At 51.3% G+C, this 121,896-nt stretch overlaps 3 protein-coding genes across 4 annotated transcripts; 1 reads left to right on the forward strand and 2 right to left on the reverse strand.

The window, feature by feature from the left end:
* Positions 1-22,142: 22,142 nt before the first annotated feature.
* On the reverse strand, positions 22,143-23,165 carry LOC125438481 (basic proline-rich protein-like; the record flags this gene model as incomplete). Its single annotated transcript, XM_048506922.1, has 1 exon — positions 22,143-23,165. A coding segment is annotated over one exon (1,023 nt), but the record flags the coding sequence as incomplete, so codon positions are not given.
* Positions 23,166-58,553: 35,388 nt separating this feature from the next.
* Positions 58,554-62,078, forward strand: CCN2 (cellular communication network factor 2). 2 transcript variants are annotated; one of them, XM_048490588.1, is made up of 5 exons: positions 58,554-59,085; positions 59,201-59,420; positions 59,735-59,992; positions 60,142-60,353; positions 60,787-62,078. In XM_048490588.1, exons 1-5 carry the CDS (start codon positions 58,582-58,584, stop codon positions 61,081-61,083), a joined length of 1,491 nt encoding a protein of 496 aa, XP_048346545.1. In that variant the 5' UTR covers positions 58,554-58,581; the 3' UTR covers positions 61,084-62,078. The 2 variants fall into 2 exon arrangements, with proteins under 2 accessions (XP_048346545.1, XP_048346552.1); XM_048490595.1 differs by having other exon boundaries at positions 59,204-59,420.
* An 8,761-nt stretch (positions 62,079-70,839) lies between these two features.
* On the reverse strand, positions 70,840-121,687 carry ENPP1 (ectonucleotide pyrophosphatase/phosphodiesterase 1). Its single transcript, XM_048505477.1, has 17 exons — positions 121,305-121,687; positions 109,311-109,383; positions 106,253-106,369; positions 104,614-104,739; positions 101,321-101,381; positions 96,296-96,393; positions 91,543-91,622; positions 88,519-88,638; positions 88,082-88,191; positions 82,795-82,860; positions 80,489-80,561; positions 79,937-80,045; positions 78,784-78,915; positions 78,652-78,683; positions 77,634-77,761; positions 73,309-73,378; positions 70,840-70,941 (listed from the first exon to the last, which is right to left on the reverse strand). Exons 1-17 carry the CDS (start codon positions 121,527-121,529, stop codon positions 70,840-70,842), a joined length of 1,722 nt encoding a protein of 573 aa, XP_048361434.1. The 5' UTR covers positions 121,530-121,687.
* Between the last annotated feature and the right edge of the window lie 209 nt (positions 121,688-121,896).

Genomic DNA, 121,896 nt, shown 5'->3' on the forward strand with positions numbered 1-121,896 from the left:
GGGGGGGGGGGGGTGGGGGGGGGGGGGGGTGGGGGGGGGGGGGGGTGGGGGGGGGGGGGGGTGGGGGGGGGGGGGGGTGGGGGGGGGGGGGGGTGGGGGGGGGGGGGGGTGGGGGGGGGGGGGGGTGGGGGGGGGGGGGGGTGGGGGGGGGGGGGGGTGGGGGGGGGGGGGGGTGGGGGGGGGGGGGGGTGGGGGGGGGGGGGGGTGGGGGGGGGGGGGGGTGGGGGGGGGGGGGGGTGGGGGGGGGGGGGGGTGGGGGGGGGGGGGGGTGGGGGGGGGGGGGGGTGGGGGGGGGGGGGGGTGGGGGGGGGGGGGGGTGGGGGGGGGGGGGGGTGGGGGGGGGGGGGGGTGGGGGGGGGGGGGGGTGGGGGGGGGGGGGGGTGGGGGGGGGGGGGGGTGGGGGGGGGGGGGGGTGGGGGGGGGGGGGGGTGGGGGGGGGGGGGGGTGGGGGGGGGGGGGGGTGGGGGGGGGGGGGGGTGGGGGGGGGGGGGGGTGGGGGGGGGGGGGGGTGGGGGGGGGGGGGGGTGGGGGGGGGGGGGGGTGGGGGGGGGGGGGGGTGGGGGGGGGGGGGGGTGGGGGGGGGGGGGGGTGGGGGGGGGGGGGGGTGGGGGGGGGGGGGGGTGGGGGGGGGGGGGGGTGGGGGGGGGGGGGGGTGGGGGGGGGGGGGGGTGGGGGGGGGGGGGGGTGGGGGGGGGGGGGGGTGGGGGGGGGGGGGGGTGGGGGGGGGGGGGGGTGGGGGGGGGGGGGGGTGGGGGGGGGGGGGGGTGGGGGGGGGGGGGGGTGGGGGGGGGGGGGGGTGGGGGGGGGGGGGGGTGGGGGGGGGGGGGGGTGGGGGGGGGGGGGGGTGGGGGGGGGGGGGGGTGGGGGGGGGGGGGGGTGGGGGGGGGGGGGGGTGGGGGGGGGGGGGGGTGGGGGGGGGGGGGGGTGGGGGGGGGGGGGGGTGGGGGGGGGGGGGGGTGGGGGGGGGGGGGGGTGGGGGGGGGGGGGGGTGGGGGGGGGGGGGGGTGGGGGGGGGGGGGGGTGGGGGGGGGGGGGGGTGGGGGGGGGGGGGGGTGGGGGGGGGGGGGGGTGGGGGGGGGGGGGGGTGGGGGGGGGGGGGGGTGGGGGGGGGGGGGGGTGGGGGGGGGGGGGGGTGGGGGGGGGGGGGGGTGGGGGGGGGGGGGGGTGGGGGGGGGGGGGGGTGGGGGGGGGGGGGGGTGGGGGGGGGGGGGGGTGGGGGGGGGGGGGGGTGGGGGGGGGGGGGGGTGGGGGGGGGGGGGGGTGGGGGGGGGGGGGGGTGGGGGGGGGGGGGGGTGGGGGGGGGGGGGGGTGGGGGGGGGGGGGGGTGGGGGGGGGGGGGGGTGGGGGGGGGGGGGGGTGGGGGGGGGGGGGGGTGGGGGGGGGGGGGGGTGGGGGGGGGGGGGGGTGGGGGGGGGGGGGGGTGGGGGGGGGGGGGGGTGGGGGGGGGGGGGGGTGGGGGGGGGGGGGGGTGGGGGGGGGGGGGGGTGGGGGGGGGGGGGGGTGGGGGGGGGGGGGGGTGGGGGGGGGGGGGGGTGGGGGGGGGGGGGGGTGGGGGGGGGGGGGGGTGGGGGGGGGGGGGGGTGGGGGGGGGGGGGGGTGGGGGGGGGGGGGGGTGGGGGGGGGGGGGGGTGGGGGGGGGGGGGGGTGGGGGGGGGGGGGGGTGGGGGGGGGGGGGGGTGGGGGGGGGGGGGGGTGGGGGGGGGGGGGGGTGGGGGGGGGGGGGGGTGGGGGGGGGGGGGGGTGGGGGGGGGGGGGGGTGGGGGGGGGGGGGGGTGGGGGGGGGGGGGGGTGGGGGGGGGGGGGGGTGGGGGGGGGGGGGGGTGGGGGGGGGGGGGGGTGGGGGGGGGGGGGGGTGGGGGGGGGGGGGGGTGGGGGGGGGGGGGGGTGGGGGGGGGGGGGGGTGGGGGGGGGGGGGGGTGGGGGGGGGGGGGGGTGGGGGGGGGGGGGGGTGGGGGGGGGGGGGGGTGGGGGGGGGGGGGGGTGGGGGGGGGGGGGGGTGGGGGGGGGGGGGGGTGGGGGGGGGGGGGGGTGGGGGGGGGGGGGGGTGGGGGGGGGGGGGGGTGGGGGGGGGGGGGGGTGGGGGGGGGGGGGGGTGGGGGGGGGGGGGGGTGGGGGGGGGGGGGGGTGGGGGGGGGGGGGGGTGGGGGGGGGGGGGGGTGGGGGGGGGGGGGGGTGGGGGGGGGGGGGGGTGGGGGGGGGGGGGGGTGGGGGGGGGGGGGGGTGGGGGGGGGGGGGGGTGGGGGGGGGGGGGGGTGGGGGGGGGGGGGGGTGGGGGGGGGGGGGGGTGGGGGGGGGGGGGGGTGGGGGGGGGGGGGGGTGGGGGGGGGGGGGGGTGGGGGGGGGGGGGGGTGGGGGGGGGGGGGGGTGGGGGGGGGGGGGGGTGGGGGGGGGGGGGGGTGGGGGGGGGGGGGGGTGGGGGGGGGGGGGGGTGGGGGGGGGGGGGGGTGGGGGGGGGGGGGGGTGGGGGGGGGGGGGGGTGGGGGGGGGGGGGGGTGGGGGGGGGGGGGGGTGGGGGGGGGGGGGGGTGGGGGGGGGGGGGGGTGGGGGGGGGGGGGGGTGGGGGGGGGGGGGGGTGGGGGGGGGGGGGGGTGGGGGGGGGGGGGGGTGGGGGGGGGGGGGGGTGGGGGGGGGGGGGGGTGGGGGGGGGGGGGGGTGGGGGGGGGGGGGGGTGGGGGGGGGGGGGGGTGGGGGGGGGGGGGGGTGGGGGGGGGGGGGGGTGGGGGGGGGGGGGGGTGGGGGGGGGGGGGGGTGGGGGGGGGGGGGGGTGGGGGGGGGGGGGGGTGGGGGGGGGGGGGGGTGGGGGGGGGGGGGGGTGGGGGGGGGGGGGGGTGGGGGGGGGGGGGGGTGGGGGGGGGGGGGGGTGGGGGGGGGGGGGGGTGGGGGGGGGGGGGGGTGGGGGGGGGGGGGGGTGGGGGGGGGGGGGGGTGGGGGGGGGGGGGGGTGGGGGGGGGGGGGGGTGGGGGGGGGGGGGGGTGGGGGGGGGGGGGGGTGGGGGGGGGGGGGGGTGGGGGGGGGGGGGGGTGGGGGGGGGGGGGGGTGGGGGGGGGGGGGGGTGGGGGGGGGGGGGGGTGGGGGGGGGGGGGGGTGGGGGGGGGGGGGGGTGGGGGGGGGGGGGGGTGGGGGGGGGGGGGGGTGGGGGGGGGGGGGGGTGGGGGGGGGGGGGGGTGGGGGGGGGGGGGGGTGGGGGGGGGGGGGGGTGGGGGGGGGGGGGGGTGGGGGGGGGGGGGGGTGGGGGGGGGGGGGGGTGGGGGGGGGGGGGGGTGGGGGGGGGGGGGGGTGGGGGGGGGGGGGGGTGGGGGGGGGGGGGGGTGGGGGGGGGGGGGGGTGGGGGGGGGGGGGGGTGGGGGGGGGGGGGGGTGGGGGGGGGGGGGGGTGGGGGGGGGGGGGGGTGGGGGGGGGGGGGGGTGGGGGGGGGGGGGGGTGGGGGGGGGGGGGGGTGGGGGGGGGGGGGGGTGGGGGGGGGGGGGGGTGGGGGGGGGGGGGGGTGGGGGGGGGGGGGGGTGGGGGGGGGGGGGGGTGGGGGGGGGGGGGGGTGGGGGGGGGGGGGGGTGGGGGGGGGGGGGGGTGGGGGGGGGGGGGGGTGGGGGGGGGGGGGGGTGGGGGGGGGGGGGGGTGGGGGGGGGGGGGGGTGGGGGGGGGGGGGGGTGGGGGGGGGGGGGGGTGGGGGGGGGGGGGGGTGGGGGGGGGGGGGGGTGGGGGGGGGGGGGGGTGGGGGGGGGGGGGGGTGGGGGGGGGGGGGGGTGGGGGGGGGGGGGGGTGGGGGGGGGGGGGGGTGGGGGGGGGGGGGGGTGGGGGGGGGGGGGGGTGGGGGGGGGGGGGGGTGGGGGGGGGGGGGGGTGGGGGGGGGGGGGGGTGGGGGGGGGGGGGGGTGGGGGGGGGGGGGGGTGGGGGGGGGGGGGGGTGGGGGGGGGGGGGGGTGGGGGGGGGGGGGGGTGGGGGGGGGGGGGGGTGGGGGGGGGGGGGGGTGGGGGGGGGGGGGGGTGGGGGGGGGGGGGGGTGGGGGGGGGGGGGGGTGGGGGGGGGGGGGGGTGGGGGGGGGGGGGGGTGGGGGGGGGGGGGGGTGGGGGGGGGGGGGGGTGGGGGGGGGGGGGGGTGGGGGGGGGGGGGGGTGGGGGGGGGGGGGGGTGGGGGGGGGGGGGGGTGGGGGGGGGGGGGGGTGGGGGGGGGGGGGGGTGGGGGGGGGGGGGGGTGGGGGGGGGGGGGGGTGGGGGGGGGGGGGGGTGGGGGGGGGGGGGGGTGGGGGGGGGGGGGGGTGGGGGGGGGGGGGGGTGGGGGGGGGGGGGGGTGGGGGGGGGGGGGGGTGGGGGGGGGGGGGGGTGGGGGGGGGGGGGGGTGGGGGGGGGGGGGGGTGGGGGGGGGGGGGGGTGGGGGGGGGGGGGGGTGGGGGGGGGGGGGGGTGGGGGGGGGGGGGGGTGGGGGGGGGGGGGGGTGGGGGGGGGGGGGGGTGGGGGGGGGGGGGGGTGGGGGGGGGGGGGGGTGGGGGGGGGGGGGGGTGGGGGGGGGGGGGGGTGGGGGGGGGGGGGGGTGGGGGGGGGGGGGGGTGGGGGGGGGGGGGGGTGGGGGGGGGGGGGGGTGGGGGGGGGGGGGGGTGGGGGGGGGGGGGGGTGGGGGGGGGGGGGGGTGGGGGGGGGGGGGGGTGGGGGGGGGGGGGGGTGGGGGGGGGGGGGGGTGGGGGGGGGGGGGGGTGGGGGGGGGGGGGGGTGGGGGGGGGGGGGGGTGGGGGGGGGGGGGGGTGGGGGGGGGGGGGGGTGGGGGGGGGGGGGGGTGGGGGGGGGGGGGGGTGGGGGGGGGGGGGGGTGGGGGGGGGGGGGGGTGGGGGGGGGGGGGGGTGGGGGGGGGGGGGGGTGGGGGGGGGGGGGGGTGGGGGGGGGGGGGGGTGGGGGGGGGGGGGGGTGGGGGGGGGGGGGGGTGGGGGGGGGGGGGGGTGGGGGGGGGGGGGGGTGGGGGGGGGGGGGGGTGGGGGGGGGGGGGGGTGGGGGGGGGGGGGGGTGGGGGGGGGGGGGGGTGGGGGGGGGGGGGGGTGGGGGGGGGGGGGGGTGGGGGGGGGGGGGGGTGGGGGGGGGGGGGGGTGGGGGGGGGGGGGGGTGGGGGGGGGGGGGGGTGGGGGGGGGGGGGGGTGGGGGGGGGGGGGGGTGGGGGGGGGGGGGGGTGGGGGGGGGGGGGGGTGGGGGGGGGGGGGGGTGGGGGGGGGGGGGGGTGGGGGGGGGGGGGGGTGGGGGGGGGGGGGGGTGGGGGGGGGGGGGGGTGGGGGGGGGGGGGGGTGGGGGGGGGGGGGGGTGGGGGGGGGGGGGGGTGGGGGGGGGGGGGGGTGGGGGGGGGGGGGGGTGGGGGGGGGGGGGGGTGGGGGGGGGGGGGGGTGGGGGGGGGGGGGGGTGGGGGGGGGGGGGGGTGGGGGGGGGGGGGGGTGGGGGGGGGGGGGGGTGGGGGGGGGGGGGGGTGGGGGGGGGGGGGGGTGGGGGGGGGGGGGGGTGGGGGGGGGGGGGGGTGGGGGGGGGGGGGGGTGGGGGGGGGGGGGGGTGGGGGGGGGGGGGGGTGGGGGGGGGGGGGGGTGGGGGGGGGGGGGGGTGGGGGGGGGGGGGGGTGGGGGGGGGGGGGGGTGGGGGGGGGGGGGGGTGGGGGGGGGGGGGGGTGGGGGGGGGGGGGGGTGGGGGGGGGGGGGGGTGGGGGGGGGGGGGGGTGGGGGGGGGGGGGGGTGGGGGGGGGGGGGGGTGGGGGGGGGGGGGGGTGGGGGGGGGGGGGGGTGGGGGGGGGGGGGGGTGGGGGGGGGGGGGGGTGGGGGGGGGGGGGGGTGGGGGGGGGGGGGGGTGGGGGGGGGGGGGGGTGGGGGGGGGGGGGGGTGGGGGGGGGGGGGGGTGGGGGGGGGGGGGGGTGGGGGGGGGGGGGGGTGGGGGGGGGGGGGGGTGGGGGGGGGGGGGGGTGGGGGGGGGGGGGGGTGGGGGGGGGGGGGGGTGGGGGGGGGGGGGGGTGGGGGGGGGGGGGGGTGGGGGGGGGGGGGGGTGGGGGGGGGGGGGGGTGGGGGGGGGGGGGGGTGGGGGGGGGGGGGGGTGGGGGGGGGGGGGGGTGGGGGGGGGGGGGGGTGGGGGGGGGGGGGGGTGGGGGGGGGGGGGGGTGGGGGGGGGGGGGGGTGGGGGGGGGGGGGGGTGGGGGGGGGGGGGGGTGGGGGGGGGGGGGGGTGGGGGGGGGGGGGGGTGGGGGGGGGGGGGGGTGGGGGGGGGGGGGGGTGGGGGGGGGGGGGGGTGGGGGGGGGGGGGGGTGGGGGGGGGGGGGGGTGGGGGGGGGGGGGGGTGGGGGGGGGGGGGGGTGGGGGGGGGGGGGGGTGGGGGGGGGGGGGGGTGGGGGGGGGGGGGGGTGGGGGGGGGGGGGGGTGGGGGGGGGGGGGGGTGGGGGGGGGGGGGGGTGGGGGGGGGGGGGGGTGGGGGGGGGGGGGGGTGGGGGGGGGGGGGGGTGGGGGGGGGGGGGGGTGGGGGGGGGGGGGGGTGGGGGGGGGGGGGGGTGGGGGGGGGGGGGGGTGGGGGGGGGGGGGGGTGGGGGGGGGGGGGGGTGGGGGGGGGGGGGGGTGGGGGGGGGGGGGGGTGGGGGGGGGGGGGGGTGGGGGGGGGGGGGGGTGGGGGGGGGGGGGGGTGGGGGGGGGGGGGGGTGGGGGGGGGGGGGGGTGGGGGGGGGGGGGGGTGGGGGGGGGGGGGGGTGGGGGGGGGGGGGGGTGGGGGGGGGGGGGGGTGGGGGGGGGGGGGGGTGGGGGGGGGGGGGGGTGGGGGGGGGGGGGGGTGGGGGGGGGGGGGGGTGGGGGGGGGGGGGGGTGGGGGGGGGGGGGGGTGGGGGGGGGGGGGGGTGGGGGGGGGGGGGGGTGGGGGGGGGGGGGGGTGGGGGGGGGGGGGGGTGGGGGGGGGGGGGGGTGGGGGGGGGGGGGGGTGGGGGGGGGGGGGGGTGGGGGGGGGGGGGGGTGGGGGGGGGGGGGGGTGGGGGGGGGGGGGGGTGGGGGGGGGGGGGGGTGGGGGGGGGGGGGGGTGGGGGGGGGGGGGGGTGGGGGGGGGGGGGGGTGGGGGGGGGGGGGGGTGGGGGGGGGGGGGGGTGGGGGGGGGGGGGGGTGGGGGGGGGGGGGGGTGGGGGGGGGGGGGGGTGGGGGGGGGGGGGGGTGGGGGGGGGGGGGGGTGGGGGGGGGGGGGGGTGGGGGGGGGGGGGGGTGGGGGGGGGGGGGGGTGGGGGGGGGGGGGGGTGGGGGGGGGGGGGGGTGGGGGGGGGGGGGGGTGGGGGGGGGGGGGGGTGGGGGGGGGGGGGGGTGGGGGGGGGGGGGGGTGGGGGGGGGGGGGGGTGGGGGGGGGGGGGGGTGGGGGGGGGGGGGGGTGGGGGGGGGGGGGGGTGGGGGGGGGGGGGGGTGGGGGGGGGGGGGGGTGGGGGGGGGGGGGGGTGGGGGGGGGGGGGGGTGGGGGGGGGGGGGGGTGGGGGGGGGGGGGGGTGGGGGGGGGGGGGGGTGGGGGGGGGGGGGGGTGGGGGGGGGGGGGGGTGGGGGGGGGGGGGGGTGGGGGGGGGGGGGGGTGGGGGGGGGGGGGGGTGGGGGGGGGGGGGGGTGGGGGGGGGGGGGGGTGGGGGGGGGGGGGGGTGGGGGGGGGGGGGGGTGGGGGGGGGGGGGGGTGGGGGGGGGGGGGGGTGGGGGGGGGGGGGGGTGGGGGGGGGGGGGGGTGGGGGGGGGGGGGGGTGGGGGGGGGGGGGGGTGGGGGGGGGGGGGGGTGGGGGGGGGGGGGGGTGGGGGGGGGGGGGGGTGGGGGGGGGGGGGGGTGGGGGGGGGGGGGGGTGGGGGGGGGGGGGGGTGGGGGGGGGGGGGGGTGGGGGGGGGGGGGGGTGGGGGGGGGGGGGGGTGGGGGGGGGGGGGGGTGGGGGGGGGGGGGGGTGGGGGGGGGGGGGGGTGGGGGGGGGGGGGGGTGGGGGGGGGGGGGGGTGGGGGGGGGGGGGGGTGGGGGGGGGGGGGGGTGGGGGGGGGGGGGGGTGGGGGGGGGGGGGGGTGGGGGGGGGGGGGGGTGGGGGGGGGGGGGGGTGGGGGGGGGGGGGGGTGGGGGGGGGGGGGGGTGGGGGGGGGGGGGGGTGGGGGGGGGGGGGGGTGGGGGGGGGGGGGGGTGGGGGGGGGGGGGGGTGGGGGGGGGGGGGGGTGGGGGGGGGGGGGGGTGGGGGGGGGGGGGGGTGGGGGGGGGGGGGGGTGGGGGGGGGGGGGGGTGGGGGGGGGGGGGGGTGGGGGGGGGGGGGGGTGGGGGGGGGGGGGGGTGGGGGGGGGGGGGGGTGGGGGGGGGGGGGGGTGGGGGGGGGGGGGGGTGGGGGGGGGGGGGGGTGGGGGGGGGGGGGGGTGGGGGGGGGGGGGGGTGGGGGGGGGGGGGGGTGGGGGGGGGGGGGGGTGGGGGGGGGGGGGGGTGGGGGGGGGGGGGGGTGGGGGGGGGGGGGGGTGGGGGGGGGGGGGGGTGGGGGGGGGGGGGGGTGGGGGGGGGGGGGGGTGGGGGGGGGGGGGGGTGGGGGGGGGGGGGGGTGGGGGGGGGGGGGGGTGGGGGGGGGGGGGGGTGGGGGGGGGGGGGGGTGGGGGGGGGGGGGGGTGGGGGGGGGGGGGGGTGGGGGGGGGGGGGGGTGGGGGGGGGGGGGGGTGGGGGGGGGGGGGGGTGGGGGGGGGGGGGGGTGGGGGGGGGGGGGGGTGGGGGGGGGGGGGGGTGGGGGGGGGGGGGGGTGGGGGGGGGGGGGGGTGGGGGGGGGGGGGGGTGGGGGGGGGGGGGGGTGGGGGGGGGGGGGGGTGGGGGGGGGGGGGGGTGGGGGGGGGGGGGGGTGGGGGGGGGGGGGGGTGGGGGGGGGGGGGGGTGGGGGGGGGGGGGGGTGGGGGGGGGGGGGGGTGGGGGGGGGGGGGGGTGGGGGGGGGGGGGGGTGGGGGGGGGGGGGGGTGGGGGGGGGGGGGGGTGGGGGGGGGGGGGGGTGGGGGGGGGGGGGGGTGGGGGGGGGGGGGGGTGGGGGGGGGGGGGGGTGGGGGGGGGGGGGGGTGGGGGGGGGGGGGGGTGGGGGGGGGGGGGGGTGGGGGGGGGGGGGGGTGGGGGGGGGGGGGGGTGGGGGGGGGGGGGGGTGGGGGGGGGGGGGGGTGGGGGGGGGGGGGGGTGGGGGGGGGGGGGGGTGGGGGGGGGGGGGGGTGGGGGGGGGGGGGGGTGGGGGGGGGGGGGGGTGGGGGGGGGGGGGGGTGGGGGGGGGGGGGGGTGGGGGGGGGGGGGGGTGGGGGGGGGGGGGGGTGGGGGGGGGGGGGGGTGGGGGGGGGGGGGGGTGGGGGGGGGGGGGGGTGGGGGGGGGGGGGGGTGGGGGGGGGGGGGGGTGGGGGGGGGGGGGGGTGGGGGGGGGGGGGGGTGGGGGGGGGGGGGGGTGGGGGGGGGGGGGGGTGGGGGGGGGGGGGGGTGGGGGGGGGGGGGGGTGGGGGGGGGGGGGGGTGGGGGGGGGGGGGGGTGGGGGGGGGGGGGGGTGGGGGGGGGGGGGGGTGGGGGGGGGGGGGGGTGGGGGGGGGGGGGGGTGGGGGGGGGGGGGGGTGGGGGGGGGGGGGGGTGGGGGGGGGGGGGGGTGGGGGGGGGGGGGGGTGGGGGGGGGGGGGGGTGGGGGGGGGGGGGGGTGGGGGGGGGGGGGGGTGGGGGGGGGGGGGGGTGGGGGGGGGGGGGGGTGGGGGGGGGGGGGGGTGGGGGGGGGGGGGGGTGGGGGGGGGGGGGGGTGGGGGGGGGGGGGGGTGGGGGGGGGGGGGGGTGGGGGGGGGGGGGGGTGGGGGGGGGGGGGGGTGGGGGGGGGGGGGGGTGGGGGGGGGGGGGGGTGGGGGGGGGGGGGGGTGGGGGGGGGGGGGGGTGGGGGGGGGGGGGGGTGGGGGGGGGGGGGGGTGGGGGGGGGGGGGGGTGGGGGGGGGGGGGGGTGGGGGGGGGGGGGGGTGGGGGGGGGGGGGGGTGGGGGGGGGGGGGGGTGGGGGGGGGGGGGGGTGGGGGGGGGGGGGGGTGGGGGGGGGGGGGGGTGGGGGGGGGGGGGGGTGGGGGGGGGGGGGGGTGGGGGGGGGGGGGGGTGGGGGGGGGGGGGGGTGGGGGGGGGGGGGGGTGGGGGGGGGGGGGGGTGGGGGGGGGGGGGGGTGGGGGGGGGGGGGGGTGGGGGGGGGGGGGGGTGGGGGGGGGGGGGGGTGGGGGGGGGGGGGGGTGGGGGGGGGGGGGGGTGGGGGGGGGGGGGGGTGGGGGGGGGGGGGGGTGGGGGGGGGGGGGGGTGGGGGGGGGGGGGGGTGGGGGGGGGGGGGGGTGGGGGGGGGGGGGGGTGGGGGGGGGGGGGGGTGGGGGGGGGGGGGGGTGGGGGGGGGGGGGGGTGGGGGGGGGGGGGGGTGGGGGGGGGGGGGGGTGGGGGGGGGGGGGGGTGGGGGGGGGGGGGGGTGGGGGGGGGGGGGGGTGGGGGGGGGGGGGGGTGGGGGGGGGGGGGGGTGGGGGGGGGGGGGGGTGGGGGGGGGGGGGGGTGGGGGGGGGGGGGGGTGGGGGGGGGGGGGGGTGGGGGGGGGGGGGGGTGGGGGGGGGGGGGGGTGGGGGGGGGGGGGGGTGGGGGGGGGGGGGGGTGGGGGGGGGGGGGGGTGGGGGGGGGGGGGGGTGGGGGGGGGGGGGGGTGGGGGGGGGGGGGGGTGGGGGGGGGGGGGGGTGGGGGGGGGGGGGGGTGGGGGGGGGGGGGGGTGGGGGGGGGGGGGGGTGGGGGGGGGGGGGGGTGGGGGGGGGGGGGGGTGGGGGGGGGGGGGGGTGGGGGGGGGGGGGGGTGGGGGGGGGGGGGGGTGGGGGGGGGGGGGGGTGGGGGGGGGGGGGGGTGGGGGGGGGGGGGGGTGGGGGGGGGGGGGGGTGGGGGGGGGGGGGGGTGGGGGGGGGGGGGGGTGGGGGGGGGGGGGGGTGGGGGGGGGGGGGGGTGGGGGGGGGGGGGGGTGGGGGGGGGGGGGGGTGGGGGGGGGGGGGGGTGGGGGGGGGGGGGGGTGGGGGGGGGGGGGGGTGGGGGGGGGGGGGGGTGGGGGGGGGGGGGGGTGGGGGGGGGGGGGGGTGGGGGGGGGGGGGGGTGGGGGGGGGGGGGGGTGGGGGGGGGGGGGGGTGGGGGGGGGGGGGGGTGGGGGGGGGGGGGGGTGGGGGGGGGGGGGGGTGGGGGGGGGGGGGGGTGGGGGGGGGGGGGGGTGGGGGGGGGGGGGGGTGGGGGGGGGGGGGGGTGGGGGGGGGGGGGGGTGGGGGGGGGGGGGGGTGGGGGGGGGGGGGGGTGGGGGGGGGGGGGGGTGGGGGGGGGGGGGGGTGGGGGGGGGGGGGGGTGGGGGGGGGGGGGGGTGGGGGGGGGGGGGGGTGGGGGGGGGGGGGGGTGGGGGGGGGGGGGGGTGGGGGGGGGGGGGGGTGGGGGGGGGGGGGGGTGGGGGGGGGGGGGGGTGGGGGGGGGGGGGGGTGGGGGGGGGGGGGGGTGGGGGGGGGGGGGGGTGGGGGGGGGGGGGGGTGGGGGGGGGGGGGGGTGGGGGGGGGGGGGGGTGGGGGGGGGGGGGGGTGGGGGGGGGGGGGGGTGGGGGGGGGGGGGGGTGGGGGGGGGGGGGGGTGGGGGGGGGGGGGGGTGGGGGGGGGGGGGGGTGGGGGGGGGGGGGGGTGGGGGGGGGGGGGGGTGGGGGGGGGGGGGGGTGGGGGGGGGGGGGGGTGGGGGGGGGGGGGGGTGGGGGGGGGGGGGGGTGGGGGGGGGGGGGGGTGGGGGGGGGGGGGGGTGGGGGGGGGGGGGGGTGGGGGGGGGGGGGGGTGGGGGGGGGGGGGGGTGGGGGGGGGGGGGGGTGGGGGGGGGGGGGGGTGGGGGGGGGGGGGGGTGGGGGGGGGGGGGGGTGGGGGGGGGGGGGGGTGGGGGGGGGGGGGGGTGGGGGGGGGGGGGGGTGGGGGGGGGGGGGGGTGGGGGGGGGGGGGGGTGGGGGGGGGGGGGGGTGGGGGGGGGGGGGGGTGGGGGGGGGGGGGGGTGGGGGGGGGGGGGGGTGGGGGGGGGGGGGGGTGGGGGGGGGGGGGGGTGGGGGGGGGGGGGGGTGGGGGGGGGGGGGGGTGGGGGGGGGGGGGGGTGGGGGGGGGGGGGGGTGGGGGGGGGGGGGGGTGGGGGGGGGGGGGGGTGGGGGGGGGGGGGGGTGGGGGGGGGGGGGGGTGGGGGGGGGGGGGGGTGGGGGGGGGGGGGGGTGGGGGGGGGGGGGGGTGGGGGGGGGGGGGGGTGGGGGGGGGGGGGGGTGGGGGGGGGGGGGGGTGGGGGGGGGGGGGGGTGGGGGGGGGGGGGGGTGGGGGGGGGGGGGGGTGGGGGGGGGGGGGGGTGGGGGGGGGGGGGGGTGGGGGGGGGGGGGGGTGGGGGGGGGGGGGGGTGGGGGGGGGGGGGGGTGGGGGGGGGGGGGGGTGGGGGGGGGGGGGGGTGGGGGGGGGGGGGGGTGGGGGGGGGGGGGGGTGGGGGGGGGGGGGGGTGGGGGGGGGGGGGGGTGGGGGGGGGGGGGGGTGGGGGGGGGGGGGGGTGGGGGGGGGGGGGGGTGGGGGGGGGGGGGGGTGGGGGGGGGGGGGGGTGGGGGGGGGGGGGGGTGGGGGGGGGGGGGGGTGGGGGGGGGGGGGGGTGGGGGGGGGGGGGGGTGGGGGGGGGGGGGGGTGGGGGGGGGGGGGGGTGGGGGGGGGGGGGGGTGGGGGGGGGGGGGGGTGGGGGGGGGGGGGGGTGGGGGGGGGGGGGGGTGGGGGGGGGGGGGGGTGGGGGGGGGGGGGGGTGGGGGGGGGGGGGGGTGGGGGGGGGGGGGGGTGGGGGGGGGGGGGGGTGGGGGGGGGGGGGGGTGGGGGGGGGGGGGGGTGGGGGGGGGGGGGGGTGGGGGGGGGGGGGGGTGGGGGGGGGGGGGGGTGGGGGGGGGGGGGGGTGGGGGGGGGGGGGGGTGGGGGGGGGGGGGGGTGGGGGGGGGGGGGGGTGGGGGGGGGGGGGGGTGGGGGGGGGGGGGGGTGGGGGGGGGGGGGGGTGGGGGGGGGGGGGGGTGGGGGGGGGGGGGGGTGGGGGGGGGGGGGGGTGGGGGGGGGGGGGGGTGGGGGGGGGGGGGGGTGGGGGGGGGGGGGGGTGGGGGGGGGGGGGGGTGGGGGGGGGGGGGGGTGGGGGGGGGGGGGGGTGGGGGGGGGGGGGGGTGGGGGGGGGGGGGGGTGGGGGGGGGGGGGGGTGGGGGGGGGGGGGGGTGGGGGGGGGGGGGGGTGGGGGGGGGGGGGGGTGGGGGGGGGGGGGGGTGGGGGGGGGGGGGGGTGGGGGGGGGGGGGGGTGGGGGGGGGGGGGGGTGGGGGGGGGGGGGGGTGGGGGGGGGGGGGGGTGGGGGGGGGGGGGGGTGGGGGGGGGGGGGGGTGGGGGGGGGGGGGGGTGGGGGGGGGGGGGGGTGGGGGGGGGGGGGGGTGGGGGGGGGGGGGGGTGGGGGGGGGGGGGGGTGGGGGGGGGGGGGGGTGGGGGGGGGGGGGGGTGGGGGGGGGGGGGGGTGGGGGGGGGGGGGGGTGGGGGGGGGGGGGGGTGGGGGGGGGGGGGGGTGGGGGGGGGGGGGGGTGGGGGGGGGGGGGGGTGGGGGGGGGGGGGGGTGGGGGGGGGGGGGGGTGGGGGGGGGGGGGGGTGGGGGGGGGGGGGGGTGGGGGGGGGGGGGGGTGGGGGGGGGGGGGGGTGGGGGGGGGGGGGGGTGGGGGGGGGGGGGGGTGGGGGGGGGGGGGGGTGGGGGGGGGGGGGGGTGGGGGGGGGGGGGGGTGGGGGGGGGGGGGGGTGGGGGGGGGGGGGGGTGGGGGGGGGGGGGGGTGGGGGGGGGGGGGGGTGGGGGGGGGGGGGGGTGGGGGGGGGGGGGGGTGGGGGGGGGGGGGGGTGGGGGGGGGGGGGGGTGGGGGGGGGGGGGGGTGGGGGGGGGGGGGGGTGGGGGGGGGGGGGGGTGGGGGGGGGGGGGGGTGGGGGGGGGGGGGGGTGGGGGGGGGGGGGGGTGGGGGGGGGGGGGGGTGGGGGGGGGGGGGGGTGGGGGGGGGGGGGGGTGGGGGGGGGGGGGGGTGGGGGGGGGGGGGGGTGGGGGGGGGGGGGGGTGGGGGGGGGGGGGGGTGGGGGGGGGGGGGGGTGGGGGGGGGGGGGGGTGGGGGGGGGGGGGGGTGGGGGGGGGGGGGGGTGGGGGGGGGGGGGGGTGGGGGGGGGGGGGGGTGGGGGGGGGGGGGGGTGGGGGGGGGGGGGGGTGGGGGGGGGGGGGGGTGGGGGGGGGGGGGGGTGGGGGGGGGGGGGGGTGGGGGGGGGGGGGGGTGGGGGGGGGGGGGGGTGGGGGGGGGGGGGGGTGGGGGGGGGGGGGGGTGGGGGGGGGGGGGGGTGGGGGGGGGGGGGGGTGGGGGGGGGGGGGGGTGGGGGGGGGGGGGGGTGGGGGGGGGGGGGGGTGGGGGGGGGGGGGGGTGGGGGGGGGGGGGGGTGGGGGGGGGGGGGGGTGGGGGGGGGGGGGGGTGGGGGGGGGGGGGGGTGGGGGGGGGGGGGGGTGGGGGGGGGGGGGGGTGGGGGGGGGGGGGGGTGGGGGGGGGGGGGGGTGGGGGGGGGGGGGGGTGGGGGGGGGGGGGGGTGGGGGGGGGGGGGGGTGGGGGGGGGGGGGGGTGGGGGGGGGGGGGGGTGGGGGGGGGGGGGGGTGGGGGGGGGGGGGGGTGGGGGGGGGGGGGGGTGGGGGGGGGGGGGGGTGGGGGGGGGGGGGGGTGGGGGGGGGGGGGGGTGGGGGGGGGGGGGGGTGGGGGGGGGGGGGGGTGGGGGGGGGGGGGGGTGGGGGGGGGGGGGGGTGGGGGGGGGGGGGGGTGGGGGGGGGGGGGGGTGGGGGGGGGGGGGGGTGGGGGGGGGGGGGGGTGGGGGGGGGGGGGGGTGGGGGGGGGGGGGGGTGGGGGGGGGGGGGGGTGGGGGGGGGGGGGGGTGGGGGGGGGGGGGGGTGGGGGGGGGGGGGGGTGGGGGGGGGGGGGGGTGGGGGGGGGGGGGGGTGGGGGGGGGGGGGGGTGGGGGGGGGGGGGGGTGGGGGGGGGGGGGGGTGGGGGGGGGGGGGGGTGGGGGGGGGGGGGGGTGGGGGGGGGGGGGGGTGGGGGGGGGGGGGGGTGGGGGGGGGGGGGGGTGGGGGGGGGGGGGGGTGGGGGGGGGGGGGGGTGGGGGGGGGGGGGGGTGGGGGGGGGGGGGGGTGGGGGGGGGGGGGGGTGGGGGGGGGGGGGGGTGGGGGGGGGGGGGGGTGGGGGGGGGGGGGGGTGGGGGGGGGGGGGGGTGGGGGGGGGGGGGGGTGGGGGGGGGGGGGGGTGGGGGGGGGGGGGGGTGGGGGGGGGGGGGGGTGGGGGGGGGGGGGGGTGGGGGGGGGGGGGGGTGGGGGGGGGGGGGGGTGGGGGGGGGGGGGGGTGGGGGGGGGGGGGGGTGGGGGGGGGGGGGGGTGGGGGGGGGGGGGGGTGGGGGGGGGGGGGGGTGGGGGGGGGGGGGGGTGGGGGGGGGGGGGGGTGGGGGGGGGGGGGGGTGGGGGGGGGGGGGGGTGGGGGGGGGGGGGGGTGGGGGGGGGGGGGGGTGGGGGGGGGGGGGGGTGGGGGGGGGGGGGGGTGGGGGGGGGGGGGGGTGGGGGGGGGGGGGGGTGGGGGGGGGGGGGGGTGGGGGGGGGGGGGGGTGGGGGGGGGGGGGGGTGGGGGGGGGGGGGGGTGGGGGGGGGGGGGGGTGGGGGGGGGGGGGGGTGGGGGGGGGGGGGGGTGGGGGGGGGGGGGGGTGGGGGGGGGGGGGGGTGGGGGGGGGGGGGGGTGGGGGGGGGGGGGGGTGGGGGGGGGGGGGGGTGGGGGGGGGGGGGGGTGGGGGGGGGGGGGGGTGGGGGGGGGGGGGGGTGGGGGGGGGGGGGGGTGGGGGGGGGGGGGGGTGGGGGGGGGGGGGGGTGGGGGGGGGGGGGGGTGGGGGGGGGGGGGGGTGGGGGGGGGGGGGGGTGGGGGGGGGGGGGGGTGGGGGGGGGGGGGGGTGGGGGGGGGGGGGGGTGGGGGGGGGGGGGGGTGGGGGGGGGGGGGGGTGGGGGGGGGGGGGGGTGGGGGGGGGGGGGGGTGGGGGGGGGGGGGGGTGGGGGGGGGGGGGGGTGGGGGGGGGGGGGGGTGGGGGGGGGGGGGGGTGGGGGGGGGGGGGGGTGGGGGGGGGGGGGGGTGGGGGGGGGGGGGGGTGGGGGGGGGGGGGGGTGGGGGGGGGGGGGGGTGGGGGGGGGGGGGGGTGGGGGGGGGGGGGGGTGGGGGGGGGGGGGGGTGGGGGGGGGGGGGGGTGGGGGGGGGGGGGGGTGGGGGGGGGGGGGGGTGGGGGGGGGGGGGGGTGGGGGGGGGGGGGGGTGGGGGGGGGGGGGGGTGGGGGGGGGGGGGGGTGGGGGGGGGGGGGGGTGGGGGGGGGGGGGGGTGGGGGGGGGGGGGGGTGGGGGGGGGGGGGGGTGGGGGGGGGGGGGGGTGGGGGGGGGGGGGGGTGGGGGGGGGGGGGGGTGGGGGGGGGGGGGGGTGGGGGGGGGGGGGGGTGGGGGGGGGGGGGGGTGGGGGGGGGGGGGGGTGGGGGGGGGGGGGGGTGGGGGGGGGGGGGGGTGGGGGGGGGGGGGGGTGGGGGGGGGGGGGGGTGGGGGGGGGGGGGGGTGGGGGGGGGGGGGGGTGGGGGGGGGGGGGGGTGGGGGGGGGGGGGGGTGGGGGGGGGGGGGGGTGGGGGGGGGGGGGGGTGGGGGGGGGGGGGGGTGGGGGGGGGGGGGGGTGGGGGGGGGGGGGGGTGGGGGGGGGGGGGGGTGGGGGGGGGGGGGGGTGGGGGGGGGGGGGGGTGGGGGGGGGGGGGGGTGGGGGGGGGGGGGGGTGGGGGGGGGGGGGGGTGGGGGGGGGGGGGGGTGGGGGGGGGGGGGGGTGGGGGGGGGGGGGGGTGGGGGGGGGGGGGGGTGGGGGGGGGGGGGGGTGGGGGGGGGGGGGGGTGGGGGGGGGGGGGGGTGGGGGGGGGGGGGGGTGGGGGGGGGGGGGGGTGGGGGGGGGGGGGGGTGGGGGGGGGGGGGGGTGGGGGGGGGGGGGGGTGGGGGGGGGGGGGGGTGGGGGGGGGGGGGGGTGGGGGGGGGGGGGGGTGGGGGGGGGGGGGGGTGGGGGGGGGGGGGGGTGGGGGGGGGGGGGGGTGGGGGGGGGGGGGGGTGGGGGGGGGGGGGGGTGGGGGGGGGGGGGGGTGGGGGGGGGGGGGGGTGGGGGGGGGGGGGGGTGGGGGGGGGGGGGGGTGGGGGGGGGGGGGGGTGGGGGGGGGGGGGGGTGGGGGGGGGGGGGGGTGGGGGGGGGGGGGGGTGGGGGGGGGGGGGGGTGGGGGGGGGGGGGGGTGGGGGGGGGGGGGGGTGGGGGGGGGGGGGGGTGGGGGGGGGGGGGGGTGGGGGGGGGGGGGGGTGGGGGGGGGGGGGGGTGGGGGGGGGGGGGGGTGGGGGGGGGGGGGGGTGGGGGGGGGGGGGGGTGGGGGGGGGGGGGGGTGGGGGGGGGGGGGGGTGGGGGGGGGGGGGGGTGGGGGGGGGGGGGGGTGGGGGGGGGGGGGGGTGGGGGGGGGGGGGGGTGGGGGGGGGGGGGGGTGGGGGGGGGGGGGGGTGGGGGGGGGGGGGGGTGGGGGGGGGGGGGGGTGGGGGGGGGGGGGGGTGGGGGGGGGGGGGGGTGGGGGGGGGGGGGGGTGGGGGGGGGGGGGGGTGGGGGGGGGGGGGGGTGGGGGGGGGGGGGGGTGGGGGGGGGGGGGGGTGGGGGGGGGGGGGGGTGGGGGGGGGGGGGGGTGGGGGGGGGGGGGGGTGGGGGGGGGGGGGGGTGGGGGGGGGGGGGGGTGGGGGGGGGGGGGGGTGGGGGGGGGGGGGGGTGGGGGGGGGGGGGGGTGGGGGGGGGGGGGGGTGGGGGGGGGGGGGGGTGGGGGGGGGGGGGGGTGGGGGGGGGGGGGGGTGGGGGGGGGGGGGGGTGGGGGGGGGGGGGGGTGGGGGGGGGGGGGGGTGGGGGGGGGGGGGGGTGGGGGGGGGGGGGGGTGGGGGGGGGGGGGGGTGGGGGGGGGGGGGGGTGGGGGGGGGGGGGGGTGGGGGGGGGGGGGGGTGGGGGGGGGGGGGGGTGGGGGGGGGGGGGGGTGGGGGGGGGGGGGGGTGGGGGGGGGGGGGGGTGGGGGGGGGGGGGGGTGGGGGGGGGGGGGGGTGGGGGGGGGGGGGGGTGGGGGGGGGGGGGGGTGGGGGGGGGGGGGGGTGGGGGGGGGGGGGGGTGGGGGGGGGGGGGGGTGGGGGGGGGGGGGGGTGGGGGGGGGGGGGGGTGGGGGGGGGGGGGGGTGGGGGGGGGGGGGGGTGGGGGGGGGGGGGGGTGGGGGGGGGGGGGGGTGGGGGGGGGGGGGGGTGGGGGGGGGGGGGGGTGGGGGGGGGGGGGGGTGGGGGGGGGGGGGGGTGGGGGGGGGGGGGGGTGGGGGGGGGGGGGGGTGGGGGGGGGGGGGGGTGGGGGGGGGGGGGGGTGGGGGGGGGGGGGGGTGGGGGGGGGGGGGGGTGGGGGGGGGGGGGGGTGGGGGGGGGGGGGGGTGGGGGGGGGGGGGGGTGGGGGGGGGGGGGGGTGGGGGGGGGGGGGGGTGGGGGGGGGGGGGGGTGGGGGGGGGGGGGGGTGGGGGGGGGGGGGGGTGGGGGGGGGGGGGGGTGGGGGGGGGGGGGGGTGGGGGGGGGGGGGGGTGGGGGGGGGGGGGGGTGGGGGGGGGGGGGGGTGGGGGGGGGGGGGGGTGGGGGGGGGGGGGGGTGGGGGGGGGGGGGGGTGGGGGGGGGGGGGGGTGGGGGGGGGGGGGGGTGGGGGGGGGGGGGGGTGGGGGGGGGGGGGGGTGGGGGGGGGGGGGGGTGGGGGGGGGGGGGGGTGGGGGGGGGGGGGGGTGGGGGGGGGGGGGGGTGGGGGGGGGGGGGGGTGGGGGGGGGGGGGGGTGGGGGGGGGGGGGGGTGGGGGGGGGGGGGGGTGGGGGGGGGGGGGGGTGGGGGGGGGGGGGGGTGGGGGGGGGGGGGGGTGGGGGGGGGGGGGGGTGGGGGGGGGGGGGGGTGGGGGGGGGGGGGGGTGGGGGGGGGGGGGGGTGGGGGGGGGGGGGGGTGGGGGGGGGGGGGGGTGGGGGGGGGGGGGGGTGGGGGGGGGGGGGGGTGGGGGGGGGGGGGGGTGGGGGGGGGGGGGGGTGGGGGGGGGGGGGGGTGGGGGGGGGGGGGGGTGGGGGGGGGGGGGGGTGGGGGGGGGGGGGGGTGGGGGGGGGGGGGGGTGGGGGGGGGGGGGGGTGGGGGGGGGGGGGGGTGGGGGGGGGGGGGGGTGGGGGGGGGGGGGGGTGGGGGGGGGGGGGGGTGGGGGGGGGGGGGGGTGGGGGGGGGGGGGGGTGGGGGGGGGGGGGGGTGGGGGGGGGGGGGGGTGGGGGGGGGGGGGGGTGGGGGGGGGGGGGGGTGGGGGGGGGGGGGGGTGGGGGGGGGGGGGGGTGGGGGGGGGGGGGGGTGGGGGGGGGGGGGGGTGGGGGGGGGGGGGGGTGGGGGGGGGGGGGGGTGGGGGGGGGGGGGGGTGGGGGGGGGGGGGGGTGGGGGGGGGGGGGGGTGGGGGGGGGGGGGGGTGGGGGGGGGGGGGGGTGGGGGGGGGGGGGGGTGGGGGGGGGGGGGGGTGGGGGGGGGGGGGGGTGGGGGGGGGGGGGGGTGGGGGGGGGGGGGGGTGGGGGGGGGGGGGGGTGGGGGGGGGGGGGGGTGGGGGGGGGGGGGGGTGGGGGGGGGGGGGGGTGGGGGGGGGGGGGGGTGGGGGGGGGGGGGGGTGGGGGGGGGGGGGGGTGGGGGGGGGGGGGGGTGGGGGGGGGGGGGGGTGGGGGGGGGGGGGGGTGGGGGGGGGGGGGGGTGGGGGGGGGGGGGGGTGGGGGGGGGGGGGGGTGGGGGGGGGGGGGGGTGGGGGGGGGGGGGGGTGGGGGGGGGGGGGGGTGGGGGGGGGGGGGGGTGGGGGGGGGGGGGGGTGGGGGGGGGGGGGGGTGGGGGGGGGGGGGGGTGGGGGGGGGGGGGGGTGGGGGGGGGGGGGGGTGGGGGGGGGGGGGGGTGGGGGGGGGGGGGGGTGGGGGGGGGGGGGGGTGGGGGGGGGGGGGGGTGGGGGGGGGGGGGGGTGGGGGGGGGGGGGGGTGGGGGGGGGGGGGGGTGGGGGGGGGGGGGGGTGGGGGGGGGGGGGGGTGGGGGGGGGGGGGGGTGGGGGGGGGGGGGGGTGGGGGGGGGGGGGGGTGGGGGGGGGGGGGGGTGGGGGGGGGGGGGGGTGGGGGGGGGGGGGGGTGGGGGGGGGGGGGGGTGGGGGGGGGGGGGGGTGGGGGGGGGGGGGGGTGGGGGGGGGGGGGGGTGGGGGGGGGGGGGGGTGGGGGGGGGGGGGGGTGGGGGGGGGGGGGGGTGGGGGGGGGGGGGGGTGGGGGGGGGGGGGGGTGGGGGGGGGGGGGGGTGGGGGGGGGGGGGGGTGGGGGGGGGGGGGGGTGGGGGGGGGGGGGGGTGGGGGGGGGGGGGGGTGGGGGGGGGGGGGGGTGGGGGGGGGGGGGGGTGGGGGGGGGGGGGGGTGGGGGGGGGGGGGGGTGGGGGGGGGGGGGGGTGGGGGGGGGGGGGGGTGGGGGGGGGGGGGGGTGGGGGGGGGGGGGGGTGGGGGGGGGGGGGGGTGGGGGGGGGGGGGGGTGGGGGGGGGGGGGGGTGGGGGGGGGGGGGGGTGGGGGGGGGGGGGGGTGGGGGGGGGGGGGGGTGGGGGGGGGGGGGGGTGGGGGGGGGGGGGGGTGGGGGGGGGGGGGGGTGGGGGGGGGGGGGGGTGGGGGGGGGGGGGGGTGGGGGGGGGGGGGGGTGGGGGGGGGGGGGGGTGGGGGGGGGGGGGGGTGGGGGGGGGGGGGGGTGGGGGGGGGGGGGGGTGGGGGGGGGGGGGGGTGGGGGGGGGGGGGGGTGGGGGGGGGGGGGGGTGGGGGGGGGGGGGGGTGGGGGGGGGGGGGGGTGGGGGGGGGGGGGGGTGGGGGGGGGGGGGGGTGGGGGGGGGGGGGGGTGGGGGGGGGGGGGGGTGGGGGGGGGGGGGGGTGGGGGGGGGGGGGGGTGGGGGGGGGGGGGGGTGGGGGGGGGGGGGGGTGGGGGGGGGGGGGGGTGGGGGGGGGGGGGGGTGGGGGGGGGGGGGGGTGGGGGGGGGGGGGGGTGGGGGGGGGGGGGGGTGGGGGGGGGGGGGGGTGGGGGGGGGGGGGGGTGGGGGGGGGGGGGGGTGGGGGGGGGGGGGGGTGGGGGGGGGGGGGGGTGGGGGGGGGGGGGGGTGGGGGGGGGGGGGGGTGGGGGGGGGGGGGGGTGGGGGGGGGGGGGGGTGGGGGGGGGGGGGGGTGGGGGGGGGGGGGGGTGGGGGGGGGGGGGGGTGGGGGGGGGGGGGGGTGGGGGGGGGGGGGGGTGGGGGGGGGGGGGGGTGGGGGGGGGGGGGGGTGGGGGGGGGGGGGGGTGGGGGGGGGGGGGGGTGGGGGGGGGGGGGGGTGGGGGGGGGGGGGGGTGGGGGGGGGGGGGGGTGGGGGGGGGGGGGGGTGGGGGGGGGGGGGGGTGGGGGGGGGGGGGGGTGGGGGGGGGGGGGGGTGGGGGGGGGGGGGGGTGGGGGGGGGGGGGGGTGGGGGGGGGGGGGGGTGGGGGGGGGGGGGGGTGGGGGGGGGGGGGGGTGGGGGGGGGGGGGGGTGGGGGGGGGGGGGGGTGGGGGGGGGGGGGGGTGGGGGGGGGGGGGGGTGGGGGGGGGGGGGGGTGGGGGGGGGGGGGGGTGGGGGGGGGGGGGGGTGGGGGGGGGGGGGGGTGGGGGGGGGGGGGGGTGGGGGGGGGGGGGGGTGGGGGGGGGGGGGGGTGGGGGGGGGGGGGGGTGGGGGGGGGGGGGGGTGGGGGGGGGGGGGGGTGGGGGGGGGGGGGGGTGGGGGGGGGGGGGGGTGGGGGGGGGGGGGGGTGGGGGGGGGGGGGGGTGGGGGGGGGGGGGGGTGGGGGGGGGGGGGGGTGGGGGGGGGGGGGGGTGGGGGGGGGGGGGGGTGGGGGGGGGGGGGGGTGGGGGGGGGGGGGGGTGGGGGGGGGGGGGGGTGGGGGGGGGGGGGGGTGGGGGGGGGGGGGGGTGGGGGGGGGGGGGGGTGGGGGGGGGGGGGGGTGGGGGGGGGGGGGGGTGGGGGGGGGGGGGGGTGGGGGGGGGGGGGGGTGGGGGGGGGGGGGGGTGGGGGGGGGGGGGGGTGGGGGGGGGGGGGGGTGGGGGGGGGGGGGGGTGGGGGGGGGGGGGGGTGGGGGGGGGGGGGGGTGGGGGGGGGGGGGGGTGGGGGGGGGGGGGGGTGGGGGGGGGGGGGGGTGGGGGGGGGGGGGGGTGGGGGGGGGGGGGGGTGGGGGGGGGGGGGGGTGGGGGGGGGGGGGGGTGGGGGGGGGGGGGGGTGGGGGGGGGGGGGGGTGGGGGGGGGGGGGGGTGGGGGGGGGGGGGGGTGGGGGGGGGGGGGGGTGGGGGGGGGGGGGGGTGGGGGGGGGGGGGGGTGGGGGGGGGGGGGGGTGGGGGGGGGGGGGGGTGGGGGGGGGGGGGGGTGGGGGGGGGGGGGGGTGGGGGGGGGGGGGGGTGGGGGGGGGGGGGGGTGGGGGGGGGGGGGGGTGGGGGGGGGGGGGGGTGGGGGGGGGGGGGGGTGGGGGGGGGGGGGGGTGGGGGGGGGGGGGGGTGGGGGGGGGGGGGGGTGGGGGGGGGGGGGGGTGGGGGGGGGGGGGGGTGGGGGGGGGGGGGGGTGGGGGGGGGGGGGGGTGGGGGGGGGGGGGGGTGGGGGGGGGGGGGGGTGGGGGGGGGGGGGGGTGGGGGGGGGGGGGGGTGGGGGGGGGGGGGGGTGGGGGGGGGGGGGGGTGGGGGGGGGGGGGGGTGGGGGGGGGGGGGGGTGGGGGGGGGGGGGGGTGGGGGGGGGGGGGGGTGGGGGGGGGGGGGGGTGGGGGGGGGGGGGGGTGGGGGGGGGGGGGGGTGGGGGGGGGGGGGGGTGGGGGGGGGGGGGGGTGGGGGGGGGGGGGGGTGGGGGGGGGGGGGGGTGGGGGGGGGGGGGGGTGGGGGGGGGGGGGGGTGGGGGGGGGGGGGGGTGGGGGGGGGGGGGGGTGGGGGGGGGGGGGGGTGGGGGGGGGGGGGGGTGGGGGGGGGGGGGGGTGGGGGGGGGGGGGGGTGGGGGGGGGGGGGGGTGGGGGGGGGGGGGGGTGGGGGGGGGGGGGGGTGGGGGGGGGGGGGGGTGGGGGGGGGGGGGGAGGGGGGGGGGGGGGGTGGGGGGGGGGGTGCCATCCCCAGGCCGCCATTAAACACCCGTGCAGAAACGGCCTATGGGTATAAAGAAAGAACTCCTTTTCAGCACCAGCTGTAACTAATTACCAGGAAAGACAGAATGGGTCTTTTATAGGTGTGACCCTGTCACTTTGAATGCATGTAAGTGAGTAATAGGCATGAAAGTTACATTTTTAATTTTTATAAATATTTACCAATAATCTGAAAATGTTCTATGAAGTATACATAGGAACACAGAGAACATTAATATTTTGTGATTTTGTTTTCAACAGTTTTGTAAAGGAATGGAATCTGACATGTTCATGTATAATTTATGATAATGTGCAATAAGAAAAGGAATGTGAAAGTTATCAACCCTTTAGAAAATATATAGGAAAAGATGAAATGTTCATAATTCACTGAGAGTTATAAACCCCTTAGAAAATGCATAGGAAAAGATGGAATGTCTACAATTTACTGGGAGTTATTAACTCCTTAGAGAGTGCATAGAATATCTATTTAACATGTTTGATGTACATATTTACCATAATTACTAGGAGTTATCAACCTCTTAGAAAATGCATAAGAAAAGATGAAATGTTTACAATGTACATATCCATTGAACATATACAGACCCACATTGTCGGAATAGAATATAACAGAGAATCATATTACTGAAGAAGAATATCTTTGAAAACGGCACATTAATGCATATTTTGATGCAGAAGAGCCTCCTTGTCCTAATAAGGATTGGACCACCTGTCAATGGATGGTGAGGTGAGGTACAGTAGCCATGTCCATAGGTGACATATTACATGATTACATGCTGGACTTATCATCCAATTTATGGACAATTATTAGATGGTTTCCATAAATAATACACTTATGGTCCACAAGGATTTATATACTGAGGAAAATCACTGTATTGGAATTTATTTGTATGATGATTCATGAGTTAGTATGTGTATAGGAATGTGATACATGTGATGCATCATATATGTGATGCATCATATATGATTGTACACAATTATACAGTCTGCACTAGTATCAAATACAGATTGGCTGGGTGTAATGCATTTTCCATTGTAGTCTACAGTGCCTATCATATCATAATACGTTGATAATAATCAAGTGATAAAAACAGTTTATTCCAGAATATTATTTCAAATGCTGGGCTAGCCTCTCTATTGAATATGTATATTAGAGGGTTTTGTACAGAATTTCTCTTGAATTTTAATTATTGAGATTTGGATTAAATAATCCTGAACATTATTATGTATTGTTTTTATGATGGAAGTGCACTAAATCATGTCTCTTTAACAAAAGGTTTTCATCCACAATTTCTGAAGTTATCAGTTAATGAAGTTTTGCTTTCATGATAGTACCACTGAACTTTGAATCAGAATCTGTTTGCAGCTAGTCATGAAATAAATTTGGAAGTTGTTTAATTCACTGAACATGATGTAATTTGGAACCATACCATCAGGAGGCCTATAAACAGATTTCCATTGTCATTGTGCCAGTAATTTTTTTTGTTAAAAACAGGCCCTATTACAACTCAAAACATCCTTATTTCAACAGAAAGACTGTTAAATGAGTATTCTTAATAGACTGTAGAGAAGATGAAGGAAATGAAGTCCGGATTGGGCTTTTTTACCGTAAATGTTGAAATTCGCAAAGCTCTTTCTCACTGTCTTCTTTCATAGAAACCTCAATCCATTACATAGTTATATTTAAGTTCTGTTGTAGTCAACCTAACTCTGTGATAGATTGTTACAAATTTTTTTGCTGTGGGTACACATACTTAGCATTAAAAACAATCACCTCTACTCATTAACCAGTTTGAACAAGCAAACAAAACCAAATGGAAAACATGAGAAACTTGCCTATTTCTGACAAGCCATTTGAATAGATATTTATTATGACACCTGTATAAAGTGTCTATGGGCCAACAGATACTGAAAATCCATTGCAACAGAAATCCTATGGAGTCATATGAATTCAGATATATGTTTCCATCCCTAATTAGCACAGATGCATGCAATTATTATGTATTATTATCTGTACCCTCAGAAGGTACAGGAACAATTCCTCCTTTCTGTAAAAAGCCTGATCAATTAGAAAGGGTGGAGGCATTCTTCCCATCATGCATTTGACTTCAGAGCTGCCAACCCATTCTTCTGGAAGTCACTATAGTAGCATTAATCCATTGCTTCAGGGCTAAACAGGAACATTTACAGTTGTTTCTCAGGCTGAAAGGAGTACCAGTTTGGGGTGGGGGGTGGGGTTTCTTCTAATCATTATACTGATAAGGCTCTAATCCAGGAGTTCAGGAACAACAATGTGCTTTAAGGTAGAAAATCCGGTAAGCACCCAAAGATGTGTAACAATGAGGGAAGTTTCTGAATCTAGCCTGTCAAGGCTGATCAGACCCAGGAAGATTGAGGGTAGGAAGCTTTTTAGTGTTAGGGCTCCATTGGATGGACCCTAATGCTGTTCCACATGGGGAGAGGGTGATTAGAATTCAGCTGCTCTTGCTATTCAATTTGGTGAGCAGGCAATAAAAATGAGACATGGTAACATTTACAGGCTGAACTCTGAGCAAAGGTTGGATTTCTCATAATCCCAGCAGTCCTTTAGCAGCCAGTTAGATAAAGGTTGCTATCTCCACATTGAGAAGTGCCTTGAGATAAAGGGATGGAACCAGGAGAGGGGGCGGGGGAAGGGGGGAAGGGGGGGCAGAAAGGAGCTCAGCAGGATATAAAGTCATAGAGTCCCACTCTCCTGGCTCCCAGCTCCAAAAGTAGCCATTTACTCCAGAAGATCATAGTCATAGGATCAGCTGTAATTGTGGGAGATCTCCAAGCTCTAACAAAAGAATGGCGACCCTAGATAACCTGGGTAAACTGAATTAACAGTATCATGTTTAAGTTGTGCATATTCCCTATTAACAATAAACCTTTGCTTAACACATCTCATGTGCATTCATTTTGACATTCAGTTGGCAAACGCTGGATCTCTTTCTATACGGCGAAAGCTATACATTATCAAATCAACAGGTACAGAAAAGGTTCAACCACACAAATGTGGGCATCCTTTCTTTCTTGGATTCTGTAACCTCCATTCCTCTGTTTATAGGAATTCATGAGGGTATGGTTGAAAATCCACAGTCACACATCCCAAATGCTATTCCTATTTCAGAAAATAGACTTGGCATAGATTCAAATTAGAACATGTGTTCTACCACCAGACTGTTGCAAGCAATGTAAGAGGATTCAAAACTGGAAATTTCCAAGGTGTTCTTGTTTCATTAAGAATTTGTTTAAAAACAGGGCTGAATCTGCATGGGGGGAAGAAGGGGGCAGGTGACCTGGGTGACTGGCCTTCTCTTCATCAGGCCACAAAGGAGCATGAAGTGTGTTTGGTGTATCTCAGGTCAAAATGATAAGTGCTGCATTTTAACAAATATCCGGGAAAAAGGCTAGGCTGAAAAACTTTCTCCTTGGGTTGTGTTTTTATGTGCACAGACGGGTTGAGAAAATATTCAAACATTGTAGATACATAAAATAATGTATAAATAGAGATTCTGGTGTAAAATCCACACTCAAATGCAAAAAATCCTTAACTTTCAATACAATTTGGAACCAGGGTTAAATCTGTTGGGGTTATACAACATAAAAGAACTCCAACCACACTCTAAACTTATTACCTACTTGACGGCAGCAGCAAGGCTATTAATTGCAGCCAATTGGAAATCAAAAAAGATTCCAACTTTAGATGAATGGCTAGAAAAAAATTATATTCTCATGGATATGGACAATTCTTTTTACAAAAAAGACAGAACCAAACTGGATGAACTTAATACTTAATGTTACAATATTAATTGTGAACTGTTATATATGTGAAACTCTTATGGATATACTTTCCGTAAGCATCTTTGGTAGATAATACGATAGTAAGGAAGAGAAGTTTATTAATTACACGGCAAATATATACCCCACAGTGGGAGACTTAATTTAGAGGTTATAAGAAATATGCCGTTTGACTACAAAGATAATGTATGTACAATTATATTTAGTATTTTTTTTGTATGTACAAATTAAGTGATTTAACATTGTATTGCATTTTAATTTTATTAATAAAAGTGAATTAAAAATAATGTATAAATGAAATTATTCCTTAACAGTTCATAAATTTCAACATAATTTATTATATCGTTTAAAAGTGTTGTTAATTATATACACTGACTATAAATATAAAGAGTGTGTGGGGGGGTTATAATATATAGGGGGCACCCAATTTAAATACCTAGGGTCCCTGGTCTCCATAGACAGCGACACAATGCCAGACATATGGTCACGAATAAATGAAGCATGGTTGAAATGGCGGCAAACTACTGGCATTCTTTGTGACTCTAAAATGCCTGAAAAAATCAAGGCTAAGATCTGCACTACAGTTGTTCACACAGTAGCCCTCTATGGGGCAGAGTGCTGGCCAGCAACAAAGAAACACGAACAAGCCCTGAACACAAAGGAAATGAAAATGCTGAGATGGGCACTTGGCCTGACACTTCTTGACCATGTGCCAAATGATGACATCTGCGAAAGACTAGGAATAAAAGCAATTAGCAAGAAAATGCAGGAAGCCGGACTACGGTGGTATGGCCATGGCATCAGAAGAGAACCAACATCAGTAGCTCAAACAGCACTACATTTGCAAACAGCAGGATGACGACCACATGGACGGCCAAAGAAAAGATGGATGAGCACCATCAATAAGACATGTGTGCTGCCAACCTGAGCCCTGTGGATGCACAAAACAGAGACCTGTGGAAGTGACAGTCACACTGCTAACCCCTCCTCTGGGAAAATAGCCTAGAAAGAAGAATATACGGGGGGCATCATTTTGTACTTTTGCCTCCCTTCAAAAAAAATGTAGATATGCCTTGTTTAAAAGATAAGCTTCTTGCTTTATAAGTGAATTCAAATAACATTTAGTCTCTAAAATTTATGATGAACTCACCCAGAGTATCTGTTACCGAAATGAGAATACAACCAGTATAACAGCATCATAAACATAGAAGACAAACTGGATTATCCTTTTACTCTGACAATGCTCACTTCAATATTGATACAAACTATGTATTTGTAAGTTGGTATCTGATATTTCTACAGCAATATATTGAATCTGATATGTGCATATAATGTCCACAGAAACAAGAAGTGCAAAAATTATTGATTTCATATATTGTCACTGGTACTTACAGGGAAGATATATAAACTAAGCTATCTATTCATCCCAGTGTAATTTATTATACAATATAACTTTTATTAGGCATATCATGTGTGTATACATTGTTTTTCAAATGTAAAATCAGGTACTGAGACATAAAATTATCCAATAAGAAAAGAGAAACAGTTTATAAAATAAGCTGTTAAATCTTTAAATAATTACAATCAAACTAAGTAAAAATCCAAGCAGGTAGAAAGCTGTCCCCCTTCTTTTCCTGCTTCAGCTAAAAAAGCGGCAACTTTGTTAGTCATTTCAAGAGATAGGTCATTCAATAAATAAAGCAAGTGCCATTTATTTCTGTTCCTATCACCTCTTATGTTACTATTTATTAACCTTCTTTGTGTAGTGGCCATCTTATTAATTGAAAACTGATGGGCATAATTTTAGGCATCACTTCCTAATCACTATTAGAAACATTGTTTTTATGATAAAAAAAGCTGAGCTATATAGTCAGTGAGGGACACTGCAACAAAAGATAAGCACACTTTTAAAAAAATCCCATGTTAGTATTCAGGACAAATTAAATCCAACCAGTTTAATCCCTTTTGATTTCAATAGGATTCAAGCACAACTCACTGTAGTTGAATTGGGCTGCTTGGTAGATACTGTGAAATATTACTACACCAATTAGTAGGTTGGCTTCACCAGAGGAATTCCATGAATGGAAGGGAGGAGTTTTTGCCTGTTGTCACCTTCAGCTAAGCCCAATTGCATGCTTGTGCTGTTCCTGGCAGTTCATTCTCCAGGAGCACAATTTAGTTGGGCCTGTGGCAGGGTGTGGCAGGAATGGAAGGTGAAAAAGTTATACTCTACTGACAGAAATCTCTTCTGTTGACAGAAGGTCTCTACTGAATCTGAGCAGTTATTTCTAAGCATAATTTTACAAAAGTTTATGTGTTTAATAATTACTAATTAAAACATTTCATGACAATTCCCCTGGTGGCAATTTAAATCAAAGTCATTTTTCCCACATAAAATCACAAATCCACCCAATCTTATAAGAGACAGGTCATTCAATAAATAATAATAATCTTATAAAAATCTTATAACAATCTTATTTGGGTGAAAAGGAGGGGTGTATAATTTGGGGCCAACATATTTCACAAAAATATCCATATTGGCTTCAGTTGTAAGCTCAGTGGAATATCTTGGTCTTACATGCTCTGTGTAATTGATATCTCACAGAACCCAGTAATGAGTTCCACCAAGTGGGAGCCAGGGCTGTAAAGGCTCTGTCTGTAGTGGAAGCCAGCCATATGCCCTTGGGGACAGAAGAGTGCTGTTGGAAGACTAAAGAGCAGTGGTGGGATTCAGCGCGTTCGCACTGGTTCAGGTGAACCGGTTGCTAAAAGCGGCCCACTGGATGCTCCTCACCATGGCTGCCCAGTGAAAGAAGCCTGGCCTGTTCAATGGCCGGCCAGGTGACATGCGGGCCAAGCTGCAGTCGCCGCCCTCCCTCAGCAGCCAGGTAAGTGGCCAGCAGGAGTGCACAGGGTGTGTGTGTGTGAACCAATAGTTAAATAATTAAAATCCCACCAATGTCAGAGAGTCCACTATGAGCAGTATAGGGAGATGCAGTTCCTAAGATACAATAGTCTGCTTAGGGTCTTGAAGGTTCATATCAATACCTTGAAAATGATCAGGAATTTAATTGGTAACCACTGCAGCCTGCAGAGGGCAGGTATTACGTGCTCCCTCACTGCAGTCCCAGTGAGTACTCTTGCCGCCACATTCTGGACCAATTGCAGTTTCCAGAGCAGTCTCAAGGGCAGGCCAGCATAGAACAAGTCACGGTCATCTAGTCTGGAGGTGACTGTCTCATAGATCACAGTGGAAAAGTCAGAGCAGGACAGATGGGGGCCAACTGCTTAGCCTGATGGAGTTGGGAAAAGGCCAATTTGGCTGTATGAGTGACCTTGACTTCTATGACAAGGAGGATCTCATGATCACACCAAGGCTTTTGGTTGAGGAGGCAGTTGTAAAAGCCTCACCGTCCACAACTGGCAGCTAGAACCCCTGCTCCAGCACATTACCAGCCACAGGACCTCCATCGTCATTGGATTTAGTTTCAGCCTGTTCTGATGCAACCATTCTCTCATAGCCTCCAAACACTGGGCCAAAACATCCAGGGCAGCAGCCGGTTGGCCCTCCGTTGACTGAAGAAGCTGGATGTCATCACCAGCATATTGGTGGCAACCCAACCCAAACCTCCAAACCAGCTGTCACATATAGATATTAATTAACATCAACATTTCCTGTCCTTTTGATAGGGGCTTAAAGTGTGGAAATGAACTGCAAAAGTTTTTAATGGCTTGGAAGTAAATAACATCACATGAAATCTCTTTTAGAGGGACAAGACATATTTTTTTATCCAGAACTGTTCCAGATAATAAATTTATCATCCAGCAATTTCAGTTTGATAGATGTAATGAATTCAGTTCTTGTTCCAAAGATCAGAGAAACATGGCTTGACCTTTAAAAATTAGTGCTGACAAATATCCAAAACTAATCATTTTGAGAATGCTGCTTGCGTATTCGCATCTAATCTAAATACATCACATTAATTCAGTTATTATGTTACTATGTGATCCTCATTTTAAAAACAAAAGCGGTTTTGTAAATAGGCTTTCTGTGTACGTAAGCAAGCAAGTAATCTGGTTTAGGTGTTTTAGCTGTTCACTAAGTTCCAAGTTTGAAGCTCACCAAGTATGTACACGTATCTGCTAATTATGTAATTAGTAAAACAACTGCTGGTTCCAGTAAGTAAATTTGTGTAGAACCAAAACATCAGGAGCAAGTTAAGTTTTAGAAGCAATTTTTTAAAAAAAGATCGTTAAAGTCATGTTCAAGATAACAGAGGTAAAGAACTTTCAAGAATCTTTTCTTTTTCAAGAGCCTGACTATAAATCCTTGCTAGACTCTTTAACGGGCCTATCTATAATGTCCTCCTCAGAAACATCATGAGGACTTCTAGTAAGATGTGCCCTGCAAATTCCAAGGTCAGAATTCAATTCCCTAGTACACAGGGACTTGATTTTGACTTGAGGTATAGTTCATGAGGGGATGGGGCTTCAGAATCCCCCCAACACAGACACTTTAACAACCTCCTACTCCCATAGCAATCAAATGGACCATTACAAACATCTTCCAGGACCAAGCTTTGAGTGCCCCCACCATCTGGATGTGTGACAACCCAAGGAAAAACTGTCTTGGTTATGGCACCAAAATTAAAGAATTCTCTCTCCAGGGAGATTTATCTATCCCACCCCACCCCTCACTCAATCACTGTCTTCCAACAGCAGGTGAAGAGTTTTCCTTTTTGTCTGGCATACCCTCAGTGTCCTTTCCTCCTCATTTGGTTTTATGTGTATGAGTGCACGTGCACGCATGCACGCAATATCTATAAATGATTCCCACATTATCCTGTGCACTGCTTCATAAGCGCTGAATTGTGTCCAGGCTACCGTTTCCATGGTTGTAAAGACTTCCACCCATGGAATGCAATTGGGATTATTGACTGCAGCCTTAAAGTCAAAACACCCTAAATTGATGATTTTGAACAAATATAATTTTGGTAGTGGTTTGATTTTAGAATCTTGTAAAAGAAATATTTTTAAATACCACATAGTGCTGTTTTTCCTACTCCAAATTTGTCTACCATTTTAATCTCAGTATAATTCCTAAAATAAGTGTTTCTATTTTTAGTGAACATAGACTTCCTAGGAGGCCAACTTGAGGAAGAATGTTTTCCTCATCTTTCTATAACATTTCTGCCATTGCTCTAAACAATTCCAACTTGATGTTGAAACCAAATGTAGACAAATTCTTTGGAAAATAAAAGACCTCTAAGGAAAAACAGTGAAAGATTCCCTGGGCAAATCAGCCATTAAAAGTATATGAACAAAAAAATTATTTTATTTCCAACTCACATCCCAGATGTTGTGTCTAAATTCCTAAGAACTGCTTCATACGTTTTGAGCCCTGAGGAATGCTGGCATTAGAAGGCAGAAACATGTCTGCAATACCGTGGAGCAAGGAATGTAGTGTCTGTTGGCAACCATAAGGCATTAGAGATGTTGCAAGCAGAAATAAGAACAAACATCTTCTTTCTGGATTGTACCACCTTAGAATGAGGTGGGATCACTTGTCTAAAAATCCCTTAAGTCTTATTTATTTATTTATTTATAATGAGATTTATAATTTTTCCTATGAAAGAAAGATGGGATATATTGGCTTGGAATCCCCAGAGTGGTTCCACAGATGGAAAACTTTTGGCCTGCAGTGATGACCCAGGTTCAAATACTATTCAGTCATAAAGCTCACTGGGATGGCCTTACTCTCACTCAGGGTTGCTATGAAGATGAGAAGGTGAAAATTCTGAGCTCCTTGGAGAACAGGAAGGATAAAAATGAGCTATATAGAGAACATGGTACGAGTCTGAGAGAAGATGGTGCTACATCATTTCTTGGAAGTCTGCTCAGTCAGGTCTTGCTAATTCACACAATATCTATGAATATCCAACGTAGCTTTTTCCTTTCTATATGTCATATTAGTACTTCGGGGGAGGGCGGCCTATAAATTTAAAGTAATAAACAAACAAACAAACAAATAAATAAAAGCCCTGAAAAATAAAAAAGTGTTGTTTTTTCCTTTTTTAGGAAGGTGTCTTCAAAGCTACAAAGACACAATATGAGATTTGGCAATGTGCACGTATTTTGAGTCTTCATAACGTCAGAGACACGTCCCACACAAAAAAATGACATAAGCACTGAATCAGCAATGAAAACTAACTTTATTCATGTTCTTTTTAGACTACAATTGCAAGCAGATAAGCTGCACACAGAGGAAGCCTCCGTGGGAAACTTCTGCAAATGGTGGGAAGCACAGAGAGTCCCGCAGCAGCCAAAATAGCTGGCAAAAGCTGCAGCAAAAATGAACGTTCCTAACAGGAGAAATAAAACATTTACTGCTGTCTGCACAGCAAGCAGGAAATGTTTTCAAAGTGATTTCAGGAAAAAAGTCACTAGTTTAGCATTTTCAAAATAAAATGCTTGCAACAAATATAAAACATCTTCCAAATGTTTTTTTTGGGGGGGGGGGGGCTGTGCAAAATACCACCCCAAAACACTTGTTTAATGTCCTGAAGAGATATTTATTTGTGTTGTGCAGAATGGGACATTGTTTTTTTTTCACTTTCTATTAAGTATAATAAGAAATCTCTTTTCAAATGTTCAGTTTTAGCATTCCAACCACATGTAACTGGCATGCATACAAAGGGACATAGCTGTCCAAAATGGCACCCAGTGCAAGCACTATGGCTAGCCCTGCCTCCAAGCTCCATGTGAACCTTGGTAGAGGTAGAGCTTGGGATGGGGAGCCAGCAGTATAATGCTGGAGCCATTCAGACCCAGCACTCAATTCAACTTTCCACCCAGCCAGGTTGAGCCCAGCATCAAACTAAGTGCTGGATCTGATTGGCTGTAGCTTTAATTGCTGACTCCACCCCTAAGCTCCATCTGATCAGAGATGGAGCTTGGAGGTGGAGCCGGCAGTATAAAGCTGCAGCTAGTTTGACCGAATTCTCAGTTCAGTGATGGGCTCAGCATGGCTGAGTCAAGCTTTAAACACCTACAGTTTAAACCTGGCCTTGGCCAAGCCAAGCCCAGTCTTGAAGAAGCATACCCTGCCACTGAATTCCATGTAGATTTGGGGTGTAGGGCGAGCCCAGTTGAATGCCAGATGGGTTCAGTGTCCAACTGCTTGCCTGCCTCCAAACTCCACATGATGTTTGGGAGCAGATGCAGTTGCTCCCAGAGGCTGTGGGGCACAGGCTGGAGCCACTTAAGGGGCATGTGCCCAGGGCACATGCTCTGCCTTGCCTCACCCTAGATATGCCTCTGTGCATACTACTCACAATCCATTCAATACACCTGGTAGCCATTTTGTCTCAAAGGGGGCAATGTGCATATTTTCCTTGCACATACACTTTTGGTATGTGTGAACATATTCCATCATAAATCTGAACTTCTGTTCACAAGTACTGAAAAGACATGGAGAATACAAATAATGTTCCTTTCCCCACCAAATGTATTGATAATGCAGTTTCCTACTGTGCATAGTTGGATTACAATTTCTGAACAGGGCTGGGGAGGCTGAAATTGGGAAGCACAAACATTTGTAAAAGATAACTGATGAATGGAAGTAATTAAATTCTAATTACCTCAAGGCAAAATTTTGCATCTACTTTTAGAACTAACCCCATTGCTGGGTTTAAAAACTATTCAATTACTTTAACTTTTTTTATGCTTCCCTGCCTAATTTCCTTTCTGTCTGTGGTAAAAGGGCCATGAACCACATGAGATGACTGATCCCCCCAATATTTTCAGCACAATTTGGTAACTATATTAATATTATATTCACACATTACATCATCCACTGGCATGGCATACAAAGAACGATCAATTTTTTGTAAATGTGAAAGACAGCATATAAATATTCTAATAGTAACAGTGATGGTGACAATAGTTTGATAGTAGTGGGATTAGCAATAAAAATAATATGATTAGCTTTTACTTTTGTGGTGATTTGATCATAGACATTTTCATCTACAGTCAGACTTTGTATGATCTGAGTTCTTTGTGGTGGACATTCAAAAATTAAGCCAGACCACAGAGGTTTATTGTGTAATAAACCACCCATTTCACTCATCTTACTGATGGCTAATATTATAAGAATGTAAGAAGTTATAAGAATGTAAGAGGAGGCACGCTGGAGCAGACAAGGACTCATTAACTCCAGCATTCTTTTCACAATGGCCAACCAGCTGCCACTGGGAAGCCCGCAAAAGGCATGAGTGCAACAGCATCCTTCGCCCATGCTCTTCAGCAAGTGATAGAAAGAGGCATATTGTATCTAGTACTGATATCTAATAGGACTACTAACTGAAATGACTAGTAGCCACTGATAGCCCAGCCTCCATGATTTGTCCACTCCACTTTTAAAGTATTCCAAGATGGCAGCTGTGAAGGTTATCATGTTATATTTTCCATTAAAAAAACTTCGGGCGAGGACACAATTTGGTCATTAATGTTCAGCTTACTAATGAAGAATGGAAAAATCAAAACAAACATTTGAAGATAACTTACATCAAGTCAGTCCCATGTTCTAGCAAGCTATGGCTGTTTTCGCACAGCCAGGGGCAGCGGCATTCCACTGGCTTAAATGAAGGCGGTGGGGCATCGGGACTGCTCATAAGATCCCATGCTGGCAGCTCTGATGCCGCCGCTGCTCGCAGGGGCAGCTCCGCACGGAGCTGCCCAGGGTGTGTGCAAGAGACTTACCTTGCTGTCCTGTTCAGCTCTGAGCGGCTGCACAGACACATCCATGCTGTCCTCTGACCCCCGGGAATCAGAGGGCAGCGTGGGCGTGTCTTTGCAAGTGCCCAGAGCTGAACACGACAGCAAGGGAAGTCCCTTGCACACACCAGAGTGGCCGAAAGCGGCGCCCTCATGCCGGTGCCAGCCCGAAGGCGCCGCTTTGCAAAAACCTTGCTTGTTGAGTGAGGTTTAAAGCAGCGCCTCCTGTGCGAACAGCACCCTAGGGACAGCGTTTTTTCCGTCCCTAGGGCGCTGTTATTTGGCCATGTGAAAATGGCCATAGTATTGCCTGTGCCAATGAATTTAATTTAATTTAACTTCATTCCTCAATTTATAAACCACGCTTTCCTGATGAGCAAGCTGCTCTACGTATTTTCAAGCAGAGAATGTTCTTTGATTATATATTTAACAGAGGCACTAGGACTGAAGCTGGGATGGTTTGTAAACAAAGTGCTCTTCTTCTGAGCCAAGGACCCTCCCTGGGGTAATTCAAAACGTGACAACTTTTGCTCAGGTCAAATGTGATTAGCCAATGTGGATAGGAGCATGCTAGGCCCTTGCCCATCTCCTATAGATATTTTTCTGATTGTGGAAACACATTGGTACATGTTTGTTCAGGTATATATTGTTAATGTGATATACACATCATTTCCTGTTATATTACCGGTAATGACTTTGGACACGAAGAAATGCAGAATACTGGAAACTTATCTGAATTTATTCCTAAGCCTGCAGAGACTTTTTTTGAGCATAGCACTATAACAGAAAAAACAACAAACAATAGCAATTCTGTATTCAAAATGGGATTGTATCTCATATTACTTTTGAAATTGGAGGGGGAAAGGAGGACCATTTCCAAATGGACAGTGTCAGTTCCAGCTTTCAGCCTCAAAAATAGCCTTTTGGATGAGTTATATTCTTCTGAGAGGTGAATAAGCCGTTTCACCAAGACGGGCGGGCGATAAACGGGTTGGTCGGCGCTTCTTCCTCAAATAATTGAAGACGCCGGGACTGGTCCGCGACGGACGGTCCCGGGAAGAGGCGGGCAGCTTCATGCGCCGCTGAGCGCCAGTGCTCGATTTATTCGGCTTAGCCCTGTCGCCTCCGGCGCGTCGCTGAGGCCTGGGGACACGCCCCCTGGCCCTGCGCGCCTGCTCGAGCGGCGCAGGGTAGGGGGGCGTGTCCCCTAGCTCCTCGAGACGCTTCGGAGGCCTGGGGACAAGGTGAGTGCCGGGTGGGGGAGGCGGCATGAAGCCGCTGCCGTTCGCTCGACAGCCGCTTCATGCCGGCGTTTCCCCAAAAAGAGCGCTGGGAAGCGCTCTGGGGAAACGCCGGCTTCAGGCCGGCCGGGCGGCGCGAGGGCGGTGCGGCTGCATTGCAGCTGCGCCCCCCGTGCGAATGGCGGCCTGGAGATGGTGTTTTTACCGTCTCCAGGCCGCCATGATTTGCCCGTGCGGAAACGGCCACAGATTTATAAAGAAATGCTGACAGATGTTGGAACCTTACTGTGTAAGTGGGAGTCCTGATGATAAAAATAATAATAGTTCTGTTTAGTATTGATCCATTAAATGTTCCAAGCAATGAAGATTGTAGTTTTTCATTTAGAATCAAGATGAAAGAGGGGTAGGGAGGGATTACAGGCACATTATGGGTCTCTGAGGAGTACAGCAAAGGTTTATGGGATAGATTCAGCCTAAAGCTCTCTTGATGTCAAGTACTACTTTTAAAAAACTAAACTTTTGTTAAACATCCAGGCAATAATTAAAGGAAAGAAAATGAAACTTTAGCAAACATTTCCAAACAGATTTTCAAACAGCCACAAGATAGCAATGATAATCAACCCCAAAAACCAACTAAAGGCCGTATATCATAGACCAAGGAGGGAAACAATTAAAACTATCTCATTATGTTTAAATGGTGTTTACTAAGGATTTTAAAAATGCCCAGTGAAAGTACCAAGGGCATTCAAGAGCCAGGGGCAACCCCTTGAAAGTTCTTTGAATCCATCTACCTTACCTGAGAAGATGGCAGGTGGCCAAGAAGGAAGGGCTGGTATAGAGATACAAGAGTCCATCCAGGCAGGGATACAGAGTAGCTGGTGGTCCTTTAAATCTTATTCTGTTCAGCAGATGGAATCATACCGCCTCATTTTCATGATTCATTTATATGATTTTTCCATTATATCTATGCTAGAAACTATGGATTGATTTATGTGTTGCAAAATCTACACTGAAAGTATTGTACAGCAAATAACTTAGAATCTAATCAGTTGTGAGGATCTCACACAGTTCTTTTACTGCATACATATGTAATACACATGCAGGGGCAAACCAACAATGGGACAAGGAAGGGCCTTTGCCCTGGATGCTAGTTGCTTGGGGGTACCCCAGCTGTTGCCCCCACTGCCACTGCAAAAAAAGCCTCTAGTTGCTTTAAAATTAAGTTTAATTTACTTTTAGGTGAGCTTGGGCTGTGGTTGGAAGGAGACTGGGGGCAGGGGCAGGCCAGGGAGGGCACTCTTTCCCTGGCCTTGTTCTTGGCCCTAGTCTCGTCCCAGCCACCACTTGCCCCGAAGTAAATTAATCTTAATTGTAAAGCAATCAGAGGCTTTTTTTCAGCAGTAGTAGGGGAAGTGAATGTAGGCCGCGTTTCTCCTGCACGGAACAGAAATTATGTTCACCGAGCAATTTCATTAAGCTACTCTCAAGCAATTTCATGAAGCTACTCTCAAGCATTAGAACATAAGAACTGTGCTACTGAATGTGCCACTGTGTTGTTTTAAACGTTATTCATCTCTTGGTTACTAGGAGAAAATATGCACCAGAGTGTCACCTCAATTAATGATATTTAGCCTTCTCTCAGAACCATGGCTCCTCTATGTCTCCTCAGAAGGAGGTGTGAGGTATCTGTCTAACTATGGATGCTCTCATCCTCTGATGAAGATCTTGAAATACATCAGGAACTGAGAATTCTCAATAAAATAACAGGGCAGATTATTGGCTTTGCACCTGAAAAAGTGGGATCTGGCTCACAAAAGTTTATGCCTCAATAAATAACTAGACTTTAAGGCAGTGATTCCCAACATGGTGCCGAGGAATGCCATAGTATGTGCCAACATGGTTCCTGACACCCATTTCATTTGTGTGTCTTGGACATAGAGTTCAAAGAATCTTGAATGGAATAGAAAATAAACAGAGAGCTTCAGGCTACTTTCTACCTGCTGACTGACAAGCAAAGCACTGAGCTCATTCCAGGGAGGCATGCCACCAGTGGTGGGATTCAAATAATTTAACAACCGGTTCCGGTGGTGGGATTCAAATAATTTAACAACTGGTTGTTTACAATTGGTTCTGCTGAAGTGGTACGAACCTTCTGAATCCCACCACTGCATGCCACCACTGTGAACCCTCAGCTCAGGTGAAATTTTTTTAATGTCTCTGGGGCCTGACCAAGTGGTCATAAAGGATGAAAACTCTCCTTTTCAATGTTCCCCATGGCAGATATTTTCTGATTGCCACCCATGGCAGACATTTTGCAGTGGATCCCCCTTCTCTTTTTCAAAATCCCAAAACTGTAGAACTTGGTGAGATCAGGGGACCCTGCTTTACAATGGTTTTGTATTACTTCTTTTGCTTTCTTTTGTTGCTTTGGGTCTTTGTATACTTTTTCTACCAACTTTTACCATGTCATGATGCTTGATGTACTTTACAGGTGCCTCCAATTGGAATGTGGTGCAACGATCTTAAATGAATGCAATGTGAATGAAAGAGAACATCGTGAAGGTAAACACAGGGTCATTCTTATTATTTCCATGCTTGTGGTTTGAAAGTGGATTGATAGTGCATTATTCTGCATGTGCGGAAGGGGCCAATGTAAAAAGGTTTACACCATTTTCAAACCATTTTCACACCACTGTTTTTGGCCCATGTGGAATCCACCTAGGTCACTGGCCCATGTGGAATCTGCATTTCTATCATTGAAAGTTTATTAACCACATTAGTCATAACTGTGCTTTGGCATACATATGTCTTTATTTAATTAAAAACCTTTCTACACAGTGGGATATCCAAGACATTGAATCAAAAACATTAGAACAACTTTGAAAACACACACATATAACAAAACACATAAATGGGAAGAAGTGTCTGTGAGGGAATGCCTAACAAAACAGAAGTCTTCATCCACTGGCACAAGAAAATGGTAGATGACAAGTGAATCTCCCTATGGTAGGAATTTCATAATTTTGCTGTCATGACTAAGAAGACAATTTCTTGGGTAGCCACCAGTCTGAATGTGAGCAACCTGATTTTATCCTGGCTTATATCCTGCTAATGCTTTTACAAACTTCCCAACAACTGTGACATCAATCCAGAAAAACATGATGAAACTGGCAATTTTTGAGACAAACAAGGGCTTGAGTGATCATAGAATTATAGAGTTGGAAGAGACCACAAGGGCTATCAAGTCCAACCCCCTGCCATGCAGGAACACACAATCAAAGCTCTCCTGACATATGTTCATCCAGCCTCTGTTTAAAAACCTCCAAAGAAGGAGACTCCACCACTCTCCAAGGCAGTGAATTCCACTGTAGAACAGCCCTGATGGCCAGAAAGTTCTTCAAAACATTTAGGTAGAATCTCTTTTCCTGCACCTTGAATCCATTACTCCATGTCCTAGTCTCTGGAGCTGCAGAAAACAAGCTTACTTCCTCTTCGACATGACATCCCTTCAAATATTTAAACATAGCTATCATGTCCCTCCTTTGCTTCTCCAGATTAAACATCCCCAGCTCCCTAAGTCTCTCTTTGTAGGGCATGGATTCCAGACCTTTTACCATTTTGATTGTCCTCCTCTGGGCACGTTCCAGCTTGTCAATATCCTTCTTAAATTGTGGTGCCCAGAACTGAACACAGTACTCTAGGTGAGGTCTGACCAATGCAGAGTAGAGTGGTATAATTGCTTCCCTCAATCTAGACACTATACTCTTATTGATACATCCCAGAATTGCATTGGCTTTCTTGGTTGCCATATAACCTACTGACTTCTTTTCAGTTTGTGGTCTACTAAGACTCCCAGATCCCTTTTACATGTCAGGCCAGGTGTCCCCCATCCTATATCTGTGCATTTCATTTTTTTTTTCTGCCTAAGTGTAGAATCTTACATTTATCTCTATTGAAAATCATTTTGTTGGTTTTGACCCAGCTCTCTAATCTGCCCAGATCATTTTGAATCCTGCCCCTGGCCTGCAGGGCATTAGCTACCCCTCCTAATTTGCTATCATCTGCAGATTTGGTTAACATGCTCTCTATTTCATTATCCAAATCACTGATAAAAATATTGAATAGCTGAGCCCAGGGCAGAAGATCCCAACTGTTGGGGGGGAGGGGATCACCAGATTTTTTTCTTAACTTTTACAAGCCGCGTGCAGCAGCTGGAGGGAGAGATTTGTGGGTTCTCCAGGAATTCTCAAGCGGTTCTGAGATTATTTCTGCCAGTTCTTTTAATGTCCTGGGATGTAGTTCATTTATTGGTGGAGATTTGAATTCATTTTAAGTATTCAAGTATTCCTGTACTAGCTCTTTATTCTGTGTTAAATTTCCTCTACTGTATCTTCTGATCCATTTCCCCCCCAGTTGAGCACTATTTTTCTTTTGGGGGAAAAAGGAGACAAAGAAGGTGTTGAGTAGTTCTGCCTTTCCTCTGTCCCCCGTTAGAATTTCACCATCTTCTCCACTCAGTGACCCTATCATATTCTTTTTCTTCCTTTTGCGATGGACATAACCAAAAAAGCACTTTTTGTTGTTTTTAACATATCTCGTAAGTCTGAGCTTATTGTGAGCTTTAGCTTTTCTGACTTTCTCCCTACATGTCTGGGCTATTTGTTTGAATTCCTCTTTATTAATTTCCCCCCTTTTCCATTTCTTGTACATGTCCTTTTATATCTTAGCTCACTTGACAGTTCTTCAGACATCCATCCTGGTTTATTTAGACAACTCCAATTTTTTCTCCTCGTTGGAATTGTTTGAAATTGTGTCTTCGAGATCTCACTTTTAAGAAACTCCCATCCATCTTGTACTCCCTTCTCTTAAGTATTCTTAACCATGGGATCACACGCAGTAGTTTCTTATATTTACTGAAATCAGCTTTCTTAAAGTCTACAATGTGCGTCCGACTAGACGTGGCATCCCCTTTCCGTTGTATAACTAACTCCAGGAGAATATGGTCACTCCCACCTAAAGACCCTACGACTCCCCCCCCCATTAATCAGGTTATCAATGTTATTTAGGAGCAGATCTAAAATAGCTGACCACCTTGTTGCCCCATCCACTTTCTGGACCATGAAATTGTCTGCAAGGCAAGTGAAGAAATTTTTGGACCTGGTAGTCTTGGCAGAGTTTGACTCCCAGCAAATATCTGGATAATTGAAATCTCCCATTACTACTATTTTTCTTCTTTGTGAAAATTTGATCATCTGCTCCAGGAAGACACCATCTAACTCGTCAGTCTGGCTTGGGGGTTTGTAATAGATCCCCACAATGAGATCACTGTTGTTTTTCTCCTACTTAATTTTACCCAGATGCTCTCAACCTGTTTTTCAGGATTTAAGTCATGGACCTGGTCACAGGTGTAATTGTCCCGAACATATAGTGCTACTCCTTCACTTTTCCTAGTTGATCTATTTCTCTGGAATAGGTTGTACCTCTCAATTATTACATTCCAGTTTTGAGACCCCCCCAGGTTTCAGTGATGACTATTATATCATATTTATTATGCTGTGTTAAGAGTTCCAGTTCATCCTGTTTATTACCCATGCTTTGTGCCAGTGGCGGAGTGCCAAGGGGGTAGGGGAGTGCATTGTGCACCGGGCGCACGCCTGGGGGCGGAAAATTGCCCCCAGGCCCTCCCCCTTTTCCTGTGGCCCCCCACAGCCCCCCATGGTGCCCCACCCCCACGGCACACACACACTCCGCCCCCTTCCCACACTTACCTACATTCTTTTTCTTTTTTAGTACTTTTTGAGGCTGAAAAAAGTGTCCTATTTACAGTTCAGGCTAGAAACTGCCTGAAGAACTACAGTTCCCAGGAGACCTTGGGGCTCACAGAGTCTCCTGGGAAGTATAGTTCATCAGGCAGTTTTTTCCCTGAACTGTGAAGATGTTCTTCCATACAGCCATGAGGTGTACCATGTAACCCATTTCTTGCCAGGAGTCCCTCTTCATGAAGGACATCTTGAGTGATCACCTCCAGGCTGGACCTTGGTTTCACAAACTAATTAAAGGAAGATATGATTTCATGTCATGCTTTAAACTGAGCCTATAATGCAGAACATGGCACTGAAGTTGATAAATCCTTCAACTGGATGCACTTTCATAAATTGTATGAAGTTCAGTATGCCATCACAATTGTATATCTAATTCTAGAAAGCAGATTATCACCCAGAATAAATGGTTGTCATGACCAGGACATCTGTGTTAAACTGCTCTGGAAGTCTTGATTTTTGGAGCACATGTTTTTCTACTATACCCAGTTTTCCTTTTCTACTATAGCCAGTAATACATAAATAGGCACACTCTCTAGTCATCATGGATATTGTGCACAAAATGAACAAATGAAGAGTGCATCTTGTCTGTATACAGAATTTTCAGGATAATGTGTATACACTGAAAGCATGTTGCATATTACCTAATCGACATGCATAAGCCCTGATAAATATGCATAGCTATCCAAGAGATATCAATGAATATCATCACTAGATCTCAAATTAGGGCAAGTGACCCAGTTCGAAGATGGTTCTAATGAGTCTCTTTCATTCTTTTGAGTTCAAAGTTGTACAGTTATTTAAGGAGAAAGGATGTCTCTCTGCAATTTGGTTTTTAATAATGTATGGCTGATTATGTTCTTGATGCATGATGGGGCGAATGTACACTGCAGCAAGATTTCTTATATGGGCCTATTTCCTCAAGTCCTGCTTTCACTTTCAGTTCTCTCCATGGCAACCGAGACCACTTCTAGTATGGTTTTAATTTGCTTCCCTGCCAGAGCAGATACATTTGCCTGCGAGCACAGCTTAAACATTTTCCCTCCACCCACAGTTAACCTTTCCTTTCCCTCATGCTGTTTGCATGCTGTTTGCAACCTTTCCTTCCCCTCATCACCCCCTTTCCATGTTGACAGGTGCTTCAAGTAACAGAAAAGAAGCTCACTTGCACATCACTGACCTCTAATTCTTTTGATATTCAAGATATCAATATAAAGAGAGCTTAGAAATAACAAGTGCAGCAGCACCAGCAGCAGGAAGTGGTGTGTGGAGGGGAGGGGTCGAGATATCTGCTCTGGGGCAGTCCCCTTCTTTAGCAGCTTGTGGAGCAGGGAGTTGCTTTGGCTCTTTTATTGGGGGTGGGGAGGATTACTTTTGGAACTGTAATATCAACATAAGTGCAGCTTAAAGTACTAAACCAGCAGTCCTGACTACCGGGTGTAATGAGATCTGTGTCTAAGAATCACTTGATGGTCAGAATTAAGAGAATCAGGCCTGGAGAGCTCTCTGCAGAAAAATTATGGGGAAAGGAGGGAATTCCTCCTTGCATGTAAAGAGAGAAATCCTATTGTCAGCAGTATCTTAACAAACTGATTTCAGGTGCATGTGAAATGATGTTTACGTGCTGGACGAATTCCTAAAAAATTTCACATGCCAACTACAGATCAATAAGGAAAAACTTCATGACTTAACCTCAGACTTCTTTGGTTATCTCCAAGGTTCCTATTTGCATCACTAACCCAGCAGTTTGCATAGCACACATAACATTAACTGTGAAGACTTAACATTAAATCTGGAACGGAAGAGAAGGATTGGTAAAGTATTAATTCATTGTAATCACTAGACTGATCTTTAGGTTCCCTGCCTTGTTGACTGCTGTAATCTGCAAGTAGAGGAATTCCTAGAGTATAACACTATATTAAGATTCTTTAGCCTTCTCATATGAAAGAAATAATACTGAGAAAGAGAGAGCATTCCCACTCAGTCAATTTAACATTTCTGAAAGTCTAAGCAACTATAAGACAATTGTAAGGAACCTCGAAGGACCCGAAATTAAGCAACTTTGAAAAGTTCTTTATTTCATAAACTTCAGGAGTCACAATACACGGAATGCAGATTCTGACCTTCCCCGGATCAGGCAGCCTCTTTTACGGGCCAAACGGCTCCTCCCCGAACTCCCCAATACAATTCCCACGATAGAAAAGGACAAGCTTCAAACACATATATGATAAGCGCAGACAGCAAGGTTAACTCCAGCAGCCACCCTGGGCAACCAGCCCAGACCGTGGAATGTTCCAAGGCCAAGCTGGCTGAACAGAAGCACACCTCAAACCACAACCTTACACTCCGCCTCCCCTAAGAAAGCTCCCTCCCCACCTGGCTTGTGGGGAAAAGATTTATGAAAAGCAGAAGTCAGTGAGGGGGCATCAATATTTTCAACATAAACCCACTGGTTATGGCCTGAAGGATATCCCACCCATGAAACCAAGTATTGCAAAACTTGCGGGAATACTTGAGAGTCAGGAATAGCACCAATCTCATAGTGCTTGTGGCCGTCAATAATCACTGGTGGGGGTGCCTCTGTTTGGTCATGCCAGACATCGGAATCTGGAGCCCGCTTGAGTAAGCTAGAATGAAAAACAGGGTGAATGTTACTCAAAGAATTTGGCAATTCTAAACGAGCAGTGACATCATTGATCACCTGGGTGATCCGGAAGGGACCTATGAATTTCTTGCCCAGCTTGGAATATTTGTGCACGTCCCTAAGGTTTTTCGTGGATAAATAAACCCATGTCCCAATCTGAAAAGGAAAGTCAGAATTATGCTCGTCATCTTGGGTTGTTTGCGCCTCCTGCGCTTGTCGCGAGCGAAGAAGGCACCACGGTCTTCCAGCCCTCAGCTAAAGACTGGATCCAGTGGCCAGAGTCGAGGGGCTACAGCGCCTGAGACCACAGGAGTTGAGGCAGGGGAGGGTAAGAACGACCTGACACCACTTCAAAGGGGGTTTTGTTGGTGCTACTATGAATTGCATTATTATAGGCGTATTCAGCAAAGGGCAGTAGCTTGGACCAGTTATCTTGATGATAATTGGTGTAGCAACGTAGGTACTGTTCCAGGGTTCTGTTGGTCCGTTCCGTCCTGAGCGTCACGCTACTTGCACGTGAATGCGGGGCAGCGACAGCTGAAGTAGTTCCCAAGAATAACCAGGAATGCCTTTAAAACTTGGATATGGGGCAGGGGCATGCGATTGGGAGATCACCTTCTCAGGCAAGGAGTGCAAACTGTAGATATGTTGAATAAACAATTTCGCTAACTTAGGAGCCGAAGGAATGGTGGGGCATGGAATAAAATGCGCCTGTTTCGAAAAGAGATCCACCACCACCCACAGAACTGTATTTCCATGGCTTTTTTTCAGGGAGATCCGTGATAAAATCCATGGAGATCACTTGCCCAGGGCTTGGGGCTGGAGGGATGGGATGCAATAACCCATGGGGTTTTGCCCGGAATGAACTTGGCTTCAGCACGATCCAGGCAACCCTTAATATCACAGCTTCAATGTCTTTGCGCGTAGTGCGCCACCAAAAGTGCCGCCCGAAGACAGAGTGGAGCGTTTTTAAAAATCCGAAATGTCCCGCTTGCCTGGCATTGTGACCCGCCATCAGGACCTGCTTACGTAGCGTCGGCGGGACGTACCAACAGTCTCCCCTCCTCCAAACTCCTCCCTTCAGTTGCAGGAGGGGGTCGGATTCCTCTGCTGGGACGTCCTGCCACCCCTCCTCTTCTAACTTCTGGAATGCTCGGTGGGGGTGGAGGAGTGGGCGCGGACGTTTGGGATCGGGTGACCGCTAATCCCAATTGTGAGGGCGAGAGGATGGTACGTGGAATAGCACGCAAGGACGTGTCTGCCCCCTTGGGTAGGCGGGACAATGCGTCTGCTAACTTGTTGGTTCTGCCTGGGAAGAAATGGACTGTGAAAGCAAATCTGGAGAAGAAATCAGCCCATCTTAACTGTTTAGCTGACATTTTGAGTGGTGTAGACAGGGCCGCCAGGTTTTTATGATCAGACCAGACTTGGAAGGGGCGGGAAGCTCCTTCCAACCAATGCCGCCAAGTACTAAGAGCCTCCTTGATAGCAGCCGTTTCTTTGTCACCCACAGTCCAGTTGAGTTCCGGACCGGAGAATTTTTTCGATAAGTAAGCACATGGAACAAGTTTATTATCTTTATTTCTCTGCAAGAGGGCTGCTCCTAATGCCTTGTCCGAAGCGTCTACATGCACGACGAAGGGCAAGGAGGGGTCTGGGTGTTTCAATACTGGTTCTGTAGTGAAAGCTGATTTAAGCGATTGGAAAGAATCCTGACACCCTGGGGACCAAGGGAGGGAAGCCCCAGGTCTGGATGCTTCAGGGCCCTTCCCTTTTGTGCGAAGCAAGTCAGTGAGGGGCAGGGCAATTTTGGCGAATTGAGGGATAAAGTCCCGGTAGAAATTGGCGAACCCAAGAAAGGATTGAAGTTCTTTGCGGGTTGTTGGAACGGGCCAATTAACAACAGCAGCTACTTCGGCCGGATCCATTTCCAGGCCCTCTGGTGAGATCCGATAACCCAAGTAATCCATGGAAGTCTGATGAAAGGCACATTTAGACAGTTTCACGAATAGTGAGTTATCCAGGAGACGTAACACAGTTCTGACTTTCCTTTGCAGATTGGGACATGGGTTTATTTATCCACGAAAAACCTTAGGGACGTGCACAAATATTCCAAGCTGGGCAAGAAATTCATAGGTCCCTTCCGGATCACCCAGGTGATCAATGATGTCACTGCTCGTTTAGAATTGCCAAATTCTTTGAGTAACATTCACCCTGTTTTTCATTCTAGCTTACTCAAGCGGGCTCCAGATTCCGATGTCTGGCACGACCAAACGGAGGCACCCCCACCTGTGATTATTGACGGCCACAAGCACTATGAGATTGATGCTATTCTGGACGAGAAACATATCTGTGTGAAATCAAGAAAGGAAGTAAATGGTAAGGTCTTTTTTCCTAAAAACAAAACATCCATCATGGAGACCAGTCTAATGCGTGCTATAACCAATATTTAGTAAGTTATTATATGAAAGATAATGAAAAATGGGGATTTGACATGACTGAGAGGCAGATTGACAAAATAATATTGAAACCTGGACCAAAGCAAATTAGTAAAGTATATAAACACCTAATTCAGATAAAAACTGAACAAGAACAGGTTAAGATTCCTATGATTAAATGGGCAGAAACAATTAAACGTCCAATAATGTTACAAAACTGGACTAAATACTGGGTAAATATTTATAGGTTTACACCTTCAACAGCTGTTAGGGAGAACAATGTAAAGATGTTTTACAGGTGGTATCAGACTCCACAAAAATTGGCCAGATATTATAGTAACTATGTACCAACCTGTTGGAAATGTGGTGAAGGGATTGGCTCCTATACTCATTCTTGGTGGACCTGTAAAAAAATGAAAAATTTTTGGAGAAAAATCCATAAACATATACAAAAAATAATTGGACAAAAATACAAGCTAAATTTGGAGACCTATTTGTTAAGCCCGGTACTTTCAGAACTACAGCTTTCCCCTAATTTATTGAGATTATTCTTTTACTTGACAGCTGCAGCCAGAATGTTGGTAGCTGCCAGATGGAAAACACCAGAGATACCAACCCTAGAGGAATGGGAACATAAAGTACAGGAAATGAAATCAATAGACATAATCGCACAACGCTTAAAGAAAATGGAGTACTTTCAATCAACGAATGAGAGACATATATATATTTGGTCTAACTGGGACAATTATATAATGAACAAATATGATCTTTAAGATTTAAAAACGAAATGAGAAAGTATTTATTGAGTTAGGCTACAAAAAAAAAGAATGGGTGAAAAGTCAATTGATCTCTTCATGGTAACATAAAGATGGAACCTTTGTAAAAAGTAAGAATAAGGGTGAGAATACAGTGAAACGAGTTGCCAATATGTAATTAGAACTATGAAATTAGGGGTAATGGGGGAAGTCTATTAAAACATTTTTTTGTGTTGTGTGTGTGTGGTGTGGGCTGGTTTGGGAAGCGGGACTTTGTGGTTTGTAGAATGGGACTGGAAATTTAGTGGAGTAAGTAGTTGGTGTGGATAGAGGACCTGGTTATGAATGGAGAGGGAAATGGGAGAGTGGCAAGGTCAAAGATGCAGGAATTACTGGGGGTGGACAACCCAATATTACAATTTTTTTTGAGTATGCATATATATGAAATGTTTAGTTGAAATACTGCTTACAAGTAAAGTTGAATGTTTTTCTTTTTCTGTTTGTATGTGGATGTGACTGTGTGTATATGTGTCTTATGTCTTATGTTTCTGTATTACATTAAACCATATATTTAATAAATATATTATAAAAAAAATCTATCACACATACAATCTCAAATTCTAGCTGAAAAAAGTCTACAAACAGTGGTATAGTGGTTAAGAGCATTCTAAAAACCCAGACACAATCTAAAATCTCCCACACCCACCCAACCCAGCTACCAAAAAGGAGATGTGTATGGATGTCCGGGGGCGGGGGGGCTCCCATTCCTGCTTAGAATGGGTAAGGCCTGGAGTTCTTCTAGAATTTCAATGGATCTCCAGAGATTAGATTCCCTAGAAGAGATGACAGCTTCTCAGGCTGGACTTTCTGGTATCACTTCCATGCTGTATTCTACCCCCAAACTCTACCCTGCTAAAGGTCTGCTGAAAGAATCTCCAGAAAATTCCTAAATCAGAGTTGTCAACTATAAATGTATTGAATCGAATCCAGATACTATAATCCAGATACTATAATCTACTTCATAGTTTGGGTAGTGCAAAATAGGAGAATGACGTTGTAAGCCACTTTGTGTCTGCACTGGGAAAGAGTATAAATATCAAATAAATTCTTCAATTCATATTTTTTTCATCAGATAGAGCCTGCTTGTTCTAGGCATCCCTATTCAAGCAGTGCAACAAGTTATAGGACTACTTTCGACATTAGAGTATCATATTAGGGTATCATCTCCATGTAATGGAAAATTGCCATACTAGGTGTGCAAGTTTCAAAACTAATATGGCCAAGCCAGGCACCTCATTACCTAAAAATGGTACCCTAGTGATGATAACATCATAACATCTTCATCTACAACCTTCAGATGTTAGCAGCCAATTTCATCTAAGGACGTTAAAATGGGAGGGGTGATAATAGGGGTGCCATCAGAATTTTGGGCAGACAAACCCTGTGGGATATATATTAACACAAAACACATTGTTGACCTTAGGTTATTATGTGAATCTAACCTCATGTTGTGATGATAAAATGGTGGTGGGAACCATGTATGTCCCACTAAGCTACTTAGGAGGACTCGATATCAATATAATAAACAGCTAAAAAAGCAGAATGGTAGGAATGTTTGGTGTAGTTACTTTGTATACTGTGAAATAATCAGAAATATGACTGCCCTTGCTATCTGAAATTGAAATGGGGAGAGGTATTATGGGCATTACCAACCCTTCTTAAATTGTACCCTGAGCAACCAAACCAAACTAGATAAAAATCCTGGAGTTATTTTCTGTAACTCTCATGGCAATGTATAAAATCTAGTTTTAATATATCTTTATCATATACCTTTATAATATGTATCTATATCTATAAACGTGAAATACCACTGACTGACTCACTGACTGACTCATCAAAAGAATTCAAAAACCACCTCACCTGCAAAGTTGAAATTTGGCACACTGGTTCATTATGTGGTTTAGGTGCTCACTAAGAAAGGATTTTTCAAAATATTCAGTTTTACTTGAGTTATTACACATTTACTGTTTTAACTGCTCATCTCTAGCCATCTGCGCAAACATTCTAAGGGCAAACCAGCCCCTCAGTCCACAGACATGCTGCACGAACATTCTAAGGGTAACAGTTAAACACCACCAGCTTCAACAAACAGGCTGCAAAAAAGCATGCTGAATGTCACCCTGAAGTTAACAGACAGGCTGTGAAAAAGTACTCCTCCACCCACCCTCACGTTAACAACACCACTACAGCCAAGTACAATTAAAACAGGTTGCAAACCACACTATCACCTTGGACTACTAAACATTTGTTGGGTTTTCATATGGACATCAGATTGATTACTGTGCAGACAAGTTTACTGCTCTCGGCTTCCGATCACCCTGTGCTTGGTGTTGTGCTCTGAGGTGGCGGGATGAGTCCCCAGAAATGTGCTGCAGTGATGGTACAGTCCAGCTCCCTGCCCTTCAACCCTACCCTGAACCTCTTCACAGCCTTCTCACTCATCAGCATCCAATGGCAGAACACTTCCTTTCTGCATCCCAAAAATACAACGGCTGCTTCCACATGACGTCTTTTGGAGCCCACCCGGTGAAAGAGAGCAATAACACATTGCATTAGAAAAAGACAACTACAGGAAGCTTCTGCAAAATATGCGAAAACAAACCCATCAGTCCACAGACAGGCTGTGAGGAAATATGCTGTATGTCACCCCAAAGTTCACAAATAGGCTATAAAGAAGTATGTTGAATGTCACCCCAAAAATCATAGAGAACCTGTGATGAAGTATGCGTAGTGAAGCATGGGTGCCCTGCTAGTATTGTATATTGTATTATGTATATTGTGTACACAAGTGTGTATTCTGCTCTATATCCATGTATATTGAATGAGCCAGTGAATGAACTTTTAAAAAAAATAAACACAAGAGAAGCAAGTTCCGGATAAAAAGCAAACCTGCTTTATTTGTCCTTCATTTCCAGCTCCAAGGCCAAATACTGAGCCTTGCTTGGAATTGGCACTTAAAGTAAATACACATTTAATGTATGGTTCAGCAGAATCCCTTAGGAGTACAAGATAATATTTATAAAGCTTTTGGAGAAATATCCTGGCAAGGAGAATTAATATACACCATTAAACCCGAGGCAAGCTAGAAACATCTGCAGGCCAGCCTGCCAGGCCATCAGGATGATGAATACCTCAGGGTGCAGATGTCCATATACGGGTAGACTTCCTCTAAGGCTGACAGCCCAGTGTGAGAATTGCGTACAGCTCTTGGATCAAGTTCACATTCTTTGGGTGTGTTTCTCTGGGAGCCTTTGATTTCTGCTTTGAGGGCCGGAGCAGACCTCCAGTGGCTCTTATAAGAAAATAGCCGCAATTGAAGGTTGAAAATGTGCAAGATTCATTCTTTAAGTACACAAATACTGAGTCTAGCCACTTTCCTGCAGTCTTGCCAGGTTTTTCAGTATGTCTGATACTCAGTCAGGTGACCTCTTTGGGGAGGGGGCAAAACATCAAAAAAAACCCAGGATAAACATAAAAGAAAGAACCCCACATATTCACACCTGCACATTTTACAAGACTTAACCAATTGAAGTAAATGTCAGCACACACATTCCACATATAGCTGCGTAAACATAATCCTGTTGCCAGTACAGTGAATTCCTAATTTTACTAGAAAAAATATACTGTCTGAAAAGGATCTGCTGAATAAACACCTGCATGCAAGTCCAATTTAGTCCATTTTAACAATCCTGTGTATCGCTAGCAACATCTTTCTTGATATTGTGGCACGGCCTCAATGCAAACAAAGATCAATGTTTGGAAAAGCTGCTCTTTTTATGCTCTCATTACCCCATCAGCACGAATAATGTTTGGTGAACAATTTCAAAAAGTGTGTTGAGTAAGAAGAATATAAAGCTAGCATGCTATGTGCTTCATTCTGCTGAGTGAAGAAGACTTTCTTGAACAGAGCAAGGTATCTTCCTGTGTAATAAAGCCTCACATCGAGTGAATGGGAGTTGTAGGATGAGCTCACTGGCTTTTCTGCTGTACACAATCCAGTCCTCAACTGAGTTCAAAATATTTCAAACACCCAAATAAATCATTCTGGGAAATACGTGAATGTTTATGTAAAGAACCTTCACACAGAGAAGCAAAATAATATAAGAAACTGCCTCATCCTTGGAATAAGGCTTTGCTGACACCACAGCTAACAGCACAGTAATCCAAAAGACATGCTTCATGACTTGAAGACAACAGCACATTGCACATTGAAAACGTCAAAAGGAATTTCATTGTCTCTCAAGTGTGCCTCCAATACATGTATTTCAATTAAACCAATCCACACATCCAGCTCAAAGTCAATAGGTGCATGGGTGGTCTGTCAACTAGGCAGCTGAAGGAAATTGCTGAGGACACCAGTTGGAAAGGGGCACCAACCAACCCTCTCACCCTGCGCCACCTGTCCAGTTGCTTCCTGCTCATTTGGACCTGTCTCAGGTGGCACCTTGACCCCTGTTGTAGGCCGGCAGGGATGCTGCTTCTCTCCTTCGTCCCTCCTTGCCTTTGCCTCGCCTGTGGAGGAACAGTGAGGAGGCATGTAGCACCTTTTTGCCACAGGATGGGAGGCAAGGGGGGAGGCACAACCATGCCAGGCACCTCACCACTGGAGAAGGGGGGGGGCAAAGAAGAGTAGAAGTTTTTTACCACAGTGCAGAGGGGAGGAGGGTGAGCACAGTCTTTGTACCTTCCTATGGTCTGGTTGTGGGGGTGGGAGAGGGAGAGAACTCCCTCGCTTGGCTGCCTGGGTATAAGGAAGATGATATCAGCTTCTTGCTAGAGTGTGGTGGAGGATGGAGAGTAGCACCTTCTTACAATGGCACATGGGGGAGGGACAGGACAGGCACAATCTTCCTGCAACCCCATGGTCTAGTGGGGTGAGGAGGGCAGGTGCTGTATAGGTATACCCTAGGACTGGTCCTGGTAGGAGATAAATGATCAAGCAGAATAGAAACATTTGAGGACAAGTGCTATACAATACCCAATGTGATGTGCTGTTAGGGTGTTAAACTCTGATCTGGGGGACCCCAGTAATGAATCCCACTCTGCCATGGAAGCTTGGGATAGTGATACATTCTCAATCTAATCTACCTCACAGTGTAGTCATGAGGATAAAATGTTAGAAGTCTGAAAACTAAGTACCAGTATTAGGTATATGATAACAATAACAAAAGTGAACTAGATAGGTAAATAACAATGTATTCAGAGCAAGATAATACATAAGCAAACAGCTAATATATGCTACACATAGTAGAGTAGCTCCCAATGATATTTATAAGCATCTTAGGACTGTTGTGAACCTGCAGAAAATGCTTTGGGAAGGACTCTACCTAAGGTGCTTATAAGTGATTATTTTGGGACTTTATGGCTTATATTGATGAAGTTCTTTAGATCTTCTTATAAGGATAAGAACCTCAGTGAATTCAAGGCAGACTTTGATGAATTTATGAAAGACAAGTGTGGAGGATTTTATTCAGTTCCACATTGGCTTGACCCGGATAACCCAAGCTAGTCCAATTTTGTCAGATCTCAGAAGCTTAGCAGGATCATGTTGGTTGCTGGCACATGTGTGTGAGTAACTGGCAGCAGAACGGGCAGAGAATGGGTAGATGGAAGGGAGGAATATGGGACAGAAAAAGTGGGGAGGGACAAGTAAAATGAACCCAAGGCAGGCATGGTGCACTCTTGCAGGTTTGGATTTTTGGATAACTGGAGGAAAAAAACTGCAGTTTGCCCAAATCAGGATGAGTCATGCTTTTTGCCCATCAAAAGTGCAGCAGCGTTGGGACCATTGTGCAAGTGAAAAATCATGCCCAGATAATATAGCAAATATTTTGCAAAATTGAAAATCTCTTCCCACAAGAAGGTAGGCTTGCCACGTAGAGAAGCCCTGTGCATAAAAGGCCTATAAGCTGGCTGTAACTTGATGGTACTTTCCACCACTATCTTGGTTCCAGTGAGATCAGTAAAAGTTCTCTCTCATCCCACTTTTATCTCATTCCAACCCCCCATAGTTCCTCTGGGTATCAAGAACAGCCCTGCCAAATACAGGATGCTAGGTACCATGGACATGCATCTAGCTAAATTTCTCTTGGGTGGAAGAGGAAAATATTAATATCTGCACAGGAGTAGCTTTTCATTTCTAAATTCTTCTTAAGCACTTTGAAAAATGCTGTTTAAGTCATATGAAAATGTATTTCTGTTTAACCAATTAACAAATCAGTGTGAATAATTTAAAAGATGGACAACTAAATCAATTAAAATCATCTACCACCTTTAATGCCAAACCCCTGGAAGAGCTCTGCTGGAACATTCTTTTATGAACCCTCTCCCAAAATAAATTTCCCATACTGTCATTTATGATTCTACAATATGCAAAGTAGGATATCTCTGTCAGTAGTCATTTACCATATTAGGGCATTTAAGTATTCTTTGAACCTGGCTATATTTCCACTTTTGTAAGCAGGTTGTACATATTTTGGTGTGTCTATTATTTACACAGCCCTGAGTAAATTTTGCCATTTGCTTGCAGGCATTCAAATAAATATAGGTTTGGAGATACCTCATAAACTTGGAAATGTGTAGTACTTACCATAATGTCCTTTAGAGGGATTTGTACAAATAAAAGGATTTTTTCCAATTAAAAAATGTATTCAAACCCAATGTGGTATTGGAAAGAGGTATTATGCTGTGGGATGGAAGGAGGAGAGCAGGAAAGAACTGGAAATACAAATCACTAACCTTTATAGCTCATGACATGTAATAATGAACAGCTCAGTTTCCATAGGAATAACTTTTAAATATCTCTTCTCTATTAACTGGGGGGGGGGGGGCAGGATCATCAGGAACCTGAAGATCACCCATTTCATTCTCCTGAAGATAATGTGTATGTAAACTGTTCTTAATATTCTTCCATATACAAGTAATGTTAGACTGAGAAGTCCAGTTCTAATAAATAAAAACAGTCATTGTGCTGGGGTGCTGGGTGGTTTCCGGGCTATATGGCCATGTTCTAGCAGCATTCTCTCCTGACGTTTCGCCATTGTGCTGTTTTAGAACCCTTCTGGATCCAATAGAAAGCCAGTATGGCATAGCAGTTAGAGCATTGGACTAGGTTCTGGAAAACCAAGATTGAAATCTCCTATTTGTTATGAAACTTGGTGGATGATCTTGGGCTAATCACTGCCTTTCCACAAAGAGCAGTTGGGAGGATAAAATGAAAGAAAAGAGATATGCCTTCTTGAGCTCCTTGGATGAATTGTAAGATTAAAAGGTAATTAATACATACATACATACATACATACATACATACATACATACATACATACATACATACATACATACATACTGTAAGCCACAGACATCCTGCTTACAAAAATGAAGATGCTTACATAAAAGAGTTAAGTGTCATGCTTAGATCTGCACCAATAGCATGGGACTACTTACAGTTATTTCGAATTATCAATGAGATTAATGGAACTTTGAAAAATGTACCAACCAATTTGTATCCCAGCATTTTAGCTTTCAGTGTGATAGATCAAATAATTGTGTTTGATGTACAAGTAACACACCTTTCTCCCATTAAATTCAGAGCCTGGTGTTGAGATGCAATGTGGCCTAGAACAGGTCTATGGTTGTCAAAGGGAAAGGGAAGCGAAGGCACATTCAGTGGCAGACAGAGGCAAACATGGCCTATGAGCTAAGAAAATGCCACAAAGTCCCCTGCTTTGTCAGAGGGTTGTATTGGAATCTATTGCAGTCAGAGGCTATGTGTGACTCTTCAATATGTTCACAAAGGCAAAGATTCTTCCATTGACTTAAGACACTGTGGAGGACAGCATCACTTGGTGCATAGCCTGTATGGCTAAACCAGTGAGATCTTTTAGGAACAAGACTCAGCAGCCAACCTATTCTTCTGACTGTGGTGCTGACCATTCTTTTTTTCCCCCAGCAACACTGTAGAGTAGGATAAGCTGAGAAATTATGATTGCCCCATACATTTCATAGCTGGGTGGGAGAGAAAAATTCAACCAACTTCCCACAGCAAGCAGATCACTATTCACTGTGCCATACTCTACTAAAATATTTGGGTAAAAATAGTGGTGGCCTTTCTTTTTTAATAGTTTTTTTTATAGTCATGGCAAGGGGCGGGGTCAAGGAGCACAGAAGTGCAAGGGCGGAATGTGTTGCTTACAAACTACTTGATCGTACGCAGTGGGAAAAACAGAGCCACATCTTCCATGTTTCAGCCTCACTTTCCTGTGCCAAATATTTCAGGGCAAACCGACTCACTTGCTCTATTCATAGAAAGTACCTATTAGGAAAAATATCCCTGCATGATTCAGCAATCCACAGCAGCCCATTGCAGACCAGACACTGTATAACATATTACTTTGGAGTGAAGAAAGGTCCCCAGATATTGACGTTACACACACACACAACTAGTCGGAAACTGACTCATCATGAGAAATTGTCTGAAAACAGTCTGCTTCTATATTTGTAGAGCCTTGTTGTCTTCTTGTACAGATAAGAAACTGGGAAGGGGGATTCCCAGGCTTGTTCCTAGCAACCACCCTGGCAACCTCTCCCCTTCCCCCATCCAAATTCTGCCCATCACAACATAAATGGCATGAGATGAATCAAACAGTACATTCTTACCTATTTCTCAGGGAGGATTAAGAGTAGGGACTGTGTCCCTGAGAAAATCAAGAGCTCATCCATGTCCAGATACCTGGCATGGTTCACTATAACTCTTCATTCATTCCTATTAGGATTCAGCACCAAATCCTGTGCACTATGAATGTCACACAATGGCCACAATTTAAAGACAAGTAGGCACATTTCAGTCACTGCAAATGGCTCCTTACATAAAAGCACAGTTCAGCTGCACTTCACTGAGACTGCAGCCCTTCCTAAGGGCAAAGGTGAAGTATCATTGCTGAAATTAAATAATATTGCCAAGATCCAGCCACAAATTCTGAGAATGGGGGTTCCCCATTAATGTCAGTGGAGAGGAAACAGACTGTGTTGCATCCTTCTATGCACTGGCAGCTCACCTTGCCATTGAAAAGAAAGTGGCAGCCCAGGCAGGCAACATTTTTGTCCCAGGAGCACAGTGGGATTCTAACTTATTGAGGTTAGAGTGCTGGACTACAATGTGGAAGGCCAAGATTTAAATCTCCACTCACAGGGTGAAGTTGGGCCTGTCACTCCTACCTTACAAGGTCATTGTGAAAATAGAACAGCACAGGGCAGAATGAGAAAAGCAGGGTATAAATATCTAAATAAATAGTGTTTCAGAGTTTCTTGGTGCCATGTATCATCCGGCTGTGAAAGATGGACATTCTTATCCATTTGCATTTGTAATCGGAAGATGTTGTATCCAAGTGAGGTGTGCTGAAGGATGGAGTAGGTTTTTAGGAGCCCATCCTTTCATTTCAAATTCTCCATCAAAGTGCAAGCAGAAGAGATCTTACAAGCAGTTTATTTTGAAAAATATGGGTTTAAAGCCCCCCCCCCATTCCCCTCTCCAAAATAACCAGTGATCGTTCCAACATGATCTTGAACGTGTTTTTTTTTTAATCACAATACTTTTCAAGAAAGAAATAATCTACTTTCTTCCTTTTGTAGTAAATTGGATTTATGTATTTTGGAGATAAAATGGACACCCACTGAGTTCAAATTTTTGTGGAATTCAGGTTTAGTGCTATGAAGGTGGGGGTAAGGGTGAGTTTGGAAAAGGAGACGTATTTTTAAGTCCTATAAATCAGGTCTGTGGTGGTGGGAAGAATCCGGGCTGGACGATGGAGAAAACTCCCTTTCTCGCTAGTGGAAAGACAGCGCCTTTTTTGTGCGTTGAAGTGCGCCAGCTTTTTCAGACGGGAGGAATGCGGAGTGTCAAGGGGTCAGGATCAATCCGGTGTGAGTTGATGAGGCAGGAAGGTGGAGAAGAATGTCAGGAATGTCGCTGTTTGTGTAGGACTCCATTCAGCCGATTGGCGAGTCCCGGGCGCCTGGAGGGTATAAAAGCAGCCCGGGCTGCCTGCTGGAGCCTCAGACAACAATCGTTCGGCTTGCTGACGGACGGAAAGAGAGAAAACGGAGGCACTTTTCAGACAACCGCCCAGCCGAGCCGTCCCGTAGCACAGCAGCTCCCACGCCAGCTAACCAACCTTCCCCGCACTCGCCAGGACAGGACGAGCGGCTTCAGCCAGATCGCACGCCGCTTTTTACAGCCCCCGAGCATGCTGGCAAAGATGGGACTCGGCAGCTTGGCCTTGGCGCTCCTCGTCGCCCTCGTCGGCCGGGTAAGTGCCTCTGCTGGCGTCCCGGGCAGCTCTGGGCGGGTGGCACCTTTCGTAGGGTCTTTCTTCTCCGCTTCATCCGCTCATGGCCGCCGCCTGTGTCTCTCTCTGTCCCCAGCAGGTGGCCGGCCAAGACTGCAGTGGGCAATGCCAGTGTCCGCCGGCGCCTCCCGAGTGCTCGCCCGGGACAAGCCTGGTGCAGGACGGCTGCGGCTGCTGCCGGGTGTGCGCCAAACAGCTGGGCGAGCTGTGCACCGAGCGGGACCCCTGCGATCACCACAAAGGGCTCTTCTGCGACTTCGGGTCCCCCGTCAACCGCAAGATCGGCGTCTGCACCGGTGAGTACCATTTTAACCCCAGCTCCTTGAGTATTCAGAAGCCTCTGTAAGTGTAGCTAAGAGATGAACCCTTCAGTAAACTGTAGGGCGCTTTGGGCATAGGAGATCCTGGTCTGGAAGACCTTCTGCCTTGCTAAGGGTTGCCTGCCTCACAGCCAGCTGTTAGGGGAGTACAAGACAATGGTAGCAATCGCAAGGCCACGGGACAGCCCTTTCACATCCCAACTTCAGTTAGTTTAGCTCTTTCTTCCGTTCAGGGGGGTTCCTTGAGTTTTCCCCCCAAAGATCTCACAGATGCTCTTTTCTCTTTGCAGCAAGAGACGGTGCCCCATGCGTGTTTGGAGGCATGGTGTACAGGAGCGGGGAGTCCTTCCAGAGCAGCTGCAAGTACCAGTGCACGTGCCTCGATGGGGCAGTGGGCTGCGTTCCTCTCTGCAGCATGGGTGTCCGCCTGCCTAGTCCTGACTGCCCTTACCCTCGAAGAGTAAAGCTTCCAGGCAAATGCTGTGAAGAATGGGTGTGTGATGAACCCAAGGACAAGGAGCAGACTGCAGTTGGACCTGCTCTTGCTGGTGAGTTGGGAGTTTTCATAGTAGCGTTGACTGTTGGTGCTCCTGTGAGCATCAGCCTTCTATGGTTCTGGGTTCCAGGACCACATCCTCCATCTCTTCCTATAACACAATAGCAATCTGTTATCTTTCTTTTTCCCTGTGCTCTTCAGCATATAGACTAGAAGACACTTATGGACCTGACCCGTCATTGATGCGTGCCAATTGTTTGGTCCAGACCACTGAATGGAGTGCCTGCTCAAAGACATGCGGAATGGGCATCTCCACCAGAGTCACCAATGACAATGCCTACTGCAGGTTGGAGAAGCAAAGCAGGCTGTGCATGGTGAGACCATGTGAAGCAGACCTGGAAGAGAGCATCAAGGTAAATACTGGTTCATTTTTCTTCAGCAAACGCCTCTGTGTAGTTGTGTGGCTGCTTTCACTCTACAGCATGTATTTGATTGCAAATATAGGCCAATATGCAAATGTACATAGCAACTCTAAAACAATTCAAAGGCATATTTTTGCTGTTAAAAGCTCTTGTGATTTGTCCTTAAGTTAATATGTTGATGCTTTCAAGAGTGCCTATATAACTTTAAACAGATTCACATGGATGCAAATCCCATTGATGTTGCCAAAGTTATGCAACTCAGTGATTTCAATGGAAATATGGTCTCCTGGCTGAATTGTACCCAATGTTTTTAAGATTAAATAATAGTAAAAATATTCTGTTTTGAGTATATGTATTGAATATGAATGGAAACCTTACAAACCGGACATGTAAATATATGAATCCTATCTGCTTTGCTCAACAGAAAGGCAAAAAGTGTATTCGTACTCCCAAAATTTCGAAGCCTATCAAGTTTGAGCTGTCTGGCTGTACCAGTGTGAAGACATACCGAGCCAAGTTCTGTGGTGTCTGTACTGATGGGCGTTGCTGCACCCCCCACAGAACCGCCACTCTCCCCGTGGAGTTCAAGTGTCCCGATGGTGAGGTTATGAAGAAGAGGATGATGTTCATCAAGACTTGTGCATGCCACTACAACTGCCCTGGGGACAATGATATCTTTGAGTCTGTGTATTACAGGAAGATGTATGGAGACATGGCATAAAGCCAAATAAGGGACTCTTAAACTTGACTGTCAACTTGAACTGAAAATTGCATCTCATTTTGTAAAACCTGATTCAATAGCACAAGTTATTTAAGTATTTTTTTAAAATCAAACTGTTTCATGTGACTTAAGACGAAAGTGTCTACTGACCCCAAACTTTGGTTTGAAGGAAAAAAAATAAGATGGACAGTAAGGAACCACAGAAAAAAAAACTGTGCCTCAGAATAGAGTGTACTATTTATGGGGATGATATTTAGGGATTGCTGAAGGAGATGTGCACTCTCAGATGTAGTGCAATTTAAAAAGACCCTTAGCAACTTTACCAACACTTTGCTTCTGTGCTGGTAATTGGTGGACTGGAACACCTCACCCAGCAAGGTGCTAAGTAATGATGTCCTGTTAGTCAGAACTAACTGCTTTTTGAAGTTCTGATTCAAGTGCTTTCTTTCAAATTGAATTGGTCTTGTGTGTGTTAGACTGGACAGCTTGTACAGTGAACTTCCCTGTTACAAGCCAGATTTTTTTCTAATATTGTAAATATTGTATGTGTATATATATAAATATATTTTGTACAGTTATCTAAGTTAATTTAAAGTTTTATTGCCTTTTGAAATGCTTTGATACATCAGTGTTAGCCTCTACCTTTCATTTTTAATGGCTTGTCTGATCCCATACATTCAACCATTGAAATAGATAATATGTTCAGTTAATGGGTGGGGGGAATAGTGAACTGAATTGATGAATTACTGAAAAAGTACCCTCACATCCTTTGGAAGCATTTCATCTAATTTGGGGGTAAGAAGGGCTTTAATGGCTCCAAGTTAAGAATAGCAGTTCATTGATCAACTACTAATCTTTCCACCTGGGAACCTTTTTTCTTTCTTTGACCGTGGCTGTTTTGGGGACAGTTTATTACACGTTGAGAAATGTGACCAAAAGTTACATGTTTGCACCTTTCTAGAAAAAAAATAAAGTATTTTTATTTTTTATATAAATTGATTTGCATTCTCTTGCTTTTGTTGAGTCTTGCAATTAATACCTTGGGAAGTTTATTTACATGTGTTCTGGAAAACTCCATGCAGTGGGGAGTTAATGTGGTATATTCACCAAAGCACAGTCAGAAGTTCTGAGCAAGTCTAGCATGTTGGCCAAGTAGTAAGACTGAAAATTTAAATATGTCTAGACTTTTTTGAAGCTGGCCACCAACTATCTGAAAATCATGTTACCCTTTCATTTGGTCGTAAACTGCACTAATTAAACTGTACCATATTGTTGCATGTGGAGGCTTTGCATTTGAATTCAGTCAAAATTCAGGATTTATATGGATTCTGCTGATTCCCACCAATATCTCCTGAGGCACTTTTGCAATGGCATACACACAAACACATGACGCTGATTTATGCTGAATTAGACCATCGGTCATCCAGATCAGTATTTGCTATTTTCATTAGCAGGGCCCTCAAGAGTCTTAGGCATGAGCCTTTCACACATCCCTCCGACCTGATCCTTTTATCTGGAGGTGCTATGGATTGAACTTGAGACCTGCATGCAAAAGAGATGTTCTACCACAGAAACACACACTGAGCTTTCTTGCCTATCAGGGCTTCCCCATTCATTTCAGCAGGAGGGGACCTCTGCCTTGTAGGCAAATGAATACCCCATTCTATTCATCTGAATGTCTTTATTTTCAGTGCACAAAGATTTGGATTACTTGGCTTCATCTAGCAATTTAACTACTACATAGACTTCAGCTTTAAACATGCATTCTTAAAAATGACAGCATGGGAGCACTGTGAAGTTTTTCAGCACAGAAAACAGCAATTTAAGCCCCAGTGAAATCAAGAGCATAGTTCAGTACTCAAAGCCCTTAGCATGAAAACAGCCAGCACTCCACACTTAGCCTCTGTTGCCACCATGGTCTTCAGTATCTCCCAGAACTATGATGAAAATATTAACTGCTTTAACCTCAGTTTCCCTCAACACCCATATTTTGCCAAAAAAGAATTCAACATTTCTGAAAGGTTGTGACTCAACCAGGACTTCTACATAAATTATTGTATTCTTCTGCCTTGATAGGCCTGGTGATCTGATCTGCTTTTCCACTGACGCTAGGAGGAGAAGGGACAATCTCACTTGGATTTCCTTCTTCAGTGCTGCTATATGGCTTTTTCCTCATAAGGGTTCTATTATTGTTGATATTGCCCTATTATTGTTGATATTTATTTATTTATTTATTTGTTACATTTATATACCGCCCTCCCTAAAGGCTCAGTTGAGGGTTCTCCTCCTTCTTGAACTTAGAAAAAGCTATCAGGAGCCAACCTTGTATATTCACAATTCCACAACTATATGAGAAAACTGTATAACAAATTCAGAGATAGATTCAAGCCTAGTAACACTTTAGAGACCAAAAAGATTTTGGGGGTATGATGTTTCTAGAGTCAAAGCTTCCTTTGTCAGATATCCTCTGAAACTGATAACAAATTCAGCGAAAGATCACAAAGAAAGGTCAGTAGATGAGTGATGGCATCCTTAGGTAGCCACGGTAGGGCAAGATGGGGCTAATGAGGCAAGAAGTCAAGTGGAAGTAATTAGAAATTGCTAGATTTGCAGTCCTCTGAGGGATTACTCTGCAAAAGTGCCTTTGCATGCTGTTCCCTGCCTGTGTTGGTGCCATTTTCATGGCCTTAGCCCTCTGTCACTGCCATTTCCTTCCCTGAGCCAAGAGATGCCCCAACAGGAAGATATGCAAGGATTGGATAGGAGAAGAGGATGCAGGCTGGCAAAGAAGAAAAGGATGCAGGGCTATAAGAGATGAAATGAGAACCAGGAGTGAAAACAGAGAGTGGGAGGGAGACTCCAAACAAATAGGAGGGGGAAGAAAGGGCAAGGAGGCAACTTCAGGAAGCCAGAAAGGGGAAGAGATCCCATCCTCTGCAAGTTCCACAGTTCTGTAATAAAGCAAATGTGACCAACAGAACTTGGGATTTTTGTAATCAGATCCAGCGCAGCCATATTTAGTAATAATAACAACCAGTTAAGAAAGTCTTCAGGAATTACAAAGCCACCCTACAGAGAGTTACACCCTTCTAAATCCATGGGTTGAAAAGGATGTAACTCTGCTTAGGATTGCATAGGTAGTCACAAATGATTTCTAACTACACAAGGATTTATTTATTTATTTTGGTTTGGAATCCAGTGCTTTCAATTGCAAAGCAACAGGATTCCCTTAAGAAAACTGACTTTTGAAAGACTTGTAGAACTAGCACAGTTTGGTTCCGTAATTTGCATTCCTTCTGATTACAGTTAAGCTCTTCACCAAACACGCAGCATAGTAAGAAGGCACACTAGTTATTATTATAATAAAAGGTATCAGCTCAGTGAAAACAAAAAAATATTCCACCCAACAGGCATGCCTCTAGGTTTTGTTGTGCTTTCAGTCTATGACTCCCCACCTTCATTAGAAAAGGGCCGAGGTGTGGCTTTCACTCACATAGACTCTGCTATGTTTTATGTTCTTTACATATGGAAACAGTTACCGAGAAATTGGTCCAGCTGGGCTAAAAAAGCAACAGAAGGCTGTGTCCAAAAAATAAGGGGAACCTGAGAACAGAAAGAGTTCAGTTAATGTATTTTTTACTTCATTTTTCCATTTCTTTTCCCCTAACCTCTGCATTTCCCACATATGCCCATACATGGAAGTCACCAAAATGCCACATTTTAGCAGGACTTTCAGCCTGACTTAACCAGGAAATACCAGGGATTTCTTAAAACAACCTTTTCCAGGGCTACAATAAGGCCAAAATCCAAAGCACCCTTGCAACAGATTAAGTCCCACATTTAAATAGAACATACTTTTGACCCCACCCCCACCCTCAGACTGCGGTGCACAGCTTTTGATATGCTCAGCATGTTTAGGGCATACTCCTGAGAAAGTAAAATATCACCAAGACAAAAACTAAATTATGTATTTAATGGGTCAGACTGAGTTAGTTGATCCAGCAAGCAGAACATGAGCACCCCGTGTAAATAGCTTCTGCATATTGCCAACTCTGATTTGGGAAATTCTTGAAGATTTGGGGCAGTGTTTGAGGGAGGGGGTGGAGTTTGGGGTGGGGAGAGAGTTCAGCCTCTAAAACCACTATATCTGCCAGTGGAACTGATCACTTAGCTTAGTAGTAACTCCAGGAAAACTTTAGACCCCTGCTGAAGTTGGCATCCCTATCAGATCAGCAGTTAGGTGTCTTCTTCCACACAGCACCAGGAGAGCAATCCGCTCTCCTGCTGTCCCATTCATATGCCTCCAGGCAGGCAGTGAATGGAGCCTGCGGAAGCAATGCATGCTGCTGTCATGCCTTCACAAGGAGATGTGTCTTTTTTTAAAAAAAGAACCCACCTCCCATGCTGCTTAGCTGCACAGAGGACCTTTAAAAACCAGGAAATAATTGCTTTCCGGGGCAGCAGCATCCACATTACAACTAAAGAATCACAGATGGTACGATTCTTGAAAACCCTGGAGGGGGTGAATGTGGAACGGGCTCGCATTAGGAGTGGGATCTGTGCAAAGTTCCCCCACAACACAGGATTTATACCCGTGGTTAGCCCGAGTTTATTGGCCCGTGTGGAAAGGGCTTTAGAGTGGTAAGTACACATAGTATGTATGAAGGTGTATCCTTCATGAGGGTGTTGATCTTCTATTCAGAGGATGAGGGAGGAGCAATACTTACATGAAAATTTTGTATTATATGACTTTTGAAATTTTATATCAGCAACCCAGAGGTCCTTATATACAGCTCCATGAATTTCTTTATCTCCAAACCCATACCTGACTCCTGCAGAGCTGACTGCTAGTACAACCTTGTTGACATCTGCAGTTAATGACCCCTTTTCTATCAATATGATGCCTATTATTGGATCTGTTTGGATCTGTTTCTTTTTTTTAATTGTCTTGGCTCTGTATGGCAGTAAAGGACAAAAATGTACCACAAGGCTACAACTGAATGCTGACAAAATAAAGCCTCCAACTGGAGTGCAATAACAACAGCCTTTGGACTTATATATTTCATTACTAACTTCAATGGAAATGTACATAAGTTTACAAGTATGTAATGTAACAAACCAGCCATCTATACAAGAACAAGCTAGCTGGAAATCTAGACTCAGTGCCAACCTTGCAATGAAAATTCAAGGCTCATTCTGTAAAAATGTTAACAAAAATGCAAATAAATAGAAAAGTCCACAAAGAAATCCCCAGATCAAAATATAATTTTTTATACTTACAAACTGAATGGTACTAAGAAACAAAATAAAGCTTTACTGAAACTATGCATGAATCCTAAGCTATTCTCATTCACACTCACCACATGTTCGTTAGGCAAAAACTAAAAAATTGCATACAAAGACTGCTTGAGGAGTGGGTTACTGTTCCTTCTTTGACCCCTCTCTTTTGCAAGGCTGGTGATGCCAAAGAGCCTCTGGCCCTTCTCTGCTGTCTCTTCATCTCTTGAATCCTTTACTCTTGTCCTCCAAAATCCAGGTGTGCCTATTTTTTGCTTGGACAGTTTCATGGATCTAACAGCCTCAGCATATTCAGGGTCTCTTCCCTTATCTCAAACACCAGCTGGTAGAGTTATCTGAGAGTTGCCAGGTCTGCATCAGCAACCTTCGGGGATCGGGCGGTATAAAAGCCGAATTAATAAATAAATAAATAAATAAATAAATAAATAAATAAATAAACAAATAAATAAATAAATAAACAAATAAACAAACAAACAAACCAGCAGGGGATGGGTTAGGGCTGCCAGATCTAGATTGGGAAACTCCTAAAGATTTGGGGATGCAGCCTGGAGAGGGCAGGACCTCAATAAGAACATAAGAACATAAGAACAAGCCAGCTGGATCAGACCAAAGTCCATCTAGTCCAGCTCTCTGCTACTCGCAGTGGCCCACCAGGTGCCTTGGGGAGCTCACATGTAGGATGTGAACGCAATGGCCTTCTCGCGACATTGCTCCCGATCACCTGGTCTGTTAGGCATTTGCAATCTCAGATCAAGGAGGATCAAGATTGGTAGCCATAAATCGACTTCTCCTCCATAAATCTGTCCAAGCCCCTTTTAAAGCTATCCAGGTTAGTGGCCATCACCACCTCCTGTGGCAGCATATTCCAAACTACCCGATCACGTTGTGGCAGAAGAAGTGTTTCCTTTTATTAGTCCTAATTCTTCCCCCCAGCATTTTCAATGAATGCCCCCTGGTTCTAGTATTGTGAGAAAGAGAGAAAAAGGTCTCTCTGTCAGCATTTTCTACCCCATGCATAATTTTATAGACTTCAATCATATCCCCCCTTAGCCGCATCCTCTCCAAACTAAAAAAAGTCCCAAAGCGCTGCAGCCTCTCACTCGCAGGGAAGGTGCTCCAGTCCCTCAATCATCCTTGTTGCCCTTCTCTGCACTTTTTCTATCTCCCCTCAATATCCTTTTTTTGAGATCACGGCGACCAGAACTGGACACAGTACTCCAAGTCGCGGTCGCACCGCTGCTTTATATAAAGGGAACATGACAATCTTTGCAGTTTTATTATCAAATTCCTTTCCTAATGATCCCCAGCATAGAGTTTGCCTTTTTTCACAGCTGCCATGCATTGAGTTGACATTCCCATGGAACTATCAGCTAAGACGCCTAAATCCCTTTCCTGGTCTGTGACTGATAGCACTGACCCCTGTAGCGTGTATGTGAAGTTTGGATTTTTTTGCTCACTGTATGTGCATCACTTTTGCATTTTGCTACGATTGAACTGCATTTGCCATTTCTGAGCCCACTCACCTAATTTATCAAGGTCTGCTTGGAGCTCTTCGCAATCCTTTGTGGTTCTCACCACCCTACATAATTTGGTATCATCTGCAAACTTGGCCACCACGCTACCCACCCCTACTTCCAGGTCATTTATGAATAAGTTAAAGAGCACTGGTCCCAAAACGGATCCTTGGGGGACACCACTCCCGACATCTCTCCATTGTGAGAACTTCCCATTTACACCCACTCTTTGTTTCCTGTTTCTCAACCAGTTTTTAATCCATAGGAGGACTTCCCCTCTTATTCCTTCATTGCTGAGTTTTCTCAACAGTCTCTGGTGAGGAACATTGTCAAAAGTCTTTTGGAAATCCAAGTAGACAATGTCCACCGGTTCACCCCTGTCCACATGCCTGTTTACACCCTCAAAGAAGTCTAGTAAGTTTGTAAGACAGGATTTGCCTCTGCAAAAGCCATGCTGACTCTTTCTCAGCAGGTCTTGCTTTTCTACATGTTTTATAATTTTATCTTTAATGATAGATTCTACTAATTTACCAGGAACAGATGTCAAACTGACTGGCCTGTAATTTCCCGGGTCCCCCCTAGGTCCTTTCTTAAAGATTGGTGTGACATTGGCCATCTTCCAGTCTTCAGGGATGGAATAGCCTGATTTCAGGAATAACTTGCATATTAAAAGTGAGAAGATCAACAATTTCATGCTTGAGCTCTTTAAGAACTCTTGGAGTGAATGCAATCTGGGCCAGGGGATTTGGTAGCATTTAGTTTATCAATGGCTGTAGAACTTCTTCCTTGTCTACCACTATGCTTCGCTAGTTCCTCAGTTAAACCTCCTAAGAAGCTTGGTTCGGGTGCAGGAATGTTCTTCACCTCCTCTTGGGTGAAGACAGATGAAAAAAATTCATTCAACTTCTCTGCAATCTCCCTGCCATCTTTTAGCACACCCTTTGTTCCTTTTGTCATCCTAACGGGCCTACCGCTTCCCTTGCTGGCTTCCTGCTTTTGATGTGCCAGAAGAACTGTTTGTTGCTGGTCTTGATGCTTGCAGCCATGCGTTCCTCATAATCCTTTTTTTGCCTCCCTTACAGCTAACTTGCTTCTCTTTTGCCACCATTTGTGTTCCCTCTCATATTCTTAATCAGCCAAACTGGACTTCCATTTTTCTAAAAGACATTTTCTTTTTTTCTGATAATTTCCTCAACCTCTCTTATTTAACCATGAGGTGGCTTTTCTTTTGGACTGGGTGCTGCCTTTTCTAACCTGTGGAACACATTTCAAGCTGAGCTTTTATTACTGTGTTTTTTAAATAACCTCCAAGCATCCTGGACAGTTGGTTTGACTCTCTTGATTTTCCCTTTCAGCTTCCTAGCACTATCCCCCTCATCTTTGAGAAATTTCCCCTTCACAAAGAGGCCCGAATGTAACTACATTAAGTAGTTACCACTTATTCATATGCTGAGATACTGAATCTGACAGCATTGTGGTCGCTGTTCCCTATCGGCTCAACAACACTGACTTCCTGCACCAGGTCCTGGGTCCCACATAGAATTAGATCTAGGATCACCTCTCCCCTGGTTGGTTCTACAACCATCTGCTCCCTGGCCACAGTCATTTAGCATATCCAGGAATGCTCTCATCCTTACTATGGCCACAGACATACATTTTTTCCAGTTTATATGGGGATAGTTAAAATCACCCATTACCACTACATTTTTGTTTTTGTTGGCCTCTCTAATTTCTTTTTCCATCTCAGAATCCTCTTGTGCACTTTGGTCAGGGGGATGATAATATATTCCTAATATTAAACTGTCCTTCACACCTGGTATTGATATCCACAGTGATTCTGTAGTGGAACCAGCTCCCCTTGCATTGTCTATTTTATGTGATACTATGCTCTCTTTGATGTAAAGGGCAACTCCACCCCCAATGCGCCCTATCCTATCCTTCCTATAGAGCCTGTAGCCTGGTATAACAGCATCCCACTGGGAGGGTCACTGAAGCCCTTTCTGCACAGCACATGTACAGAGGATTGCGGTCAGGATAAAGTAACCCGTTTTCTTGTTTTTGCATTCGCATGCATTTGTGCAGGCAGCGATTGGAGCCCACGAAAACAATGTGGGTTGCTGTCACGCCTTCACACGGAGGCGCGTCAACCCACCCCCCAAAAAACCATTTTAACTGTCCTTAAACCGTGTTTATTGGCCTGTGCAAAAGGGACCTGAATCAAATAAAATATTTTTCCCACTGCACCAATTGCTTCTCCCATTCTATTTCTAGTTCTGCTTACTAATGAGGCCCTCTCTTCTAGATGCTAACAGCTACACCAGTCAGGTGGCTGTAGCAGGGAGAAAGCAGGGAATGAGATTAACCTTTTTGCTTTTCCCCCAGTCACCCAATCAATTTTTCTCGCTACCCAATCAATGCAGCTATTAGTACATTAGTTCCTCAATGCTGGGAATAGATTTCGCCAGGATCAGAAATGGCTCCAGAAAAGGGGGAGGGTGAGATCCAGTAATCTTTATATCTGCAAATTGCAGGATCAAACACATCAGCTATTCTGAAATGCACTTCTGCACTGCAGTTTTCATGTGAGTATAAACATGAATATTCCCTATAGGCATGCTGGAATCTTCTAAGGATTGTACTTCCACATTGGCCTGCCTCTACCCCCTTGCTCATCCTTCAGGAGCAACCCACCATAACCTTCCTCTCATCTCTTCCTCAGCATCCTTCCAAGGGAAAAGGGAAACTACATGAGGTAAGTGGTATAAAAATTAGGGTGGATGTCCCAGTCTAACACGGACTGGATTGGAAATTATATTACATGAACACAAATATACACAGGGGAATCCTACAACTTTCCAATACAAGAAATAATGACCAGTAAAACTCTAGTTTAATTAGATATTTGTTTCCAATAAAGATTAATTGTCAAGTAGAATAAAAATAGCTACTTCATCATACCACACATTAAATTGTAGACTTCAATATTTTCAAAGGGATCGACTTTGGTTTGAAACTTGAATCCAGGTCCAAAGCCAATAAACAGAGCCTAGAAAAAAGGAGAACTCTGTTTTAATTCTCATATGCTATAAAGTAGATGCAGGAGGGAAAAAATGAACACATATTTACAACATGCATTTACAACTATTTAACGGCATGTATGTAGCCAAAACTGACCTAAAATGAAACTGTTCTTTGGTTTCAAAAAAAGAAGATGTTTCTGGTATATATCAGCAACCTCAAGACATTTTATACAATGGAAATGGGCTTTTAATTCATATCTGTATTTCAGAGGTTTTCTGTAACTAAATCTGTGGTGCTGCTTGTGGCCACACATCCTTTGAAGAGGTTTATCTCCTCTCTCATCCGTTTACCTTTATCAAATGGCATACAGATTCCTGTGTAAAAGCAAGATTTAGTCTAACATGACTGGCATGAGACATTATTAAATCTTCAGTTTAAGGTGCTAGTACTTGTTATGTCAGAACAAATTATACATGTTTTAGAAGGAACAGCATTACAATCATGGTTTAAATCTTACAGTCTTCTCTTATTTCTTTTCATTTTCATTATTTTTCTTTTATTCAGGCTACAGCTGCATCAAGACAAACAACAAGAAAAAGACTGTTGTACTCCAAGAAAACAGTTTTGTTTTCTTCTCTTGTAAATGCTGTTCATCTTTTTTTTAAAAACTGTCATTTTGCATCAATAACTAACTTTCCACTGTAAACAACATCTGACTGTAGAGCTTCTCAGTAACAGCAGAAATATAAAGGACAAATTATTCCAGGAAAAATAATTAACCACTTCCTTTGTGAAGATCATTCTTTCAAACACTATTTTAGCCCATGAATAGAATAAATTCAAGGTCTCATGTATACCTAATCACAAGACAATGGCTCTACTCTTGTCAGACAATGTAATAGGAAGTGCAAGGAACCTAGAGTTTTTACAAGTACTGGTGGCTATAACTAATATGGAATTTGTGCCATTTTGGCCTTCAAAATGTCCACAAACCCTGCCCATCATTTTTGAACAGCAAGTAAGTTCCTGACCCCATTTGGGCAGATACCTGCAATGTATCAACGCAAACATGACCAAGTGTACATTAGTGATAGTACATGGATTTTTTTTAGCCTTCTGCTTTTTTTAGCCATCAAGTCACAGCTTACAGGACTTCAGGATTTCAGCCATCCCAATTAACATCATCTCTATATTGCGAGAATTCAGTTTTAACTTACTCACTCGTAGCCATTTAGCACAGCAGTAAGGCACCCCTGCAGCATCATTAGACCATTTAGAAATTGTCCAAAAAGAGTTCTTTATTTAAGAATTAATCTAGCTTCATGATGCAAGGCTAGTACAGGCAACATTCTGACCCTGTTAGTGGTGTTAGTGGTGCCTTACCATTGTTAGTGTTAGTGTTCGTCCCTGTTAGTGGTGCCTTACTATTCAGCTAACTCAGTTCCTCAGTGCCTTGGTCCCACCTCTGATGGCAAGGGCCATAATATCCAGTTCAGTCAGGTGGGTTTTATACACATTATTTTAAAAATTAAATCAAATGTAGCATTTTAATCCTGCAAAAGAAGCTTATGCACACTACAATCCCAAGCCTGGCAACTGTCTTGCTAGTTTTTATATGCTGAACATTTTTAACCTACATTCAGCCATGTATCTCCCCACTAGCAGTCTGTAGTTGCACAGTTTTGAGAGAAAAAGAGAGATTGTGTCTCTCTTAATTTGTAGGACAAATGGCTGTACAATAAGCAGAAAAATCTTGATAAAAGGATTGCGGGGGGGGGGGGGGGGAAAAGAGCTCCCAAAAGAATTGCAAGGGTCTATGACCCTTGCCAGGTGTTCAATCTCATGACAAAGATGTCTAGAATGGGAAAAATGTAGAAACAGGATGAACAGAAGTCTGATATATAAACAGAAACCTGGAGTGTCACTAGCTAAGGCTGATCAAATCTGAGTGAAAAAAATGAAGTTCTAAAAGTGGAAAACCTCAGTGCCCAGCATCTTTCTTCAAGTATTGGATGCTTGTCCAGATTCCTTAGAGGACTTTTAAGCAGTGTAAAACATAGGGCCTATATTTTCTTGGAAATATAATGTTCTTCTAGGAGACTGGCGCATTCTGAACCCTAAATATGGGGAAACCTCAAAGAGATAAAGGCACATTCCAGACTGAAGGTACACCAGTACCTTCTCTCTCCCCAAACCCCACCAAGGAAGCCAGCCTCCCCAAACCCCACCAAGAAAGCCAGCCTCTACAAATTGCTGACTTCAATTTGTTCAGACCCAGTTATAAACACTTTAAGACTGAGCTTGGAAATATCTTTCTTTTCTCTTGAATTGTTTGCTGGAAGCTGAGAACTAATCAATTTGCAAATAAGAATGAGTATGTTTTAAAACTTACCTGCATATTTGCAAATGTATTGTCAGACCCATGGAATCCACCTTTGCAATATTTTAACTCAGATGGCATTCTGTAAAACATAGCCATGAACACATAACTGACAATATCGACCTTGATGCATTATAGAAAAAATAAACCTGTCTGTTCAGACAGTGTGAAATTCCTTTTCATTGGATTCCCATCCCTTTTCATATCTAGAAAAACCTTCATGCCCTTAGCATTAAAGCTCTTCAAGATTTTTTTTTCTTTTCCTTTAATACTCCTTACAAGGACATAGCCATGTTAGTCTTTCATCACAAAATAATTTTTAAGAAGCCCACGGTGCCTTCAAGACTAACACCATTCATTTCAATATGAGCTTTTGTGAGTCATAGGCCACCCACTGGAGCAGATACATATCTGATGAAGAGGACTGAGACTTTAAAAAATAATATTCCTACCAGCAATATTTGTTTCCCCAACTTTGCCACCCTCAATTGCCTAAATGTTTTGCTAGTCATTAATAGTGTACTGGATCCAGTGGTGGGATTCAGCAGGTTTGCACCACTTCAGCAGAACTGGTTGTTAAAATAGTGCTTGTAAACAACTAGTTGTTAAATTATTTGAATCCCACCACCGGAAAGACAGCTGTGAATCACCCACCGGTTGCAGTTGCCTCATGGGGTGGGGGAGGTGGAGCCTGCCAAGGTGACTGCTTCCGCCCAACCAAGGGCGGAAGCAAAGCCTGCGGCATGTTGGGCCAGGGCTGACATCACCAGAGGGGAGGGCTGACGGAACCTTTAAAGGAGTCAGCCCTTCTTTGTGCCGGCCATGTGCTCTGGCAGGCCGGCCATTTGCCCACTCACCTCTCCCTGGACTTTTATTACGGTGCTGCATGCTTTTTCTGTCATAGCCATCGGCAGTGGTGCATGGGTATTGATCTGGAAGTGCCAACGGCAGCAAGAGGCAACCGCCCTGCTGAATTGGCAAACGGGGAACACCTCTTGCCAGGAGTATCCACCCGGCAGAGCCCCTCAGCAGAACAAAGCCCAATACAGGGTATCCGCCCGGGGGAACTTCGCTAGGAAGCAGACAGGCCAGATCAAGACCCATGCTACGCCTCACGCTTCTGTTTTGTTTGGTTAATAAATAGCTATGGCCAAGTATTTATCCCAGCAAAGAGTCTCGTGTGGTTTTTTGGGAGAGGATCCACCCCACCCTCAGAAAGCAACCGGTTGTTAAATGATTTGAATCCCATCACTGACTGGATCCCTCTTGCTTAGTAAAATTCCCTGCCTGAAGATGAAGATCGTGTCACATCATTTTCTTTAAAACCACTTTTTCCACAGGGCTTTTGCATTGATCTCTTACCATTCATTCCTAATATTCTCAAATTAATTGCATCTGTCTGCACTGCCTTTGTTTTGCTTATTTTCCACTCAGTTGCCTTCATATTGTTTAGTTTATATTGCAAGTTTGTTGAAAGCCTGTGTTTTGCTTATGAAACTTATGTGAGATGCCATTTACACACACTTTTTCAGCAGTATGAATAAAAGGTACTTGCTTAAAATTGGATGTAGAGATGCTATATAACCTCTTTCAAAGATACATTTGATCTTTCAGAAGGAGCTATCTAGCCCTAGATGAATTTTACATCTTCCATAACCACTACACCATGCTCCAGAGCCAGCATAGTGTAATGGTTAAGAATGGTGGACTCTTATCTGGAAAACCAGGTTTGATTCCCCTCTCCTCAACAGAAGACTGCAGGGTAACCTTGGCCCAGTCACAGTTCTCTCAGAACTATCTCAGCCCCACCTAAATGGTACTTGGTGTGTAGAAAGAAAGGGATTGTGGTTGTAAATTGCTTTGAGACTTCTTAAATTAGAGAAAAGTGTTTTCAAGGCAAGATACAGTCAGAGGTGGTTTGCCATTGCCTGCCTCTGCACAGAAACCCCAGACATCCTCAACAGCCTCCCACCCAAATACACCATTCTTATCTGATTATCAGGGCATGCTGTATGTGTTTTCTATAAAAGTAAGATTATACACATAAAACATATTATTTGGTAGAATACTATAAGACGGATATACTGTGTTTCTTGTCTAGATTAACAAAGGAGAGGAATATTTCCAAACCAATCATATGTACCGTGTTTCCCCGAATATAAGACAGTGTCTTATATTAATTTTTGCTCCCAAAGATTCGCTATGTCTTATTTTCAGGGGATGTCTTATATTTCTGTATTCTGTTCGTCAGGCATGCTTCCAAACAAAAACTTTGCTATGTCTTACTTTTGGGGGATGCCTTATATTTCGCACTTCAGCAAAACCTCTACTACGTCTTATTTTCCGGGGATGTCTTATGTTCGGGAAAACAGGGTAGCGTTAAGAACTATTTGAATGCAAAAGAAGGCTTCAGTCCACAACAATTTCAGATAGTTTAATCTTTGACAATAACTTCTAATATTGTGTGAAATATCATGTGAAAGCTTCTAATATCATGTGAAAAACATAGATAGTAGATAGTAGAACAGTTTTATTCTGCACACACACACATGCAAGGCAATTTGGAGTGAGCAAGTAACCATAGGTATGGGAAAATGCATGGAGCTGTATCTTATCTTTTTTGAAATTAGGCACCAACCAGTAAAATTCAGCCTCAAAGCCAAGGAGGGAGGGAGGGATAGAGAATGGATGAATTTGCAATTACTGTAGAAGAGAATCTGATCACATCTCTTACACTTTCACAACAGTACACATGAAAGGGATATGGGAGTCGTGGTAGACCACAAACTGAACACGAGTCAGCAATGAAGCAGCCAAGAAAGTCAATGCAATTCTGGGCTGCATCAATAGGAATACAGTATCTAGGTTGAAGGAAGTAATTGTACCACTCTATTCTGCATTGGTCAGACCTCTCCTGGAATACTGTGTCAGTTCTGGGCACCACAATTCAAGAAGCATATTGACAAGCTGGAAAGGTCCAGAGGAGGGTGACCAAAATGGTAAAGATCTGGAAACCATGTCCTAAGGGAGAGACTTAGTGAGAAGGGTTAGTCTGGAGAAGAGAAGGTTAAGTGGTGACATGATAGCCCCATCTGTTCTCGCATCTGTTCTCACCTCTTTTTACATCTTTTATTGAGGGAGCCAGCAGTCTTCCCGTTTAGGGAGGGTTTTAAATATGGGTTGTGCTGGGCGCCTTCGTCTTCGATTTAAATTTGTATTAACCGCTGTTTTTAAAAAGGGGAATTTATTAACTTATTTGTGCTGGAATTTAATTGTTTAGTTTTGACTGTGTTTAGTTGTACCATGATTTAGTACATTTGTACACCACCAAATTTCTTGAAGTGGATAAGTGATTATATATAAAACTAAACAATAAATAAACAAACAAACAAACAAACAAACAAATAAAAATATTGAAATATTTGAAGGGATGTCATGTTGAAGAAAGAGTAAGCTTGTTTTCTGTTGCTCCAGAGATGAGGGCTGTTTTCACACACACACGGAAACGCAGCTCCACCAGCATGAATTGTGCTGGTGGAGGCTCGGAGGCCGTTCACACGCTATCGTGTGAATGGCCCCGACTTGCTCCCATGCTAGAGAGGCGGCCCCGCATGGAGCTGCCTCTGGGTCAGCCCCCTCCACTGACCTTCCTCCAGAGGTCAGAGGGTAGCATGGGCGGGTCTCTGCAGGCCTCCAGAGTGACGCTGGACAGGAAGGTCAGTGGAAGCGATGGGAAAAGCGGTGGTGTCCTGCTGGTGCAGTTCGCACTGTGCCGGTGGGAAGCCGCCGCTTTACAAAAACCTTGCTTGTTGAGCAAGGTTTAAAGTGGCACCTTCACGCTGCCCTGGGGTGGCCAGGACAGCGCTGCTGCAATGCAGCAGTGCCTCCTGTGCGAATAGCACCCTAGGGATGGCGTTTTTTCTGTCCCTAGGGCGCTGCTATTGGGCCGCGCGGAAACAGCTTAGGACAAGAAGTAATGGATTCAAGGTACAGGAAAAGAGATTTCACCTAAACATTAGGTAGAAACTTTCTAACAGTAAGGAATACACTGCCTCAAGGAGGGGGAGCCTTTTTTGGAGATTTTAAAGCAGAGGGTGGATGGCCAACTGTCAGGAGTGCTTTGATTGTGTATTTCTGCACAACAGGGGGGTTGGACTCGATGGCCCTTGTGATCTCTTGATGGCCCTGTGATTCTATGATTCCTACTTGAAGAATTAAATGGGACCATACTTTTTATGGTCTAGAAAGGAAGCAATGCATCCATGAATAGGTACAGTGTATTAGGCCCACAAAAAAGCTAAACTTTTATAGCTACTTAAGAAAAGTGAGTAACTTACCGAGCAAATTGCCACTGCTCATCCATATAAAAATGCACTGGTTCAATTCGGTCACTCTTAGCATAGTGAAATCGCTTGGGGAGTTGATGTTTCATGTATACTTTGAAATGCTGATCTGGGACTAAGCACTGAAATATTGACATTAATATCCATATTATTTCTAATGTTACACTTATACATCACAAATGTTCTCATCTATAAATTTTCAAACACATCAAACAGCAAGCCAGTTTAAACATTCCTATGGAAAACTTTATTACTGTACTTCATTTGCCTTTCTCAATGGATACCCAAAGCATCTTATATCATTCTCCTCTCCTCCATATAATTTTTGTACCACCACTGTGAAGTAGGTTTGGCTGAGAGTGTGTAACTGGTCAAAGATCACCCAATAAGCTTCCATAGCTTCTAACTATCCCTGAAATTTTCTGGCACTAGCTACTCATTCTCATGTATATGTTTGCACATATATACAAAAAACGTCATGAAAACTTCTCCACTGTGATTACAGAATCATGGCTCTAGGAAATGTGTATGAACATCACAGTCACATGGGTAAGCATGATAGCATCAAGATTTCTCAATCATCATTAATTTGGGAGAAAAAGTGATAACAATTCATTCTCATTCTGAACATCATGGGATAAAATAACGTAATTAGAGCTGTTAAAAAGTAGTCAATTTCATGAGGTTTTCATTGACCTAATCTGCATATATTTGCATATGCAAACAGCTCCACCAAAAAGGCATTTTATTCCTTTTTTGATAGGGGATGATGTACACGTGTGAAGAAGCAAGCTACAATGTCAGAGTAAAGGAAAAATGCCTCTTCTAAGAACTGTGTTTGCTATTCCTGAATTTGTAAGTAATTACATTGGAAATAACTCCCAGCTTAAAAAAAAATTAATGGACAGAGCCTTTTAAAACTATTGCACCATTTTTAATCAAATGGCTAAAATATTCAGCAGTAAATGTAAGAAAAAATAATCAAGAGTCATATATGAAAAACAAAACTTACTGTAAGGGTTCTGACAGTGTTTTCATAATCAACTGAAAGAGTTAGATATAATTGATTACTTAACAGTTAAAAGAAAATGAAAAAAAACAAGAATACATTGAATTTGAGCATATTAGACAAGCAATTACATACAAGAGAAATACTCATCTGGAACATTGTTTGGCCTTAAGCGAGCTGCAGGGCCACCTACTATGGTCAAATTTCTAACATCATCCAAGTAGGTATTCAGATATGCTGTTTTACTGCAGCTAGCTTCCTCCATCCCTTTAAAGAAAAAGCAAATTTTATTTTAAATAATCAGCTGGTTAATGGGTAGTTGCCTGTCATAATGAGAAAATGAAGCTAACCATATATAATTAGCAGTAAGAAACAAACATAGAAGGATATAAATGGACATTCAACCAAATATGGTAAGCTGATTTTTTTTTCATTTTCACTTTGCAAATCCCTTTACTTGGAAGTAAGTCACAATTATTTTATTAGGAATCACAACCAAGCAGGAGCCTATTTTGACATGATTTTGGGAGTTCTATTTAGCATCTTTACTCTAAAAATAAAAGTTACACAGGAAATCAGAGCTATGGTGTGGTTAAAGGGGATTAACCCTTCCCCCTGTCACCATTTTTCCAACTTGACAGGGTCCTGTGAAACTACAGTTTGTCTGACTGGGGCAAACATACAAGTAATTTGTATGTTGCCTGTATGTTGCTCCAGTTTGGCAAATTGCAGCTTCTCAGAGCTATTTTAAGTCTGGAAAAAAGGATATGGGCCCACAAACTGAAATGATGGTCTCTCTTGATGGTCTCTCATCCAATCACTAATAATTCTGATTAATTTAGGTTCATAGCTCTATGTATGCTTCATAATTATATTTATTCAATGAGATGTTTCTTTGATGTGTTATGATTGTTAACCAACCTGAGCCTGACGCTGTTGGAAAGGGCAGGATAAAAAACAAACAAACAAACCAATTGCTGCTCTCAAAATGCTGCGGGAAATGTGTACATGTAAAACTGGTTTTTACTCTCGTAAGGGTCAAGGGCTCTAAGTTTTTGGGCCGTGTATGTTCCCTCTCTACAGGAAGATCTGTCAGATTCAGGACCAGGTCTTTTTCTAGCTAACATAATCCAATTGTAAGAAAGTCCCAGTTATAGAACTGCAAACATAATAAACTTTATCTGATTTTAAAGCTTTCATCATATTGCTAAAATATTCTTACTGTAAAAATAAAATAGCCTAATTTTTTTAGTCTGATCTGAATACTATACATCTTAAATAAACTCACCATGATCAGAGAGAAGAATGATATTGATGCAATTGTGCAGGTTCATTTGTTTAAGACCATCCAACAACATCCCAACCACTGTGTCCACTCTCTGTAATGCCTGAATGGTCTGCAGGATAAAAATAAAGGCAAACCAAACATTAACTTGGCATGCAAGGCATATTTAACATCTGAACTTCTGATCCACAAGAACCTTTGTAACCAGGATGGAAAATCACTCCACTGATGACCTGTCTAGCCAACAGAACTGAATAACCAGTGACCTGTATCTGAGACTTTGCACTTGAAAAGGTTCACAAAAGGCTTAAAGGATACCCACAGAATTATGAAAAGGTTCAAAAATATAATTGAATAAAAATGTCCCATTTTAACAGTAAGCTCAGAGTTTAAGTTATTTTTCATTTTATATTTAAAGTACAAAGTTAAATACACATACTAGACTTTAAATTTCTGATACAAAACATTAGCTCTCTTTTTAAAAAGAACGTTTATATCACTGACTCACTATAGAACTTACTTAAAAAGAAAAAAAAAGAATATCCATTTACTTACTTTACTACTGACTGGTCCATACATGTGGCCTGAAGAATCTGGTTCTTCTAAATACAGAGTGTAAAAGTGTGGTCTACATCAAACAGTATCAAAATTTTAATATTTTACATATAAACTGCGAGAAGGTGTGGAATTCATACAGACAGCATTTTTCATAAACATCTGAGCAATGTTCAGTGAAGCAATAACGATAAAAATATACACGGAATTCAGGAACTTGCACCCCAATCATATCTCTGTACAGTCAAGCAAAAGTTCTATGGGTTTCAATGGGTCTTAGTCAGAAGTAAATGAGTGTATAAGATCACAGCCTGACAGTACAATCCCGCCAGATTCAAACACTTTCAAGACTCACTGATTTCAGAAGGAAAGTGAAGCATGTGTTTCCCAATGAAATCAATAACTTTGTTTGGGTACTATTTCAGCAAATGCATGACCGTTTCTGCACAGTCCAAACATCTCAGGTTGAGCAAGAGAAATATCCTGGTGTGGTCAAGAAGTTTGCACAGTTCCCAATCCAAAAGTGGGTTTGTTCCGTGATATTTCCCTCAACCCAAGTTTTTCAAAAACCACTAAAATGTTGATCTTTTTCCAAAATCCCGTGTTGAATCACTTCTGTGTGAAGGCCATGAGAGCAAAAACGATTTTTTCCACCCCACTGTCTGATCTCCCTGCCTTACATCATGCTCACCCTGTTCCAGCTCACTCTCACCAACCACCGCTCGCCAGCTGAGCCACAGCCAGCCCAATCCTGCAGCTCCCGGCACACATTCCCAATGGGATCCTGGGAGGGGAGGGGAGGGGTGGGGTGGGGAAGCGCCTGCCTGACAAGATGCTCTAATTCCGTGACAGCTTCAAGGACCAGTCAAAGTTTATCTGGTATATCTGGAGGGGGGTGGTCAGTGTCTCATGCTGTGGTTTCCCATACACCTTTAAATGTGGATGGGACATAGTGCTCTGCCCAGTATTGGTCAAATGTTTTTACTTTGTTATAGCACAATGTGCTTGCCATGTTGCTCACTGCACCAGCTCATTTCCAAAGCTAGAGAAAAGGGGTGGGTGTGTGCGGCTTGGTTTTCCTGTGGTTGCTGGGGATCCGTCAATCAGAAGCATTGCCTTTGGGAGGGGGGGAATAGCCAATCAGAATCCAGCACACCAGGGATATTTGAGCATGCATGCTGCATCTACATTGTAAAAACAAAAAAAGCCAGGTTTGTGTGAAAGACATTGGAGTATTTCCTCCTGGTGTTAACTTGACTCCTTCACAGAAACAGCCACCCATGCAAAGGGTGGAACCAGGGTAAACTAGACCCAGATTGTAAGATACCAATTGTAACCTGGTATAATTGTGCCATACGGAAACAGCCTAAAACAAACTGTCATGGGCAAGATCCTATTTAATATCAAATGCACCACACCTTCATTTTCAAATGGTTCATTCACTGGGTTTTGCTATGAAAATTCATCCCACAATAACATGACAAACTGTTGCCATGACAAACTGTGACTTTCCTAGAAAGGCACTCCTTTTGGTAAGTTATCATTAGCAAATGGGGTCATGAAGAGAAACAGAGGGAGGTTGTTTTTTGAGAACACATACTCAGTAGCTTTATGCGGCAAAAAAACCCACAAACTTTTTCTGTTTCTTTGAACAGCTGTCTATATTCAGGAAGGCAGAACTACTTAATGGATGATTTAAAGAACCAGTTTTTCTTTATTCAGACCTCACAATGATCAGAAGTTAGTACAAACCGCAGTTAACAAGCCAGGTACAAACAGCTGTTCAGCATGCCTGTTTAGCAGTCATCAACAAAGTGCAGCCTTCTTTTATGTGTCACAATACACCACAGTTGAAACCATGGTTTACTGTGACAACTGAATACAGTCAATAAATTGGTTAGTTAGGATGCAACAAAAGTAACAGTGTTCTGCTACTACAAACTAACTTTTGGATCTATTACTTGAAGAAATTTTTCACAAGAAATAAAATTTGAAAAATAGGCCTTATTTGGTTGTGTATTTTGTTGGATAAGACACTATTTTGAGAAATACATAGTTGTCAAAGATTTTTCACAGCCTTTCACTGGCTGTTGTGGGTTTTCCAAGCTGTGTGGCCGTGGTCTGATAGATTTTGCTCCTACTGTTTTGCCTGCATCTATGCCTGGCATCTACATCTTCAGCTGCCAGCCATAGATGTGGGCAAAACTTTAGGAGCAAAAACTGTCAGACCACAGTATCGCAGCCTGGAAAACCCACAGAAGTTAAACATATGGTTGTTCTGTCTTTCTCATATTCTAAACATGTACCTTTTGTCTTCTGGTAGCTGTAGCCAACTAAGGAAGGTTGTTACTCTTTCTTCAAATGGTATTGACCTAAATCAAAATGCAAAACAAGCAACTTAACAAAAACTATGATATGTATTAAAATAATAATAATAAGCCTTTATTTGGCATAATAATCATAACACAATAAAAAACCTGAGATAAAAGGTATACAAATACAAAGGTTTAAGATAAAATATAAATTATTGATTGTGCATCACCTCCAGTAAAAATTGTGCAACCAATTCACAAGTTTCATTGTCAGAATTGTCCAGAAGGAAAGGAAGTCTACCTGATTCTCCCATTTCACTAGGTATCCTAGAAAGAATATTGGAATATTTTGATCTGATATTAGCAGATTTAGGGCAGCAAAGCAGTTGATGTGCCAATGTTTCAATTTGTTGTTCACCACAAGAGCATACCCTTTCGCTCATTTCCAGAATCAGTGGGATCGCTTATATCAAGCTGTAATCTCCAATGACTCAAGACAGTTTTGGGCCTTGACAAACAGACTTGACTCCAATAAAATGAGGGCGTTTTCTTCTATTCTCCCTGAGGTTTGGCTAGATCATTTTGCGAAGCTGTTCCAAAAGGAAGAGACCAGTAACATTTATCATCCATCTCCATCATTAGATGATTCCAAATGGCCTCCTGTTACAACTCAGGAAATCATGGATCTAATAACTGAATTGAAACCCCGTAAAGCCTCTGGCCCAGATATAATTTCCCCAGAGATACTGAAGTCGCATATAGAGTGGTGGGCACCCCTTTTGGCCAATCTATTCACCCAAATCAATGACTCAGGCCTCATTCCTAAGCCTTGGCTATCTGCAGTCATTGTACCTATTTATAAAAAAGGTGACCCATCGGATCCTGCCAACTTCCGCCCAATTAGTTTGACATCAGTCATTGGGAAAATATATGCTAAGACACTTCTACCAAACTACAGGCCTGGACGATTCATCAGATCATCATTGGCCCAGAGCAAATAGGCTTCACGAGGGGGAAATCCACGTTAGACCATGCTATGCTTCTTACGCATTTGGTTAATAAATACTCCAAAAGTCCAAGAAGCAAACTTTATGCTGCCTTCATTGATTTGAAGGCAGCTTTTGACACAGTCTCTAGAGAACGTCTTTGGAATAAATGCTCAATACTATGAATAGACAATCAACTTCTCTTTCTAATCAGGCAACTTTATACCAACACAAACTGCAGAGTTAAGTGCTCACGTGAAGGTCTCATGACTGATTCTATTTCTACCTTTAAAGGTGTGAGGCAAGGCTGTGTGTTAGCACCAACCCTTTTCAATTTATTTTTGAGTGACCTTCCATCAGCCTTATTGGAAATTAATAACCATGCCCCTAAATTAGGCTCAAGGCATATTCCAATACTTCTATATGCTGATGATACCACCCTTCTATCTCGCTCAAAAGTTGGACTTAGTAGACTGCTGAATAGATGTGGGCAGTACTGTACAGATAACGGACTAGTCATCAATTATCAAAAGACCAAGATTTTGATCTTTGCCAAACAATACAAAAAACATAACTGGGCGATTAATAAAGTGCCAGTGGAGCAGGTTAACCAATACAAATATCTTGGAATTACATTTTCTTATAACCTCTCCTGGTTACCCCACAAAAAAGCTGCTATTGCAGCTGCTACCATCAGTTATTCTGCCATTGCACGCTTCTTTTATGGAAAGGGCCACTCCCTTGTCCCAGCAGCACTAAAAATCTTTAACTCTAAGAAGCGCAGTTACTTTATGGAGTACCTATCTGGCTCCAAGCAGTTGACGACTCCTTGAATACTGTCCAATCCAAATTTTTCCGTAAAATTATGGGCCTGCCAAACTGTGTACCGTATGCGGCCCTCTGTTTAGAACTGGGCCAAAATTCATTAGTTTATAGGGCTTGGTTGAGAGCTTTTAAATTTTGGCTTCGCCTGCATTTCTCGCATGATGAGCACTCGCTAATTCACCTACTTTTGTCTGATACTCAGGCTAATCCATGGTTCTCTCTGATCGAAAGAAAGATTGAATCACTTGGTATATCTCTCAACTCGCTTTTCCCGCTATCTAGTTCAGAATCCTACAACTTGTTAAAACAAAAATTGTTGGAAAGCGAATGGATTAATTTATTTAGGGCTGCTATGAAAACTTGTTCACCCTTACATCTTTCAATACCCCTATATCAAAACAGGATGGCTCCCTATTTGTATTTTTTGACTAATCCAATGCAGAGAAGAGCCCTCACACTTGCTCGCTTCAATGTTTTCCCCTCCGCTTTATTGCGTGGTAGATTTAACAACTATGATATGTATTATTTAATCAGTTTTATTTGCTTATGTAAAAACTGCTTATTGTTAAAGTTTTTGTTACACCTTGAAAACAGTTTGTAGTCTATGTTTTGTACTAATACTCCTTCTCTGTTGGTCATGAAGTTCACTTGATAGATAATAGGTTGCAGGAATTTTCAAACACTGAAAAGCAATCCTGAGTTTCAGAAGGGGAAGGTCATTGTATGGCGCAGAGATAAGGAACAGAAGGAAACAAGTGATGTTTGAAGAAAGCAGAAGGACTTTTTAGGGCTGGTTTGTTTTTGTTATGGGTACCTTTTTGTGAAAATTTTATTTGCTCTAAAACATCTGGAATATACAATACAATCCTTAGCAGAGTTATACCTTTCTAAATCCATTGCGGTCAAAGAGCTTAGAAGTGTGTAACTCTTCTTAGGATTGGAAGAATGTTTTAATGCATATCACTGTGTTTTCCATGAGTCAGGACCCATTGGTTGGAAGATTCCACTTAACTAAAGCATTTCAAAATAATATACACAAGCTTTACTGCTTCCTAAAATATTATATAGCGAGCACTGTTCTGTAATTTGTTAAGGTACAGATCTCTGCTTTGTCTTATTTTAGGTCCAGTCTCTAGGCTTATGGGATTGGCAAATGCAAGTTTACATAAGGAAAGGTTAACTGCTTCAAAAACGCTACCACTACTACTACTGCTACTATGACAATTATAATAACAACATTATGCTGATAGATTATAATGCCCTAGGCATCTGGGTGAGGTTCAAGTTGAATGAAAGTCCAACAACAACCAGCTAAAGAACTGGCAGCTGTGATATTAAACAAAATTAAATAATAATAAATATTACATTCACATTGTGTGAGTGTTTCTACAGTTTGATAGGTAGATAACAATGCCCCTACAGTGCTGTTTGCACCTCTGGAACAAGGTGCCGCCGTGCTTTTTCTCACAGAAGGTAAGTGAGGGATGACAAAAAAGAGGAGCCTCCGTGGGCCGCAGTGGCTTCAGAGCCACCTGCATGGGACCATGCAAGCGGTCCTGAGGCTCCACCAGCATGAATTATGCTGGTGTGCAGCCACTTCTTTGGCTTGTGCAGAACGGGCCAAAAAGAGGCAGCTGATGGTTTGATTCCATACAGCAAAGGCATCAGAGGGAAAAGAGGCTTTCTCCCACCCAACTGTTTCACACTCTGGTCAGTTTCACCCTCCACTTGCACTTGACATCTTGTGTGCTGATGCAAGGATTCTCCTTGCCTCACTTTGCTGAAGGTTGCCCCAAGGTGTTTGCTCTGCAGACTTCTGCTGTGCCTTTTCAGCCCAAAAAGTATGTAGTTGTACTCAGCTCATTCTGTGGATTCCAGCAATATATAAGTTTTCCTATTTTTTTTAATTGAGGCACCATCTCCGAAGATATGCAGACATGCATAAGAGAACCTTAGCCGCTTGGAGGACTCCCATTAAAAAACTTTGGGACCAAATTGCTTCTCAATGGGCAGTGGACCTGTCCTCCATGGTCCCAATGCTTTTCAATGGCAGTCCTCCAAGCGACTAAGATTCTCTTATGCATGTCTGCGTATATTCAAATACAGTTCCTCAAAAAGAAAAAGAAAGGAAAACTATATATTGCCAGAATTGGCAGGGAGAGCTGAATACAACTAAGTACTATTCGAGCTGAAAAGATGCCCAGGATCGGAGTCTGCAGAGCAAATGTCCTGGAGCAACCTTCAACAAATAGAGGCAGGGAGAATCCCTTCACCAGCACACAAAATGTCAGGTGTAAGTGGAAGATGAAACTAACCAGAGAACGGAATGGTCAGGCAGGGAAAATAAGCCACCTCCTGAGCTCCGAATTCCACACATCCAGGCAGGGAACGTCTTGAAGGTGCCTTAAGAAAAAAAAAAGGTGCACTTCAAAGCGTTTTTTTTTTTAAAAAACATCTTGTGATGAAATAAGGCAACCTGAGAAAATAGCTGTGCATAATTCCTTACCCAGACATCTTTTTAGGCCCTCAAGACATCATATTTGTGCTGTGCAGATCAAAGTGTATGCAATATCTATTTAATCTTCAATTGCCATGATGTGATCATTCAGTTTCCAGATGATATTATAGTCAACCTATTGCTTTCTACTATTTTCTGTTTTAATTTTTCATTTTTTAAAAATGTCATAATTACTTTTTTTCTATTTAAAATGCAGTGCCAAATGAAGTCTCTTATTTGAAGAGAGCGTGCTATGAAGCCTTCCCAAGGCTACTGTTCCAGTTAGAAAAAGTACTTTGTTCTCTTTCTGGCCTGAATAATTACTGACAGTTTTCTAGGAGCTTTCAGGTTCTCCCCAGCACTCATTAATGAGTGCTTAATTAACAACACTTGTTCAGGAAGGAAAGAACTTCTGTAGAACCCTGCAGAAAATTAAGCTATTGGTCTTTTCCTCATTTTTATAATTATGATTTTGTAATAGTGTTATAACAATAAAAACTATAAACCTTGAGTGGTCACAGTGGCTTGCTAGAAGATAAAAAAATTATTATCCCCACAAGCACCCAACAAGAATCATTTAACATTTAATTTGTGAATGTCAAGAGAGCCTGAGAAAACAGGAAGTCATTAATTATCCTGAAAACAGAACTAAAAGAAATCTCAAAGAGAAGTAAAATCTTGGCTGAAGGAGATTTATTTCCAAGTAAACATGCAGTATGATTGTACTTCTAGGGACAGGTTTTTATGAATAATGTGATGCTTTATTTGAGACCCTATTTTAACCCCATTTACAGAAAAGGAGATGGATGGGGAGAACTTTCTCCAAAAGGAATCCTACAAAATAAATATATCAGGAATGCAGATGTTGCGTTTACCAGTATCTTGAGATCACAGCTGTCCTCAATTTTTAATGCTTCAGAACATACATAATTCTTTCTTGTTAACTAATGTTTCCCAATCTACAAAGTCTCACCTATTATATATTTTGTAAATATTTGGAAAACTTCCGTTAACATCAACATCTGAACCAGGCCAGAAGAATGAAGCAGATTTTTGTCCTTGATACAAAGCTGTCAGCCAAATCTGTATGAAGAGAGAAAACATTGCTGCTCATGAATGGCTTCCTGGACCTCTGTTTGCCAGCCATTTTTCCTTCTAGTTTTAAAAACATGTGCAAAACAGATAACTTTCCATACAAAATACTATTCTTTCTCATTGTATCAACCCTTTTATACTGTAAGGTTTATTCATTGCTTTGGTGTTCAATATATATATTGAAGACTATTTACCTAGAACACACTTCCTATTTTAAAGAAGTATGAACAAAAACAACACACTGGATTAACATTTCATTTATTTTTGACATATAATAAAATAGCTCAGGATTGTATGCTTAAAATCACTACTTACTGGCTGTCCTAGGTACCACTGTTGATTGAACTTCTCTTCATTTTTCAGCGTGAAAAAAGCATTTCTCTTGTGCTCATACATTTTGTTGTCAACTAGTCCATGTGATTCTGGATATAAGCCCTGCAAGCAAGATTGAGTCATTCTTACTTAGATATCAACAATGTTTATGCTAATCAGTGGCATACCATCACAAAACGGCGTTGAAGACTTGCCCCAGGCACTGTGACCAACACCTGCCCCCAAACTTGCCCTGCAACCCGCTGCTGAACTCCCCCTTTCCCCTAACTCCCTCCACCTTTATGCTGCCAAGCTCTCCCCCAGTCCCCCTCACAACCACCCCCAACAAACCTTTCCCCCTCCAAGTGATGCCTGCTGGTAATACACTGGGGGTGGAAGATTCCCTGGTCTTAACCCTGCTCCAGTGTGCTGCCAGCTGGCACCACTCAGAGGAGGAAAAGGTTTGTTAGAGAGTTTTGAGGCAACGGGAATTCAGCGGTGGTGGTGGGGAGTTCAGTTGAAGGATGGGTGGAGGGGGAGAGGGACCAGGCCAAAATGTGTTCCCCAAGTGACCCAGGCGAATGGTCCTGGGGCGTCTGCCCCCTCTGCCTCCCCAGTTCCATCAGTGATGCTAATGTCTACTTAGCAACTTTCAGGCAACAAGAGAAGCCAAGAAAATACTTTAAAAGCCAACAGTGGTGATTTTCAAATTTTGTTCCCTAAAAGACATCTTAGTAGCTTCCTTTGCAATGAGAGTCTTCAGTGAAATTTGGGTGCTTTCCAAGGCACACTCTTAGTCATGTGGAGAATTAGTGAAGCTCAGGAGAGGTTATAGAGTTACATTCTCTAATTACTGTAAATATAAAAGAATTTCCTTTCCTTTAAAAGAGTGCCACCTGTTGAGATACAGATGAAAACTGGGATGTTAGTGGTATCTTAAGTGTCACAGAATTATCAAAGGTTTGGGAATATAAGAAAAAGGACTGACTGTTTTACAGTACAATCCTGGGGCAGAGGGGGGTCAAATGCGTTCAGGGATCTCATCTGATCTTTATTTGGGTCTATCTCCAAGAGTTATCACAGTAAAAGCCAATTGTGCAAGCGCAGGCTGTCAGTGCCACTGCACCACTTGCAGGTGCCAGGGCAGTCCCGCAGTGGCTGCCTGTCAGCACAACTGAGCCATACGCCCTTGAGTTGGCATGATTGTGGGTCATTCTGGGGGTGTAGCCAGAGCTAGTTGAATCCCTAAACCCTTCCAGCCCAGGAATGGCCTCTGTCAGTGGTGCAAAGTTATGCCAACAGAAAACACGTTGTAACCCATAGGCGCTAATTGTGCTAAAAAATCAAGTGCCCCCCACTGCCATACCTATGCCCATGAGGGCTAGGACAGTTTAGGATGCCAACTACAACATCCTCGTTCCCCTGAGCAGCCAAGCCCCACACCAAATCATGGTCCCATAAGATCTACAAAAACCCCTGCCAGGATAACCTACAACTCATGAGGTAGGGTGTCCAGCACAGGATGCTATTTCTCAGTTCTGTACCATGAAACTAACATGAGCAACAAGGCATTTTGGTGCCAAGAGAAACACAGATAAGAGACTTAATACTTCTGGGCAAGGACTTTACACAAACATCTGAAGGAGATTGCAAAGTCCAGTAACTGTAGCTGACCTCCTTCATTTCAGGACCCTAACAGGTACTTGATCCAAAGGGATGGCTGAGCATTGACAGATAAACAAGGGCCTGGTTCCCAAATCTGTTTTCTCATTTCCCTTGCTCATGGCTGGGAGCCACCCCGTGATGCTGACTCCCACACCTGAGGCCAGCAGCACTGGGGTAAAGCAGGGGCAGAAGAGCTACAGCCTCCCACCACCATGACCCCATATGCAAGAAAGGGATTGGTGTTTGAGGAGTGCTCCGGAGAGCTGTCAGAGAGGCAGCCCAAGTTTTCAGTTCATTTCTTGGTTGGGCTTACCTCCAGATAGGACACTTTGTGAGGGAGAGCCCTCCATTTTAAGTGGAGTAGGTTGCCACACAAACTTTGAACTCAGAGGTGGAATGAGGGGAAACACGTGTGCACCCTGCATCTCTGCTGCAGTGGTGCCTGCCCCACCCCAGAACGCCCTTGCCATGCCCCCTCCATGGCCTGGTCACACCTCTGCTGTGGCTCCGCCTGGGGCATCACTACGTCTCTGCTTGAACTCCTTCTCTTATGGGAACAGAGCCCTGTGTAGCAGCTGTTATGGCGGTTGGATCATTAGGACTCACAGAGCACTTCAATGAAAGACAGGTGGATATGGGTTGGGTGGTGCCAGCCTGTCGTGGCGGGAGGAGGGTGAATCTGGAGCAGAGTGGGTCATGGTGTGAAGTTCCTAGTGAGTTGCAACCGACATGGCTGCGCCCAGCAAGGTGCTCTTGGCTGCTTGTTGTTGCTGCATGTGTCTCTGTTATTTTGATATTTATGTATTGTCGAAGGCTTTCACGGCCGGAATCACTTGGGTGCTGTGTGGTTTCCGGGCTGTATGGCCGTGTTCTAGCAGCATTCTCTCCTGACGTTTCGCCTGCATCTGTGGCTGGCATCTTCAGAGTAGAGAATGCTGCTAGAACACAGCCATACAGCCTGGAAACCACACAGCACCCCATTTGATACTTGATATTTATGTTTATTGATGCTGCTGTTTTGATATTTGTTGGTTTGATATTTGCTGCTGATATTTGATTAGTGTTTTTGATGTTATTTATTTGTTGTTCACCACCCTGAGCCCTACGGGGAAGGGCGGGGTATAAGTGGAATAAATGAAAATGAATGAACTGAACCAAGCAATTAAAAAAAAACAGAACTCAGTAGGTTAACAATCAGCAAATTTGTTTAAAATTATGTTGTAAACACGTGGGAAAAATTTTTATTTACGTATTACTATAGCATACTTTCAATAGTTACATAATGTAATGTTTTATAAAAAGTAAATGAAACCAATGCAAATTCCTCTTCAGTGTATGTGTGAAATCACAAGATGCTCTTACCGTGACAATGCTGTAATGATTGGGAAATGTTTTTGATGGATACACTGGTCTCATGCCATCTGTGTATGTTCCACATTTTTCTGGTGAACACAAAAGAAATTATAGATATGTTTTGTTAAAGTTATAAATATTCAAAAATTCTACACTTAAAGATTATATTAATTTTCATATCAAAAATTCATATCAAAATGTATAACTATTAAAAGAATATGGCAAAGTGAACCTTTTTCTCAATACCAGTTCCTCCCATGCAATCTGTTGTTTGGTTGCTAGATCAACCACAACCACAACGATACCTCACCACATTTGGACAAGCAGCTTTCTGCCCAAGTTTAGGCCTTTTTTGCCAAACCAATGCGACCCTGTTGTTTGTGTGATGTTTGTGCTGCCTCGATAAAAATCCCACAAATCATAGGAGAAGCTGCCACATAGGTTGGTTCCACACAGCAAATGTATAATGGGTTGCAGTCATGATAAAGGAACCTGTTCCTTTTTACCCATTTCACATGCATCCCATGCAGGCAGCAATTGGAGCCCACAGAAACAATCCAGGTTGCTGTAGTGCCTCCTCATGGAGATGCTTCTCTTAAAAAAAAATTCTGCCAAATATGCACAGCTACACAGGCATGCAGAGATGAGCCCCCACAATCATGCCAATCGTCCCACAATATGACCAGCTGCACCTGCGTAGCTATTTCTAAATTTCTAAAAGGGAAAAGGGGCCTCCCTGGAATTGCCAGGCAATGACAGGTGGCTTTTACCTCGCCATGGAGGGTGCAGTAGAAGGCCGGCAAATAAAGCTCCTTCTGTCTGGCCGTTCGCTTGGGAGCAGTTCCAACTGAGGATTTTTCAAAAGAATCACTAGTTTAGAGATTTTCAAAAAACCCAGGTTGGGGGAAATAAAATGGGACAAACTTGTTTTGGAGGCAGGACCTGTGTGAAGTCCCTCCCTCCAAAATGGGTTTTATAGCGTCCTACACCCATGTTTGTTGGCCCGTGTAAAATAGTCCATTGTCACCCTCTGATCCACAGTGCTGTTATAAGAAGCTACCACACAGCTGTTTGAATATGTACATAAATATGTACATAGATGCCTTCATAAATGTGAACAGAGAAATTTCATGTGACAAAATATCAGAATTATTTTTTTCAGTAAAGTCTTTGAATACAAGCAAAACACACACACGCACAAAATAAGTGCTGAAAATGGTGCATTCAGTTTATTATCACCCTGCATTACTGAAATTCAACCGTCATTGATCTCTTTGGGATTCAGTTTTCAGTTCTAATTTAGACAAAAAAACACAGGACAAACCATGAATGAATAAATAAATAAATAACTCATATTAAAGTAATACATTCTAAAGAACCCTATCCCCATCTAAGTCCTATAACCTACCATTTGTTAACAGTTCCAAGTAGAACAAAGCTAACACAGTGGAACTTTATATGATATTTCAAGATTTTTTGGGCTATCACTTGATCTTATTTTATCTTTGGTTGTTACTGAAGATGTTCTAACTGTTATTTTAAGAAAAAAATCAGGATAGAAATGTTTTAATTAAACAAACAAAAACAGTCTATTTCCTTATCTACCTGTCATTCTCACACTGTGCTCATTCCAGACTGAGACAGGATGCTATCTAGGAGGGAACAAGGAGGGTATCTGCAGAGGAAGGAGAAATCCAATTTTTTTCTCTTTTAATTTATTTACCTCCTCTTGTTGATTACCATTGCCTCTTGTCTCCATTTTCCCTGACTCACCCAACCTACACCCTGTGGTTGTATCTTTCACCTCCATCTCTTTGTCCTGGCCATCTTTGCCTCCACAACCCTCAACAAAACTCCAGATAGGTGCCTCAACGGACACAACAATTGCTGTACAACCCACAGACTAGTCCAACTCAGCCAAGTATTTGCTGATGTCCACATAACAGGTCTGGGAGCAAGTTCTCTCCCATTTTTCTGTAAATCCTTCAGATTTACAAACCCCTAAATTGTAGCCGTGGCTGAGCCCATTTCATGCATTTCTCTATCTTCAAGGGGGCTAGAGCTTAGCTATTAGATGCAGTGACTGGTCACAGTCTACTTTTTGTGGCCAGGTAAATCTGTAAAATTATATCTTGCAGTGCATACCTGGTACCATATATCAATGTGCACAACATTAATACTCTCAAAAAGCATTAAATCAAGTACTATGTAAATTAGCATCTTAAACAATGACTGACTTATTTATTTCTTTGGCTTTTTATCCCATCCTATCCTAACTGAAGTTGGCTAAGGATGGCTAACAACTCACATCATTAAAACAATCAAGTTTATATCCATTAAAATAATATAAAGTATCCCTGGTACAGTAATATTGTTTTATTCACCAGCTGTTGACTAGCTGAGACAAGATGAACCTAGTACAGGCCATAAATATATACATACATGAATACAGCACAATAAGGATGAACAGAACAGGATAATGCTGCTTATATGACAACTATAACATGAACATTTTTAAAAAGACATTCCAGCAACTGATTCAAGAACTCAAACGGCAATGTACAACACTTACTGAGACTAAAACAGGGCTCCATTTTCCCTAGCTATGCCTCTGATAACTAGCAACAACCAGAATCTGAAGAATTGTGCAATTAGCTTTGAATACTCAAGGCATTTGGCTTGCACTTCTCAATCAGCAACTTTCCCTCCTCCCTGCCATTAGCAGAGTTGCTTATGAGACTCATAGGACTTTAAAAATCACATCCAGATTATTTTATTTATTTATTTATTTATAATTAGTTTTATATACCGCCCCTCCCCCGAAGGGCTCTGGGCGGTGAACAACACAATAAAACAATAGTTACAATAAAAACCCCATTAAAACAACAATCAATAATATTATATTGGCATCCAATCATAAAAACAGAACTTCATAGATCCACCCTGGAAAATAAAACAGAGAAGCGGAGAACCCAGAATGTAAAGAATGTAAAGAAAAGAAGGGGGAAAGGGGACTTGTATGGGGAAGTATTTGAAGAACACAAGCCAAGAGTAGTTCTGTTGTTCAAAGAAAAAACTCCCATTAGGACAATCTTATACCTTCTGACTAGGATATAAGGACTCAGAGACTTCCATTCCAACATGTATCTGACGGGAGACGAAGATACAAGGGGGCCAGGGGGTGCGTGTTGCACTGGGCGCGTGCCTGGGAGGGCGCAAAAATTCAGGTTTGTGGGTTTTGCACTTTTAGTGTTCTTTTGGTTTTTGGCCTGCAGAGGGTGCAGTTTTTAGGCTAAAAAGGTTGGAACCCTGGTTTAGGTACTTATTTAGTTTAATCTGTTCTCAAAGCATCATACTTTCCTGCATAAGTCTTGTCAGTTTAACCATCTAACCAAGAAAGAGGAGATGCAGATAATAGGGATGCCAGCCCCCAGGTGGGACCTGGGAACAAAGGCGTAGCTACCAGGGGAACGGGGGCGGGTTGCGTGTTTCACTGGGCACATGCTGGGGGGGGGGCTGCAAAAAAATCAGGTTTGTGGGGTTTTTTTATTTTTTGTGTGTTTTCAGTTTTTGACCTGCAGGGGGTGCAGTTTTTAGGCTAGCAGCACCATAATTTCAGGAATTTTTTGGGAGACTCTCCTAATGACACCACCCAGGTTTAGTGAGGTTTGGTTTAGGGGCTCCAAAGTTATGGACTCCAAAAGGGGGTGCCCCCATTGTTTCCAATGGGACCTAATAGGAGATGGGGGCTACAACTTTGAGGGTCCATAACTTTGGCCCTCTGAACCCAACATTACCAAACCTTGTGCCCCCTGCAGGCCAAAAACTGAAAAAACACTGAAAAATACAAAAAACCACAAACGAACATGGGGGGGGGGGGTGCAAAACTCAGATTTTGCACTGGGCTCCATTTTCCCTAGCTATGCCTCTGGCTCTGACTCTCAAAAGCTTATACCCTAAAAATCATGTTGGTCTCTAAGGTGACTCTGGACTCAAATCTAGCTGTTCTACTGCTCAACAGAAACTGTGAAACTTATGTAGGATAAGCAATAGCATATCATAAGATCTTAGCAAGCTGCCTTCCTCTTGTTTTTCAGAATTCATCAGGTTTCTATGTAAGTTTACACAGAAGACTTTCACAGAATTTAAAGTATTTATTACTTTATAGACTTATATTTTTCAGTTCTGCAACCAGAATGGCAAGGTCTTTTCAACTGCTTGTATATTGCCACTGTTTCCCATTGTTTTGACAAAAAGAACATAATCAAGAAGAGAAGATATACACAATGTAATAACATCATCCTTTCTGATTACTCTGTGCTGCTATTTTCCAATACTCCAGAGCTAGAAAGTCAAGTAAGTTGTATGTGCTTTGTTAAATATGTATTTCTAAGCAACTTAATGTTTCTTTTCTGTTTTTAATATTTTACCCAATACTAACTCCTAACAAACCTTACAAAAGCAAATAGTCATGTCTCACCAAATTTTCCATGTTTAGGAAAGTGGTTTTGGAAATGTGCAAGATAATTAATGCCTAGTCACAGAAACAGTTGTTTAATCATGTCACTGCTTTATGGAACTTAAGAATGGATCTTGCCTCTTTTCTAACCTTTTGCTGTAAAAACAACCATGATACCATAGGTCAAAAGGAGTTTAGGGAAGTTTAATGAATTCAAGTGATAAAATGAAGAAAATACACAGCTTAAATTATTTTTTTCTTAATATTTCAACATGCTATCCCTCAGACAGAGAAACTACTCACGTAATTTGCTAATAACAGGAAGAAGTCCACCCCATGTGTGCAAATACTCAGCCCTGAATCCATCCAAAGAAAACAACAACACTGGAGGCTTTGTAAATCTGAGCAATTAGAAATGAGACAGTTAGAAACAAGGACTTGATATTTACTCACTCATTTTCTATAAACTTCTGCAGTCTGGAACAACTATGTTGATGTGTATCCAAAGATAAACTGGGAGAGACAGCTCTTACCAAACAAAAACATCTTGATCAACTTCAGTTCCACATGCCAAGCTTTTTCACACTCTGGAGGGGACCAAATGTCCAGAGGAGATAGAACTAACCAGAAATGGTATAAACACAGACCAAGGAATATCAAGAGACATGCTGTACAACAGACTAGTAAAAAAATACTGTTATTACTGTTAGTAATGGCAGCCATAGCACAGTAAACAATGCCAGAAAGTCTGGCTGTCCTTGTTGGCCACAAGGAGGGCTTTAAGGCATTGTGGGGAGGAGAATGGAGAAGAGTGATCCTGAAGTGTTGCATGTGCTTTAAGGATAGGAAGATGTGCTGGGACATGCTCAAATTCAGTCAAAATATCAGGCTGAACACTAGGAGAACCTGTCTAACTGGTGGAAGCTAATTTTTGAAGCGAGCATATGCACAGTAAACCAGGAACAAGTACCCTTGAGCATAGTGGGGCTTACACCTGAAAAGACATAAACAGGACTGAGTGGTTAGCATTGTTCTTTATCACATGGGAGCTTCAAGAACAAGATGGATAATTAATTGGTTGGTTTTGTTTTAGCCATGAGACAAGAATCTGAATGATTTCTTAAGGTAATTTCACTTTTATATCAGTAGTGGCCACTGGAGATGGGTGTAGGAACTAACAAAAAATACTGTGTATAAGAATCCTGCTGCTAGCATTTCTTTCCTATTTGGCAATTTTCTTAGCCATTCATTACCTAGGTGTCAGTTACATTGGTGTTTCCATAAAACATTAGAAACACAATACATTTCAGACCAGTAGCAGAGCTACAAGGGGACAGGGGAATGTTGCACCAGACACGTGCCTGGGGAGGGGCGCGGAAATCACTCCAACCCCCTTCCTCCCCTCGCCCTGCCCCGCCCCACCAGCTTGGCCCGTTTTCAGCCAGCAGAAACCTGTTTTCTGCCAGCTGGAAAAGGTAAGGGGTAGCCAAGGGGGGAGGGGCAGGGGGCAGAAAACACGGAGTGTGCCCCGGGTGCACTCCTGCCCAGCTACACTTCTGTTTCAGACTTTCTGTAAAGTAAGAAGTCAGCATGACTCTGAATAAACAATGGTTAGGCTTAAACCATCAATTTCCAAAAACAAAAAATACCCCACCCTTTGTGACATATTTTAAAATTCGCTCTCTTAGCCAGTGGAAGAGCTTTCTATCAATGTTTTATGCCTCCCCAAAATATAACTAAGTGAAACAACAGCAGGACCATCTTAACACACAGGCACGCTGGGCAGTTGCCCAAGGGCCCCATGAGCATAGGGACCCCATGCTGATCTATGTATGTTGTGACTTGCTAACAATAAATAAATGAATAGTATACTATATTAATCCATAAATATTTTGCATGTGTTTTCCTAAACATAATGAACAATATTAATGTTAATTTTTATGATAACAAGTGGACAATGGCATTTGCCTCTGATTTAGTATCACAGTCACCTCTGCAACCACGTATGCATATGTCCATATCTTATGCATTGCTTTGCCTGGGGCCTATAATGCTGTGAAGACAGCCCTGAACAACAGGCCAATTCAAAATAATAACTTTGAAAGTAATTTGTGTTTTTCTTTTGCAAATTGCTTCCTGGTTTGGCATTTGCTAGAAAGAAACCCACAAGCTAAGTATAGTTCTAGTCTGCTGCTTATCTGGAGTATTTGCCCTCGCTCGTATAGCTATATAAACACTTGCTGTGTCCAAGAGGACTGATTGCTTTACTTTCTTTACAGCATTCAAAAACATTAGAGTACATAATCATATAAAATACCAGAATTACTTGTTTTACTATATGAAGCAAAACACAAACTTTTAAAAACCTTTAACACAGATCTTACCAAACGGATTATTCTGGTAAACATTTAGATTGTTTCTCTCTTGAAGGAGCCTAATGAAACTGACCTTGGCCTGCTATCTGTTTCTGAGAACAGCATGTTGACTTGCTATGAGATGTTTGTGAATAAAAAGTACCCATTATTTTGTTTATTAATACTGTAGCTGGAAGTGCATGCAGGAAAAAACAAAACATCAAAACTAAAATGTTATTTGTTTTTGATCACAGCGGACGCAACCCACTGAGAGAAACACTTCAAAATCCACTTCAAATCTATGGACCCTAAAAAATTGCTTAACTTTAGTTGGATCAAGCACATTGAGATTTTCATTGGGGCTCGTGGGCAATTACTAATTTTAACTGGACTAATTCTACGGGGAGCACAAAAATGGGAACGCAATAGGTTGCAGCACAGCTTTGTAAAGAGCAGGCATTTCCATAAGTGGGGCCCAAGTCCGAAGCCTAGCTGCTAATCAGATGCTGGACTAACAATTCATAAAAGTAAATCCCAAACTATGTACAGAGGGACACTAGTGTGCTGCAAGATAACAGCTGGGCTAATAGTGGCTCCCCAGGGTAGTTTCAGGTTAGGAAAATAGTGGGGAGGGTAAGGAACCCCCCCCCCCTTCATGTGCACCATTACCTGATCCAAATAAGGCCCATCCACATCTGAGAATTAAGTTCCAAGCACAGAACACCCAGCTCAAGTTTGACCAAATGGGCCAGCACAAACACACCGAGGGCATAAGGACTTTATGATGTGTGAATCTGCCATCAGTAAGCTCCAGTCACTTGCAGAATGACCTTATTTATTTTTATTTATTTATTTATTCATTTATTACATTTATATACCGCCCTCCCCGAAGGCTCAGGGCGGTTTCCAACAAGAATAAAAGTTTAAAACATCGTATATATAATTTAATTAAAATACATAAAATACTAAACTATAGATGGCTTCAGCTATTCTATTCCCCTTTTTATGAACCCATGTTGATTACTTTTAAACTTACTTCAGCAAAAACTGGATTTCAAGTAAACGAATGACTAGTCAAGTTATTTTACATTGCTCAAGTGGAAATATAATTTCATTCATAAAGTTCATCTCCTCTCAAAAAAAGTAGATGCTTTTTGATAACATTGAATTTATTTCATTTTTTTTCATTTTTTCAAGTCCAGATAATCGAGATTTCTTTTTTTCCTATTTTTTCAAGTCCAGATAATCGAGAGGATAGGCCATTTAATAAACAATTGAATTGTACCATGTACTGGTGTACAAAAATAATGTTCACCTAATATGTATCTCTCCTTTTGCATTCTGAAGTATCCTTCAAAGTAAGACTGCCACCCCGTTAGGAAAAAGGTCTTAGCACTTTAATAGTAGTTTACTATGTAAAAATGGGTAGTTGAAATTTGTCATGCAGATCAAACTAGTATTAAAGGGAAAGCTAGAGGGACCAGTTCAAAAGCTGGCAAACAAATAAAAAATTACAAAGCTGACAACCCTGTTCTTCAAAAGTCCATTTAACGTATTCATTATCAGCATTTGTATTTTTAATTAAACTGTCCAAAGTGTGTCTTAGGCCATTTCTGCATGGCACAATTATACCAGGTTACAATCAGTATCTTAAAATCTGGGACTATTTTATCCTGGTTTCTCCCTTCATATGGCTGCCCATTTCTGTGAAGGAATCAAGTGAAGACTAGAAGGAAATACTCCAATTTGTTTTGTAGGAGCCCAGGTCTCTTGTATTTACACTGCAAGTATATCAGCCCATGTGCAAACATCTCCAGTGTCCCATGTTCTGATTGGCTGTTGTTTGGGGGCAGCAGCGGGGGGGGGAAAGCCCCCCCTTTCCAGTTCTAGATAGGGCCCAGCACAGGCCTCAACCCAGCAAGCAGCAGCAAAAAACAATGAGGCACAGCATCACATCACATTCCCACTCATGTTCTCATATTTTTGTAGAAAATGAGAGACCGCCTCCCTCATGATATGCCCACTAACATTCGTCCCAAAGTGCACATCTCCCTAGCTATGTCCTCTGAGAAACCAGTACATGTACAGAAAAGAAAATGGGGACATTTTGGGACTTCACTCCTGATTAACCCAGGCAAAATGGCACCCGGTCAATACCATGAACAGAAAATGTGCTTGGAAGAACATTTTGGGAAGGGCGGGCTGCAAGGGTCGGCGGATCAACAAAGTTGAAAACTGACATGATGTCAGGTGGGGAGATCAGGGTGGCAGGCGGCAGGGCTGGGGAGATCAGACAACTGGTGGGAAAAATAAACTGGTTCCATGGTGTTTGCATGGTGGTTCACCATGGGATTTTTGAAAAGAATTGCCAAATTGGCGATTTTTGAAAATCCCAGGATGAGGGAAATATTACAGACAAACCCGTGCAAACTTTTTGACCAAACAGAGATATATCCTTTGCTCAACCTGGGATATTTGGACTGTGCAGAAATGACCTTAGACATCACATTAGTTTTTAAAAGTTGCATTAATGTGGATCTTAAGGCAAAGATCTCAACATACTCCTTGATTTTAAAAAAATCTGAATGGAGTCACAAGTCTTAGAACTTCTGATCTGTGGTTTTCCCAAAATATTGTGGTTTGTAAGTCTCATTCTCTGTGTTTACAACTAGGCCCCATAGGCCACAAAAATGCTTTCTCACAAGAGACTTTCAACTTCTGTGGCTAAACTTCTATGAACACCACAGTAAAACATAAAACATATGAATTCACATCCATATCCTTCTGAATACAGTCAGTTAGAAAGCTATTTATTAAACAGTGAAAGTGGACTGGGTGTGTGTATGTGTGTGTCATGGTTGACCTTTAGTAGCAACTTAGGTAATTACTGCACAGAAATATTTACATTGCCACAGACTTAAGCAAACTTTCTTTCCTTTTTAAAAGTTATAAAAGAAAACTGAAATATCCTCACCCGTCTGGACACTGGGGTTCTTTAATATCTTCACATTCGTCTTGAAGCCAGCTTGACTTTCCTTATTTAAGAAAAGGGATATTATTACAAAAATAGATTAATATAATAGTTGAAAGCGGAAGAATAAACAAATTGAGACTAAAATTCATGAACCTAGTCATTTTCAGTGCAATCCTAATCAGTTTAATCCTTCTAAACCCATTCAAATCAACAGTTTTACTATGGTGTAACTCTGCCTAGTATTGTACTGTTCAGTCCTTCTAAAATAGTCATAACTGTGTAATATAAGATGGGAAAGTAAAAAATCCCAATGAGGATGTCCAAGACCTTCAGCATACCCAATGGCATACCTGAGTGGGGGACAAAGGGGATCGACATCCCGCACCATTTGCCTCAATCATGTGGGGAGAGAATTTGTGCCATCTCCTCCTTCTTCCATGCCCTCACCTACCAGCCTGAGCCTCTGTTGCCAGCTACCTCAGGCTGCAGCTGTTCAGGCCACCTGCCTCTGCAGGCCACTAGCTGGTCCTGGTGTTTGAAAAACTTGGCAGTCCAGCAGCCAGCTGGGGGTCTGAGGTGAGTGCCCCTTGTGGTCAGTTCTGTGTCCCCAGGGTACCCTCACCTTGCCCCACCACTGGTTTTCCCTCTTCTTTGTCCCAGCACCCTCTGTTTACAACTAGGCAACATATGCCACAAAAAATGAAACTGTACAATAGTTTGTCCCCCAAGCAACATGGAGGGGAGCGGGTGACTGGTTGGAGAGTTAGCATGGGCACAGACAGTCCCAGGTTGAACTAGCAACACAGGAAGGAGGTGGCAGCTCTGACAAGTGGGATCCCACTGTGAATGGGTGGAAGAGGCAGGCAGATGGGGGCAAAGAAGAAGGCAGACCAGAAGGAGGGGACAAGCTAAAACTACTGCCACCTAACGAGTGAGCTGAGGTCTGCACCCCAGGAGTTGCTGCTGTTTGGTCTCCCTCCTGTGTCTGTTTGGCTGGGACAGACCCAGGGCCAGTTCTGGAAGCACTCCAAGGGCTTATGCCTGGGCCACAGCATCAGGGGAGCTCCGCACCCAATGGCTTCTTGCAAATTACAGGGAGAGGGGCACCAGGATCAGAGTGGGGGCCCTGCTTGGCCCCACACCATTTGATCCTCATCTATATTGCTTGATATACTTGAAAAATTAAGTGACAAGAAGTAGTCACTGAAATTGTACAACAGCAAACTGAGTACCTTTTTTCTCCCCCTTCCACAAAAAAATTAAGCTTTAACCATCTAAGGTTGCATTCAGCTATAATTACAAATCATAGGCGGATTCCACACAGGCCAAAAACAGCTGAATGCAGTCAGTGTAAATGGAAATGCAGCTGCCGCAGGGCATTCGCATGGCCAGGTGTCCCGTGGACAGCTTGCAAATCAGCCAGGCCATGGGCCTTTGCACAGAGGCGTGGCAGATTTTTTTTGTTGGGCGTCCATTCCTGTGTAGCAGTGGAGGTTCATGCACACATGAAGCCCCACAGCCACGCTGATATCCCTCAAGACTTGGATACTGAAGGGAACAGGTATATTTAGAATAGACTAGCGGGCCTGGCCACGCGTTGCTGTGGCTGAGTCTGGTGAAGTGGAAAAGGAAGAAAAAGGGAAGCGAACGGTTCGAACATGTGGCATTGAACAATGCTTGCAAGGGAGGGGAGAGGCAAGGGGCCCCTCGCTCCCCTCCCTCTCTCCCGTTCCCTTGCATGGCACCCCACCCCACCCCATCCCTCCCTAACGTTTCCCTTCCTCTTCTAGGGTGGGTGGGCCATGTCCAGGTGGGCTGGTCCCTTTCATTCCCTTCCCTTGCAGGCGAATTACCTAGCTGAAAACCCGCTGGGAGGCATGAGCTACGTTGTGTTCAGATTTCAGAGTGTTTGGTCTAGCAAACCCCTGGACCCTCCCTCACCTTCCCCTTCCTCCGCTAGGGTGGGTGGGCCATGTCCAGATGGCGGAACCCATCCCTTTCACTCCAGATGGCAGCGGTTTTTAAGGAAGGCATGGTTGGTTCCCTTGTATCAGAGGGTGTTGCTTTGATGGCCAGCAGATGGCACTGTTGCGGAACAGAACTGTGGTTCCAACTGTCACAAGTGTGGCATGTACACAATAACTGGCACAGTTATGACATGTACACAACAGGAGGTGTGGAAACACCATAAAAAGCCTGTCCGCAAGTAAATGCGACGTTGTGTGAAAATTTCAAAGCAATCGGTCCAGTAGTTTGGGAGATTACCTGTCAGCAGAAAAGCGAACTGATAGATTTTTATATAGATAGATAGATAATCCTGTCAAGCAGAGTAATGAGCAGAAATGTGGATTGTGCAGAACATCAAATTAGAATAGTTTCTCTCTCAAAAGACCAGCTGTTTTACATCAGAAGTTCATAAAACATAAGAACTTTAACTGAGACAGAAAACATATACAGTAACAAAGTATCAAAGTATCACATGCACGGCTCATAGTTTGTTACAGTTTGGTTGTGATACAATATCTTTGTCAGAGCACTTTTACATAGCATTTGGTTTACAGATCACAGAGAACATATTTTTCACTTAGTCAAGTAGTCAGGCAGTCAAGAGCAAGTGTGAGGGAACAGAACACTACCAACGGATTTTAACTGTCACCTTTAGAATGTTCATGCAGCTTCCCAGAATTCCATGCTGCTTGTGCTCTGCTGCATGCAAACAAGGCTTGAAATTCCAACAGATACAACCCCGTGCACCTGCATGGCTATGCCGAAGTGAACCAGAAATTTTAAAAACAGACAAGCACAGCCAAAGCAGAAGCGCCTCCTGCCAGGCCATCTGCTCAGCGCCAGTTGCAGAACAGCATTTTTTAAATGTCTTGCTTGTTTAGCTAGTCACATATACGCTGGTTTGGGGAAAATAAGATGTGGCTTCGCTTCAGCAATGGTAGCTGTGAGAAGTGCTCCCCCACAAAGGTGTTTTTACCATTCTCACAGCGCTGATTTTGGCCAGTGCGGAATCTGCCATGATCTGTCATTATGTCTGTCATTATGACAATCCATGACATGGTCTGTCATCATGACAATCCATGGTTTGTTGACTTCCAGTTTATAATGCTAGATGTACCTCATCATATTGCCTTAACATTTACAACTGCCCTTTCAAATTTCAGCTTTTTTGTCCTAGAGAGCTCAGTTGTGCAAAAAAACCCTGATAGAGACAGACAAAGATCACTCCAGTACTGTTCTTTACATCTTCCAAGTATGCAAATGTAAAGCAAGCAGATTTTTTTTACCTTCACAAACTGAGTAATAATTGACACAGCAATTATTATTTTTCACACAGTCATCTGAACAGGAGCAGTGATATTCTGATCGGTTCTTCTCACCACATCGAAACTTTGTACAGGTCCATGTATGAGCTACAATGAAAATCAAGCAACCTACTTTCAGTTCAATTCCATAACACAAACCAACACATATTACTATAACTGCTTGCCAACTCTTCTTTCTATATGTTTTTTATTATTATTTAAAGGATACATTTAAAAAGCTAGCAGTTTTCACTATGGATCCCTACAATTGCACAAAATATGGCACACCAAGAAAAAGCAGGAAAACCCTAAACTGCTTTGATGGTTCAGTTACTAGCTGTCAGAATATAATTTCATCTTCATGCTAATAACAACATGACCATTAAATCTTGTGCAAGTCATTTAAGTTAACAAAAACTGATTTTTTTCACTACTATGTCTTCCTACTAGCTTCCACAGGACACCTTCAAAGATCTATGGCCCACAGAAAATTATGAAGGAAAACTTTATATAATTATTGTCGAAGGCTTTATATTATTAGATTATAGATTCTGTATGTATAGCCAATACTAAAAGTCTGTTCCCCTACAGCAGAGGTGGCCAATTATTTTTTCCATGGGGCCACTTAAGAAACAGAAAATATTGTGGAGGGCAGGGCCAAAAGGCAGGGGGGCGAGGAGCTTTTGAAAGCCCCACAGAAGCCGGCAGTCAAGGCAACCGGCTTCTGTGGGGCTTTCAAAGGCACCTCGCTCCCCAGCACGGCAGAGTGGCCAGTCAGGGTCATCCCGCGGGCCGGATGTGGCCCGTGGGCCATATAATGCCCAGGTCTGCCCTACAGGAAAAGGTAGTTTTGCAGAATGGACACTACAGTACACCACAGAGTCTAAGAGAAACAGAAGTCCTAGAGTGGCTGCAAAGAGTAGATGCTCTAGGACTTCCATTTCTGCTAGAGGCTAGGAGAAACTATCATCTGTAAACTTACTAATGACCAATGATTGGTTGGGGATTGAGAGAAAGATGGACCTTTTCTTGGCTGATATCTGCCTCCACATACTTTGCATTCCCTAGGCCCCACTCTCAAATCTCCAGGAATTTCCAAAGATTTCGCATTCCTAAACTTAACTCAAGTCCCACATGAGCATGTAAAAAAATGGTAATGAGATAAGAGGAGACATAGAAGAGGACATAAGAGCTTAACTCTTCGCCTCTTCACTGTTTCCACCTGCACCTATACCACCCACCACTTAACACATTTTTGGAGAAAAGTATCCAGGAAAAGGGCAAGAGATAGTTTGCTGAAGATGGGTGAAGTATGCTTCCCATGACTGATGCTCTTTTCTTCTAGTTCATGCTCTTCTGTATAATATTTCATATGTTCAGTGGAAACTGAATTCCCAAATCCAGGACTATCCATCTTGACCTTTATTTTCATTCATTCAAATGGACAATTTATTGCACAAATTATTCACTGAGATCCCTGAACTCCCTCATGAAACTAGAAAAATAATTCAAAAACAAACGTTTTGCTATCTTCACTGTTTAAATATAGTCATTATCATAAGAGATGGAAACAGGACAGAACTGCCTCAAGAACTGGACCATTAAAAACAAGAAATCTTACCAGGTTCAATACAGGCTTCCTGGAAATCTAAACAGCAGTTTCCAAGTTTAACACATTCACTGTCACAGCGGCAACTTCCAAATGTTCGCTCAAAGCAGCGGCCTTTGCAGGTTTTAACTGAAATGTTTAACATGGAATGCATCATGGCCTTAACACTGGTATTCGATCAATTAACATTCAGTATTGGTTTGGAGTAGACAGTGGTGGATTCTGCACACACACAAATATAATGTCTTTAGGATGTTATAAATAGCATTTTGGGGAAGAACTTCGCATAGATCTCTTCCCCAAAATCAGTTCAGCCCATTATAGTCCTCTAACTCATTTTTTTCAAAAATCATTAAACTAACAATCTTTCCCCCCTCCCAACCTGGGTTGAAGACAATTCCTGCTTGCTGAGCAAATGCCAGCAGGCAGGAAATGCTTTATTTCTCCAGTCCAAATCTCTTACTCTTGTATCTGCCACTCATGCCCACCATTTTGTGTTCTGCAGCAGATTCTCCATGAAGATTCCCCATGGAGGTTTTCTCCACTTGCAGTTCATCCTTTTGCTATAAAAAGTAGATTAATAAAGTTTGTTTAGCCTAGCAATCCTGCGCATGTGTCATTTTTCTTTTGTTGTTGTTGTTTTGAGGGGAAGGTTTACGAAGCTGCAGCAGAATTAGAGAAGCTGCAAAATGTGCTTGTTTGTGTTGCCGTGGGGAATCTCCATTGTGAAACTTACAAAAGCTCCATGCAGCAGGTGTGGGGAAAGATCCATTTTGGAGGGCAATGCTTGTGTTCTCCTGTGTTGTGGGAACACAAAATCCCAAAATAGATCTTTTTAATAACATCCTGAAGATGTTGCATTTATGCTGTGCAGAATCCACCAACAAGTAAACTGATCTTATTTGGTGGGGGGGGGGGGTGCCATCAGTCACAGTTGACTTATATAACATATTATTTTGAAACAGCTCCTTAAGACTCAAATACATTTAGTACATTTTATAGTTCATCAAAATAAATCAGGGGAGCAGCCGTGGCTTTGCCTGCAGAAGGTCTCAAGTTCAGTCGCTAACCTCTCCAGGTAAAAGTCAACTAGTAAGTGATGTGAAAGACCATTGTCTGAGGCCCTGGGAAGCTGCTGCCTGTCAGAGTAGAGAATGTTTACCTGATGGACCAGAGATCTAACAATATAAGTCAGTGTCATATGTTCAAACATATACCAACTTAAGTCTATCATTTCCATTAATATCAATACAGTGAAAGAGTTTGTATTATTGCCAGTGAAAGAGTTTGTACTAATACATTTTGTAGTTCCTGTTTTATTACTTTCTGCCTTTAAAAAAATTAGACAGTAACTTTATACTTGCATGGTGAAGTGGTTAGAATATCTGAATGAGACTTGGGAGAACCAGATTTGAGTCTTCACTGTACCATGACAACTCACCCGATGACCTTACCAATCACTTTTTCTCAGTCTGGTCTTCCTCATAGGACTAATAGAGAAAACACGTTGCACTCTTAGTTTTGGCAGCTAAGAGTGCAATGCGTTTTCTCTATTGGTATTTGTTACGTTGCACTCAGTTCTTTGTTTTGGTACTTCCTCATAGGACTGTCATGAGGATAAAATGGAAGAGGGGAAGTGTGGCAGATTAGGCTACTAAAAAGTTAATTAGCAAAAGGGCAGTTAGCCAGGACAAGAGCACCCTAGAGATAACCAGAGCGCAACCTGATTGGATGGGCTGCAATGCTATAGCTGGTAGCCACAGATAGGTTGCGCTGTCTGCTATAAAAGCAGGAAGAAGCCTGTCAGAGGGAGATAGGGAATTGGGAGTCTGGAAAGCAGACTGAGAGTCGGTGTGACTCAAAGAGAACCCTGTGATTTCTTCAGAGTCAGTCGAAGGAGATAGTGTCTAAGGGCAAAGAGAGCCAGAGACAAAGGGGAATAAGACAAAAGGGGGCTGTATTCTCAAAGATCTCAGACTGAGGGGAGACATCCTTGTTTCCACCAAAGGCTAGAGGCCTAGTTGGTGGGAGACGAACGGGAAACCTATGACACTGAGACCCTCCCAACCCAGTGTAAAATCCCTTTGGAGATAAGGGTGGGCATTTTAGGAGTGGGTTTGGGACCATGTGTGGAAGGTTTGCCCTTACAGAGTCACCTGTGCGTGTTAACACTAAAGTCTGTACTAAAAGCCAATCTTACTGCTTGCGCTTTAACATCTCAGAAGAAACTGCCTACAGTAATGCTTATGTCCCTCTGAACCGTCCTGAGAAGTTTGTTAAATAAAAATCCAGTTTGTGTTTTAAACTTTCAAGAGCCTCTCTATACGTTCCATTTGGTCCAGTTTATGGTGGCAGCATTTTATATCTATAGTTTAGTGTCCCCTGACAGGATTCCTGTTTACAGGCCTGTCTGTGCGTGAGTTGAGGGGAGTGCCTTGGGCCAACAAAGTCAGCTACCCAAGTATCCTCCCTCAGGAACAGGCTACACTCCCTTTTTGGGGTCTCTGTCTTCCCTCAGGGAGTGGGTGCTGTTACAGGAAGCATGCTGCTGTAAGCTGCTTTTGGTCCCCATTAGGAAGAAAAGTATGGTATAAATACATAATAAATAAATGCCTCCGTATTAATGAAAAGAAAAACAAGTCATAGTAAGGCTGTAACCTGGGTTCTACTTATCATGGCTGCCACACACTTTCAGCTTAACCATGGCAAGTATTTGGATGGGAGACCTCCACTGAATACCAGGGCTGTGACATGGAGGCAGGCAATGGCAAACCACTTCTGAACATCTCTTGAAAACTGTACAGGGTCACTATTCTAGAGGAACAGTGAACTGTCTGAATTACCTCATCCATACCTCGTTAGTTTTGTACTCACACAAATAAGTTATTAACTATTTAAGTTGCTGTTCTTACCAAGAATTTGATATTTGTTTTGAGTTGAGTTCAGTTGTTTCCAGCAATATACATAAACAGAGGTGTTTTGAGAAACTATGATCGACTCCTAATGCGAGATGCTTTTTTATGTCAATGTAACTCCTCAAAATATGAATGCTAGAATTCCCTATGCTTACCATCTCTCGTACAGCTAGGCTTCAATCCAAATATGCACCCTAAAATTGTTGTTAGCACAATGACACACAATACCTAGAACGTAAAGGAAAGACATAGTCAACTGACAATAAACACCAATGATACATATTATCACCCATCGTGCAAAATGTAAGTTCTGTTTTTAATTGCTTCCACTTAGCAAAGATTTTTTTTCATAGCAAGCCCAAGCATCTGAGTTCAATTTTGCATTGTCAACAGGGAACCCATGCAATCCAGCAAATGCAGCAAACATACACAATTTTCTTTGGAAGATTAGGATAAGCAGGATGAAAACAGTAATCAGCATATTTCACAAAAGCTCAAACTTTATTGTGAACCTAAAATACCAACCCATATTTTTATTTCCAACCAGGGCACAGTAACATAGGCATTTGGATTTTGGACTTGCATCGCTCAAAGAGCACTCTGTTTTTCCACCGCCAAACAGCAAACTGGAGTTTCAAAAGCTGTTTGTGGCCTGGGATCTTGTAGTCCCAAGAAAAGTAGTTAGGCAGGTATAATCTTTATGATTAGAATTCCCCAGATTAAATTTGGGTATTTGATTTAAGCTTTTTGAAACAATTAGTAGAAATTTACATCAAACATCTGGGATTGTTTCTAATGAACCACAAACAGAAATATTTTCTTAGGCTTGGGAAATTCCAGGGGATTTGGAGGTGGAGCCAGGAAAGGGCAGGGTTTGTAAAGGCACTTCAGCTAGGTATAATGCCATAGAAGCCACCCTCCAAAGCAGCCAGAGGCTGATCTCTTTCTCAAAGTTTCTCCAGAGGGACTGATCTCTTTGATCTGGGTCAATTTTTCATGGCAAAATGTCTCGTAGCATATCCGGGGAGGGTACCTGCTGCAGGGCTTCTCACCCTGCTCATAGCTCCCCATGGCTTCCTGGCTCTCAAGTCAGGGCCAGTGCGGGAAGTCCCAGCTGTTTTCCCAAGAGCCCAGGGTTTTCCCATAAGCACCATGAACTCTTCCGCAGTCTCTTCCATGAATGCGCTGGCAGCCTCTGTTTCCTGCACTTTGATTGGCTGAATCTCACCCCGTTCCCCCCTCTCAATTTCAGTATTTTATTTTATGATGAAATCAAAATGCAGGCAGGCACTGAACATCAGCGTCCTTGCTCATCCTCCTGTCTAAAATCCTTGTGCACGAGAGAATCACTGGCTTCCCCTTTAACTCCTCATTTGTGAGAGAGAATCTGTAGCTTCCCCTTTAGCTCATCATGTGCAAGACACAATCACCAGCTCCCCCCCCCCCGCAAACTCCTCGCATGTGGGGGGGGGGGCGGGATTTTCTTGTTCGGTGGGGAAGAGCAGCAAGGCGAGGAAAATGGCCCTGGTGCTGCTGCCATGGAGTTCTTCAAGACAGAGAAGGTGCCGGAGCAACTGGGGAGGGGGGGACTTCCATTTTAGCGGTTCTGGAAAGTCGTGGAACAAAGTCAATACTGCGGGGCGGCGCCAGGACAACAGCATGGCAGTCACGCTGCAGAACCAGGAGCCATGAAGAACTCCCGACTGCACTGGGGCATTCCCCATTCCAACAGAGGAGCAATTTCAATGTGAAAAATCGGCCCTGGAGACCTAATTCTAAGAGATCTCTAGCCATGTCCTACAGACTGGAAACCCTAGCTTTCTTGCTTTTACCTTCCTGCTGTAGTCCCAACAATGCCCCCAGAAGAGTTTTCTTCTAGGGGTCAGGGGTCCCTAGGAATGGCATGAGATGTGGCCTACAGAGGGGAGAAGCCAGCAGAACAGTGCTCAGTTTCTACCAACAAAATCGGTTTTTTAGACCTACAATAGCAGGTTTGGATCCAACCCATAAGAAAAAAAACATTCCAACAGTTATGAAGTGATGATGTTATAAAGTTAAAGTATCATTTTAGGATTCCTAAACACCACCTTGCCATCTCTCTAACTACTGCATGCCATAGTTCAGAATAGTTTCATATTACCATGCATATAACTCATCTTAAAGATCAATCCACACAATATCATCATGGTCAGTAAACTGCATGAATCTCTTCCTGTGGTCAGGAAGTCTTACAGAAACGACCATGTTACTGTTGAACTGGACTGAATCATGTCGTTCTGGGGTCCGTATGCAAACCACACACAAGGCAGGTTCACAGCACCGCAAGCCACAGGACATTTTTTTAAAAAAATTTTTACTACAGACTAGAAAAATAGTATCAATGGTATCCAGAATCTGAAAAGAACCTGAGCAAAAATCATCATCTTGATTTCAGAATAGCAAATCAAACTGAACCTCACCATCTGAATTTTTTTCACATTCATTCGTTTTGTGGGGCACACAATGTTTATATATGTTTATACTTCTGTAAAACCACTTATTTCTATAATATTTATTTCTGTAATAACCACTTTTCAAGAGGCATGTTTCTTTGCCCAACTGCTCGTTACAAGTGGCACAAAAGCATTCCAACTTCACACATTCAGAGATATGTAAGAAATAGGAAGTCAAAGTACCATGAGCACTCTTTTTCTCTGCGTTTCCAAGATATTCAAGAAATATGAACTCCTGGGTTACTGATACAGTTAACATTAACATTTATTGAAAACCAACTATCTATAAACTATATTGTCGAAGGCTTTCACGACCGGAATCACTTGGGTGCTGTGTGGTTTCCGGGCTGTATGGCCGTGTTCTAGCAGCATTCTCTCCCGATGTTTCGCCTGCATCTGTGGCTGGCATCTTCAGAGGATCTGACTATTTATACCTTTATAATCACATTCTTCCACACTTGTCAAATTTGGCCTCCTCATCCTTCCTCTGTCATTTGCTACCCTTCCCCACCTTCTGATGTACAAAGTATTTTATGTATTGTCTCAAATTACTGGGAAGGAAGCACTGCATGCTTAACATTTCCTGTCCTTTTTCCATCCTTTTGAATTGCCACATAATCATGACCTGTCACACTCTCCTCATCCGAATTTTGCAGGACTACAGTGTTTGGACAATCCTTTGCTTCCCTATGATTAGATAACAGCTTTGCCAACTTAAGTGGTAATCAGAGGCGGGAGAGGATTATTGCCAACATCCAGTATCCTGCAGGCAGTGATGTGTATTCCACAGTGGGATGGAATTGGTGCATGTACATTTTTGTCTGTAGAAAAATCAATCTATGCTGCAAGAAAGCAACTGCACATTTAATATACATAGATTTCTGAATCAGGATATATACCTGTATATTACCTGGTAACTCTAAGGCATATTCCACACATGTAGAATAATGCACTCTCAATCCACTTTCAATCCACTTTACAGCTGGATTTTTCTGTGCAGAATAGCAAAATTCACTTACAAACAACAGTGAAAGTGGATTGAAAGTGCATGATTCTGCACTAGCATCTAAGCCCATTGCAGAGGAGATGCAATGGACCCTAGCAAAGGGTCGAAGAGGAAACATCCCCCTCAATGGGCTTTACTGGAGTTGCAGTAGTTGCTACCTAACTCTTTGTTGCACCGCCCTACTTACCTGGGTCTGGTTGTGTTGCTTGGAGGTGGGAGAGGTGTGGCTTGAGGTAGGTGGGAAAGTGAGGCTAGGGGGAGGGTGGAGAAAAGTGGCTTGGGATGGGGGGAGACCAGCAAGCAGAGTGTTGGGGTGGGGGAGGGTTGAAAGATGTGGCTATTGGTGGAGGAGGGCTGGGATGGGGGAGGGTTGAAAGGTGTAATTGGGGGAGAGCAGCAAGGTGAGTGTTGGGTTGTGGGAGGATTGAAAGATGTGACTATTGGTGGGAGAGGGCAGCAAAGTGAGTGTTGGGGAAGAAGGTTGAAAGGTGTAATTGGTGGAGAGGCCAGCAAGGTGAGTGTTGGGGTGGGGGAAGGTTGAAAGGTGTATAGAATCACAGAGTTGGAAAAGACCACAAGGGCCATCAAGTCCAACCCCCTGCAATGCTGGAACACACGATCAAAGAACTCCCAACATTCCGCCTCTGTTTAAAAACCTCCAAAGAAGGAGACTCCACAACTTTCCAAGGCAGTGAATTCCACTGTCGAAGAGCCCTGACGGTCAGGAAGTTCTTTCTAATGTTTAGGTGGGATCTCTTTTCCTGCACCTTAAAAACGTTACTCTGTGTCCTAGTCTCTGAGGCAGTAAAAAACAAGCTTGCTCCCTCATCAACATGGCATCCCTTCAAATATTTAAACATAGCTATCATGTCCCCCCTTAACCTTAACTTCTCCAGACTAAACATCCGCAGTTCCCTAAGCCTCTCTTCATAGGGCATGAACTCCAGACCTTTTACCATTTTTGTTCTCCTCCTCTGGACCCTTTCCAGCTTGTCAATATCCTTCTTGAATCACAGTGCCCAGAACTGTACACGATATTCCAAGTGAAGTCTAACCAATGCAGAATAGAGAGGTACAATTACATCCCTTGATCTCGACACTATACTCCTATTGATACATCCAAGAATTGCATTGGCTTTCTTGGCTGCCGCATCACACTGCTGACTCATGTGTAGTTTATGGTCTACTAAGACTCCCAGATCCCTTTTGCATGTAGTTTTGTCAAGCCAGATGTAACCCATCCTTTATCTGTGCATTTCATTTTTTCTGCCTACAGAAAACATTTACATTTATCTCTGCTGAAATTCATTTTGTTTGTTTTGGCCCAGCTCTCTAATCTAATCTAGTCATTTTGAATTCATTTTGTTTGTTTTGGCCCAGCTCTCTAATCTAATCTAGTCATTTTGAATTCTGACTCTGTCCTCTGGGGTATTAGCTACCCCTCCTAATTTGGTGCCATCTGCAATTTTGATTAGCATGCCCTCTATTCCATCATCCAAGTTGTTTTTTATTAGCACTGGGTCCAGGACAGAATCCTGTGGCACCGCATTAGTCACTTCTCTCCACTATGAAGATGAGCCATTGATGAGCACCTTTTGAGTTCAGTCAGTCAACCAATTACAAATCCATTTAACAGTAGCATTGTCTAGTTTACATTTCACTAGCTTACTTGCGAGAATATTACGGGGCGCCTTGTCAAAACCTTTACTAAAATCAAGGTATGCTATGTCCACAGCATTCCCTTAATCAACCAAGCTTGTCACTCTACTAAAAAAAAAGAGAGATAAGATCAGTCTGGCATGACTTGTTTTTCAGAAACCCATGCTGACTTTTTGTGTAGGTAGAGGGAGGTAGCTGGGGAGGGTTTTGCCGGTGCTCTGCAAGCAGCAATGGCCAACTGCAGTGCAGGACACACAGGGCTTTGGTCCCTTTGTGCCCTGCACGCTAATTGTCTAAGGATTCATCATTGGACGTTTGACTCCTTAGCCAATTATGTATAGAGATATGAGGAAGGGGCCTAAGACAGAACAGAACCAAAGGCTTGAGTCAAATTGCATTGCCATATTGCATGATGGCTTCACCCTTAATCCCTGAAAATAAGACCTATCCCAAAAATAAGCCTTAGCATGATTTTTCAGGATTTTTGGAGGATGCTTGAAATATAAGCTCTATTCCAAAAAAAACCAAGCCCTAGTTACAGATTCCCCGGTGCAACAGATCTGGTCATGTGGGGGGTACAAAATCATGGAAAAAAATAAGACATCCCCTGAAAATAAGCCCTAACTGATCTTTCGAAGCAAAAATTAATATAAGACCCTGTCTTATTTTCAGGGAAACATGGTACCATTAGATACCACCTTGTAAATCAGTGGTTCTCAACCTGGGGGTCGGGACCCCTTTGGGGGTCAAATGACCCTTTCACAGGGGTCGCCTAAGACTCTCTGCATTAGTGTTCTCCATCTGTAAAATGGATAAATGTTAGGGTTGGGGGTCACCACAACATGAGGAACTGTATTAAAGGGTCGCGGAATTAGGAAGGTTGAGAACCACTGCGTAAATCATTCTGTCTGCTACTGATCCCTTTCTTCTTTAACCTATGGTGTTTTAAAGAAAAAATCAAAGGAAAGCATCATAAGGTTGGCACACAATATGGTTCACTGAAGTGTAAAACTAGAAGAACAGAAAGTTGTATAAATACACATAACACACAAATGAATGTACACTACAGTGTGAAGTTTTGTATGTTCTCTTTCTACATGGAACAAAGTATTAATTCCTATGAGAAACCCTTAATCTTCACTGACCTTCAAAAGTGACAGAGTTTACATTTAATAGAGGCAAAAACTGTTATTTTGACATCAAAAATAATATGCCTATTAGAATTTAATACATGCTCTCAAAATCTTTTAGTATGTACTACGCTATTTTGATTCAAGATCATTCAAAGAGCAAGATCATTTTGAAGCAAGATGCCAATTATGCTGAGCTAACATTACTCCATGTCCTCAGAGGGGTTAAGAGGGGTTTTCACATGCAGAGACAAGCATTTATCTGACATATCTGAAAAGCAAAACCTCAAAGTGAGAAAAACTTGAGATATGCTAAGTTCAGCAGAAAAGGAGCACAAAGGATAAAACAAAGATTTATTCTCATTTAAGAGATCCCTTACAGTTCATTGACTTTGCATCCATTTTGTACTGTTCCACTCACATGGTCAGGAGTTCGAGCCCCCTGTGGGTCAGATATCCTGGCAGCTGGCTCATGGTTAACTCAGTCATCCATCCATTCCTTGGTCGGTAAATGAGTACCTAGCACATAGCTAGGGGGTAAAGAATAGCCAGGGAAAGCAATGGCAAACTACCCCACAAAAACGGCTGGCCTATGAAATCACTGCTTTCAGTGGTACCCCAGGGTCGAACACGACTGAAGGGGAAACTTTACCTTTAGTACTGTTCCAAAGTTTTCTTCTTAAAGAGACTGACAGTCTTGGCAAAAAAGAAAAAGGAATAAATGAGAAGATGCTTTGTATAACTGGAAAATAAAGGAATTTACTTCTATCAAATTATCAAACTTATTTATGTTTTTAAAAAATGACATTCTATTTTTCACTCTAAACATTTCTGAAGTAATATATGAAAAAAACTACCAAACGTTAAAATAACCACTCAAAACAGCAGACAGATGAGTGCTAGGTACTCTAAGTATGTCAGAATAAGAATATACAGCAGGGATCTAAATAAGTCCTTTAGGTGGCACCTTAAAACAGATACCTGGAATCCCTTTGTGCATGTGTAACTGGTTGTGACATACTTTGTAGCTTTTGCTGCCATAAGCAGTATGTGGCTCCTTACATTTAACTTCACCTACATATCTTAATGTGGTTTTAAATATTCACTGATATCTCAACAGAAAACACATGATACTAGTATGGGAGTTTCTCAACGCCTTTCCTTCAGGATTTCTGATGGATGCCTTTGCCTGAGAAATGTGTGACTTGTATCTTTATAGGGCTTCAGTGTGCAGTGTATATTCATTTGTTTTTTTCTTTATGCAAGCATTGGGTAATTAACATTACATACAAAGCATGAACAAAGCAAAACATTACATTCAAAGCTGAGTGTGGAATTTCAGACCCACATTTATTCAGGAATATTCTCATGGTTTTATTTGTAAACAGAACTTGTGCACTCTTTCTTACACAGGTACGTGAAGAGTTTATGTGAAGTCACTATAATATGTATATGGGGGGAGTCTAACTGTTTTGGTCTTGTGCCTAAAATACAGCAACATTTACATCTGAAGATAATTATGTGCTGGCAAACGAAAGGAGAAGATGAGAATTGTAACTGTCCAGATACATCGCATATATGTTTCAATATATGTCTACATACATGGCAATTCTCAACACAGTAAAATCTGTCGTCACTTAAATCCAAAGACAGGAATCATGAACAGATAAGACCAATCTTTCTACAGTGCTGAGAACACCCCAGATTTGCAAAAAAATCTGAAATCTTATTTTAAAAAATGGGGTTTTAAAACCACTCCCAAATAAAACAAGAAGCAAAAGTAGCCTGAAGAAACAAATGCCCTCAGTGGACATTGCTAGATAACCACACAACTTTGGCAGTCTTCAAGCCTTGGTTTCTATCAATAAAAAGCACGAAAAGGGGGCAACGCCCTTTTCAGGGCTATTTTGACATGTAAGAGAGACTTAATTGAGAACAGGTCCACTAGCAACCACCAAGAACAGTTACCTGGGAATAAAGCCTAATTAAATAAAATGCATAGGAAAACTGATTCCGGCAGTGAAAGCCTTTGACAATACAAAATGCATAGGCTTGCACATGCGGGGACCGTCTGACCCCGCATGTCCCAGTTCAATCTCTGTGCTCGGCGGAGGCCAATCTCCTGGTGGTCCCCGGCCCCTCAATGATGAGGCTGACCTCCACTATGGCCCTGGCCCCTGCCTGGTGGAATGCTCTCCTCCCAACTGTTGGGCCCTGCGGGATCTTGGCGAGTTCCGCAGGGCCTGTAAGACCGAGCTGTTCCACTGGGCCATTGGAGAAGCTGGCCACTGATGGCTCCCCCTCCCTCCCTCCCTCTTTTAACTTCTGTGGCCCTTATTATACCTATGTCTCCCTCTCAAGACGGGCTTTTAAAATTGCCTGGACGCTATATTTTGTAGGCTGTATTTTAAATGATCTTCAATATTTTAATGTTATAGAGTCCATATTTATATTATATTTAGACTTAAAATTGTGCTCTACTTGTTAAGTTATGTTATGTTGTTTATGTTGTACACCGCTCAGAACCCTCCGGGGATGGGCGGTATAAAAGTTGAATAAAGAATAATAACTATAATAATAATATGTGGCTTTAAAATGACTTTAAATAAATTAATGGAAGAAAGATCCATCCATTTTATGATCCTTGAAAGCTAAGTGGAACTTCCATGTCCAGAGACAGTGTCCCTCTGAATGCCAGTTATGGAGTAACAACAACAGGTTTTGCCTCTGTTTCTCGGCCTTCTAAAGGCATCCAGTTGGCCCCTGAATGAAACTGGATTCTGGCACTGATGGATTTTGGTTGGATCCAGCAGAATTCTTCTTGTGTCATTATGAGTTTGGAACTTCACTGTCATCTGTTTGATTTTTTTTAAAATGGAAGAGATTTTTAAGATGTTTTAGATTGTCAGGAAACTGAGATAGATCCCTCATTTTCCTTCCATCTCTATTCTTTTTTAAAAATCACTGTCATACATTCATTTTTTAAATTCTTCTCTCCCTTTCTTCAGAAAAGCAGCTCTTGCATATCAAGATACTGAATGACTAATTGAATAACATCATAGCTAAAACCTCACAAAGGTTTTGCAGATTAATGTGTACAATACAGAAGCACAAGTAGGTTTGTATCTCAGCCCAGTTAATCATGTTAGAAGGAAAGGCACAATTAACTGGGCACAACTGGCCTTTAAAATTGCTTCTTGTTTTCTTCTCACACAGTTTTTGCCAGTGGAAATAGTGGCAAGAGTGAGGGTGACTAAAGAAAACTGGCAGCACAGAAACTGGAAGCCCCTTCTCTCCCTCATGGTAAAGTGAACAAGAACTTTTAAAGAGAATTCCTCAGGTGTATGTCTGACTGTAAGTCTAGCTGCACATTTGTGATTAAAATATGTTAGGTGTATCATGTAGTTATGACTAATGCCCTAAGTATAGTGATTTGAGCATTAACTTTATATCCCTGAGTGGCAAAGTGAGTTACTCACTCTGCTCCAGCAGCAGTGTGCCCCAATGGCCTATGGGATGCTGTTGGAAGGAGTAGGAAGGAATTGTATACTTTTCACACTCCCAACATTTGAATATAGTCTTCTTTTACCCACAGCAAAAATGGAAGCAAGTTTCACTGCATCAACTAGAACAGCAGGTGCTGAAGAGGATAGCAGACAACTAGAAAACTGCAATGCAATATCCCCTGAGGGTGGTTTAATTTTTTTAAATTTCATGGTAGGTTGTGTTTTTATCAACAGATTTCAGCAAAGTACTGATATAATATTTGAGACATAATTATAGACAACAACCTTCAACAATATTATTTGTGCTGACGTAGCATGCAAGCTGAATTAGAACAAACTGTTCTTCAGACCCACCGAGATATCTAACAAGGACTGTTGTAAAGAATGCTTCTTCACACATACCGGATGGATAATTTCAAATCAGTCATATTCTACTGCAGCAAGGAAAAAAAGCTGTGGTGTTTATCAAGTAGCGTAATTTTTGTTAAAAAGCTGTGGTGTTCATCAAGTTTGGCAGGTCACTTATCACCAATACTGCAATCTTGCTATCAGCTTTGACCATTTAAATCCATTGGACAATAACATGCATAACCAGGCTTCAGTATACATCATGAAGCAGTGCATGAAGCAGAGGGATTAAAGTCTCCAGAAGAGATCAGAGATCTTGTACTTGTATCCCTGGTACATGATGAGCACCATGCTGGTAACTCCAAATGTCATTTCCAGTTGCTCATGATCTGGAGTATTAGAACTCTGCCATATCTGATGATTTCTTCCATAACATCCTTGATGTCAACTTAGGTTAGAGTTCTTCCAGAACAAGCAAACATGCAACCAGAATTGCCAAAAATCCTGGAGAAAAATGTCCTGTCTCTTTATCATAGACTTAAGACACTGTTATTTACCAAGTGAAGCTATTTACTTCCTTAGTGTGATAACTTCAGTTGCTCGTTTCCACACATTAAACTTCTGTTACAAGGACAATATATTTTTTATCATGTTATGTTGGCAACCCAACCAAAGCTAGATGAAATTTCCACTCAAGGTCCCACAGAAATGAAAATGCCAAAAAAATAACTTCCCTGTTGTTTGATATTTCATCAAATACGATGAAGAGGAGATGTTCAGTATTTAACTGGCAACATATCTTGTAGTTTTGCCAAATCAGGATTAGATACCATGGATACTAACCATAGAAGACTGCTCCCATAAACCCTATTTACTTCTCATTTTTCACTTTACCCCAAATGCAGGTTATAGTATAATTTAATCTGCTTTATCTTACAATTATCCCTGTGAATCAAGATATTCACCACATACATAACATACAGCTGTACCCTGAATTAATTAATCTGGAATAACTATCACCCTTCATTGAAACATGGGCATAATCACTAAACAGATTACAATCCTCACAACATCAATAAACATGCACTAAAGAAGAATGGAGAAATCCAACTTTTCCTAGGGCTGGCTAACAGAAGTTGAGGGATAACTAATTCACATTATATAACCTTAAATCAGAATTCCTGGGTATAATGCAGGTGATACAGCATGGCTGGTGACAACCACCACCACCACCCCTCCCAATTTCTGGTGAACTCTTTGAGCCTAGAAAGTGCCACAGGTTGAAATGAATGGTTTTGATTTCCCCACAAAGTGCACCACTTTATTACAAGTAACTAACCGAGAGAGAGAGAGAGAGAGAGAGAGAGAGATGCTGGGTTTAATCTCCAAACGAAGGTCCAATCATCTGACTTGGGTTCAGTTTTTGATGCTGGAGTTCATTGTGATTAAATGGTGAGAGAACTCCACCCGAGACACGCACAGGTTTCTTTATTAATTCACATTCCAACGCTGAACCAAAAAACCAAGGCTGGTAAGCAGTGGCTCAAGGCAAGCCCTGCACCACATACTGAGTATTGGTTTGAACTGGCTGAGAATAATTTGTGGCAAACTACCGGAGATCTCCGTCGTCTCCGCACCCAACTGTTACCGACATTGTACACTGCACAAAGAAAGCGTATTCCCCGGGTGCCTTAACAATCTGTGCAGCTTTAGTGATGCCATATGATTTTAAGTCCCAAAGCTGCGTGAGCTGTCAGCCACAGATTCGTTAAACGGCACTAACCTGGCTTCCCAGTTTGCAAGGCGACTTGCTATTTTGTGTGTGACCTAATGGTTAGCATTAGACGCCATCCCATTTTAACCTTACAACAACACTGCCAGGTAGGCTCGCCTCGCAAACATCATTCGAACCCAGGTTTCCCTCCTCCAAGCCTCGCCACTGCACTCCAGAGTTTCTGAGATCGCCCCGCCGTCACCACTTGGCTCCAGGTGTGCGTCGCCTCCTTACCAGGGAGAGCACTTTGTAGGTGTGGGGTTCCTTGTCTTTGCCTCTGGGCACCGCTTTCTCCGGCTCCTCCGCTACCTCCATGGCCGACAACATAGGCACCGCGACTGAATTCTGCAGCTCTGCTCCTGCAGCAGCCCCATCGCTGCGGAGGGTTTTTCCTTGGCTGTGACCCGCGGGCGGGTTGCCTTTGGCTTGGCTGTTGCTAGCGCCGTCGCTGTTCTCCATTGTCCCCCAGGCGCGTCTTGCTTTCCCCCCGCCTCTTGCTGCTTCTGTTAATAAGCGGCCGGCGAGCTGCCTTGGCGCCGCCTCTGCCTCCTCGGCTTTGACGAGCGTCCCTCCGGCTGCACAAACTGGGGGAGTGAGGAACCCAACGTCCCGGATCCCTTGGTTTCCTGTCTAGTTTCCCAAGAGCTAGGTGGTTTCCCCCTTTCCAGTCTGCATTTCTTTACCCCGAAATGAGGAATCTCCGATTGACCTGTGGAAAAGCTCTATAGGGGGGAAAAATCCTTCTAAAGTAGATTCAAGTGTGATTTCCTGAAAGGAATGGAATGATGTGGCTCCAAAGTTGACGTTGCAGGAAGGTGGCAGGGTT

The sequence above is a fragment of the Sphaerodactylus townsendi genome, linkage group LG01 (genome assembly GCF_021028975.2).
Source record: "Sphaerodactylus townsendi isolate TG3544 linkage group LG01, MPM_Stown_v2.3, whole genome shotgun sequence".
Lineage (NCBI taxonomy): Eukaryota > Metazoa > Chordata > Lepidosauria > Squamata > Sphaerodactylidae > Sphaerodactylus > Sphaerodactylus townsendi.

What these genes read in the sequence shown, in the direction of transcription:
- CCN2 (XM_048490588.1), top strand. Translation starts at nt 58,582, where the DNA reads ATGGAGAAAACTCCCTTTCTCGCTAGTGGAAAGACAGCGCCTTTTTTG. An exon ending in CAAGATCGGCGTCTGCACCG is followed by an intron (nt 59,421 to 59,734) that starts GTGAGTACCATT and finishes TTCTCTTTGCAG; the next exon opens with CAAGAGACGGTGCCCCATGC. An exon ending in AGTTGGACCTGCTCTTGCTG is followed by an intron (nt 59,993 to 60,141) that starts GTGAGTTGGGAG and finishes TGTGCTCTTCAG; the next exon opens with CATATAGACTAGAAGACACT.
- ENPP1 (XM_048505477.1), bottom strand. Translation starts at nt 121,529, where the DNA reads ATGGAGAACAGCGACGGCGCTAGCAACAGCCAAGCCAAAGGCAACCCG. An exon ending in GGAAGCCTGTATTGAACCTG is followed by an intron (nt 104,740 to 106,252) that starts GTAAGATTTCTT and finishes TTTTCATTGTAG; the next exon opens with CTCATACATGGACCTGTACA. An exon ending in ACACTGTCAGAACCCTTACA is followed by an intron (nt 77,762 to 78,651) that starts GTAAGTTTTGTT and finishes TCAATATTTCAG; the next exon opens with TGCTTAGTCCCAGATCAGCA.